The sequence below is a fragment of the Micrasema longulum genome, unplaced genomic scaffold (genome assembly GCF_059751315.1).
Source record: "Micrasema longulum isolate JH-2025_06_02 unplaced genomic scaffold, ASM5975131v1 h1tg000648l, whole genome shotgun sequence".
Taxonomy (NCBI): Eukaryota; Metazoa; Arthropoda; class Insecta; order Trichoptera; family Brachycentridae; genus Micrasema; species Micrasema longulum.
In genome coordinates, this window is record NW_028277844.1 from 16,847 (window position 1) to 153,778 (window position 136,932).

Genomic DNA, 136,932 nt, shown 5'->3' on the forward strand with positions numbered 1-136,932 from the left:
TGTCCACCCTCACTCCATTATAACACCCACTCTCACACACTTACACTCACACAAAATCACTTACATGTATTTTACTAGTATTTCATGTATTTCTGTGGATATCTGTCATTGGTTTTATTATGTGTATATTTGATTTGTTATATTTTTTACGTGTATTACTGTTGATATACCCCAATAAATAAAATTTAAAAAAAATTAAAATCATCATCATTATTCCCTTTCCGCACCTAATGGTGCATAGCGCACTGCATTGATTCACCAATCGTAATGTATCTAAATATTTTTTGTAACTTGAATGTAAGATGATCAGTCTTACGCTTTGGGTTCCAGTCCAGAAACAATGAAATATTCTAGTGTAAAAAAAAACATTTAAAAAATATATATGTTTCATGTCCACCACGTCAGTAATCCAACTTGAGACCTCTTGCATGGTAGCAAACGCGCTGACCTCTACACCACGAGGCCGACATGATACAATGTGATAAATACAAATAAAAAACAAAACAAATGTATTTCTGGTGTGATGAAAGTGGCTTTTTTCTTGTCCACAAAAATATTCTGGTCACAATTAGACAAAAATACAAGGTTCCATGGTATAAATACACAGATTATTAATAAGAATGATATTTATTTATTTATTTATTAACCGACATTGTCCATGTATACAATTTATAGGGTTTAAATATTACAATTAAAGAATAAATTAAAACATTTAACAAAACCAAAGAAGCATTAATAAGGGACATCGAGACAAGATCTGAATTATTTATTTAGTGCTCGTTTGAATCGTTGTAAACTTAAACCAAAAAAGTCCAGATCTTGTCTTGAGTTAACAATACGACAAAGACAGGTCATTGGAGAATTATGGCCATAATAATATCGGTTGATTATCAAATTGAGATCCACTGTTCGTAAAAAATTGAAAGTAAAGTAATTTATTAAGTACGAAAGTTAAAAAACATTTTTTAAAAAATTAAAAATCATACAATTCCTTTAATATACACATTATAAAAAATATTTTTTATATCCAAAAGAAATAATTCAGGTCCCAAAGGGTTCAACCGGACTCTGCATATAACGCTCCATAAAGAAAATTTGTAGTCTGACTTTGCTTCGTACAAACGCACTTCCGTATTTTTTCCCTCGATTACGGTCCTATGATTTTTTACTCACAGGCGTCTCCCAATCATTTGAGTTTTCTGTTGTTGATTAATTGTCTTTTATTGGAGCTTCTACCATTAAAGGCGCCTTTTATATCTGCCGCTTTCGGGCGTATGGTACTCAAACGCGACATGAAGTCTTTCTGCATTTCTAGTGATTATTACACCAAAATATTTTGTATATCCAGTCAGATGAAGAATACAGTTCTATTTGTTAAATAGAACCGGAATTCTCGACGTATGTTTGTGACTCGATGGCTGCTCTCAGGTAAAAATCCCGTGAAATAAAATTGAGTGGAGAAATTTTGGCGGCGTAGCGTAGTGGTTGGCGCGTTCGCCTACCGCGCTTGAAATACCTGGTTCGATTCCTTGGAAGTTTGACATGAAATACTTCTTTTTAATGGTGATTTTCGACTGATTGTGCATATTTCATTGCATCTAAACTGGCACCTGAAGTGTAAGAGTGATCACCTTACCTTTCTGTGACCGATAATATTTTGACACCGATTTATGTTACTGCGCCTGTTATCACTCAATCTTCGTAGCACACTTAAACTTATACCAATAAGCAAGCGAATAATGAAATCTAGTGCAGGTTATGTAAGACGTTAGAATTCCAAAGCATATTAAAACGTTGCGTGCGTAAACGGTTACGAAATACTAAAAGAGTAGATTTAATTTTTCGTGTGCGCCAATAATATTTAGCATTCAAAATTCATTTAAATTAACGGTCAGAAATTCACATCAAGCTATAAGTAAATTGTGCTAAGCTGTGTCCAGGCGGCTAAAGAATGCAGTTCTGCGTGCGGAATAAAACCAGGATTCTAGACGATTTTTTTCTAATATAAACCCGCCGAGATAAGAGCGCCTCGCTGTAAAGTGGCAGGCAAGTTATTATTATTAATTTGTTGTTTTAGGGAACAAAGCCATCATTGTGTACCCAGGAAAGTAAAATGATTTAAAAAAGGTTAGGTTTTTAAGAAGAATTTAGACAATATCACGATTGTGAATTTTTCACTGCAGATTCCTTCACATAAAAGCTCACGATAGTACTGACGTGGACGTAGGGGTTAAAAAATTCACCCTTTACTATCAAGTAGATTTAATTTCTTCTCCTTTAAATCGCTCCCTCATAGCGAGGCTATTTTAATCACATTTATGATTCGGGCTTAAATTCCACTCTTTTTTATTATTTTATTAAACTTACGTTAAAAAACGAAGTGGACTAATCATGAATCTGCTCGCTGATATTAAATTTCACTTAGAACGTTTTTTTATTCAAAAAATAAAACTATAAAATTCAATCAATCAAGTATTTTCAAAATGTTGATTTTACTACAACAAGTTTACAATTGTGATTTACATTACAGTAATTGAATGTTGAAAAAATGTAGTTGTAAAATTACCTAGTCCTTACACCACGTGGATATCAGTCTATCATCGAAAATCAAACAATAATACGCTCAATAAATATACAGAGCATCAATAAGAAGTATGAAATTATGTGTAAACCCAATATTATATTTTTGCTATGATTTTTACAATATTAATGAACTTCCGCATTAAAAACACTGTGAATCGATGTTAAAATATAACCCCTGTAGCTCAATCACAAATAACTATCGACGTGCTAATAAGTGACGTGATAACAATTTCTCACCAAAGTTGTTTATCGCGATCACAATGGAACATCCGTGAACACCTAAAATTAAATGTCAAAATATTTAAGTTTGGTGACGTATAATCCTACTGCGCAATCACATATTTGAATTTCACTAGTATAAATATGAAAAATATTCCGAAACTGCTATTTTAAATCATTTATATATTATTTATCATGCTATTTATTGCATTTAGCCGGCGATTGGCAATCCAAATGTCAAAAGAAGCTGTCGCCATGTAATTGTAATTTTTTGTCTTAGATACTCCGTACTATTTTGCAAATGTAATATGTTGTATTGTTTTTTATAATAAACGCCGATATTTTACCTGTGAACTGTATTTATTTACGAGGAAAACAAAAAACAATCCGACACAGCCGTTGACTTAGAGATTACACACGCGTTGACTTATGACTGCGATAACTTAAGCATGTTCATTATTCAACAATGTTGGAGTATCTGTCCAAGTGCTTGCGGACTGGCTGGATTTCCTCCCTATAATATTCATATTTAAATTTATTTTAACAGAGAGGGAAAACATTTTTGAGAAGGGAATACGGAAGTCTAGGCATTTACAGGGCTTATGACCTGTCATTGGCTGGTTTATTTTTATATATTTTATTTTATTTTTATTTATTTGGATAACCAACAGCTATAATTATCTCATATTTATATAACAAAACAAATAACAAATAAGCTAATTACAGATTTTCACAAGTAGCATCACAGTTAGTTAAAAAAGATTCTCGAACATAAAATCAATAGTAATTAAATGTAAATTTAAAAGAAAAGAAAAAAATACTACGAGTTATTTCGAAAGCAAACGCCGCACGTTATTGAGGTTATTTTCAAATAAATCTATGTTAAAAGATTTATTTATTACATTAAAATTATTAAAAGTTCGCCATAAATATGAATTTTGCCTATAATTAGATGAAACGAGAGGTATGTGAAGAAGAGGGTTATTTCTTAAAACTTTGGAAGGAACATTGATAGAAAGTTTGCAAAGTAGTTCAGGACAGTCAATTGAACCAGAGGCAATTTTAAGTAAATAAATTATATCCGCTATTTCACGACGTTTTTGCAGAGGCAGTAGGTGATGTTTTTTACAGAAATGAATATACTGGTCAGATTTAAACTCAAGTTTCAACCGGAAACACATGAACTTTACGAATGGACAAGTGTTTAAGTGGACAATTTACACACCGTGTAACATTCACCATTCTGCCCATGTTTGAACATCCATATTTCCTCAACTCTTCCATCTGTTGACTTTTCTGAAGTTAAAGAGCTGAAACCTTTATCACGTGGGTGAGATTCATCCGGCTGAACCAAATCTCCTACTAGGCAACGCCTGAAAACAATTTTCCAATTTTGATACTTCTTCTTTTAGCGGGTAGTCAATTCAACCATTTTTGAATATGCCTAAATGTTTGCAGACTGGCCCTGTAAATGCCTAGACTTTCATATTCCCTTCTCAAAAATGTTTTCCCTCTCTTTTGAAATAAATTTAAATGTTCATTATTGTTAATCGTGATCGCTCAAATGCTTAGCATGTTTTTAAACACTTCGATAGATATTTGTGATTGAGCTACAGGTACATTAATAAAATTTTCTGATACCGTATGATATCTTTCAATTCAAATTTCTTATTATTCTTTATTCAAGTACTCTTTAATAAATATATAAGATTTTTACGGGTTATTTATCAGCATGCTGAACGTCGGTTTTTACTATGGCAGTATTTTAAGGATTAGGAAATACATTAATTAGGGCAATGACACTCATACGGATCAAATCGTCAAAAATAATGTAAATGACACGAGTTATGCCCAGTAAGATGTGTATATAGAAAAGAAAAAATATAAAGTTTAATGTTTAATGTGAAATAAATAAATCAAATAAATAAAAAAATACAATTTTTTTCACTCTGATGCATTTACACATACATTACAGCATTGCAGCTATCGAATATGTTTTTGCTTTTCACAAGCTAATTATTTTATACAGACAAAGCTTCATTTTGATATTAAAATCATATTATTACAAAAAACGGTTAAATATCATAAAGAAAATATTATCGAAAAAGATCAAATATTTGCAAAACGGTCGTATATGTTTCCATACAAGCTCCCATTTTAACGCTTTAAAATATTTTTCCAAAAATGTTATACTGTATTTTAAATAGGTCCTTGAGTGCATTTTCAATTATTATCGTAATCAGCACACACATTCACTGGCATAAATTTGAATATTTTCAAAAAGCTTTTGCTTTCCGCAAAATTGACCCATTTCAAAACACGATGAGATTGTTATTTCTATTTGTGAATACGTTTCCTTCCACTAGCGACCTATTCCTTATTTAATCTCTGTCCAGTGTATTTATTATTTATTTTCGTATTTTACGAAAGGGGAAAAAGCGTCATACTTTGCACGGAAGACAGAAATAATAGAGATACAATGTTTTTGAAATAGTGTGTGGCATTCTACGAAAGCTACCCGGATGTTTTTCTTTATTTTGTTATCCATAGTGTTAAAACGGTGCTTTATTTGTTAAGTTTTTTATATGCACACTTGACAAAATAATTATTCTGCTCAAATTTTATTTGTTTTAGTTTATTTATATTATTTTAACTCGCCACTTCCATCAGCGAGGCAATTGATAATCTGGCTAAAATAGGTAAATGGCAGGCGAAAATGACAGGCGCCGTGGCGCAGTTGGTTAGACGGCCAACTGTGAGACTGGCGTCGCGGGTATCTTTTCTCACATGGTCTGAGTTTTGTGGCGTATTTTTCATTGCTTCCTTCCATATCCTCTCTTTCCTACCTGCTGACAAGCCTTTGAAATAGTTGCTTATAATTTAAAAGATTATTATAAATAGATGCGGGTTATTCCTTGAAATAAAAAAAATGTAATCAACTTTAAAATATCTGAATTTCGTAAATAAGGTCTTGAATTCCAACAGTCCGTGCTTTCAGTAGCCACAAAATATGCTGGAATATTTATTTATTGTTGGTATTTTTCACAAAAGTTGCTCTTTATAACTTATCCAAATACAAAAATAACATTTTCTAAATTATAAATAAATTCATCTAATTAACAATATTTTTAATACTTATAAATGTTTGAAGACAGGTACCGCAGATCTATTGACAATTTAGTCATGGTTGCTGTAGTCGGTTCGAATAAAAAATTGATTGTTATGTATTGCGTTTAGTAATGTCTTAAATCAGCCAACGAAGAACCTTAAGGGTGTTGTCGGGTAAAACGTACGAAAAATGAGAAAATCATACGATCTTACCATTTTAAAAGTAATGGCTTTTTTTAAATCGCGCAATAATAAAAAAAAAAAAAAATAGATAAAAACAATATTTTCTCAAGGTATTTCTTTTAAAATATATACTTAAAAACTTCATGTAATTAAGATTTTTTTTTCCACAAACTTTGACTAAACTTTATGGCGACGATTACCATATAATGATTAAGTAATGAACTAAAATTTGTTGTAATAATTTAAAGGTAATAAACTGAACATGAAAGTAGCCGAAGCAAAATCTTATTTTTCGTTTTTGAAAAGAAACACAAGCATTTGAAATCACAATTTTTGTGACATTTTCCTTTATTTCTATGTAAAATTATGCATTCAATAATACTTTAAAAAAAACAGCTACTGAAATATTTTAAGAACATTTAAGAGAAGTTAATATGGAAGTCTAGGCATCTTTAGGGCTTATGACCTGTCAATGGCTGGTTTAAGTGGCCACTTCACACACTGTGTAACATTCACCATTCTGCCTATATTTGAACATCCATATTCCTTCAATTCTTTCATCTGTTAATGTTTGTGAAGTTAAAGAGCTGAAACCTTTATTTATGCGGGTGAGATTCGTCTAGTTGAATTATTTCACAATACACAAAATAGAATGTTACACAGTGTGTAAAGTGGCCACTTAAACCAGCCATTGACAGGTCATAAGCCCTGTAGATGCCTAGACTTCCATATTACCTTCTCTTAAATGTTCTTCATCTCTGTTGTAATATATTAATATAAACAGCTCCCTAGGGAGTTGAATCCAGTCCTTGTCTACAAAAATTTGGACAAACTCAAAATATTGAAGATAATTCTGGTTGTTATGTTCAATTTCTAACAATATCTTATTTGGATTTTTATTACCTTTATACCTAATTTGTTTTAAAATGGCAAAATTTCCCAATTTTTCTTGCGTTTATTTCACTAGACTACAGCCTTAATGTTTAGATTTGTATATCGAAATTAGTGTTCTGTTTTTATGTTCAAATATCTTATCTTGCTAAACTTCCTAGAAGGTGAAATGTGGAAAGAGTAAAAAAGTTAAGCGTCTTATACTTTTCTAAAAATTTAACAATTCAAATAATTGTGGAGCTCATTCGTATTTACGAAGAAACAAAAAAACTCAAAACGTAGATAAATATTTAAGCCTTATACTTAAGTACCTACTTAAATTTAAAAAATACGTTTTACTACATAGTTTATCAATAAAGTACTGTTTTTCATATGTTGGACATGAAATACTGGTTCAAAAGGTGGTTTTGCATTGTGAAATTTCACTGTTCCTTGTCTGACACCAAAAGCGTAAGACTGATCACCGTGTCTTCCATGTAACTTAGATCCAGATACCCTGCAATTAGAGTGCAGTGCCCGATGCATCACTGGATGCGGATGTGGAAATGGTGGTAATGATTTGGTATGCTAGCGCACATAGTGGATAAATATTCCTTACGTAATAATTGTTCATGCAGCTGGAAACTTGAATATGCAGGGGTAATATTGCAGGCCTGTACCATTCAATTGTCCGGGTCTTTCTATAAAAGGTCACGGTCACAAGGAATCAATATTTCCCCAGCATCCACCCCGCGTTTTCCCTTCCTCGATATCACCGCCGCTCTGAAGTGCCCTTCAATGGGGGCATTCCACCCCACCTTGTATTATTCCACCCCAAACGGTAGAAGGACCCTTTTGCATTGCTCGTGAAATTTACCAGCTCGTATCGAGATTTTAGGATCATGAAATATTCGGGATACTTGAATCCACTTGCGCGTCTGAAAGGGAATATTTAGACCTGTGTGGGTGCGAGCGTAGTAATTTTGCAACATTATACGAGGATACCTACATACATGGTCGAACATAAACACAGCTGGAAAGGGAATTTATATCCACTTGGCATTAATTCTTTTCTACTTGTACATGTTTTCTTATCAAATCTCCCTCAATAATTTTCTAGTTTTATTGTATCCTCAGGTATCAGACTTAAGACCTATTTTTTTCTTGTGAAACTTACTCTTCTTCTGTCGGTATTCCTTTCATCTCGATCCATTTATTAATTCATTATCTATAGACACCCAGAAGGTTTTTACCTGACATGTATAAAATGAAAATTCAAGCATTTAATAGTATAACCATTTAATATGTACGTACTTATCTGATGAACAACTTTTTTTTTAGTATCGAACGACATTACGCTTTGTATGTAGATATACCAACATAACTAAAGACAACATACTGCATTAAAGTAGGTAGGTAGGTAATAAACGCGTGTGAAAAATTAACGCAGTTTTATGTATAATATTGAACTTTACAGTGGGTATTATTTGAGTGTAAGTAAGAAAAACAGAAAAAAGCCAGAGTGATTTTTACTGCATTTGAATGATGTATGTTATTTTAATTTTATCGCCGTAATAATTTTTACTCTCAAAACTGACAATAGAAAACGAAACATCAATTTGCTCATACTCGTTTCCGAGCCGGTGACGTCTGACGATTGGAGGATTTACAAAATAATTATATCTACCAGGCGCCACAACAAAGGTGGACATCAATCTTGTACATCTATCATTGAGAACTCCTCGCTTAGAATCATCAAAATACTTCCCTTCCAGCACCTTATGGTGCGTGCATAGGACTCTGCATTGGTATACTAATCACCGAGTGTCTAGATTTTTTTTTGTTGCATGAGGTAAGATAATCATTCTTACCCTTTAGGTACCAGTCCAGGGACTAAGAAATTTATTAAACACCTTTTTCTCAAAATTAATATTTCATATCAACCATGTCGGGAATCGAACCCGAGACCTCCTGCGTGGTGGGCAAACGCACTGACTATTACACCACGAGGCCGTCTTCTTGCTTAGGAAAGGATGGCGAATTTAAAGGGCTAATAAATTGATCTGTTCTAGCAGAAAGCTTCTGTTTTTCAGACTCCGAGATCCAACTGTCCATCCATATTTTAGGTAGTCTTCCGGGTATATAGGTGGAACTCCACTAGCTGCAATGTAGGGGATTCTGGAGTTGTCCATTATGTTTCAATGATCTCTCCAGAATCTTCTCCTTGCTCTGCATCATAGCGCATCTTCGATGACACAGTTCGGTCTTATTTCTTCAACATTTTTCATAATTATAATGAAACCTTAATTTGTCTTTAAAAAGAAAACACTTTTACATAGCAAAAAAAAATATACTGCGCAATGTTTTGATTAAATTTTTTGTACATAATATACATTGTACGTTGGCGGACTTACTGCCAGATAGCGATTTCTTCCAACCAATCAATAAAATGAATGTTGTATTTATATAAATCAAGCGAAAAAACTAAAGATACTAACTAACTAACTAACTAACCATCACGCCATTTCCCCGAAGGGGTAGGCAGAGAGGATAGAACGCCACACCACTCTGTCCTGGCACACTTCCTTTGATTCCTTCACATTCATACATCTTCTCATGCACGCACGTCGATTATTCCGACTTTTCACATGACCACTTTCAAGAATTTGTTGTACTTGATCATGCCATGTCTTTCTCTGCTTTCCTCGACTTCTACAACCAGACACATTCGCATCATAAATCTTTTTAGCCGTTCTTTCATCATTCATTTGCTCCACATGACCGAACCATCGCAAAAGACCTTTCTTAATTTTGTCGATAATGCTTAACTCAGCCTTGCATTCTGCTCTAATTTCGACATTAGGGCACCTATCACACATTGTTTTTCCGCACATTCGCCTGAGGGATTGCATTTCAACAGCATTCAGTCTACTTTCGTCCCTTTTTTTCCAACTCCATGCTTCGCTTCCATACATTAGGGTTGGTACCAGAACTCCATTATGAACTGCTAATTTAGCCTCTTGCGATAGACACTTATTTGCTACGACAGACTTTAAGGCACCACTAACTATGTTACCGGCACTAACCCTCCTTTCAATATCCTTGTCCATATTTCCATCTCTAGTAAACATACTACCCAGATATACAAATTCTTCGACCTGTTTCAAACTATCTCCATTTACTACAATCTTACATTCAGTCATAGTTACATTTACAAGATACACAAAAAAAAATTGATGAAAAAAATTATCCTAAATTTATACTATAACTCAATGGGAAAAGGAATAACGAGGAAATGAGGAGATATTAAAAAAGATAAAGAATATGTTTCTTCACACTTAATTTAAACTCGGATACTTTAGTAATATTTTTGATAGTGGATTCCAGACGGTTCCCCAGTTCAGCCGCAAGGACACTATATGAGTTAGAGAAGAAAGAGACTAAACACATAAGAAAAAATATTTTTCTATGATTACTAATAGTGCAGTACAATGTACCATGTATATTTTTCAATGTCAATTATTAAAAAAAATAAGAAATGGTTTTTTTTATATATTCGAAAAAAATACCATACAGAAATTGATAGTATAATTTACCAAATATTCTTGGTTAATGTTATAAAATGTACTAAAAAAATAAATACATAATGCTTCGACGTCATCTAAAATGAAACATGCAATTAATGAAAGTAGGAAATGCGGTTTTTTCTCATTTTTCTCGTTTATCTCATTTTAAAGAAGATTTATAATGTTTTCAAAATATTGCATTTCAGAAACAGGCATTTTTTAAAAAATTTGTTTTTACCCGTAAACAATTTTTAATGTTTTCAAAAAAATTCAAATTAGCGATTGATGAATTTTTTAACATTAAATGTGCACAAAAGCCAATCGTCTTTGTACGTAAATAAGTATGCATCATTTTTAACGATTATCATTTTATCATCAAGCTGTACAAAATTATTAATTGAAGGCCAAAGCTGTTATGTAACTTGCTACACAAACACTTAAAGCGAAGATCATTAATTTTTTTTTGTCGAACTAGGAATTTTCATACAAATGAAACACTTGAGCTTTTTTATCATCCTTTATAAGCTTTTTATCACATCAATCAATTTGTGATTTAGTAAATGAAAAGAAATGTGCAATATAAATTAACTTAATTTTAGGTTTTTTTTCAATTTATAAGCGCATTTGAAATTTAAGATAATTAGTTGGTATTTTAATAAAAAATACAAATGAAAATCAAAGTTCATGGGCAGGTTTTTTGCTAGATATTAATTTCGGCATACAAACTGAATATAAATATTTCTAAAACTTCTCTGCGTCCCGGTGGAAAACGAATACAGTTATGTGTGTGAAATAAAACCAGAACCCTGGACGAGTGTTTTTAACTCGATGGCTTCTCAAAGTTAAAAATTCCAATTGAGGAAATCGAGTGAAGATAAGTCCGGCTCGTCGAGTCTATATTTATAGTCAATAATAAATAATACGACCGTATACATTTATATCTTTATCTGCAGAAATTCGTACAATCTCAAAATAGTGTTGGCTCCCATTCATGATTATTATTTTTATTTTTTTGTTATTAATGTAATGAATACTTACAATATTATAACATTTTATAATAATCACCATCATCATTAAACGCTTGTCCACATCTAAGACTGAATAGGGCTCTGCATCGTTATATGAAATGCGATGTATCTTGATCATCTTTGACACAAAGGTGGGGTGGGTAATTAGTCTTACGCTTCAGGTACTAGTCCAGGAACAAAAAAAGATTGCAGTGCTAAACCACCTTCATAACCAATATTTTTTTTTGACCTTGCAAGGATCTCGAGTATGGAAGCCGCACGCCTCAACCACTACACTACTGATCTCCACTTGATCTCCTTTTTCTGGATTGTTCCGCTAATTTCAGGATTTTCTGAGATTAGCGGAATTGTCGAAAAAACACTTTACGGGATTCTGGATCTATTTCACACACAGAACTGTTTTTTTAATCTGACCTGATACTGAAATGATTTGTTAAATATCGTAATCTAAAAATTAAGTATAGTAGAAAATAAATAATAAATTTATAGTAAAAAAGAATCCCTTATATGTTGAGTAAAGTAAGGCTTAATGTTTTTTCAAAACATTAAGCCAGTTCAGCTAGACGGTTAATTCAATAAAAAAAATGTATTTTTACTCGCGGTAAATACTAGAGCATTAAATTGTTAAGCAAAGTTTCTTGAAAATGCATGAAAATAAATATAATCGTTTTTTAATAAAAACAAACTACTTAGCATGATGTCACATTTTTTCCGAATCAACCGACGATAATAAAGTTGGATTAATATCCGGTTTACAGTAAATCAGCTGAATAATTAGCAGAACTCAATGAGGAAAAAAAATTGAAAGAGAACTATAAATATAATTTAATGTTCATAAAGTAGACATTATTTTTAAAATAAATTCCGTTCTTCAAATTTATTAAGAAGAAAAAATAAAAGGATTCTACATGAATGAGTCACTCAAATACCAAAATAGTATTAAAACCCTTAATTCCTCCCAAATCATGTTTAAAATAGCTTTGTCTTTAAAGGTGTCAAAAATTACAATAATTTTCCCAATGAACTAAAAACTATTAAAACTGATATATCAATAAACAAATTCAAAGTTAATTCAAATAAATATTACTACATTCTATTTTAATTAGTATTAATTTATAATTTTTTTCTTTTTATATACTGTATTTTTTGTTTCCTAGTGTACTCGTATATTCAAAATTATATCAATTCTACTAAATAAATAACTATAACAGTGTAAGTCACTCTCCAAGCATAAGAGTTAGTCTCTTTTTTAGTTACAGTTATAATATTTACTAGATGTATGAAAGTAGATTTGTATTAAAATTTAAAAAAAAACATGTACCATTTATGTAAATATATTGATAAATAGATAAATAATAAAACGTGCGATGTTACACTTATTTTTATATATTTAATTAATTTCTGAAACCAAAACACTCAAATAAAAAAAAGTACATGCAAAATTGTTAAAAATAATAAAGCCAATTACAATTTTCACATAGTAACAAAAAAAACATAACGTAAAGTTCGGTTGGGAAAAAGTGTGATGGGAAAACATGGAAGGAAGATAAAACGGAAAAAATCAAAAGAGGAATAAAATATAAAACAAAGCAAAAAAATATAAATATAAATATACGCACACAACATGCATATCCATATAATATGTGAGCCGTTAAAAAGATCTACCATGCTAAATTTTTTATTGTACGTTAGGGTGATAAAAGAAATATTATATTGCCTAGTCATGCTATGTCTGTATGATTAGTAAAGTCATCGTGTGCTTCTATAGATTGATTTTAAATTAGTAGTAAAGTAAGACATATAAGTATAAAAGTCCATTGTATAGTATTTTTAACCTTTCCGCGTTTGTCTTCTCCTTTTAATGTGGTAGCGTAGTTGTCGTTGTTTTTGGTCAATGTTTTACCATCGGCTTGTATGTTTCCTGCGCTTTACAATAAACTCTTAATTCGTCTTGCTGCTACAGAATGCACAGGTGGTTGGTATTCTAGATCCTTATGTAAAAAAACAATCAGGCAAATTAGAATTACAGGTGTGAGCTGGATTACTTTACGTCGTCTTCTTGTGAGTATCTAATCTGAAATTAAGTTTTAATTTTACTCCTGTTATTTAAAATCAATTGCTAAAATGTGCAGAAAGATGCATAATAAATATAAATTTTAATATAAAAACTCTTTAAATAGCTTTTTTTCATGCTCCTGATTTTGTCTATTTTCAGAATTAAATCATTTTAACCAATCTTTATTTGTTGAAACTGGGATTTGTTAGAACATGGGCATTGAAAAACCTAAAATAAATATTTGTTTTTCCCGATATTTATTTATTTATTTTATTTCAAACTCCAAGAACAGAGAATTAGCACTTTGGCGGACTTATTGCTTAAAGCAATATCTTCCAGCTAACCAAAAAACTGGTCAAAAGAATAGTTGGTTGAAATTTTGTACTAAAAAACCATAAATATATCAACAATATTTTGAGTTTGTCCAAATTTTTGTAAACAAGGACTTGATTCAACTCCCTGGGGAGCTGTTAATATTCACATATTACAACAGAGATGAAGAACATTTAAGAGCACGTTATATAGAAATCTAGGCATCTACATGGCTAATGACCCGTCATTGACTAGTTTAAGTAGCCACTTTACACACTGTAACATTCACCATTCTGCCCATATTCAAACATCTATATTCCTTCAATTCTTTTATCTGTTGATGTTTGTGAAGTTTAAGAGCCGAAACCTTTATGTATTATTATTATAATTATTGTACCACTTACTATGCAACGCCTGACAATTTTATTTTTTCAATTCTGTACTTCTTCATGGAGCAGGTGGATTTATCAATAAAGACAAAGAAGTAATAAAGACCTTCAAATATGGGCAGAATGGTGAATGTTACACTTAAACCAGCAAATTTGGCAGCCTCCGTGGTGTAGTGGTCAAGACGCTTGACTCACACACGAAAGGTTCCGAGTTCGATTCCCGGTGAGAACACAAAAATTAAAATGTGTATTTTCTCAAGCCTGGGTGTTCTGTGATGTAATTCATCACTGTAATTGGGCCTCCTGGCCTGTTTAAAGAAATATGTTAACCATAATATATATATCAAAAGATACATCCATAAAGTAAAACTAACCTAAATTATTCAAACTAACAGTTTGTCTGTTTTAATTAAAAATGAAACATTAAATTTATAAAATTCTACACCTATCTTATGACTTTTGATTTGTTTACCATGCTATAGGCTAGTTGCGTAAACAATGTTAGGTTAATGTAAGTCAAATAGTTGTTGCATTTCCATCAAAATGGACAAAAAAGTTCGGACAGAAAAGTTAAATAAAAAAACTCGTTTTGCTCATTTTGACCAAAACGCACAAATTATATGTATAAAAATATAAATTTTATTTAATTTCACATTATTTTATCCAACTGACCACAAGTTTTGTAAACTGAAATAAAGACCGTCTTCAAATCGTGCATTTCATACAAAGAGAGTGTGCGTTGAACTTTTGTTGAGAGACTATCACTCCCTCTCACTTCTGTTCAATGTACTTCATAGTCCTAACGCTCCTATATACCTGTGTGAAAAATTTCAACGCTTATCAGTTCATGGTTTACCTCTTCGTTCTCATTCTCAAGGCACTCTCTTAATACCCATACACAATTCCTTTTTCCTATCTAACTCATATAGTGTCCATGCGGCTCGACTGTGGAATCATCTCCCATCCACCATCAAAGATGTTACTACATTATCTCTGTTTAAATCACGTCGGAAGAAACATCTCCTTTCTCTTCCTTAATCTCTCCTTTCCTTTTTCTTCTCTCCGCTTTTTTCCTTTTTCCCATTGTTTAATAGTTTTGATTTAAGGTAATTTATAAACAAATACGTTTATTTCTATTTTTATATATTTTTCACTTTTTAATATTTTTTTTTTTTTTTATTGAATATGGTCTGTAACTTGAATTATAAAAATAAAACTTTTATTTTATTGGTTGGTTGGAAGAAATTGCCATTTGGCAATAAGCCCGCAACATTATGTACAAAAAGTTAAATAAATAAAAATAATGTGTCTTGTATGATGGTTTTGAGTAACAACCATTGTCTTCTAAACTCCCCCGATTCAGAGTCAGAGTAACCGACATTAACCATTTACTCTTTAGCCATTAGAAACGTAAACAAACTTCTACCCCGAACGTTTCTTTTCCCGCGCACGCGCCCTCCAGGACAAACAAGCGGGAAAGTTGTGATTCGGACGCGCCAAAAGCGCGCCAAAAGCGCGCCCGCGGAAATTTGTTGTATTCGCTGGAAATCTGCGGAGAGGGTGACGGTCGATACCTAAACTTCGGGCTGCTAGGTATTAAATATCCACGAATTTCAAGATTCTCGGAGCATTCTTGGCTCACTGAAGTTGCGGGGGTCGCGCAGAGAGCATCTTCATTCATTTCTTCCTCTCCACTTTGGTTTTTTTACTAAGTGGCTTACTTTTGACACTCAATTATTTACGTCAAGAGTTGCCAAAACCCGTGGTTTGAATTTCAATTATTTTTAAATTTACCTAAGTATTAAGTGTATGTACATACTTCATATTTTATTTTACTACGTTATTTTTAGAAGTTGGGTTAAGCACCCAATTATTAGCACTTCAAGGCATAATAAGTAATAAAAGTTCGTGTATCAACCTCCTTTGGTAAAAAACAATATAATGTGTTCGCTCCAAAAATATTTAATAATTTATTGGCAAATATGAAAGACTCAAAATGTAAAACTAATTTCAGAATAAAAATAACTTCACATATAAATAAGGGAGAGATTTAAAAAAAATATATATGTATATAAATTTTACTTTATATATTTGGTGCAAATATTATTTATATTCATATTTATTACATTATTTTATATTTGTTTTTTATTATCTATTTTACTACATTATTTATGTTTAAGTAACGTCATGTATTTTTAGGACATATATTTACTTTGTATTTTTATATTAATATTTTTTTAATTCTAACATTTGATAGCTATGCATTTATAAATCAGCAGTTTTAGTTTTTTGTTATTATTATTTTAATCTAGAACTACTTTTACTTTAAAACATGAAAAATCATCATCTTAGAACAGGCTGAGCCATGTTAGATGGAGACTATCCTAACCAGAGGACGCTCCGTATTCATGTTCTAATTCACTAGTTATATAAAAATCTATAAATTTCCTGGTAGTAAATATGTATACCTATTTATGCAATAAATATATAAAACAAAATAAGTGTTACTTTTTGTTTTCTGAAATTTTTATTTTTAAACGAATTTATTGCATTCACATTTTAAGATAGTTGAAATGCTGAATTTAACTATTCTTATTTCAAAAATAACTTTTTAATCGAACTGATCAATTATCAGCATAGTTTTCCCTAAATATTTCTTCCCCTTTACCCAGATATTAGTACGATAAAGGCGCTGCAAGGAAATTAAATAAATAGAGCAAGCAGGCTCATTTTATTTGAATAATCATTGTTCTTCTTTACACGTATTTTTTGCTTATGTTGTATTTGTCAAATATTTAATTTCTTAGTAACGTAACTTATGGCCCAGAAGCAAAAAAATAAATACTCATTATTCCTCCGTGCAGGTTTTCTCGTTCGGCAACGATTGTGTTTTGTCTTTTAGAAAATCACAAACAAATATTTTATTTAAAATGAATTCTAGAAACTCCCCTTTTAATTTTTTCTACAGCTTATTTTGTATTGCGTTTTAAAATGTTAAATAAAATACTCTCTATTTTTTCTTATTTTTTTTGTCATTGCATCTACGAGGACACTACTGAATGTAAAAAAAATCATGTATTTTTTATGTTATCTCTTTTATCGGGTTCCATTGAAATAATTTCTTAATTATGTTTTCCATCAGCGTGTTAACTCTGTTATATTTCACAATTTTGCCAAAAATACAATCTTTTTTTTTTTAGTATATGGATTGTCGTTCTGAACATCACCTTAAAATTAAATTCTAGTGTTAGTAGTTTGTCGGTTTCTGTAAAGAAATTTTCCGACCCATTTTGTAATTTGGCTAACTGCTTGCTCCCTCCTCACAAAATATTTTGAGTCGTAATGAGAATCGCTTTTTAGCATCTACATATTTGCGCTTGTTTCCCACGATTCGTTGAACTGAATAGTTCTTCGTGGTACATTTTCGCGGGTAGTTTTTCGCTCATCTCATTATTGACTGCTTCCACAGCTTTAATAAGTTTAAATTACATCGATTCCCTTTCTTGGTGCTGCAAATATTATAATCTAAGAACACATTTTGTGATCTTGTCACTTCCCTCTCTTTGTGAATACAAAATAAATGCATTATCTCTCTTTTATCCGTGGTTCTTTTATATTTCCTGTCAGATAAAAATATTTGGTGGCTACCAAAAAGCCAGTGTAATAATTTATCTGTCAATTTTCTAAATTACTCAATACCGAGAACACGTACGATGTCTGCTCGGATACACTTCGTATATTGCTCCAAGAGTGTTCAACGTCTTGGATGAACATGTCAAGTTCTCCAGAACAATGCCTATGTTCAAGATGAACATCCATAACTGGATATTGTCTAGGGGAAGATACCACTGTATAAGATTTTTCCGTCATTAAGACGTCACTTCCCATAATGTACACAAGAATTGTTTTTTTCTTTTACGTAATAGGAAACGTTAATATAAATATATGTATTTAATTAATATAATATTTGCATTTAGTAGTAAAATTGTGTACTCACATTTGTTATCTGAATTAAATTAAAAAAGAATAAAAATAACTGATTACTTAATTCAATTAAAAAAAAAAAAAAGAAGTTAATAAAAAAAATAGGTAAATGATTTGAACTTTGCTACACAATGTATTAATAAATAACTTATCTGTATTGTATCATGACATGAATAATGTTTTGCTATGTATTTTGCATATTGATGTGTCATAATATTTATAAATGTGTTGGCTTTAGTATTGATGAGTCTCGACTAAACACGGAATTTTTCAACAAGTCGGGACATAAAAAATATACATGATTGCCTTTAATAAAATTGTGTATTGTGTGTATTGAATAAAAAAAATAACATAAAAAAAAAACAATTTGGTAAATATAACATGCTTAAAGATTATATTATTTTTCACATAGATGCTAAGGCTATCAGATTACAAAGCACTCCACCAGAGAGTTTTTCTCACTCAACAATGAGTGATTTCATTTGCATGTGAGCACCTTCAAGGAGCTTTAAATACTCTAACGCTGTAAACGATTTTTGTGGAATAAGCGGCTTCCAATAAGTTTATGGGATATTTAAAAAAAAAATTAAATGTAAAACTCTGAATGCACCTTTTGTTTGTTTTAGAAGTTTTAAAAAAAGATACAATAAAAAATGACAACTTCGAGCATTAATTTACACCAATTATTGCTAAAAACAATTAACATGAATATTGACACTGGGCTAACATTTGTCAAAACTATTTTAAATTACATTAATAGCTTAATTATACAAGTTCAAATATAGGTTGGCTTATAAAACCAGATAAAGTTCATAATTTCGAAATACTCAATCCATACATAGTAAAAATAGGAAACAAGTAATTTTATAAATCCAAATATTAGCCCCCACATTAAAACGAAATAAATACATGAAGTTAACTATATGGTATTTTTCTACGTAATCTTGATACCACTTTGTTTATTTAATATTTCATTCTAATGACATATTGCATTATTAAAATATACATATATTTAAAATATGGAGGTAAGCTGAACAATCATTTGATGCTGATGAAAATCAAAATGACTGATTAGCTTTAAAAACGCAACACTCTTTATTCTTACTGAATTGTTTTCTTTGTTGTAGGTTTTTTTTGATTTTATGGAGCCAACAGTAAAATATACACGTTTTTTGTTTCAGTCGATTTTAGAAAACTTCTGAACTTTTCTTTCCTTTATTTTAATTTTGCAGTGCTAATAATTGGTGCAGTGCTAACGATTGGGTGCTTCACCCTTTGTTGTATACGTAATATTGATTTTGTAATAGAACTAGCGGTATTAATATCTTAAAAATATTTATTATGATTGAAATTGTAAACGTTTAGTTTTATCGTTTTTCACATTTATTGTGTATAGCACAAACAATTACAATGTTTCTCCGTAGGGATAGGCAGAGCGTTTTGAACGTTAAATCAATTTATCTTTCATTATCGAAATTTCCCTACCTGCACCCAGTGAAGCATAGGGCACTGCATGGCAGGGACGAATCGTCCAAATTAGCGATTATGCACAGCTCACCATTACATTTGACTTTCGATAATAATGAACTATAGTACTATGTTTATGGAAAAATAAATAAAATAATTGTCATTTACTATAAATCACCACCACAATTTATAATTTTCTACCGATAAATATATAAACGAAGTGCGCTCAGCGCCCAGTCCGTTCTCAGTGAACGACGAAACTAGCCGATTACCTCAGTTTATTTCTCCATACAAAAAAGTACACCGTATTTTACATCATTAAACAAGTCAAGTTTTTTAGTACTAAAACAAGCTCGCAGATAACAAATATTATTTAAAAATTCTCTATTTGTAAACTAGTATTTCGAACATAAATTCTGAATTACTATTTTTGTTGACAAGATGCCATTAACATATTATGTGTCACATAGGACATGTGGCGTTCGAAGTGGCCATTTTTGGCATTACTCATAAAAAATGAAACTGGCCAGTGTTTAGTGTTGAAATTTCAATCATATTGGAAATGTCTGCGGAATGTTATTGTGATATTTTTTAATGTTTTTTGTGCAAGTGATGCATTAAAATACTGTAAAATAAAGCTACGTCTATCTCAAAGTTAATAATGATTGTTGTATGTTGAGTTTCACAGAACCACAGAAAAAAAAAGCCATGTTATTTTTATATAATGTGGTGACACGGAAAAGGGGCATAAGTCTGTGTAGTATAATTTTACAGTATGGCTGTTTTACTTATTGACAACTAGGGCCTAGGTGTTTTTTTATTAATTACAAAAGAAATAACTAAACATTTTCAACTTCGATGCTTGAATTTATTTGAATTTGAGTATTTTCTGCGAGATGTCATATTTGTTTCTTAAAAAAAAATGCGTATTTATATTTATTTACGACTTGTTATTTATTTCTCCATACTACAATCGATTTGTCACTAAGTACACTTAGGCTTATATTCATAGATACATTTTAGCTTTGCCATTGCTCAAATTGGAGCTATATTTCCACCAATCATTCTTTTACATTTCTATTTACCTCTTCTTTCTGAAGCTCACCTTCAACTATGTTGGAGGCTCAAAGAATATTGGTACTTTCTCTTGAGAGTTCTACTTTTTGCTGTCTTAATGATATTACTACTATTACTATTACCATCACTTCATTTCCCGCAACAGTAGGTAGAGAGAATGGACCACCACACACGTCTATCTTGGCTTACATTTCTAATTTCTTCCACATTCATACATCTTGTCATACACGCCCTTCGATACTGCCTGCTTTTGACATGACCAGACATAAGATTTTGGTTTATCTAATCGTGCCACGTGTTTTTTGGTCATCTTTGTCCCACGTTTCCGTTCATTCTCGCCATATATACCTGTTTTACTATTCTTATGTCATCCATTCGTTCTACATGACCAAACTGTTTAAGAGATCCTTTTTAGATTTTATCAGTTATACCTGACTCAGATGTACACTCTCGCCTGATTTCATCATTCGTTACCCAGTCATACATTGATTTCCACACATTCACTCATCTTTCATCCTTTCCTTCTCTTACTGATATACTTAAAGAAATTATGTATCATAACTTAAGCTCACTGAACATTTACATTTTGTTCTCATGACGTTATTAGGGCGATAATTTTTTTTGCTCTCGACATCTTCGACACGACCTTATCTTGGATTTTTCTTCTTATCACAGAAAGTATGCGGCAACCATCACACTTCGCATTTCGCAGGCGGGCAATTCAAATTTGACTATGGAAGGGCGCCGATCGACCAAAGATAAAATCAGTGCCCTTTGACAGTATCATAAATTAATACTATTGCTGTCTACTGCGCGCGCAAGTCGATTTGTGCCCATATTCCATGTTACAATTTACAAATATGTATCTACTCAGGCCAAAACAAATATGTGTTATCGTTATGATGAGAAATTCTTACTCTTCTTTATTTTACTTGTATATCTGTTAATGGAGTATCAAATTATATCAATAACTGAGTTTGCCAAAAAACCGACTTATCCCCCTTTTCTGTGTCAGCACAGATATTATGTGCTTATATGTAGGTACAAATGATTTAACATTTTTTGTAGATTACCTATAAAATAAATCACTGCTCGCCACTGCTGCACTAGCACTTCAATCTTTCAGGAGTCAGTACAGGGTCTGCGAAATATTGTAGTGCTAAACCACCATGAAAACAGATATTTCAAGTCGGCCCTGCCAGGAACTGAACCCGGGACTTCGAGAATGGTAGGCGAGTGGCACAAACCACTGCACTACTAGGCCTCGTTCAGGATTCGTCATCATTTATACACGGACACGGACTTTTTTATTTTATCTTTTCGCACCTACAGCGTTACCAACCTCTATCGAGCGAATATCGGTACATTCATTATCAAGACAATTATCTTAAGGTGGGGGGCAGCATTGCCAATCTCTAGATTTGGTGACCACACAAAAGCCGAGAGCGGAAAGGGGAGGGGGAGGGAAACAAGCTACAGTCAGAAGCCCTGAAGCAAATACCGATGACGCGAGTCATCATTTTATATTGAATAAATCATCATTATCATCATTCCATATCCGCTCCCTAGTTGGAGCATATGGTGTCCACGAAGATTCTCCAAGCATCTCGGTGGTCTGCCAGCTCAAGTCAGGTTCGCGTCCCGTAGTTCTGACATGAACTGCTGACGTACAGTCATCAGTGGAAGGCCAGAGCGTCGAGAACCTGATGTCTCGTAACGTAAGCAAGCCTGATTAAGGCTCTCCGGAGACATCCGCAGTATATGGCCAAGCCAACTGTCTCGTCTTCACTTGATGACAATTTTCACCGAAGTTTTCTGGAAAAATTATTTAGACTCAGTGGGCAAATATAATTATTGCACGTAACTAAATATAATATAATGAATAATTGTCGTTCTGCAGCACTGAAAGAAAAAATGGTCACTTAACACACTGTTTAATATTCCTCATTCTGTCTATGTTGAATCATTTACATTTCCTCAACTTTTATTCCATCTTATTACATGTCATAAACCCTGTAAATGCTCAAACTTCTATAGTCTCTTTTTTTAATGTTTTCCCTCTCTATTGTAGTAAATTACAATCTTTTTTTTTTTTTTGCACCACAACAGGCCAGGAGGCCCAATTACAGCGGTGAATTACATCACAGAACACCCAGGCTTGAGAAAAATCACATTTAATTTTTGTGTTCTCACCGGGAATCGAACCCGGAACCTTCCGTCTGTGAGTCAAGCGTCTTGAACACTACACCACGGAGGCCGCCACGGATCTTAATAAACCGATAGATATTGAAATCTAGTCACGTCCAGAAATATTTGGAAATTCTATTTATTTATGTTTTTTAAAAAATATTTTACTTTATTAAACCTATTACTATGTTATTACCTTTATATATACTTCACATCAACGGACACCTGTTATTTTCCACTTATTATTATTATGGATAACTTATATAGCGCCATTTTCGTAATAAAATACCTCAAGGGCGCTTTACATGGTGATTCTATTGTTAAGTTAATTTAATTGAAGCTTTTAAATTTGTAATTTAATTAAAATAATTTATTTTGTTGTCACGTGCTACGGATTTATTCAAATGATTTAGAGAACAAGTGGATTTTAAGTTTTTTCCATTTTTTCATTCATGTTTTGTACATTTATTTGACTGTTTCATGTCATCCATCTCAGATATTGAACCCGTAACCTCAACTATGGTAGCCGGACGCGCAAATCACAGGACTACGAAGCGTACTTATCTCCACTCGATTTCCTTTTTCGGGGTTTTAACCTAAGAGTAACCATCGAGTGGAAAACGCTCGTCCGGCTCACAAAAATACGGCTGTATTTCTTTATTCGCCCGGACACGGACTAAAATATATCTATAAGAAAATTGTAGATACTTAACTACTTAGTTAAAAAAAAAACCCACAAAGACTTAAATAAAAAATATCAAATCGTAAATCATCGGTGTATGGGCCAATATTTTTTTTCTGTTATGTATACAAGCTAACACAATATATTTATAAATAATTGCTTAATTATTTTTTTTTTAAAGTCTTACATCCCTTAATTATTTTTTAAAACAACATTATTATAGTTATTTTAGTAAATATGTGAGAATGATTCTAAAATAATTTTCTACCTTTCTTAAAATATGTATACGAGTTGCTAAAAAGCTTAAGTCTGGTCATGTCAAAAGCAGACAGAACCGAAGGGCATGTATGACAAGATGTATGAATGTGGAAGAGGCTAGGATTGTATGCCAGGATAGACGTGTGTGGCGGTCCATTCTCTCTGCCTACCCCTACGGGGAAATGGCGTGATGGTAGTAGTAGTAGTAGTAGTAGTAGTAGTAGTAAAAAGCTATATATTTATCTTTATTTTACAACCTTTCAGATAATTAACATTTTGTGATTGAAATTATATATGCCTATATGCAACGCAAAACAGCAGAAAACTATTATTCTTTCCCGGGAAAAAAACCCACTAAAAAAGTATCGACCCCTAATTACGATTTTTATTTTTAATAAATAAAGTACTTCACGTAATAAAGTTTGTGTATAATTAGAACTAGCGAGTGAAACCCGAAGTAATACTTTTCTTTTATAAAATTCTACATTTATTTTGTGCCGTGAGTAAATAAATTTTGTTTGCAAACAAAACTAATTCACTTTTTAATATTTAGTATGTTAAATTATCAAATTTGTGGGATTTTTCGTCTTTCGGAAAATCGGCTGCTAAAGGAAAACATCATATCAATGGAAATTGAGAATCGTCGCCACCGGCGTAGATGGGCGCGAGTTGCGCCTTCAGTACAGCTCGGGACCGCAACCCCGACGGTCGTGTAGCGTCCAGACCACCGTTAGGCGGCGCGACGTCAGCTACGAGTCACAATAGCATATTTCCCGGAAGAAACGCTTCAAGGGCGACATACGAAAGCGAGCTGGACGATAAGGTATTTATGATTAAAAAACTTGAATTCTGTTAACTTCTGAAAGTGACTGAAAAAAATATCTGTGACAACTTATACTACTTAAAAAAAACAACAACTTTTAAGTGTAAAAAAACGTTATGACTACACAGCTGAAAGAAAATAATTCTTATTATAATCAGTTAAAATACATATGATTTATCAGCAATTTTTTATGTTGTTGGTTATGATAAATACATTTAAAGTAAATGATTTTATTGTTTGTTATAAAGCGATCGTTTTTTTATTTCCATGTTTTAATAATTGCATTATTTAAATATATGTAAGGTATTCGATTATTTTGGTGTTTGATTGAGGTGAGTTTTGATTGAAAATTTGTGCATATTTTCGCTATCGTAAGATTCAGTTAATGTCCTTCACCCTTTCGGCCCGAATTTCTCCAACACCGTAGAATTTCAAGGACACTAGGGATGTTCGTTGTACAAAGGCAGTGTATAGAAAACAAGATTACTTAGATCCGCTTTACAAATACGAGGGGTGACTTTTTTCGAGTATTTCCTAGTTTTGTTTGACCCGTCGTTTCAAGAACTTGTATCGAATATTTTTTCGAATCGGGACACGGTCACGAAAAGGTATTTATCAATTTAATAATGCTCATTCATTTAGAAATTAACATCATTATAACTGATGTAAATTTTCTCACCTCTGCATTTCACTTAATGGGAACAAATTAATGTATAGACATACGTGTACGAGTATTTTAACATGTACGAAGCAATTGTTAACGACGGGTATCTCAAACGAGAGGGAAAAATATTAGAAAATATTTTTATCAACTGTTATTGGCTGGTCCAAGTGGCTTTGTACTCCTGTTTTTGCGACAATGGCCGTATATAATTCATATCATCAATGAGGAAATTCAGTGCTATAGAAAATAGGATATAAGAAATTTATCGTTAGAATATTGCAATAGATTTCCGGTTTGCGGGAAGCCACTTCACCAATCAGCAGAACTTACCGAAGAGAACTTGTGACGTAACAGGTAGAGTAATTTAAAAGATCACAAAACTTTGAAAAATTAAAGCGCTGATAACACAGGATATAATTTTTTTTTTAATGCTTTGTTTGATAGACTATAAAGTTTTTTTTAAAAAACCACTGTACTTCTTCGTTGTAGTGCATTCACACTTTAGGTCGCAGACAAGGTATAGTCGAAACCGGAACCGAGTTGCACAGTTTAAACCCGTGCTATGCCAGCGCGTATCCTTCAAAACATCGTACTAAAAAATCAATTTTATATAATTATGTAAATGTCAATCTTAATGATTTCATTAAAAACACAACCTCATAAACATTTAGAGAGACATTTTTTTTTTTATACACGGTCGGCCTCATAGTGCAGTGGCCAGAGCGTTTACTTACCATGCAAGAGGTCTCGGGTTCGTTTCCCATTGGCATAAAGTATTTATTTTTAAAAAAATGTTTGTATACTAGAATATTTCATAGTTCCTGGACTGAAGTGAGACTGGTCATCATACCTCTTGTAACCAAAATGATCGATGTTCACTGCGATCGGTGCACCAATGTAGTGCCCTATGCACCATTAGGTGCGGAATGGGAATGATAATGATATTTTTGATTTTGTTTCACAATATCTATGTTAGTGATATTTAGGGATTAATTAAAAAGTTTTTCCACCAGATTTTGTGTATGTCCAAACGCTTGCAGACAAGTACTTAATTTTGATCCAAAGGGATTTTATCAAATTAATTCACAATTCAAATTCAAAACGTTTTTGAGAAAGAAATATGGAAAGCTAGGCGTTTACAGATCTTATGACCTGTCATTGGTTAGTAAAAGTGATCACTTTACACACTATATAACATTCAGCGCTTCGGAAATAGACAAAATGGTGAATGTTACACAATGTGTAAAGTGGACACCACAACCAGCCAATGACAGGCCATAAGCCTAAACTTTTATACCCCTTATTTGAAATGTGATCTACCTCAGTTGTAATATGTTAATATTAATTATATTCTAGGGGGTTAAATTCAGTTCTTGTCAATAAACATTTGGACAAACTCAAAATATTTTGGATCAAACCAATTAGTGATGGAAAAAATATGGGTATTTAGAATGTTTCTTTCAAACATTTAAGTCGGTTTGTGGTCTCGCGGTTAGTTATGCAGACTCACGGATTAGAGGTCCGAAGTTTAAACCTCACCTTACGCTAACTTAATTCTCATTTTCTTATAGTGGGATATTTATAGTTCTTTTAAAATGGGCCCAAATTCGAAATATATTGACAAATTTCAAGAACGCTAAAACAATTTTGTTTTAATGTTTTTTTTAAAAGACAAAAAAATCAGATCAAACTAAACCTGACACCATCACTGATAAACAAATACTTTCGAATGAGAAGTTCATCATCATTCCCTTTCCGCACCTGATGGTGCATAAAGCACTGCATTGGTACACCAATCGCAGCTTATCTTGATCATTTTTGTAACATGAAAGTTAGATGATCAGTCTTACGCTGCAGGTACCACTCCAGGGATTATGAATGGTGTGAAAACACCCTTTTAAATAAATATTTATTATTATCTATTACACCACGAGGCCGATACCACCACCGAAGTTACACCACCTTTTTTGCAATGGTTATCTGAACGGTGTTACACCCAATCACGATACAGGCAGCCTTTTTGGTTTAGATTCTACATATCAAGCTTATGTCAGCCGGCTGGCGGTTAAAAAACGGCTGAATATGGGTCGAGCGATTGGGCATCAGTCAATAAGGGTCATCATTTTGGGGCTCGGGGTGCGTCTTTGTGTATACTAAGGAGAGATCCTTAAGCCCACCATCCACTCGCAGCTGTTATAGAGTCCTGGGGGACTCTCTGTCAGCTGCGCGTAGGTGAAAGTTATTGTAAATATTCTTAAGGAATACGAACTCCATGTAGATTATGGAGGAGGGAGGAAGATGTATGAACAGAGGCCAACACGTCGTTCCTACCCCTTAGGATCCCCTCAATGCCTCTGTTTTTTAAGTATTCAAAAATATATATTTACACAAATAAACGTTTATTGATATACAAAAACAATGACATTAAACTAAAGTTACACAACAAACATATTAAAAACACGAATATATTTAAACAGGAGAACGGCTTTGAATAAAGAAAGACTCCCTAGGTAATCAGAGGCAGGGGATCCGAATACCACCCCATCAGGGGAGGACGAAACAAAAGAACATGCGCGTTTCGCTCGGAAGAAAGCACATGCCTAACTGTATCAGCATCCCACAGAAACAGTTGCTTGTCTCACCATATTTTGCCCACCTAGACGTACGCGCATCTGAGGAGCTCTCAACGCGATACCCAAGTCCCCACAAACTGACGAAAGAGTGCAAAATTCGTATTGTTGGCCATCAGATCCACATTCCACGCCGGTCGCATGACCCCTGTCAGACCATTCAACATCTCATCTCTGGCATCACCTAATAGCACGCAATGCCACAGGATGTGTTCGGCCGATTCATGGTCATCTCCGCAAACACATCTCAGACAGGAGCAAGTCCAAGCTTATGAAGCTTGTCTCTAAATTCCCCATGTCCCGAAACCATTTGTGGGGTATGATAGTCAAACGCTAAGAACTTACAACACATCCTGTGTCTAATGAAAGGTAAAAAAGACTACGTCCATCTCCCTGTACATGTCATGTCCCATCTATTCTGCCATTGATTGAGAATTAAGCCTCGCATAATATCACATAGGACGCTTAATCTATGTTAATAAATAATAGGTCATGACTATACATGTTGATCATCATCATCATTCTCTTCTGCGACACCTTATGGCATACAGGGTACTGTACTGTACTGTATAAGTTCGCCGATCGAAACGTTTCTCTATGGTTTGTTACACAAAAGCGAGATTAATCTTTGTAAAAAGTAAGCAACGAACGAATGATTTAAGTTGATTCAGTAAAAGCAGAGTATAATAAAATAGTACTTCAGTGCTTGTACAAAAGGCGACAATTTGTTTTCTTAGATCGGTTTCTTTAAATTTATTTCCGTTAAGTATTATTTTCATTACGATAAATCCAAGGCGTTGTAAAATTTCTAAAAACCAATCGATACGGATTATTTTTTCGGTCTTACAAAAATCATCAAACACGTCACATTACAGCTGAATATTACATGTTTTTGTAATGAAAATAATTCATCCATTGTTTTATTAGTGACCTCACTTTTGAATTATTTACTGTACATAAACAGAGATCATTATTATTACATTACTCATATTGCGCCTTATTAGTTCGTCTAATGACTCTATATTTAGCCACTTCAAATAACATAGCAAATTTCATATGACAAACACCAGTTGAAGTAAAGGATTTGTTACGATTTACATTACACACCTTAAAAATATTACAATTTTTCCGCTTCTGGGTAGTCAGAGAATTGCAGTTCTGGGCCGGTATTCTGAACGCTCTTGCGAGCGTAGCTTCATCATCATTTCATTTCCGTACCTAATGTTGCATAGGGCACTGCATTGGTACACCAATTACAGGTGACAGGTCCAAGAAAAATCATCTAATTTTTAAAAGTAAAGTATTTTCTGGTGTCGCTTTATTGGTGAAATAATGGTAGTAATTAATAAAGGTCTCAGTTCTCTAACTTCATGAAAATCAAAAGACAAAAGAATCACGGGAATAGGGATATTTTAATATAATATATGCAATATGTAAAAGTTACATAGTGTTTAAAGTGGCCAATTAAACCAGCCAATTACGGATCACGCGCCTTGTAAACTCCTAGACCTCCGTATTCCCTTCTCAAAAATGTTCTCAATCTGCGTTGTAATATATTTTATAGTTAAGTCATCATTATCACCAAATCCTTATCCGCACACAAAGGTGCGTTGGTTACTGCATTGTTAAATAAAATACAGCGTAACTCGATATGTTATAGGAAGATAAAGTGATCAGTCTTACGCTGCAAATGCCAGTTCCATGTCCAGTGTAAAACAAACAAATATTTCGTGCCCACTTTCCCAGGAATCGCACCCGGGACCTGGATGGTAAGCGATTGCGCCAACCACTAGACTACGAAGCGGACTTTTTTCCGCTCGATTTCCTTTTTCAGGATTTCAGTAGGAAAACCCTCGTCCGGGATCCCGATTCTTTTACGCTTACAGAACTGTGTTCGTAATCTGTCCGAACACAGACCATTTTAGTAGCAGTCGAATGAATATTTCACATCGACCTCGCCGAGAAGTGAACCCAATACATCAACGCACTAAATTTATTGGATATTCTATTTCAATATGTTTTCTATCTGTAAGTAGCCATCCAATAAAAAAACACTTATTCTGGTTCTATTTCACATTCAAAACTGTTTGCTTTGTTTTGCTCTTGATACGAAAAAACAATTATTAAAATACAGTTACTTAATTTTACATGCCGGCGGAGTGATAGATATGTTAAATTTTGAAAAAATTGGCATGCTAGGTCTGTATGCAATGACAGAGTAATATGGCGTTCTATTATCTTTGCCTGCCCCTACGGGGAATCGGTGTGATGGTTTGTTTGTTTATTTGGTGGATCCGAACGCGGATATTGATATTTTGATTAGTGGGTTTTTTTTTACTATTTTTTTTTATTTGCAAAAAGTTAATACAAAAACAAAATTAATATAAATTCTTTGTGTATAATATCACGATTGGCCACATATATATTACAGTCATCAAAGGTGTATTTACCTTTTTTATTCTAATTTTTTTCCAACAGGAGTTATATAACCAAACCTTCATCCGACACGTGTTAATATTGATCAATTTGATCCATTGAATTTGTAATTACCAAAATCTGAATGAGAAAAAAATTCATCGGGAATTAATGTGAATATTTTTTGTGCTGTATTTTTTATTTGTTGTTTCTATCATTTCCATTCAGTTTTTTGCCCTCGAAATTATCATTGAATTTGGAGGAATTTTTTGTAAGACAAGTTATTAGGACTCGTCATCATTATTTCCTTATCCGCAACTAATGTGGATAGGCTACGGCACGGCACTTCAATAGTGATCAGTCGGGAAACAGTCCAGCAACAGGACAACATTGCAGGGTACATAAATAAGCTACTTTCAAAACCAATATTTCACATCGACTCTCCTAGGAATCGATCTCAGGACTCTAAAGATGGTAGGCGAACGGACTTATTTCCACTACATTTCATATTTTAGAATTTTTACCTTAAACATAATGTTTGTTATAAAAACGTTTGAATGAAACCAACACAATCATTAAATAATAAAATGCATAATTTTGTAAGAGTGAAGTAAATTACGGCAACTCCGAATATAATAAAATTTAGTTTTTACCGAGTCGAAATATTATTTTTCGTCTTCTTTTACAGGATAAATAGTATTTACTCTAAATTAATTTTATTTCTAAGATCAAAGAGTTAAATTATTTTATATTGTAACTTGACACCAAATAAAAGGTTAATTACGTCAAAAAAACATACAGTACTCGCAAAGTTTTTAAAATGTGTTTTTTTGTAATATGTATCAAATACATTTGTAAATAAATTTACTCTTAAGGTTCTCATTAAAAAAACTAAATGTTTAAAGTATGAAAAATCACTACTTTGTTACTTCTTCTGGTAACAAGACAGACATAACAAGAATACAAAGACAACAAAATAAAATTCTTAAACTAACATACAACCTACCCTACCTGACCTCTACGACTGAACTGTACAAAAAAACACACCAGTTTGACATAAACTACTTGACTAAAGTTGAGACCTTAAAAATTGTGCACAAAATAACACTGGGAAACATACAAGACGACGACATAATATTAGTCAAAAATGCTGACATACATAAATATAACACCAGACAACAAAAACACTATCATATTGAAAAAGCAAAGACAAACACAGGACAGTCAAAAATACTACATAATGGACTTAAACACTACAACGACCTACCTTATTACTTGAAAACTTTTAATGGAGACAAATTTAAAATCAATCTGAAAAAGCACATGATGACTGAACTAACTAGACTAGACGAGACATAAAATGACTAGACAATATTAAATTTCTAATGTAACCCTAACGGGTTTTTTAAAATTGTAAATAAATAAAAAAAAAATAAAAAAAGTTAGGTTTTTGGGAATACTGTAGTTAACCTCTCACATACTGATATTATGGACAAAGTAACAACAAATAATTCGACCGGGGTTTCGCAATGTTTTGCAGCAACAGAAGACTTCGCGAATCCGAAATCTTTAATTGAACGCTTACTTAATTCTTAGGTTGGGTGTTTTCTAATAACAAAAATGAAAAACGTTATAAAACATTTATAATTTATTAAGAAATCATATCAATTCACATCAAATATGAGTGAATAAAACTCTCGATTACTCGGATGATTTTGAGTTCTTGATTCGCAAAACGAGTTGATATCAGGTAATAAGTAAGTTGAATTCTTACGTATATCTGTTGTGGAATTGAGCCAGTTTCGGCATTTTTACTTTGTTGCGGCATAGTAAAGACATCCCACTTGGCATGAATAAGTTTAAAAAAGCGGAAATAAAAAATGAAAACTTGCCTTATCTTTATACAAACAAACAAACCATCACGCTGTTTCGCCGTAGGGGTAGGCAGCGAGGATAGAACGCCATAACACTCTATCTTGGCATACAGACCTCGCTTCCTCTACATTCATGCATCTTCTCATGCACGCACGTCGATTATTCCTACTTTCGATATGTCCATCTTCAAGTATTTGACGGACTCGATCGTGCCATCGTGTCGTCTTTCTCGGTCTTCCTCGTTTTCTGCGTCCATCAACACTTGCATCGTAGATCCTTTTAGTCGTTCTTTCGCTGTCCATTCGCTCTACATGTCCAAACCAACGCCGCACCCCTTTCTTGATTCTGTCAGTGATGCATGTCTCAGCCCTACGCACTTCACGGATCTCGACATTTGTGCACCTATCATACATCGTTTTACCACACATTCGCCTGAGGGATCGCATTTCGACAGCATTCAACCTACTTTCATCATCATTTTTCCAATTCCATACTTCGCTCCCGTACATTAGAGTTGGAACTAGAACTCCGTTGTGAACTGCTAGTTTAGCCTCCTGCGATAAACATTTGTTTGCCAAAGTAGATTTTAGTGCACCGTTCACCCTGTTCCCGGCACTCACCCTGCTTTCAATATCTTTCTCGGCCTTTCCGTCCCCAGTATTTTAATTTAGGAATTGGGTTATTTTTAAGAGAGAATTAATAAAAAAAGTTATTAAAGGAAGTGATTTCGTACTGAATCGATAGTTTTTTTTAATGTTATGCTTTTAAGGCCGTACTCGCTGATGAAATATTATTTACATATAAAGCATTGAATTTTTGGTCAAACATTTAACTGAATGTTATTTACATAAATTTAGATTACATAAATTTAGTTTATGTTAATTTGGGAATGAGTTTATTTATAAGGCAGGGTTGATAAAAATCCAAAAAATAAGGGATGTAATTTTATACTTAAAAATAGACGCTTAGAAATCTAGCACCCTATTGACTTACTAAAAAATGACTTAGAAGAGGTTTAAATTAATTAATGATTGTTGACACATAATTTATAAGAATACCTCTGTCCGCGCAGACGAGCAATAAAGTTGTGTGTGTGAAATAGAACCAGAATCCAGCACGAGTGTTTTTGACTCGATGGCTGCTACTGGTTACCTGGGTAAAAAAAATAAAAATGAAATAAAGTGGAGAAATATCCGCTTTATAGTGTGGTGGTTGGCTCATTCTCCTACCTGCTTGTGATCCCAAGTTCAATTCCCAGAAAGGTTGACATTGAAGGGAGACCTTTAAGCCCACCATCCACCCGCAGCTGTTATAGAGTCCTGAGGGACTCTCTGTCAGCTGCGCATAGATGAAAGTGATTATAAATATTCCTAAAGAATACAAACTCTATGCAGATCAAGGACGGGGGAGGAGGACGTATGGACAGAAGCCAACACGTCGTCCCCACCCCTCAGGATCCCCTCAATGCTACTGTTTTTTTTTATTCAAAAAAATATGTTAACAAACAATGTACATAAATAAACGTATCCAAATAAACAAAAACATTTTCTTTAAGCTATAGTAACATAACAAACATAACTTACACAAAACATAAGTAAAAACACGGATATTTACAATAAGAGAACGCCTTTGGATAAAGAAGGACTCCCTGGGTGGTCAGAGGCAGAGGATCCGAATACCACCCCCGTAAGGGGAGGACAAAACAAAAGAACGTGTGCGTTCCGCTTGGAAGAAAGCACAGTCCCAACTGAATGAGCATCCTACAGGAACAGTTGCCTGTCCCAGCATATTTTACCCACCTAGGCGTCCGCGCATCTGAGGAGCTCCCAACGCGATACCCAAGTCCGGACAAACTGACGGAAGGATGCAAAATTCGTACTGTTGACAGTAGATTTTCCTCCAAATCATTTCATTTTCCCTGGAGTTTCAGGTCAGATCACCTCACCTCCCTGTAACAGATAATCGAGATACGCTGTATTTGATTTACAAATGCAGTTCCCTGTGCGCCACTTGGTGCGGAAAGCGAAACGATACTATTTCTGATCATCTTGCCTTCATTTATTTTACAAATGACCGCTGCGTTCGTCGTACCAATGCTGTATCTATGCACCGCTTGGTGAGGATAAAAAAATGATGAAATGCATAGAAATGTTAATTCAATATACCAAGATAAAAAAAGGCATCGAACACAGCAGATAAGAATACGGTAGACTATACATTTCATTATAATTTTTATATTTATAAATTATATAAAAAACATTCGCACTGACCTTAACCTTATATTAAGATTAGGATTCAGTCAAACCGGAATATGGTTTACTCACATACTCGTAACACGGCCATTAATCTTCCCAGCTGATTGTTTATCGCAGGAGACAAAACTAGCAGTTAGCAATGTAGTTCTAGAGGCAACTCTAATGTATGGGAGCGAAGTATGGAATTGGAAAATAATTATGACAGTAGGTAAAATGCTGCTGAAATGCTATTCCTCGGGTGAATGTGTGGTAAAACGATGTATGACAGGTGCACAAATGTCGAGATCCGTGAACTGTGTAAGGCTGAGACTTGCATTATCGACGGAATCAAGAAAGAAGTGCAGCGTTGGTTTGGACTTGTAGAGCGAATGGACAGCGAAAGAACGGCTAAAAGAATCTACGATGAGAATGTTGATGGATGCAGAAAACCAGGAAGACCGAGAAAGACATGGCACGATCAAATCCATCAAATACTTGAAGATGGACCTGTCAAGAGTAAGAATAATCGGCGTGCGTTCTTAAAATATTTGATTTTGACTTCTGATGACATTGTTGGTAACATGAAAAGAAATTGATTGACATCATTTATACCATAAATTATTTTGAAAATGCATAAATACAATGAAAGTACACACCTTTTTCCCGAAACTGTTTATAAAGACTTGTGTCTTTCTTCCGTTTTGCATATACACGATCATTTATAAAAAAAACAATCGAACCGCAAAAATAACAAAACATAGAAAGTTTTAAAGTTTTCACTATACACCTTACTGCAGTATTGTCAATTTTAGATCAATAAAATATACATGGGCAGTACAATTACCTTTTTCTAATTTCCCAGTATGTCATTGAAAGAATACAGTGTTAGTTCCAAGTTGAGAACGTAGTAATACAAATAAAACAAACAACGACACAAAACTCAAATACATATAGGAATCATTAAAACAATTTGCATTTTACAACATGCACTTGAGTGTTTGAGAAATAGAAGAAAAACAATACGTCTACCAATGCAAATAACTACTTCAAATTATCAAGACACTACTAGCTAAGTCCTAACCTAGATTATAACATGATTTCTATCGAACTACGACAAAATTATCTCTCGTTATAACACTGATCCCTCGCAAAAACCCTAATTGTCCTAATACCAACAGTAGGAACAATCTCGTGCGAAGACCCTAATCGTCCTAACAACCTTTCAGACCTTGGTGCAGACGAAACCGGGCCTAGAACATGTTCAGCGCGCGGTTTTCTTAAATTGGTCTACTTGTTAGATTTGAAATTTACCACTTCCTTTCTTTGGGACAAGAACAACACAGACGAACTAGAGTTCAGTTCAGACAACCAATGCCAGTACTCGAGTATGTATGTATTTGTCCAAAACAGATTTAGTTCTCATGGTAGGTCTTTACCCAATGCACAAATCGTATTTTAAGTAATAGCTCTGTTAAATTAAGTATGATTTTGCCAATACCATACTGCTGTCCTTAATATTTTATTTAAAATGATTGCTTCAAAAAATACAAAATTTTGACACCGTTTCCGATAAGCATACTTATAGTCCGCTTACACGTAGAAAATGCAATATCGTTCTGTCCCAGGGCTCAACTATTGTCCTTGTGAAAATAAAAATTTGTACAGCAAAAAAATTGTCCCGAGACATCGCCACCGAGGACAGGCAGGCTATCTCTGCGGAACAATTATTACCCAGACCACCGCGCGCGTCCGCCAGTAGTCACATGGTCACACGGACAGGACATTCCGGCAATAGCAATTTATTTATAGTGAACGTGTCGCTCCCAAAAAAAAAATATGACTCAAAGTGGTGGCAGAAAAAAAATCTTTTTATTATGTAGTTTGTCTGTTTTTCATACATTTTGGTATTAAATAAATAATAATTTTCGTTAATTTGCTCGTTACAAACACCGTCGTGTATTCAGTCAGAAAGGCGAGAGTTTAAATTTTGCTAAATCTCCCCCTCCAAGCCCAGATCCGTAAAATATCCCGCTATTGGATAGGCAGCGAGCTCTTTAATATCCTCAGATTTAACCAGTGGTCCTCCGAAGATGAGGCTCTTTTTATGATGTAAAGCATCACATTCACGTAGAATGTGTTTCGGTGTTTCCTTATCTTCCCTTCAGAACCAAAATATAGAAGTTTCGGAAAGGTTCATTCTAACGCGGTGTTTGTTCAATCTGCAGTGTCCTGTGCGGGCTCTAGTGATAACCCTCACTTGATGAGGCTGAGCTTTATTGGGTCGAAGGCAAACCTTTGCGAGTATCTTGGCGAGTATCAGTTCCTTCGCATGGTGCTAACCAGGTACTTTTTGCCAGAGCATAACGCTCTGCTTCCTGGGCCCAGGGAGTATTGAAGTCCAGGCATCCACAGGGCTTATGACCTGGCATTGGCTGGTTTAAGTGGCCACTTTACATACTGTGTAACATTCACTATTCCGCCTATATTTGAACATCTATATTCCTTCGACACTTCCATCTGTTGACGTTTGTGAAGTTAAACAAAACGTCAACAGATGGAAGTGTCGCAGAAATATGTATTTTTTTTAAATAATTTTTTTAATTAACAATCAACATATATGTTTTATTGCTTTTTAAATAATACTCGTATATAATAACACGTCCAGCGAATTTTATTGCTTTGATGAAGAAACTCCAGAGCCCTTTTTTATTTCTTATTAATAATAAGATGTGTAATATATCTCCTATTTTTTTTTTCTCATAACGATCTGGACATTTTGCAATCCGGATGATCGGATTTCGTATAAACGGCGTTCTACTGTATTACATTGTTACTTTTTCTTCCCTTATTTCGCTTTAGTTACCTGAAACTATATTTTCATGGATAATTTAAAGATAATTACCATTTTTAATTAATAGCAAAAATAATAAGATCATCGTATTACTGTAAGTATGTTAAAATACTAGGATCATAACATATTTGTTTAAATAAGAATTTCCGGCACGCTTGATTAGAAACACAATTTTCATTCAAAAAATATTAAATTAAAAATGCTCACAATGTTGCAATAGATCTCATTATTTTTAATGTGATAAAAAATTCAATATTTTTTGTTTTGTAAAAAATTAAATAAGAAAAAGTAAGCATTTATCGATTCAAATATAATTTTAAGCATCTGCTTGGGCGTTCACTTTAAGAAAAATTTGAATTACAAATATTAAATTACGTTTATTAAATAAATTATGGAAAAATAAAGAAATCCAGGTATTTTTTATTCCAGAATAACAAAAATGCCTTTAAAATATTTTATATTTGGGAAAATCGTAAGAAAAAAAACATCCATTTTCATTAAAATAACTGAAAACGACATTGGAATATAAGTGAAACTCGCTTCTCTGACAACTAAGTAGAATATGGCCATTATTTTATTGATGTTTTACAATCATTTGTTTATTCTAAATTCCTTCACTTCTGCGAAAATCCTGAAAAACGATAAAGTAATCTTTTGCCACACAAAGGCATAAGACCCGGCTTAAAGTAAGTAGCACAATGTGCTAATATTTAGATAGAAGTCTTTGTTAGAAATATTCTGCTGAGTGAAAAAAGGACGATTGATACCAGTCAGTCTGAACTTTAATGTTTGTCCAGTACGGTGTTAAACTTGGTACTTTGTTTTACTTCAGATTAGCTTTCTGCACCCTGAATTTTTACATGAGTATAAAAAAATGTATAATCATTACTTTATCCTTGGCTAATGATGCATAGGATACTGTATTAGTTCGGTGAAAGCAGTGTGTCAGTATTTTTTTTTATAATGTATTTTATTTAAAAACAACTTTCAATATGTATATTTTTTTGGTGATCCCGTGTAAGTTGGATTCGTTTCGACGTTTTGGCTACTAATGCAGCAGGGTAAACTGTGTACTTTATTTAAAAGAAAATTGTTTTTGTATTAGTAATTTGTACCGTGTCGCAGTCGGAAACAGACACATTTCGTGTCATTTTTGTAGTGAGTACTGAATGTTGAATTCACCGTATATCCTAGAGTATATCATGAATAATTGAAGAATGTTTCAAAATACATACTTAACTGTAAAAGAATGGTTTCTTTGTAGCTTAAGATAATTTCAGATCTGATCGAAACATGAAGTGTTTTTTGAAATTTATAAATATTGTTTCCGGCGGATGATGGATAGAGTTATGTGTGTGAAACAGAACCACAACCTTAGACGTTTTTAACTCATTGTAATCCTGCTCTAAGGTAAAAATCCTGAAATGAAAAAAATAGTGAAGACAATTTAACATTTCAACAATTCTTTCATCTGTTGACTTTTGTGAGTTCTCAAATGTGGATGCTTAAATATAGGCAGAATAATGAATGTTACACAGTGTGAAAAGCTGCTAACAAACTAATGACAGGTCACAAACCCTGTAAATGTCAAGGCTTTCATATTTTTTTTTCGGAAATGTTTTTCTTCTCTCTTGCAACAAATTTAATTCTAAAAAACTCCCCGGGGAAGAAATCCACCCTGTCTATAAACATTTGGACATACTCAATACATTGGTAATATCGTTTCAACTATTATTTTTTGTTTTTTCAAATTGTTTAATTAGTCCTTTTAGTTTATTAAATTAAAATAAAAACACTTCGCTGGATTTCCTTTTTATTTATTTAATTAAATACGGCATTTCTACTATTTACATTTATGTGGTTTAAGGAGCGCTTGAAAAAAAAATCGAGGATTATATATTAATATACTTTGCACATAAATAACTTGAAATACAAACATATTTAAAAGTAATTAAATTTATAACAAGTTTCCGATAAAATAACAAAATACTTTAATCAATCAAATCATAACTATTTCAACCTGACCTCGTTAAATTGATTTGCTCTTCAAGTATAAGCATAGTTACCTAAACATCTGTTTGTATTTAATTAAATGGTTCCTGATTGACTAGCTTCCTTCTAATGAAAGTGATCCTAATACTCTGCAACTCCCTATATACCACGGGGTATGGATATGCAAATGATGATGATGATCGATAAATGAATTAATAATTGTTGTTTCCAGGGTGATAATCATGGATTAGGCGGAGCTTTGGCGGGGGATGAAGAAGTGGTCCAACTGGACGATGAGATGGAAGACGTTTTCAACATCGCGGAAGCTGAGAGGTTCAGGGTATCCCAACTCCTGGGAGGAACCCCTGAAGTTGTGCCTCGGCGAACCTCTGAACCTCACCATGACTGTGAGTTATTTTCATCATTATAACTGTCTTTTACGATTTACGTAAAAACACATTTAGACGAACCGCGTACACTCTACACTTTTTCCGGGCAATTAAAGCGCCTTCCTTTTTCCTGAAATTGCGGCCGTATTCTGCAACTCGTTTCTTTGATTCTTTCGTATCATATGAGAAAGAACGAGAACGAAATACAGTTTTGATTGCGTTAGAGTGAGATGGATAAATAACGAACGAACGAACTTGCGAATTGAAATTGTTACAGAAAAATCCTGCTGTTTATAAAGACATATAATTTTGCATATTCAGTTTTAAAAAAAAAATATCTAGTATACGGCTCAAATGCCTTTTTTAAACAAAATCATTAATTTTTTATCACAAAATAATACAAGAGCAATCCACTTTTTACATACTACACAGCTGTTTTATACATTGTACTATATTACAACAATGCGAGTTTTAATACTTTAGATACTTCGGTAAAAAATAAATAAATCAAAAACCATTAATTCTTGATTTGCTGGTATTGTTGCAATGTTTGTATATTTAATGCCCTAGGTATAATACAAACTGTCTCGTTCCCAGGGCTTGGATATTCTCAACAATTTTTAAAATAAATGAAAAAAATAAATATTAAAAAAATAAACCATTAAAAAAAATGAGCATTAAAAATTAATTTTAAATTAAAAAAAAAACATACAAATCTAGTTATGCGTATATCCTTATACTATATATTTAACTTGACTTAAAGTTCAAAGTTGACTTTGAATCAAACCGTGAATATAACGAAACAGAGTCGCTGTCCATCCCGGTTGTGTTTAATTAGGTACTTGTTTTTTTGTTTTTTATTAATGAAATAAAATGACACACATTTTGTTTCTATAACAATCTACTTTTAAATGTTTTATGAAACTTAAAACTGTAACTTTTTAATCATTTTCTTTTTTAAATCATTATTTTGTTATTAAGACGACAGGACAGAACATTTTCCTAAAATACGGCTAGGCAATTTAAGGCAAACACGGTTCTTTAATTGATACACCAATATAAGATGGAATTTGTTCCTCTCGCGATTTAATAGCTGCCGTTTTTTATGTGAAAGGCAATTGACATTATTTCACCTACATACTAGGCAACGCCTGAAAATATTATTTTTTCAATTTCTATACTTCTTCATGGACCAGGTAATTTATCAACAATATTTTGAGTTTGTCCAAATTTTTGTAGACAAGGACTGGATTCAACTCCATGGGGAGCTGTTTATATTAATATATTACAACAGAGATGAAGAACATTTAAGAGAAGGTAATATAGAAATCCAGGCATCTACAGGGCTTATGACCTGTCAAAATAATATTTTCAGGCTTTGCCTAGTATGTAGGTGAAATAATTCAATTTGATGAATCTCACCCGCATAAATGAAGGTTTCAGCTCTTTAACTTCACAAACATCAACAGATGAAAGAATTGAAGGAATATATATGTTCAAATATAGGCAGAATGGTGAATGTTACACAGTGTGTAAAGTGGCCACTTAAACCAGTAATTGACAGGTCATAAGCCCTGTAGATGCCTAGACTTCTATATTACCTTATCTTAAATGTTCTTCATCTCTGTTGTAATATGTTAATATAAACAGCTCCCCAGGGAGTTGAATCCAGTCCTTGTCTACAAAAATTTGGACAAACTCAAAATACTGTTAATATTTTTTTAGTCCAGTCCTCTCTAGTTTCGAAAATATGCCTCTCTAATTACCACCCTTTTAGGAAAAAAAAGACTTGGTGTTTTATTATTACTAGTAGTATTTAGTAAACATGAATAAAATAAAATAGGAAATAATAAATTAGTTACGTAAACCTTGACAAAAAGCTTGTTTGCTTTGCAACTGGTCGGTGAAAAAAAAGGGGGTTAAAAACAAAGTTGTTGTATTTATTTTATTATAATGAAAAACCACAAAGTTAGTACTTCAAATGTATATTGGAAAGATTTTTTAGGTTAAATTTAATTCAATATGTTTTGTTGTCACTAATGTCAATCAATTAGGGCTTCCATTAGCATGTTGACTGGCTCAAAAAAAGGTTCAGATCGAAATAAATACCTGACATTACAGTACTTGTGTACAAAGACTCGTCCTTCTAGGTTTTTTACTGGCGGATAGTGAATACTCGTATTCCAATGACGCTAAACACATTCATGTTCGCTATCTCTCTTTTGCTGACCCTTTGACCCATTTCACACGTACCGTCCAAATTCTCACGGCACGATAAATTTACTTAGGATTAATCGATGTTTGGATGAGATTTTGCAAAAATGTGTCAACAGATTCGAAAAAATTAAGTTGGTGTCAGAATCATGATCTAAAAGTGACATTCTTACTTTGAAAAAACTGTTTGATGAGCTTAAAAATTTTCTATAATACTTTAATGTGTTGACCAAAAATTATGCAACTGGACAAAAAACAATACAATACCGCTTTAAGGTGCTTAACGTATTGTTGCAAATTAAGATCGGTGTGTGGCTAATATGATAACAATATTGCACAAATATATTAACCCCGCAATAGACAATTTGTTTGCCAGGATTGCTGACAATTTTCATTTATTATAAACGGCAGCCAATTTTTTTGTAATTTGAGAGTTAAAATAAATACAAAATAAATTTAATAAATTTCAACGTATTTTCAATGTCTGGTTTAGAAAATAAAGCTTTTTTGTTCTCAAAGTTTTCCATTACAATAAAATATATTCTATTGACAATTACACGTTTCAAAAATGGTTTAAAATTATAGATTGAAAAATACGTTTTTTTGTAAGAAACATTGTTTTAAATTTTAATTACTATTGGGGAAAAATGAGACATCGCCTTCAATTCTAAGTTTTTAACACTATCAACTACGTCATCTTAAACAAACAAAAGTATATATTTCCTCAGTTTATAAAAACAATTATTTCCTAATCACCAAAACTAAATAAAGGAATAAAAAACTGGCATAACTTTATGAAAACTGTTCACTCATTGGACCGATATACCACGAAAAAATATAATTTTATGAAAAGCAAACCTTAAAAGAGCGAACAATATATGAAATCGTTACTACATTCAATGAAATGTAAAGATTTTTATCACAAGTCAAATACCCAATTATATGGAAAGAAAAATATATTGTAAACAGAATCAATAAGCATAAATGTTTAGACAGAAACGATACTTAACAACCAGAAGAAAAGAAAAATGCAAAAGTTCAAGATTCTTTATATAAATATATGAGGTCTTAACCGAAAATAGATATAGAATAATAATAAAAAATTAATCAACTAACCCAGATATCACTATGCTAACAAAAACATGGCTAAGCAACACATAACAACAGCAACACAATTTTATTTTATTTTATTTTATTTTATTTTTGTTTTATTAGGGAAATCAACAGTTCTACATACATATTTTTAGTAAACAAACAGATATAGTGTATAAACTCAGAACCAATAACAGATTTCCACATAGTATACAAAGTTAGTAAAGAATATATATATTACATATCAAATAAATACATACAATTTATACATATAAAAATGTTATTTTCAAGTACTCAATAATCAAAGATTTTTTAAATATTAATTTTAAGAACATTAAGTTACTGTAAATTGGGCGGGATAAGGACAAAAATGCTTGAAGATAGGATAAGGAGGGGGGGGGGGAGATGTACATATTTATTATTATAATGTCTACTAAGTTACATAATACATTTTTAGTTTAAATTTTAAATCTGACAGAGTGATGTTTGTATAATCTATATTTTTAAATTTTGTATTGTACATTGAAAAAGTCCTACGAAAAAAAGCATTTTTAACATACTACGATGTTTTACTTGTTGGTACATGAAACAGGTGGTACCGTCTACAAATCCTGGCTGGCACATGTATTGTTATTAAACCAAGCAGCTCTGTACAGTCAACCATTCCTGTCACAATTTTGTAAAGCAGTAGTTGGTCCGCACACACTCTGCGGTATTGTAGAGAAATGATTCCATGGAAGGTGGAGGCAGTGAGAGTAGATACATAAGAAATACCGGTTTTGTATTTAAGGTACTTTATAAATTTGTTTTGAATATTTTCTATTTGTGGAAATAATAATTATAATGTAGGCTGTTAACTTACGTAGAGAAGGCAAAGGATGAGGAGTAGCGTTATATATTGAGAGTAATCTAGATTTTCAAATTAAAGTATAAGGAACCATAAAAGATAAATCAAATGTAATCTTAAATAATTTAACCAAACAAAATATTAAAATCTTCGTTTTCTATAGACAACCCAATGAAAATCAAGTAAACCAATTCATTAACTATTTTAAAACAGAAATACTCCCAAAAAAGGGAAAAATAATAATAGTTGGTAATTTCAACATAAAACTACTTGACAAAAAATGTGTTTATACTAAAGAATACTTAAATTCTTTCTACTCCCATAATTTTGAAATACTGAAGGAAATATCACCTGAAAAGTATACAAGGCAGAACCTAAGAGGTGAAAATGTTATAATGCTCATAATAAATGATCATGCGATCACGAATAAAACAGGATGCAATCACACTATTGACTATATAGACACACCGCTAAAAGATCATAGAGCAATGGAGTTAATTTTGGGTATAGTAGTAGCTTAACAAAAGCAAGATAAAAATATTTATCCAAAAAGATCGACATTAATAAACTTAAAGAAAGTATGGAAGTAAAATTACAAACAACTAGTTTCAAAGAACTGCAGGAGTTGAATTTAAATAAAAAATTTCAAAACACAAAAACGAAAAACAGAAGATTTACTAATTAGATCCAAGAGGGGTGGCTAAAATAATATTTTTTAAAAGTCATTCCAAAAATAAAATTTACAAAAAAATAGTAAAAGAAAGAGACAATCAACATCTACACATGCACCTTTAAAATATTTAAAAATAGCTGAGAAATGAAATAAAGAATTCTAAAAAACAACACCATCAACAACAAATAGAAAGAAACAATAATAAATTGTGGAAAATTGATAAAAACATTAAATCAGACACCAAAATACCATCACCAAGTATAAAGGAAATAAAACAAATAGACGAAAAATTAACAAATAATCCGTTGAAAATAACTGGTACATTAGATGTTTTTTATACAAGTATAGGAAAAAACTTGCAGAAAAATAAACCATGTTTAAATATAGCAAAAATTTGAGGAATTTGGAGGAATCAAAAAATCATAGAAAATTAAAAAGAACAGCTTCTCCGGGTTATGATAAAATTAAACCATTACTAGTATAAATTCTTAAAGACACGCTTAGTCCAATATTAGTAAAACTAATAGATCTGCATATAAAATAAGTAGGTACCTATCCGAATAAGTTAAAAATAGCAAGATTTACTTCAATATACAAAAGAGGTGATAAAACAGATCAAACTTATGACAGACTGCAAATTTAACAGTATTCAAAAAAATATTTGAAAAATACATTTAGGAGAGATTAATGGATTACATAAAAAAAATTATATAAAAAAATGTATGCTGACGACATAGCATCGCATTGGAGAAACAAGGTTCTATCAGACAAAATATATTTTTTGACATTGAACTTTTATTATATGTATATTTAAATAATGCAGATAGTTGCCTCAAAACTTTAAGGAAAAGCGGAATAAATCCCTAATTGTTATTAAGTTTATCAATATAATATTGATAAAAATTATTAGATAAAATGATGTCTTCATTTCAAACTTTCATGTCTCAAAAAAAATATAAATCTACATAGAACCTTATTTCCCCAATGCGACGATAGTTCTATTTTACAAAAATAAAACTGACAAAATTACTTACAAAGATATAAACTATGACCTATTTGACGAAATGGACAAACACAAACTTACGCTTAATAAGTTATTTTGCTGTTTTGTCATTAACTGTTGCTGTAAAAAATCGCTCCCATATTTTTTTTATTTTACACGACCTTTCAGTATTATTAATAGAAAGGTCACTCTAAAAATAAATTATAGTTATATGAGGCTATGTTTAAACTTACGTCCTTTATACTGCAGCTCTAATACTATTATTATTTTGTTTTAGTTCAATTTTTAAAATCTCTAAAATTTTTCCTTTAAAAGGAGGGGGGGGTCATGATTTTTTTTTATATACCAGTAAAGTGTTGCTGCCCGCGTATCTTTTAAAATATATGTATGCGGCCCGAAGAAAAAAAGGTTGAGTGTGTAGACAGTATTACAAACAATTTCAGCGTTTACAAAATCCAAAAAAAACCCCTAAATTCTTAGGCCATGAACCATTTTGTCAATTTTACAAGGCGAAAAAATGCTTTTGAATATTAACACATCACAATACAGATGGAGAACATTTTTACTGGTTTGACTGGCCACTTTACATATTATATAACATTCACCATCCTGCCTATATTTGAACATCTTTAATTTTTCCATTTATTGATGTTTGTTAAGTTAAAGAACTGAAACCTTTATTGGTGCGAGTAAGATTAATCTAACTGAATTACTTCACCTACGTACTAGGCAACGCCTGAACTTTTTTTAAATTTTTGTACTTCAGACCAACCAACAGATTCAACCCCCTTGGGAGCTGTTAATATTAACATATTACAAGAGAAATGAAGAACATTTTTAAGAAGATATTGTAGAAATTTAGGCATCTACAGGGCTTATGACCTATTGTTAGCTGGTTTAAGCATCAATAAAGGTTTTAGCTCTCTAACGTCACGAACATCAACAGACGGAAGAGTTGAAGGAATTAGGATGTTCAAATATAGGCAGAATGGTGAATGTTACACAGTGTGTAAAGTGGCTAGCCAATGGTACCATTGGTATAGTGGGCTGGGTAGGTTGCACTGCGTCTATCATGAATCCCCTAATAAACGTAAAATAATTACTAAAAATTATGCTGCGATGTCCCCCCACTTTCCCATTTAAAACATTGTTCCAATTCATGAAGGTACTAGATACTAGACAATTTTTGTTAAAAAGTCATTGACACATTTCTGGTCATGCGGCTACAAGAGTAGATCCCAGCAGAATGCTCGTACGAGATTTTCCTGTAATTTGAATTATTTAATTCCAAAAACACGTATAACGTTTGCTCAGACGAATTTTTCTTTTGTGGCCAAACGTGTTTGTGTCCTGTATGAACATAGCAAATTTTCCAAAACAAAAACCATTTTTAGAAAGTGTGTACAAGTCTAGATGTTGTTTAAGGGAAGAGACTGCTGCGGGATAAGCGTGTTGTCCAGATTAGCTTTGAGATATAAATATGTTTATGTAAAAATATTACCGTTATAGAGAGACGTGCCTCTTCACCAATTCAATCTATAAATATTTAAAAAGCAGACTATTAGAAGATAACAGAGAATATATATTCAACTGATTGGTCATTTCTTGATAACGATTCAAAAATTGACTCACGTATCGAATTATTTTATTCCATTGTGTATAATACTATCAAACATCATGTACCAGGAACTACAAATCAAATTCTTACCCTAAATAGTTTTCAAAAGAATTAATTAATATGTTGATTGAAAAAAAAATAGCACATGTCAATTTTAAATAGTCTATATTATTTTTCGACTTTCTCAAAATTAAGATACCAATGTAAAGTCCTTTCATCTACATGTTATTCTAATTTCATTGCAACTGTTGAAAATTCAATTAAAGATGATGTAAAGGCACTATGGAAATTTACCAATTCAGTGCGTAATGATGATACTTGTTATTCTAACATTATGTACATGAATAGAAAATACAATGACAATCCAAAAACAATTGTTAACGTGTTTTCAGAGTTCTTCGGTAGTGTGTACGATCCTACTGCGCACTCATACCCACATTCTGCTAAAATTGTTGATTGTTTAAAATTGCATACATGCTTCATACACCCTAATATTAAAAAACGAAGAATTCTGAAACTTGATTGTAAGAAGTCCCCCGGTCCAGACTATATTCCTAATATTTTCATAGTTAAATGTGTCGATGCTTTAATTGTTCCCCTTTCTAAATTGTTAAATAGTTCACTATCATCAGGACGCTTTCCAAAGTCTTGGAAAAAATCCTACCTTACACCTATTTTTAAGAAAGGCAACAGAAGCAATGTATTAAACTATCGCTCAATCTATATTTTATCGGCATTACCAAAACTTTTTGAGTCACTTGTGTTGGAAGATATCCATCCTGAATTATCTAAAGTGATATTAACTACCCAACATGGGTTTTTTAAAGGTAGGTCTACAATATCCAATTTGTTAATTTACCAAAACTTTATTGTCAAAGGTATGGCAAGTAGATTCCAGATCGATTCCATTTACACTGACTTCAGTTAGGGTTTTGATAGAGTTTCTCATCAAATTCTTCTTGAGAAGCTAAAAGCTATGGGGATTGCTGGTAATTTTTTTAAATGGATAGACATCTATCTATCTGATTGAATTCTTTATGTTAAAATTAAAGGTCTAGTATCTTTTTCATTTATTGCCAAGAGCTCTGTTCCACAGGGATCTCATTTGGGCCTTATTTTATTTCTTTTATTCATGAACGATATTGTTAATATATTTCACGATGGCAAAATACTCCCGTTTGCTGATGATCTTGAGATCTTCAGACTTATTCAAACTCATTTTGACTGTTCGATTGTTCAAAGAAGTTTGGATAATCTTGAGGCCTGGTGCACAAGAAATTTTCTTTTTCTTATCGTGGATAAGTGTCGTGTAATGCGGTTTTTTCGAATAAAAAATCCATTGGTTTTTTAATATAGCATTTGTAATACGACATTAACTCTTGTAAAAAAAATAAATGATCTAGGTGTCATCTTTGATGATAAATTAACTTTTGTTCCCCATATAAATGAGATGGTAAATAGAGCCACAAAAACTTTGTTATCAGAAAGTTTTAGTCTGTTGATGCATTAAAAATATTAAACATGACCCTAGTAGAAGAAGCCAGTTAGAATATGGGTTCTCAGTTTGGTCTCCTCATTAAGCTATCTATATAAACGGAAAAGGTCCAACACGAGCTTTTAAGATTTATAAACTCCAAATGAAACATTCCGATTCTTCAATCGAAATATTTAATTGAATGAATAAATGAATTAATCAATTCAAGCTTAACTTTAAATATTTAATGAAGCAGTTAAAATTAATATGTTTTAGTGATAGAAGGGAAATTTCAGATTTAGTGCTGCATTTTAAGTTATTAAATTATGTTCTTGACAGTCCCGAACTTTTAAATTGTGTTTATTTTTATATGAGACAGCGTGGGACGAGACAAAATACTTATTTTGCTGTTGATTTGCATAGTTCAAACTATGCCAAATACTCACCTATTCCACTGTTTCACATGTTAGCAAACAAACATGGAAACAAAAATTTATTTCATTTATCTTTTTTTATTTTTTGTTTATTTATTAGGGATATCAACAGTAATGCATGTAACAAAAATACACGAAATAAAATATACAGAGAATAAAAACAATGACAGATATTCACAGAAATACATTAAATACACGTACAATACATACTAGTGTGTTTGTGTGAGTGTAAGTGAGTGAGAGGGTGGGTGTTATATTGGAATGAGGGTGGACATGTGTGTAAATATTACACAAGTGTCAAGTGTCGAAAATATAAATATATTTAAAATATTAAAAATTAGAGATAAAATATAATAAAATAAAATAAAATAAGATAAAATAAAACTTTCTTATTGAAACTAAGTATAAGACAAAAAAGTATGTTTTAAGACGCGCATTTTAAATGTTATTTTTTTACAATCAAATGGATCAATAAGGGGAAAGTTCAAATTATATTCACTAACAAAACGTATAAAATGTGAGTTCTGGGCATAGTTCGTACGAACTGCTGGCAGATGAAATAGAGAGCTTGACGTGTGACGGGTGCGGTAGCCGGGGACATTTAATGATAACTCCGACAAAAGAGCCGGACTATCAAGGCGTCCACTGAGTATGTCATGAAGCACCCCCATGTCCAACAGTAGACGGCGATCTTCTAAAGTAAGCAAGTGGTGTTTTTTGCAGGAAGACATATAATTGAGATCGGTATACCTGCATCTCCAGTTAAGATGTCTAAGAAATGTCCATTGAATTTTCTCGAACTTTTCTTTATGTGTGACATATTGTGGAGACCAAACAGAAGAGGCATACTCGAGCAAAATGCGAACATGAGCAAAGTAGACCATTTTAATACACGCGATATCTTTAAATTTTATTTATACCAATTATACCAATTAAAATACTTTATACCAATTAAAATCGTTACTTTTTAATTACTTCTTTTCTAAATTATGAAAATGTACTAAGTATTGTACTTGTTTTACTGTTTATGCTATGATAAATCGCCTCTGTTACTTCAATACTTTTTTTATTTTAACCCTTTATTTATTGTTTATTTGCTGCTTACCCATGTTATAATTTCTTATACAATTTTTATTTATTAATTCCTTAGTTTCTGTTGATTTTTTTCATGTACCTGGACTGGCATGTTAAGCGTAAGACTGATAATATTACCTTAATCTAGCAAAAATAATTGACATTCGCTGCGATTGGTGTACCAATGCAGTGCCTTAAGTGTGAAAGGGGAATGATAATGCCAAAAACAGTCAGCCATAGAAAACTGAAACTGAGATAATAGCACTTTTGTGAAAAGAGGGAATAATCAAATGTACACAACAGTTGGAATGTTTTTTTACTTTGACGAATGATAAATAATGCAATAATGCACATTACCTAACTTAACCTAACCTAACCGATTTATTTTTTTTAAGACAAAAAAAAATCATTATGTTTTTGACCAGTGTTCATTATTTTTTAAAGTCTGGCTGACCACACAACCTCAGATGTGTATTTTGCAGAAAACAGCTAGGCCTTGTAAAATTTTTATATATCTTGCGTCATTATGTACTGAAAATATTATTTTTTATTTATATTAGGATACTTGATTGTTAAGAATCACTTTATTAATTTGTTATAATAGCTTTTTAAATAACCTTTTTATGAGTTTAAGGAATTTTGGTGTTTTTTTTTAAGATTGGCTAACCGCACAATCATAAATACGCATTTTGCAGAAAACAGATAGAATATTATTAAATTATACCTCATTCAAATATTGAATGTATGAAGTGATATTCTGTATTAAAACATTTTTTTTTAATGAATGAATTTATAAAATTAAAATACTTACGTACTTATTCATTTTAATTTGTTTAACAGAACTCGATTTCTGGAGGTCTTAATTTTCCTATTGGCATACATCTCGTGAGATTTTTCTGGTAATGTGGGTATTTTCTGCAAATTAAGAAATGCCATTTTTTTCTAATAAATGTTTTTTTCAGAAAGTGGTTATTACATTTTCATGTATGAAAGCGGCTTGGCTATTTTTAGCAAAATATAAAATTCATCTAACTGCACCACACACCACACCAATATCTCATTTTTTAAAACTTGTGGCCTGGCTATTTTCTGCATAACTACCTTAAGTTGTAAGTGTTTTAAAATTATTGGAATATAGAAAAACTCTATCTAGTAAAAAAAACTAAATGTGTTCTTATTTACACGGAAAAGAATGAGTTTTCAGAGATATAAAAATTTGGATCATTTCTTAAATATTTCTAGGAGTTTGAACTCAGCAAATAAAGGTTCTTTAGTAAAAACGACTTCCAAAAATTCTTAGGCAAGAATATTTCTAAAGAAATGTCAATAAAAGTTTTTATGAAAAATAAATCACTTATTCTTTTGTTTCCAACATTCGAAAGTAAAATATTAGCTTTTTGGGTAAAAAAAGTTTTACACTTGGAACTACGATTATAGATGGGAAACAGTTGGTCGTAAAACTTAAAAAAAAACTTTTTTTTAGAATCATGACTCTTGTCCTCATAGAGTAAGGGATACACTTTTTTTTGTAATATGTGTACTAGTATAAAAAAGTTTTTTTTAAATCAAAGTCAACTGGAATAGAGCATTTTTTTTTAAACAAAAAGTTAAGATTTACCACTTTCTAATGTGTTGTTTTGGGTGTATCTTCTTCTTCACGTGTCATGTCGGGTCCCTCCGACGTTGACGATCACTTGGGAGAAAGTTTCCCTATCCTAAGCAGTGCGAAACAACTCCTCGACAGTTCTAATCCTGATCCATGCTCCGATGTTTCGAAGCCAGGAAAGCTGTTTTCTTCCGGCCCCTCTACGTCCCTCGATCTTCCCCTCCGTGATAGCCAAAATTTGAAATCTTACGGAGCTTAACAGTGGTGAATAGTTCTTCATTAGTATTGGCTCCACGTGATACTTCATTGTTGGTTATCATATCGGTCCGAGATATTCTAAACATTCTACGGTGGATCCACATTTCAAATGCTTCAAAGCGGCTTAAAATATTAGCTTTTAGAGTCCACGCCTCTACACCGTATAGTAAAACAGACCATACACAACATTTGACCATTCGTTGTATCAGCTTAAGATTTATATTACCGTCACAAAAAAGATTTTTCATTTCGTTAAATCCTGTTCGGGCTGCTTCTATTTTGTATTTTATCTCAATGTCGGGGTCTAGATTTTCAGTGACAATACTTCCTAAGTACCTGAACTGTTTCACTCTCTCAATATTGACACCTTTAAGTTGGAGATTGATAATTGGTAACATTTTATTTCAGTTTTTTGTTCACCGGAGCGTTTTGAAGCGAACGTGTTTCCACTAAACTACATTTTTGACTGAAAAGTAGCGACTTGTTTTACCAACTGTAACGCGGGTCGCGGTACCTACTTATTCGGTAACAGGACAGTACTATGGTAGATATTGTTTTATCTATTTTTTAACACTTCCTATTTAAGAAAATATTTTACGCTCATTTTTAATAAACATTAGCTCTTAAACTGATAATAAATCTACTAAGTTCATGAAACACGTGCAATTATCACACATTATATGTATGTTAATGAAATCAAATAAGGTAAGCTTAACTAAATTATTTTTTTTAATTTGCTCAATTTGATAATTTAGCAGGAATTGGGAGATGAATTCACTCGAAAATAAACAAACCAACCGGAGCCAGCTGTCTAACTTAAAAACGAACTTATCCATGTTATTCTGACAGCCAATATAAGCAGAGAAAACTAGAGACACACTAACATAATACCAGTAATTAAGAAAAAAAAACTGGTAACTTTTAATTTCAGTTGGTGCATGAGCAGTAAAGTTAGTATATTAACAAATAAAAAATATATAAAACTACTGAACTTTCTCACTAAATCAAACTACTAGTTCTCTTTTTAAAATATTCCGGTTCTGGTTGTATGTATTATCTTCTATTTCTGTCTTTTTTTCATTATTCCGTTCCTCTTTACAATATTAAAAAAATTAATAGGAACGCGGCTGATTCTTAATTAGTACAAGTTCTGGTGATGTGGTTAGTAACATCGAAACTGGTCAAGATTTAACTACAAATCAAAGTGGTTTATACAAATTTATAATCAAATAGTGATGGGCGATTTTCCTTGTTCAATCTTTGGTTGCTGAATGCTGATTCCAGAGTTATAGAGTAATGTATTTTTATGGATAAGACATTCCTATTATGTTTTCATCTCAACGTGATTAAATGTGTCTTCCCCAACTACCTGGGAAAAACAAGAAAATTCCTTCGAAAAATAGGTTCTCATCTTATGTACTCGTATGGATATTCTTGGGCCTGACACCGTCAGCCCGGCTCCCACACAATTTTTCGTTCGTTTAAATCCATCGCGTTCTCATAAATAAAATAAAAAGAGATGAAATTCGTCAATTTTTTTATACTCAAATGAACTTAGTTGTGCAGAAAACTGCCAGTCCACAATTTTGAAAAAAACAAATATTTATGTTATCGGTTGCCGTAAGGTCAATTTTATGTTTTGTTAAAAACAGACAGGCCGCTTTCATACAAAAAATACTGTAATAATCACCTTTTGCAAATAGTATTAATCACAAAAACGGCATTTTTCAATTTGTAGAAAGCACCTACAGCACTAGGAAAATCTCACGGTAAAGATGCTGATGGGAGGATTAATGCCTCCGAAAATCTAGTTTTCTCCCATTACTGAAAATAATATAACAAATAAGTGATGAAGTACTTAGTTAAATGAATAATAGTAATTACTAGTCCCTTAAATAAGTATTGTGCTTGTATTTACGCGTCAATAGGGGTTTTTTTAAGAAAGGGAAAAATACTTTATTGTCATATGTTAGTACGTACTTTAGTACTATTAAGTACTTTTAGGATGATAAAAGACGTTAAATTAATGAAGAATAATAGCAGTACTGAAAAGCAAACTTCAACAATACTTTTCTTAGAAACCGTGGAGGTTTTATTTGACATTTACTCAAAGCGCTTTATAAGTAAAAATTTGAAATGGCGTAATCTATTTTATTTCATACAAAAAATCATGTAATTGAACTTTTAATTATATTCGTTAATTAATTTGTTACAAACTTTTAATTAATTTGTTCCATAAAATAAAAAAGATTTCCATGACGCAATTTCCTAAATTAACAATATAATTCTTCAATAAACAGTTAAAAAGTAACACCATAAAAGGTTTCATTTTATTATAATAAACATACATCTCAAAGGAAACGAAGGAATGATGGTAGGTAAATAGGTTGATCAAAATAATATTTTTCGATATAATAAGATTTTCCCAATGTACGTATGTGTATATTTGCCTATATATGTATAGGATTTTAACGACGTTAACGAGGGTTGGAACTGCTACCCCAGTTGGAGATTGACAGAAATCACGGGGTTGCCGTTTAATGCTCATTTATTGCATGGCGAATAAATAATGAATTACGGCGTTCCAGTGCTACGGCGAGGAGTTCAACTAACTGCGCTTGGCCTACACGCTGGAACAGAGTGACTGCGATGAGCAGATTTGTTGGGCTGACTGTTTGAGCTGACTGAGCGTTACCACGCCCCGTGGTCTCTTTATAGATCACGTTACTTTGCTCTCCATGTCACCAAGAGGTGAATGTGCTGCAGAACGTGGCTCTTATCTAGCTGTACGTTTTCTGTGCAATATTGTTAGTCTAGAATATAATGCATGTTGTGCAATCTAAAATGATTACTTGCTTTATCGACTGTTGATTCATGTATTCCACGTGTGTGTCATCGATCGACGGAATACGAACCCCACAAATGTAGCGGTGTTATGATGACGTAACTTAATAACCTTGCATTTTGGTGCATCCCGTTCTCCGCGTGCAGTAATGTATCCACATAGAATGACATCATTATTCTCAGCACACTTCGGAACACTTATTATATCACTACCAGACATTGCAATAGAAATGGAGAACCTTTTGAGAATAGAATATCCAAGTTAAGTTATTTACGTGGCGTCGAACCTGTCACTAGCTGATTTAAAATTTTACATATTATTGTTATCAAAAACATTTGTGGTATGACATTTTACACTTATTTGTTTATAAATTTGTAAAAACCACTTAATTTTTTTAATTACACTTCGACCGGTTTCGAGGTAACTACCTCATCGTCGGGGATTTAACTAACTTATAATTACACGCGTTATGTCAATAAAATTGGTTTTTGTTTAGATAATTTGGAACGATTACAAATTAGTAACGCCATTAATCAAAAACTTCAAATAATAAATAATCAATTAAATTTAACTTCGAGTCCTCTTTTAAAACTATTCCCGTTATGATTTATTTTATCTTCTTTCTCTCTCTTTCTTTCAATTTTCTGTCTCTTTCACACAATATTTTATTACATGATCGCCTTCTGGGGAACAAGACAGACATAACAAGAATACAAAGACAACAAAATAAAATTCTTAAACTAACATACAACCTACCCTACCTGACCTCTACGACTGAACTGTACAAAAAAACACACCAGTTTGACATAAACTACTTGACTAAAGTTGAGACCTTAAAAATTGTGCACAAAATAACACTGGGAAACATACAAGACGACGACATAATATTAGTCAAAAATGCTGACATACACAAATATAACACCAGACAACAACAACGCTATGATATTGAAAAAGCAAAGACAAACACAGGACTGTCAAAAATACTACATAATAGACTTAAACACTACAACGACCTACCTTACTACTTGAAAACTTTTACTGGAGACAAATTTAAAATCAATCTGAAAAAGCACATGATGACTGAACTAACTAGACTAGACGATACATAAAATGACTAGACAATATTAAATTTCTAATGTAACCCTAACGGGTTTTTTAAAATTGTAAATAAATAAAAAATATATAAATATAAATAGCAACGCGTGTATTTATAAGTTAGTTAAATTCCTGACGTTGAGGTAGTTACCTCGAAACCGGTCGAAGTGTAATAAAAAAAAAAAAAGTGGTTCATACAAATTTATAAACAAATAAGTGTAAAATTTTACACGCTGCACAGAGGAGTATTTTGACGAAATTACTAGCCAAAAGTATTTATTGCATTTTTAAAATGTAGAATTAAATTTAAAGCAATTGCTTGTATTCACATAGTTAATTTTAAAAAAAAACAGGTGATGTGTTTTTTTTTTTAATATTGCACTAATAAATAAAAGCTTAATTTTAAAATACTTTAATTTTGAGGCCTCCGTGGTGTAAAGGTCAAGACGCTGGACTCACACACGGAAGGTGCCGGGTTTAATTCCTGATGAGAACGCAAAAATCAAATGTGATTTTTCTCAAGCCTAGGTGTTTTGTGATGTAATTCACCACTGTAATTGGGCCTCCTGGCCTGTTGTGGTGCAAAAATAAATTAAGGAAAGTTTCAATATCATTTAATATACTAATTGTAATATAAGCTAACTGAAGAAATAATTACAAAAAAATTAAATATCGAGGAGTCATTAATTAGTTTGTACTATATAACTTTATTTTAACACAGAAGCTTCGAAACTTTTACAAACTCCGCAACGGTGGTTGTTTATTTTGGTTTATTTTTAAATGCATCAAAATAAGGGAGAATATTTCAATGCTTTTTACTTAAGTCAACATTTCAAAACGAATCGTGATTTCATTTTTGAGTACAAAACTAACGCAGTTAAAAAAGAGTTCTGTTTTCAAATAATTAAAAGGTTTTTTTACTAGCGAAATTTCCTCTGCCCTATTCAGCCAATATAATTAAGTATCGGTATAATGAATTAATAGAAAAATTAATATACGCTCCCAAACTGTATCAAGTGGTGTCCACAAACAAATTTCGGGGCCTTTTGTCGGCTGCCCGATCTTTCGCACCCTTTTAAGTCATGTTCGCGAACCCGTAGTTCTGAAATTAACTAACGACGGACAGTCATAAAAAAAGTAAAAGTATGTTTTAAAATAAATCAGTAAAAAATAATGACCGTCTAGCATGTGAAACCTTGATGCCTCATTAAGTAGGCAACCATAGAAATACAGCTTGCAGGATTTGATGCATGTAGATGTATAGGAGCTCCTATCCAGTTGGAGGTTGACAAAAAAAAAGACTGTGATGGTTTGAACGTATTTATAACATATCGTAGAAACAGAGTACGTTAATGTTTTACGATTGTTATAAACTGAACAAGTACTGAACTATCTGACCATATCATGACAGAACTGACGAACTGCGAAAATTAAAAGCTCTTGAACGTCAAAAAACTGCTATAGGACAAATGTCCTACCTGAGTGAGAAAGCGTTGTTCGCTAGTTATCGAGTAGCTTTTCGTGTGGCTAAAGCAGGAAAATCTCACACTATTGCCGAAAGTTTGATTTTACCAGCGGCTTTAGATATAGCAAAGATTATGTTTGGCAAGCAAGAGGTCGAAAAGCTCAAAAGTATACCTCTCTCTGACAATACCATTAAACGCAGGATAAGCAATATGGCGACTGATGTTCGTGATCAAGTCATAGAAAAAATAATGAAAAGTTCTTTTGTATCCTTGCAATTTGATGAATCAACGGATATTGCGAGCTGTGCGCAATTTGTAGCTTTTGTGCGTTTTGAATCCAATGAAATAATAATGGAAGAAATACTATTTTGCAAGGCACTTTCCAAAAATACTACAGGTCAATGTTTGCATGACATGTTCCTTGAAGCTACGCAAGATATGAATATCGATTAGGCACAAAAATACATTGCTATTTGTAGTGACGGAGCAAAAGCCATGACTGGTGCGAAGAGTGGATTTATTGCTAGACTGAAAAAACAGATGCCAAACGCTTGTTGGATGCATTGCTTTCTCCATCGCCAAGCTCTTGCAGCCAAATCCTTACCGCAAGAATACAGTCAAGTTCTTAATATTATTATTAACATTGTAAATTCTATTAAAGGAAAAGCGTTGCAGACTCGATTGTTTCGAATCATTTGTGAAGATATGGGGACACTGCACCGTAATTTGCTTTACCATACAGAAGTTAGGTGGTTATCAAAAGGCAAAGTACTGACCAGAGTTATGGAACTTCGCGCTGAACTATTAGTATATTTACAACAAGCCAAGTCACATTACTCTGAATTCATTTCTGACCCGGAATTCCTTTTAAAATTGGCTTTTCTTTCTAACTTATTTGAACATTTAAATAACTTGAATAAAAGTCTTCAAGGGCGTGATGAAAATGTCATTACAGCAAAAGACAAACTTTATAAAAGATACAAAAGACAAATTTTATAAAAGATTACAAAAGACAAGCTTTATAAAAAAAATTAATTGTGGTCATCATCTATAAATCAAAACAACTTTGATTCATTTTGGTCCACACAGTCTTTCATTGAAGAAGTTGGAAGCGAGATCAACATCAACTCATATATATCTGGTATGAAAATGGTGTTACATAATTTGAAGAAAGAATTGTGCCATTACTTCTCACTGCAAGAGATATCGGATAACAATGGGCAAAGATGGATCTTAAATCCGTTTTTAAATGCAGCTATAAACGAGGCAAATTTAGCAACTAAGCTCAAAGAGAATCTCCTGTAACTATCTGCCGATGGAATGTCACACTTGGAGTTCAAGTCTGAAAATTTGGATACGTTTTGGTTAAAAAGAAAAACAGAATACCTGGAATTAACAACCGAGGCTTTGAAGTGTTTGATTCTATTTTCTACCTTGTACTTGTGCGAGTTGGAATTTTCATCAATGGCGCGAATAAAATGTAAACTAAGAAATCGCTTAAATTTGGAAAACGATTTAATACTTAATGTGGCAAAAACGGATCCACGATGGGAGAAATTAATTGAACAAACTCAAGCGCAACCTTCACATTAAAATGAACGAAGGTAAACAAGCACAGATGTAATTATTTTCTATTTAAACACATTTTTAATATTTATTTTCTTTGTAATAACATGTTTTGAACTAGCATTTTTCTGACTTGTATGATTGATTATAGGGAAATTTTGTTAAATATAATAATTTTAACTCTTATCGACTTTTTATTTAAGTCTCACAAATTATATGTTGTACAAAAAAACTGAAGTTTTCTCGACCTCTCGCGACCTCTCGCGACCCCCCACAGAGGCTCCGCGACCCCCCAGGGGGTCGCGACCTACAGTTGAAAAACAATGGTTTACACTAAAATAAAAAATTCAGAATATTAAGTTAGTTGTTTGAATATTTTGAAAATGTATTGTTTGTATTCAGGAAATGTAATATTCACCTTAAAGTCTCACAAGCTTAAAAAATGTATATTGACATACCAACGAGGTATATTTTATTGTTTTATCAAATTAAGTAGCGTTCATATTGTACTGTCAAACAAATTCGTTTTTCTATTCAGTCCAATTTGTTGAAAACTCGCAACTGCCATTCAAAATTTGATATTTGATATTTGAATTTCTGGGTCAAGGTGGATTGGAAAATAATTCATTTGAACTGTTGATTCGTGGAAACTCAGTTTGAAATAATGCGAACTATAGAAATTTATTAACCTTTAACATAATGTGACGAAAAACTTCCTGTGTGACCTAAGATTAGGAAGTAATCGTCTGATAATCACTTTTCATCGTATTAAAATTATTATTGTTTCTTACTTCGTGATCTAATTGGGGTTCGTGACAGTGGGGTTGGCCAAACAAATATAAATATGATATAAAATTATATGTTTAATTGAAATAAATAAATTTTCACACACACGCATCTTCATATTATGTGTACATTGTTGCAAGGAAGGCCCGGACCGCTTTGTTTATTTTAACATAAAAATTTTAAAACGAGGAAAACAGAGCATATTTTTTTTTTCTAAATAAACATTATTTTTTTTAAATTTAGTCCAGATTTTAAAGTAATGCCTTTACACTTATATATTGTCTTTTTAAATGGTATTTTGTTGGGGAAAATCGCGCAAGCCCTATTAAAAATATATTCAATCTATTTTTTTATTCTTGGACATCCTTTTTTCGTTTTACTAGTCCAACCATTAGTACTCGTATTACACTGAAATAGAAACAAATATTCAAATATAACTGTAACATAAAAAAAGAACTGCTTGATAAACTTTATCGATTTCAGAATACTAGAAACGATTTTTTTTATCTGCACATATTGTTCTATAATGGTGAACATATGTGCAGATAAAAAAATGTAGGTACATGCATATATTTTATTTACATACTTATTAAAACAACAAACAATACATTTGACATTGGTATAATAATAACAAATTGTTATTTTAGATATTGTTCATCAATTATACTTTGCGAACATAGCATGCACAAATAACGAAAAAAACCGTTTATAATTTTTTTTTTTTAATGTTATAATAATTTATTACTAACCGGTTATTTTATATATTTTTTTACCCAATTAACATAAGTGACTATTTGATTTTATAAATTGCGTTACAGTTTTCCTAAAAGTATTTCATGTATCGTTAAAAGTGTTAACATCAGCATTACTTTCTACATTGTTTTACAATCTTAACATACTTGATAATGCATTAAAGTGCGTCATATTATTATTGAAGGTTGGAAGATAAAATGTTGTGTACGATCTCAATCGCCGACTGGGGACATTCAGGGGTATATTCTCTAAACAAAATGTAGAATCAACATAACAATGAATTATTTCATAAAGATATATCAAGTCGAAAATCTGTCTCTTAAATTCCAACGTATCTAGACCAAAATATTCTAGGCGCTGATCATAAGACTGAAGGGTCCTGCCCAGGTTACATTTAAATGTTAGGATACCAAGAATTTTTTTGCAGTGATTCAATTAAGTTAATGTGAGTTATATAATGTAATATATGTAGAACTGTACGAAAAGATAAGTAAATCTAATAAATTCGATTCTGATGTCAACTAAAATATCGATCGTTGATAAAATAAAATCATTATTTTACCATTGATCCCATATTATTTTGGTTTTATTTAATTGTGTTTGTTTCGTTTGTAAATGTTTTCGAAATTCAATGCCATTTCGCTTTTCCCGCACAATATTCCCGGCTTGGTGCCAATGCTTTTTTTGGTCTTCGTCGAAAGTTTCTATTGGCCAGAGGCGTCAAGAAGTCTGCGGCCAGTTCTAGCAAACTGAAATTGGGTACTGGCCAGATTGGTCGAACCCGCTTAACACTAGTATTGGAATAATTAGCATTAGCATCGTAAAATATTGTGTACATATAAGCATTAGCAAATGTCTTATGTATAAATGTATTTTTTTAAATTTTATTAATTTATTTTCACCGTGTACAGAATGTGTAGATTGATCGATTCGTCGCACAGTTTGGGTTTTTTTAATTCGGTCTTCCCGCTTTTTGTAGATCTCTTCATAACTCACAGTGTAGGATAAAAGATTGGCTAGCTTGAAGTCTTTAATTTCCATGCAATCTTAATAATTTACCAATTACCATTATTTTGGAAATCGTCATTGTATGTTATGTATGATAAAGTAACCTTAGATTATGAATTACAAGAATCGCGCTGCATTTTTAAAAAAAATATTTCGAAAACATGCACTATAATTTACATAATTTGTAAGTAGGTATACAAAATTAAATTGAAAGTAAGTATACAAGAAATTGAACATGTCAAATACTTAGGCTAACAGTAGACAGACAATTGACATGGACAATTCATATCAACAATTTGATTAGCAAAGTGGCGATATTATCGAGTCTTTTTTTAAAAATCAAAAACCTTGTTACAAATAGGAAAAAAAATAAGTATATGAAGCCTATGTAAAAACTATGTTATATGCAACTACTATGGGGAACATGAAATTAAAAATGACATAAACAGACTACAAAGACAGCAAAATAAAATATTAAAGTTAGTGTATGACCTACCTTGTCTAACAGCAACTAAAGAACTGTTTAAACAAACTAAACAATTAAATGTTACTGAACTGTTTAAACTAGAATATTTAAAATTTATTCATAAATTAGCTACTGATGTAATCGTAGCCGAAGAATTGAACTGAAATTATACAATAAACAACCAGACAAAACTTAACAAAAAACTCACACAACCTTTACAAAAGATGTTAAAAATATAATTATTAACAGTAGAATGTGAATTTTAAAAGTAAAAATATTTTGTCAAATTTATGTAACCCGTAAGGGTTTATTAATGAAAAGTTTAAAAAAAAAAAAAAACTTACTTTTCATGGACTACTAAAGTTTACCAACGATATAACATACTAAGGTGATTATGTTTATTACTTATTTTCAACTGCAGTAACAATATTTTTTAGGGAGAAAAATAATACAAAAATTAATGAAAATTAAAAAAATATATTTATATTTTTCAAGTAATTTAAAAATGACACTGTAAACAAGAGATAAGAAAACAGGGAATTAAAATTGGTTAGAACATCAATACTAAAAAATTACAACAAAGAAAGTTATATGAAAACACAATATTAAAAAATATTGTAATTATTATTATTAAGGTTACAATATTTGAGTTTGTCCAAATGTTCATAGACAAAAGACTGGATTTCACCCCCTCGGGGGTCATTAAAATTAACAAATTACAAACAGGGATGGACCAGCCAATGACAAGTCATAAGCCCTGTAAATGCCTTGACTTCCATATTCCCTTATTTAAGGTATTCTCCATCCCTGTTGTAATTTGTTAATTATTAAGGTTATTATTACCTGCTCCTAAATACATTTTATTTGTTGATAACTTCAAAAGCATTTACTAACATTGCTCATTAGCACTGTAACAAAACAAAAAAAATAATTTATTTTTATGTTTTTATCAGCGCTATGCATAGTTAAAGATTTGTATTTTTGAAATTACTCCACATGTGACGTCAAAGGTTACCTTCCGCTTATTTTTTGGTCAGTTCTACCGATCGGTCCGTTCACGGTAAGTAAATCGAATATCTTTCACAGCTTTCTTATCATTGGTTGATTTATATGAACTAATGACACCGTTCAAAGTCGTTCGTTTTTATCAAAATATTTTTTATTATCTTTTTCGTACATTTTCAAATAACTTTACAATTAAATGCTCTATTTTTTCCCGAGCGCAAGAAAACATTTATTTGTCAAATTTCCCGTAGGGCTGAAGTTTCTCATTGCAATTAGCAACAGAACTTAACACAACATGCTATTAAGGTTAGCGTGCTATTAAAACAAAAAATAGCCATCATTCCCATCGCTTCTTGATACGGCTAAAGCTCAAAGGAATTTGACTTTGGCATAATGAAAAACTCGGATTCCCAAATCAAATCGTGTCTCTGACGGTAAACTGTCTAAAAATAATATGTAGTGTAAAATGAAAATGACTAAAAAATTAGGTCTAAAATTAATGTGAGACAATCAGTAGTTTCCTGCATGCGAATATTTGGCTAACGCGACGCGACGCAGAGAACACTCTTGAATAACGCAACTCAAATTTATTTTGAAATAACATTACAATTATTTTATATGTTCGGTTACGTCGATGGGTTTTTTAATCAATTTTATTTATTTTATTAAATTTTATTTTTATTTATTTAGGATAAACAACAGTTCTTATATAAGAATACAAAACATAAAAAAAAGGACATACATCCAGTTAAAGTTTTTCACAAAAATAATGTGAGAACATGTTACACAGTAAAGAGAAAAATAATATATTATATGAGACATGAGAGAAAAAAGAGCTCGTAAGAAGGTTAAGGGATGGGGAAATAGAGTGGTGGAGAGGAGGAGAGGGATTTTCATAATATAGTTGACCAATTAAAAATTTTGATATTATAATAAAATAAACATAATTAAAGGAACATAAACTTATTACACGATGACAAATGTTTCATTTAACAGTGTTTCAAAAGGTATTTTTTTGAAGTCACAAAATTGTGTATTAAAAATATCTAAATGGGGACAAAGTAAATTATATTTGGAGCAGATAAATGAGCTTCGAACATAATTTTTATTGGGCAATGAATTATAAAAAAATGAACTTGTCGTCTTGACTTTACGGGACAATTGATTAAAATACGCTCCAAGAGATATGGACTATCGATAAAATTGTTTAAAATTTTGAAGAGGAAAGACAGATCAGAAATGCTTCTACGTTTAGTAAGGGAAGTTAAACTATGAAAGGACGAATAGTATTTATACGAGTCAAAATATGTAAGAGATTTACAATCCAGAAGTTAAAGGAATCTATTCTATATTTTATCCAGTTGTGATATATAAATTGTATATCGAGGATTCGATTTATGACAATAAAAAATTTCCAACCAATTTTTTATTCAGTATAACTTATCATATTATTAAATAATGTATAACTGAATAAAATTTCATTGAAACGACGAAATGGAAATTAGGAAAGATATAATTAATATCAGTTTAGTTAAGTGCTGAATATTGGCCTTTTATTATAGTAAATAATACAATTTATTATGTTTGCAAAACAATGAAAAAGATCAAATTAAGTGTTTTTCAATTATGTAAAATAAACTATAAGCAAAACATCAGGAAATAAAATATAATAAAACATTGAAAAAAAATGCATGAACACCAACACCTATTCAAATCCAAATTAAATAATCATATTACTAAAGCCACTTCAAACTTATTTCTACGATGGATTTTTGTAAATAAATATATATTGATTTAATAACGGACTTAGTCTCATCTAATAATGGCAAACACAAATCTTCATAATACACGCAGACACAAATGAAATAAAGAAAATTAATGGTAGGACAGAAAATTAAAAATTAATAATAACTACCTCAAGACAAGATCTAGTCTATCTAAGTGATTGTTTATATTAAGAAAGACTTTCACCAAATAAACTCATATAAATATTTTTGTAAAGGATTTTACTGAAATATTTTTTTAAAACTGTGTAGTATGAATAATTGTTAAATTAACTCCCTCTCTAAACACAAAAATATTGCTCCTTTAGAAAGGTAGAAACGTTAAATACAAAATGATTATTGGTTTCTCATGTAAAAATAAAAAAATATGATTACTTTTTTCTATCAAATAAAAAAATAAAAAGCGTAACTTTAGCATACAAGACAAAATAATAAATAAAAACATTTTAAAGTTTTCGATCAACTGAGGCAATATATCATAACGTCGACATAACTTGGTAAGACCCAAACTTACTTTTGTTCAGTACAGAGTAAAAACAGTTTTTTCTTCAGTAGCGAATAGTTTTGAAAAATATATTTTTATACGTATTTTTTTAAATAATGGAACACTGAATGAACACAAAAGTTTGATACACATGTATTTTAATACATTAGTAGGACTTCAAATAATCCATTATTGATTATTTGAAGTCCTACCAGAAAACCGCATAAAACAATTTTTGAATTTTTGTGAACTTACAAGTTTTACAAGTTATCATCATCATAATTTTTATGTCCGCTCTCTAGTTGGAGCATATGATATCCACAAAGAGCTTCCGTGCATCTCTATCGGCTGCCACCTTCGTTGCGTCCTCCCAAGTCAGGTTCTCTTCCCGAAGTTCTGACATAAACTGCCAACAAACAGTCAGCAGTGGACGTCCAGGACGTTGAAAACCTAATGCCTCGTAGAGAAGGCAAGCGAGGTTCAAGCTCTAAGGTGGCATCTGCAGTATATGGCCTAGTTTACTGTATCGCGTCCGCTTGGCGACAGTTGTCACCGGAGTTTACGGCGTCCGTTTTCTGATTACTTCATTCCTCACAAAGTCAAACCACCGCACAGCCGAGAGTCTTCTAAGACACCTTTTCTCAAAACCCAAAACTCTGAATTACAAGAATACAAGTTGTGATGATAATATATTCCTTTATCTAAAGGTCATCAGCGCCAGAGATAGTACTACAAATTGTTTTTAAATTCCAATAAGGATAAATTTAACAAATCTTCATTGTTTCCATGTTTATTTGCTAACATAAATGCTGAGACTTAATTACTTATTTCTCAAAATAGTAATCGTTCTCTGTTGTAATAAACGTCAATCTTGATAGCTTCCAGAAATAATTTCAAGGCTGTTAAAAAGTTCGGTGGTTATTTCGGCGGATCGATCATGTCCAATTATTTTAATTCCAGTTAGTGAAGAATTCACTTTTCTACAATCTAATGAAATGTACTTACGTAATTTTGGATTTCCTTATTTCAGTACAAAGATGCCAAGGCTATCAGAGTACAAAGAGCTTATTCGGATAGCTTTTCTAGTTCGCCAACGTGCTATTTTTTCTTGTTTATAGCACCACCGGTATGTGGTGGTTCCACGCTGTTCCTAGGGGCCGGAATCTTGCTTTGTGTACAAATGTTGTATTTTATTTCAATTAAACCTATATTTATTATAAAAAATATATTTACCACTGTTAAATGGCCCTAATACCTCCGTAAATAAATAAATAAAAATATGGACATACTCAAAATACTGTTGAGTGAAATGATTATTTATTCCGACATTTTATTCGACATTCCAATTGACTTTTTTGCTTTACTTATAGTAACCGACCGAAACAAGATTTTCAGCCAAAATCGAAACATAATTTCAGCTTCGGTTCTACTTTCGGTCAAAACCGATACTTATTTAAATAAACTTAATCAAATCAAAACATCCCAAATTAGGCGTTTTTATTGATAAATCTTATGAGGTAATAAAAAAAAGTGTCAATAAATACCCAATTAAATTTAAGGCATAAATAAAACCTGTAAATTTGCTTTTTTTTGCGCTTTTTGGTTTATTGTTATTTTATACATATAACTTATAAACAGTATTTTTAGTTTGTCCAAATTTTTGTAGACAAGGACTGGATTCATCTCCCTGAGAAGCTGTTCATATTAACATATTACAACAATATTTTGAGTTAAACTTGAGAACTCAAAATATTGTTGATAAATTACCTGGTCCATAAAGAAGTATAGAAATTGAAAAAATAATATTTTCAGGCGTTGCCTAGTATGGAGGTGAAATAATTTAATTAGATGAATCTCACCCGCATAAATAAAGGTTTCATCTCTTTAGCTTCACAAACATCAACAGATGAAAGAATTGAAGGAATATAGATGTTCAAATATGGGCAGAATGGTGAATGTTACACAGTGTGTAAAGTGGCCACTTAAACCAGCCATTTACAGGTCATAAGCCTTGTAGATGCCTAGACTTCTATATTACTTTCTCCTTAAGGTTCTTCATCTCTGTTGTAATATGTTAATATAACTTATACGTAATTTTTCTTTAATATACACTATTGAAAGTTTTACGCAAGGGAGTTATCTTTATATATGTAATTCTTCTGTACGTGCGATGTCACTAAACTCTTTCTAAACGGCTAAACTGATTTATGTGCGGTTTTAAGCGAAACTTAGATCTTTGCGCTACGCGTGTTCTTAGATATTATAGTTTTTAACGTGTAAAAAAAATTTAGAAGCATAAATCTATTTTTCATCGACCACCAGGGTTGCATTAGACGAGAATGCATATACAATGGATAGATAGATGTTGTTTTTTTGTGTTGATTAAGAGTTTGTTTTTAAATTTTTACAAACAGCATTCGTTTTTTGATCTCAATCAGATTCTTTCCTTACAATTTCTTCCCATTTTTCCTTTTTACTGAATTTTTGATAATACTAAAATAATATTAACTGACATTCAATACATCTTTGAAAATAGCATTCATGAATAAAGTTTACCCCTGTTGGTGAAAAGGGCGGAGTTTGACATTTGCAAAAAGAATTCTATATTTAAAAATGATTTATTTTATGTTTTCGAATTCAACCATTAACAAGTACCTACTTATCTGTCCATGTTTGAACATCCACATTTCCTCATTATCAAACATAGTTGAATTACTACCTGGTAAAAGAAGAAGTATTAAAATTGGAAAATTGTTTGCAGGCGTTGCCTAGTAGGTGATTTGGTTCGGCCAGATGAATCTCGCCCACATGATAAAGGTTTCAGCTCCTTTACTTCACAAAATTCAACAGATGGAAGAGTCGAGGAAATGTGGATGTTCAAACATGGGCAGAATGGTGAATGTTACACAGTGTGTAACGTGGCCACTTAAACCAGCCAATGATAGGTCGTAAGCCCTGTAAATGCTTAGACTTCCATATTCCCTTCTGAAAAATGTTGCTCTCGCTGTTGAAATAAATTTAAAAGAAAAATTATTATTTAGAAAGTGCTTTCCTAAGGTAAGACCCACTGTCGTGAAATATGTCGACATCCGATGAGATGCGATTAAGTAGCAAGATTAACCGACATAACCATTGGCAGGTTGGTTCTGCATCGTGGTAAGTAAAACAATCGATGCGGTTTTTGTCAAAGATAGTTATCAGGTACCAACAGACCTGCATCCATCAGAATTTCTGAGTTGTGTATGCGACCACCAATCACCTGGAAGAAGTGAAAACCCAAATGAACGTCCCTCCGTATGAACATTGTAATCGGCAGTCTTGTACATTAAAATAAAATCTTTAAATAAATAGTAATAATGCGTATTTAGGATAACTTCCATAAAAAAATAAAATTTTAAAAAGTCCGCTTGTAAAACAATAATAAAAATCGGCGCTGGAAAGAATCCAAAACGACTCTCCGATGCCTGCGGATGCTTATAATGTAGTCCAACACTTCCCGACCGCAGGATTCGGCTTAGCCAAAGTTTCGGCTGTTTTACCGAAACTTGTTTTATTCGCCGAAACTGGCGGAAACCCAAACTTCAGTCAGTCACTACTAAACTATTCAGATTTTCTATCGTAACACCAACAAAAAGGGAATACGTATTTCGAATTTGCAAAGGTTTTAACTGAGGCATTCGCATTAGTGAAATCTCAAATAACTAAGTTGCCATGGCTTTAAAAAATACTTCTATATACTGGAGTAAAAGTATTTCAACGGGGACCCCGTTTTTGTGTTCCAGAGAAATATATAAAAATGTTATACGTGGAAAGCATATAAGCCTCAAATGTTAAATTTGACCTTAATCCTACATAAGTCGACCATGCTTTTGCTTCGGGGTATTCTATGAACCGTAATATCACCGTTTCAACATATTCATCCATAGAGTGGTAGTTAACACATTTTTTTATGTTAGGAATAAACCGACGTATTTATAAACATATCATTTAGTGCCCTATGCACTTGCGGATACGAAAAGGATTACGATGGTGGATAAGTAAGTGTTCAACTAAATAGGATCCACGGTTTAACTTTTCTTCATACAAACGTCGCACCGGAGCAAGGATTTGTTTACTTATTATTTGCATGTCCCTGTGGTTTTGTTTTTTGGATAAATTTTATCGGAGCTTGGGCTATTCAAAAACTCTTAAAAGTACCCAGTTTTGTCTGCTGTTTTTGGACGTATGACTTACAAATATGATAACTGTTTTTGAAAAACTCAAAAGGTTTCGACTCGGAAATTTTCATTTAGATACTTTTTAAAAAAAAAAAACAAAATAGGTTCTGTTTTAGGATGCCCCTAAACACATGACCTTGATTTTGTCAATTTTTATTGAGGTATAATAAGTCCGTCGTAAAGTTTTTTGCTCAGTATCGGGGAGGCATCTGCGAGAAAGTGACAGAAAAACTGCGTTCAAATACCTATATCCTCTTACGAATACGAAGTTAGATTTTTCCGCCGGTGCAGATTTTATACGGACTCCAAACACGTTCAGGTTCATGTTTAGAAATATGTAGAACAATTAACGCATAGTTCAAAGCTATTGGGTTCAGAGTATTTTTTTTTTGTTAAAGGATATTTTTAAAGTACTGTGCAATTATTTTTGAATCAAACTGTACAATACATATTAATTTATCTAATTTTTTGTAAATGCGTATTTGTAAATTAGTGAGCGTTTTGCATAATAGCAATTTCTTCCAACCAACCGACCAATAAAATAAGGGTTGTCATTTATATAATTTCAAAGTTAGTATTTAAACCACTAACTTTTTTCCATGTTAAAATATAAAGTAATATTAACTTCAACAATATTTTGAGTTTGTCCAAATTTTTGAAAACTAGGACTGGATTCAACTCCCTGGGGAGCTGTTTATATTAACATATTACAACAAAGATGAAGGACATTTAAGAAAAGGTAATATAGAAGTCTAGGCATCTACAGGGCTTATGACCTGTCAATGGCTGGTTTAAGTGGCCACTTTATGTTTGAACATCACACATGTTTGAACATCTACATTTTCTCACCTCTTCCATCTGTTGACTTTTGTGAAGTAAAAGAGCTGAAACCTTTATCACGTGGGTGAGATTCATCCGGCTGAACCAAATCACTTACTAGGTAAACACTACTAAAGGTAAACACACTACTAAACCAGCCATTGACAGGTCATAAGCCCTGTAGATGCCTAGACTTCCATATTACCTTTCCTTAATGTTCTTCATCTCTGTTGTAATATGTTAATATTAACTTTGTATAAAATCCCTGAATATTAATGTATTTGCTATAGAAATCATTTTTTTATAGTAATTCAGGGTATAAAACACAACTTTAAAAAATAGAACTAATTTCCGATTTCCGATTTCACATTCACATTTTTTTTATTTTATTAACATAATAATTATTCATTTTTACAGTTTTAAAATTTCAATTTTCATATTTTTACTAAAACTAAAATCCCACCAGGCCACTTTCTGTAGCTTGTTGGTGAAAATTATATTTATATTAAGTTATATAATATTATCTACATTAATAAAAACAATGACTCAACAAATATAATTAACGGCCGGAAATATTAGAATATACATGTTTATAGAAACTTCTTTTTTTTTTTAAAAGAAAATATTTGAAAAATTAGAATATTTACACATAAGCTATTAATCAAATATAAACTTTTGATCAGATAGCCACTCTCTTATTTTGCTCTTGTTACATTGTGTGTTAAATTTAAGTTTTTTTTAATTATTATTAATAAAACACATAATACAAAAAGTACATATTATACTCCCAGGAGTTATAATCGAAAGTTAAAAGTTAAGTTTTTTCGGTAATAAATTGAAAATGTTATGTACGAAATATTTAAGAGTTCTATTACCATACTTATTGCATATTTTTGGTACTACTTAACAATCACTATACGTGAAGTGTGTATTATGGTTTTGTTTGAGAGGAATTTTGAGAGAATTACCATTAAAGTGTTTTAAAATGATGCAAAGCCACATTAATCCTTGAACAGGCAGAGTTTTAAGTGTTTTGTACACGAGAACATTATCACTTCTTTGTCTGTAAATCTCTGCTGGTACAATTATCTTAACTATAGAGTACTGTAGACCCTGGATCACTTTAATATTAGTTTTGGTTGAAAGTCCCCTCGACTTTATACCATATCTTATTATTGATTCTACTAAAGAAAAATGAATAATTTTTAGATTGATTTTAGGCAAAATAAAAGATTACTTATAAAAAGTACTTACAAGAGTCCGCAATCGATCCGTTTTAATATATGACAATCCCTTTTAAAATTATGATCTTTATGAATTTCCAAATACTTGTACTCTTCTACAAATTCTATGAGTTCGCCATTACATGGGTTAGAGATACCAATATTAGCAATTTATGCAATGAGCAATAATTTAAGGCAAAACATATTTCATGTGGAGATTTATGTATAAGCATTTCTTATAGATACAGAAGGAGAGGGTAAAAAATTAAATAATATAGAAAAAGAAATACTACATTATTTTTTTCAAAATATATATAAAATGGAGAAGACGTGGTGTAGTACTGTCTCTTCTCTCCTATTCTCTCCTCTCCGTCTATTTCCATGTACATTAATATTAATTTATAATTAAATTTCAAGCTTATATATTTATTAAGATACAGATAAGTAGGTTTATGTAAAAGTTAAGCATAAAATAAACGATGTACCTTAGAGGGTAAAGCTCGGGCGTCCACTTTTCACCGTTTCGAAGTTAAAGATGCAGAAATCAACGGCAATAAGCTATTTTATACGTTAATAAAACACTTAAGTCCACATTCGTCATAAAAATGCTTTTTTAAGTTGAAATAAAAAGCTGAAATTTATTTTGCTTTACTGCAAAAAAAAAGTTGTCTCAGATACGCTATTTTATTTTGTACATTTAACATCAAAATGATAATTATTTTACAGTGAAAGTTCATTATACGAGTATGTATGTTGGAATTATCTCATTTGGTTTAAGAGTTATGATGTTTTGGAAATCGCTCAACCACAAAATCTTGTCGCCTGAACATTTCGTTCAATGTGACTCCCTTGGTTTATCCTTTAACTTTAAGGCACAGAATTTAAAATGTCTCTTACAGACCCAATAAATCCATAGTATTAACAGTGTAATATGTCGATGTCACTAAAACTGTCACTATAGGTACTCTGTATTCTTTGAAGGGTGCTGTTTTTCATATAATTTGTGCGTAAGCGATTTGTCGAATATATTTTATTTGCCGACCAATTTAGAAACATGACTGTTTCTTTATCAAGGCAATAAATAAATGTGAACACATTACAAGTAAGAATCTTAACGGCGTTATTTGTTTAATTTTATTTTAAGATATAATAAATGGATACAAAATAGAAAATTCAATATATAGTATCACACTTTATTCTGACCGGCATTCTGGGGCCTCTTTTTAATATTTCTCAATTCTTGATTTGATGTTATTTTTGCTGGCGAATCCGTTTCGTAAAAGACAATAAACACATTTTGTGACACAATTTCGCGTATAAGCTCGTATAAGAATACGCTTATATCGTATTAATAGGATTATTGAACTCAAGGTTACGAAATATTCAAGTAAAAAATCAATACTTGAACTCAGATTTTCTGGACCTACGTTCGTTATACGTTCTTTATTTTATTCGGTGCGAGTTTCTGCTCGAACAGGGTGATATTGCATTATTAATATTTAAAACATCAATTTGGTAGTGAAACATTTCATCACTTACCACCTTTTCTATGTCTGCCGGCTTTGAGACGTACCCGTTTCTTTCGGCATACTAATTACACTAAAAGCATATCTCACTAGACACCTTTACCATAGGAGTTTCTCGTGTTCTTTTGACGCTCCTACCGGGGGTTGGCGACCATAACTCTGAATGCACCACTAACCTGGGATAGTCTAATCAGCGCTGCTGCATCCGCAACACCGAACCACTGTCTAAGATTTCTAAGCCATGTTATTTCTGTACACCGCGTACTCTGGCTGCCCTGCATCTTTCCTTCCATACTAAATTCTAGAAATGCATACTTCTCATTGCAGAGTATGTGACCAAATAATGAGGCTTTGTTCTTTTGACGGTGGTCAGTAACCCCTCTTTTTGTTCATAATACTTAAAACCGCTTCATTGGAGACACGACCAGTCCATGAAATTTGAAGCATTTTTCTGCAAAACCAAAGTTCGGCGGTCTCGATTTTGTTTAATTTTGAGACTTCGAGAATCCTACCCTCCACTCCATACAGCAATACTGGCGATAAACTGTTATTGCTATACATCTTGTGCTTAGTCTCAGAATACGGTGGCTTAAGAGTTTCTGCATTTTATAAAATGTTGATTCTGGTTTTTATTTCTGGATCCGCACAAAAATATAAAACTGACATGCTGACAGGACACATGGCGTTAGTTGCCAGCACCATCGTACACCGGTTGTATTTTTTTTCAAATAAGGTCGGCCGGCCGGCCGCTTACTTTACGGCAGACGGTCTCCAAGCTCCAAGAACTGAAACTGGAAACTGTTTATCACTCATAATGCTAACCAGACCTTGCTTCAACTAATATTTTTTTTCAAATCGGATAACTTTTTACTATTCGAAAAATTCCTTCATAGATTTTGTCTTATTCCCGCCCACGGGACTTTTACAACAAAGGCATCAATCAACTACCATTTAAATGGCAATACTGTATGAATAATATTGGTTAATTTTTAAAGCAATTTAACAAACATGCGTATGTATTAGTTGTTAACATATATAAGTTCTGTCAGTTTTTGTCCAAATAAAAAATAAGCTCCAAAAGTAAAATAAAGTTATAAAGGTTATAGTAACCGTCTGAAGTTTGGTTTACGGCCAGTCTCGACCAATAAATGAATGAATTTCAGCCGCGATTTTGGTTTTGGCCAAAAATTGCCCGAAACCTGCGGTCTGCGTGTGTCGGATTAGGTTTAGCTGTACTCTGGTGCATCTCATGGTACGTGTCTTCAAGTTCTTGAGTATTCTAAGATCTTAAATAATTGAATTTTTTTAATTCCTGTATAGTTAATAAGTTTAAGTTCTCATATTGTGCATTGAAAAACAGTTACAAACTAGTTTTATAATAACAACAAACTAAACAATATGTGTAATAACAACGAAGCAAAACAAAACCAGCTAAAAATAAACAAATTTTGTCATTAAATTAATGCCTTTCATTTCATTGTGTATTTTATTTAAACTTACTCGTAATATTTAACCAATAAAATTCCTTATCTGGGTGTTTTAAAGTGACTTTTAACTTTTTAATAATATTTTTAAATTTTATGAGTTTGTTTAAATGTTTGCAGACAACACTCCCACAGTGCGTAATGTGGGTACTTAAACCTGCCAATGACAGGTCATAAGCCCCGTAAATGCCTATGCTTCCATATTCCCTTCTCAAAAATGTTATCCATCCCTGTGTAATTTGTTATTTAAATAAGTTTAAGTTTCGGTTTCGACCGAAACCAGAACAGAAGTCGTAGGTCGGTCACTAAAAGGTAATATGTCGTTCGAAGGATTTTTACTGCTCTACAAGATTTTTTTTCTTTTACCTTACGTGTATTATTGTATTTTAATAGAAGCCTTCAAAATGGAATGTCAAGTAGACAAAAGTGAGCATTTTCGATCTGTGTTCATTATCCGCCTGGACCCAGAAAATACACAACATACACAGAAACCTGATAATATGTTTCCGTAAGTTGTTTCCGTTTCTTTCCATTTTTAAAAATAAACACCAAAAGTGAAACAAAATAATAAAATTTTTACGTCATTCGAAAGAAATTTTTGTTCTCTAAAAGAATGTAATGTAATCTAATAGCCTTTAAAATGTAATGTCAAGTAGATGAAAGTGAGCATTTTCAAAACCACTTTCTGTTCGCGTTCAATTCAAATCGGGTTGTGGTCCTGTGGCTAGTGTCTCGGACTCACGGACCAAAGGTCCGTGGTTCGAATCCCACTCTACCCCAACTCGATTCCATTTTCTAATAGTGAGTTATTTACAACTCGTTGAAAATGGCCCTCAAAAATTAAATATTCGGGTAAATCATAAGAACGCAAATATTTCTTTTTTACTAAAAAAAAAAAAAAAAAAATAGAGTGAATAAAGCTGCCAAAGCCGCTCGCGATATTTGGCGAGGAGAATACATTATTGATTATTTTGTTGTATTTTTTTGTTCCATATTCAACTTATATAGTTTTCGTTAAAAAATAAAATTTAATTCTTCTTTACTATAAGACGGCAATTTCCTAGGTTTATTCGTAATTCGTATTATACTCCAAGGAATTCATAAGTAATTTAATGTACGGGGAAAAGCTTTTAGTTTAACACAGTTTCTTGCTTCATTAACATCTTTGCATAGCGTTGATCACTTTGAACGTAAAAACATGCTTAGCTTTGAATAGCGAAATACCGGAAAAATAAACTTTTTGCATTTTAAATCAGAAATTCTGTTATAATTCAGAATTGTGATTACATTCAGATTATTTTACTATTTTTATATGAAGACTATTTAAGAGTAAAAATATATGTTGGTCCTGTTCATTTTTGCATTGTTATACACGGTTTTTCAAGGCCAGACCGCGAAACCATAAAAGAACATGCCTCACAGTAAGCTTTAAAAAATCCTAATAATTTTTTTACAAAAAGTCATTTAAAAAAATTAAAACAAATAATCGCAAAATCAAGAAAATCTTTAATTTCTCGGACTAGCATCCCTTTCGCAAATCCCTAACCTTCCTCAACAAAAAAAATTGAGATAAAAACAAATTTGACCAACGAAGGGATACGCACCAGACGCGGACAAGTGAAGCGGCTTGGTAGGAGAGGGGTAGGGGTTTGTGGAGGAACTGCTTGTCTGAGAAATTAGGGATTTACTACATTTTGAAATTTTACATTTTTTTTTTAACTAAAAAACTTCTCATAGATTTTTTTTAAAGCTTACCATGAGGAATGTTCCTCTGAAGTTTCGCGCTCTGGCCCTGAAAAACCGTGTGTATATTTTTTCTGTATAATACGATTTATGGTTTTGTTGTGTAAAAATAGTTTTACCTACCTGTTAATTAAGAAGTATAAATATAAAAAACATTATATAAACTTATATTTTATCAATTTAACTAACGCTAAAAGAGGTTCATAAAATATATTAACGCATTTGCCTTTTTAAAGAAAGAAGATTAGAAATCTAAGGATTCTTTTATTATTCTAGTAAAATGATTTCGAGAGATTAACAGAGCTTAAGAGTTTTTGTTGGCTGCATTAAAATCACTTTGAAAATGTATAGATTGAATCACCATTCACTTTTTACTACTTAAATTATAATTATACAAAAAGCTTTAAATGTCTAATCTATTTTTCTTGTTATTTGTCTAAGTATTTAAATACCTGACTATTATTTTAGAACAGCAGTCTTGCAAAACCCGTCGATTGGAGGATTACTTTCTAGAAATTTTATTCACGTTTATTACAAAAAAATGAAAGTAAGTAACGCTTATACAGTAATTAAGACATTTTACACACTGTAAAACATAAACCATTTTGCAATCCTTAAATAAAACAAAGGGGGCGATTACATTTCTCGTAAGCTATATCTTCAGAATACGAATATACACTATCGACTATGTATCTTGGACGTTTGAGAGATAAATAAGGTGTAAACGTTGATAGACAATATTTATGCACGGTAATAACAATAATAATCTTCCAGCAAAAAGTTTTCACTCACAAGTTTTCACAAGAAGAGAAATGAGAAAAATTTGATTTGACATTATGAACAGAGCCAAGTTTGACAATTAAGATAACACTCTTGTTGTTAAGATTTAAGAATTTTAAGAAATTTTAATTTAATTCGACAGTTAAGATGACAGTATGTGCATTTACAAAAGTATATAAAAAAAACTGCAAAATAAATATTAACATTTTTTTTTTCTGCTTCATGTTTTTCTTGAAAACGCGTGTCGACATTCGTTCGAGAGATAGAAATGGTAGAAAACTTAAGTACCTATTATGTCTAGACACGTACCAATGAAGATATAGTATAAAATCGTACCCAGAGGTTGTCTATCACTATTTTAATGTATATTTTGATAAATTTCCTGGTTGCTAGAGAGTCAAATCTAGTACCTGTATACACAAAAATAATATAGTTTAAACATTACAGTAACTTGTTGACAAGATAAATAATGCGGGTAAGAAATTCAGATTTAAAATGAACGCTGTAAAAATCAAAGTTTCTAAAAAAAATCATGAACTGATCGTGTCTCCAATAAAGTGGTATTAAGCATTATAAACAAAGAAAGGGGATTATTGGCCACTGAAAAAAGAAGAAAAGCCCCTTACTTTGGTCACATATTTTGCAATAAGAAGTTTGCCCTTCTTCAACTTACTATAGAAGGAAATGGGAATAGAGGGCAAGTGGGGTATGGAATAAAAAAGAGCATCATGGCTCAGAAATTTCATACAGTGGTTTGGTGTGCCAGATGCAGCAGTGCTGATTAGACTGGCCCAGGATCGTAATGAATTCAGAATGATGGTCGCCATTTCCAGATGGAGCGGCAAAAGAAGAAGTTAAAACATTCATAAAATAAATCATTTCAACCATGTAAACAGAATTGTTAAAGACAAATACTTAATTGACCCAAACACGATACAAAATTGTCACTTTGATTGCCCCTCATAAATAATATTATGTCACTTTAACCCAAACACTCATAGGCGGGTCATCTCTGAATGTTCTATTGTCCCCAATTTTACCTCAACCCCGGGAAAACTTCGTCTCCAGCAAAGTGTTGTCAGGCTGAAATAATATCCCAAAATAATTTTCCAGTATATTGCCCTTACCACCGTTTATTCAAATACGGGGTGTTTTTTTTAATAACCCTTTTCATTTTATAAATAAGTACAGCAAATAAAAATCTTGGTATTAGCTTTATGGAATGTAATTTCAAAACATGAGCGTTCAAATATGAATTTAAACGGACGTAGCGGCTGGTTTGGATAAAACGCAATCTGAATGTTCAATTTTCAATCAACAGGGGTCGTACAGTGGCAATGACGCAAAGCATGTTGGCATCCAAGTCATCCATCGTCTCTGGTTTATCAATGTAGTCCTGGAGCTATTCTTTACAGAAATGATATATTGAACAACTCAGGTGTATAATATTCGCATTAAAGAACACACGAGGAGTTTAAAGAAGAATAATTTTTCAGAGTTTAAGTTTAAAGGATACAGGAGTTCAAATTTTACATTCAAATAATAAAAAAAAGGGCTTAAATTGAACAACATGGTGGTGTTTCACATTTAAAAAGCTTAAAAAAATAATATTGCCCATGTAAATAATCAAATATCTTTTTAATAAAGCCCACTTTTCTATTTAAAAATTAACCAATCGTGTCACGTTCAACCATTTAGCCCCTCCCCTTCCTCGCCCCTCCTCCACAGATTCCGCGACATATCGCTTTAAAATATTAACCTAACTTTAGTGCATGTCCAGACATGGTGGCATTTGCATCCCTTTCAAAACTCCGCATGTATTTTGTTCGTAAAAACTATGTATATTACGGTGACGTCAGAAGTAATAATGTATTTTAGTATTTGCATGTTGGTGTAGTGAGTGTCTTGGCAAAGAGACGGGTACGTCTCGAAACCGATTGAAATAAAATGTCGGTAACTTGTTAAATACTAATATTTTCTAACAATAATACTATCCGTTAAACAACACGATCTTGTACGACAATTCACGGGTCAATTACACGAAATTCTACGTTCGCCGAATGTTTTCTTCCGTTGATCGACTGCCACGCGCGCTGTTTAGGATATTGCATCATGTTGTAGAAACCACAGCTCTTCCATATAATTGCCGTTCAATTCGGAAATTAAAAAGTCCGTAATCATTAATTTATTGCGCTCTACATTGACTAATGTCCTTGCTGGCATCATTTATAAACAAATATGGACTACAAATTCTACTAGCGCATGAACCATACCAAACCGTGACTCTTTACAGATGGGTATTTTTAATCAGAGTAAATTTAACGTGAAATATGTTTACGAGTGTAAAAACGAAAATAAACGTTCAGATAAATTATATTCAGTATTTGTTTTTAAAATGATCATCGTTAAATTTATGAGATGGAACCTACAAACTGAAGAAATTTCTAATAAAATAAAACGTTTGATTCATTTTTTCATACCTTTAAGAAATATACTAAGGATCAAAGAACTAAAACAATTGTATTATGGATTGGTAAATTCAATACTGACGTATGGTCAGATTGGCTGGGGAAGCTGCACTAAAACGACTATGGCTTTAGCAGCTATAGCTCAAAAATCAGTGTTAAGAGTTATATTAAAAAAACCATACCGATACCCGAGTGATTTGCTCTTCAAAGAATTTCAAGTGCTTGATATTCGTCAACAGTATATATTGAGGTCAGTAGCGGTCACACATCTCAACAGGGAAAAATACGCAAGGGTTTGTCATGTTCATAATACTAGACACTCCAATAAGGATCTGATTCTACAGAGAGGAGTCAATACTTTTTTGGCTCAAAGGCAGCAATATTATATAGGCCCGAGGGTATATAACCTTATCCCAGTTTCGTGGAAATGTGGTGGGATTGCCAGGCTGAGGAAGGTGTTGACTGCATTCTTAATCCATATTGGTTGGAGGGAGTCAGAGAATTTGTTGTCCGATGTAGAAGGACGTAAGCTTGTTTTACTAGTAATGACTTGGGACTTAGGATATAGAGATTTTGGTATTATTTATGTTTTCTCTGGATATTCATTGTTTACCTTTAAGATTGAAAAAGCACACATTATGATAAAACTGTAAATACTTTAAAATATCATTATAAAATACATAATTTATTGCCTTAGAGCGGGGAAACTATCCCTAGTTAGGCAGTTTAGATGAACCAACAGCAAAAATTAAAAATATGTATGCTTACTTTTACTACTGAATTAATTTGTTGTGTAAATAATTACTTGTATATTGCTGTAATAAATATGTAAAATAAAAAAATAGAATAAAATAAAATTTTGCAGTATTTATATGAAATGTTAAATAAATAAATATTCTCTTTTAAAAGTCCATGACGTCTAGAAAATATATTAACATATTACAACAGAGACAAAGAACACCTAAGAGAAGGTAATATAGAAGTCTAGGCATCTGCAGGGCTTACGACCTGTCAATGGCTGGTTTGAGTGGCCACTTTACACACTGTGTAACATTCACCATTCTGCCCATGTTCGAACATCTATATTCCTTCAATTCTTTCATCTGTTGATGTTTGTGAAGTTAAAGAGCTGAAACTTTTATTTATCCGGGTGAGATTCATCTTATTGAATTATTTCACCTACATACTAGGCAACGCCTGAAAATCTTATTTTTTCAATTTCTATACTTCTTCATGGACCAGGTAGATTTATCAACAATATTTTGAGTTTGTCCAAATTTTCGTAGACAAGGACTGGATTCAACTCCCTTGGCTGTTTATATCAACATATTACATTTGTCTATGTTGTAATATGTTAATATAAACAGCTTCCCAGGGAGTTGAATCCAGTTCGTGTCTACAAAAATTTAGACAAACTCAAAATATTGTTTAGAAAATATAGTTTAAACACAGGTTGTTCTTTTAAAAGGAATTCCAAGTCCACAATTATAAAAAAAAAACATTAATAAATGAAAATGATTATCGTTTTTGATTTACTTGGATTTCGTAAGTTACGCTAGACATTTTTTAAGTTCATTTTGTTTCGTCACTTATACAAATACGAATAATGTATTAGTACTAGTAACTGCACATGCACACCCAGCCTGTTCATATATGTACGCAGAAATGTGGCATAGTCAAAAAATAAACGATGGAATAAGCGAAATATAGTTATACTAGGTCGTAAATGTTTTTATATGTAACCTTATTTTTTACTGGGTATAAATAGTTTCAACGGGTATAGTTATTTCTTGGTATAAACTTAGTATAAAGAAATCCAATAAGTAACCTTTACGTCATAAAAATATGGATATAAAATGATTGATTTTTTTAGTGCGGCTATTTAAGCAAAGGCAGCATGGAAAATGTTTCAGTGTTCAAAATAATAACTTAAACCAGCCATGGACATGTCTTGGACTATGTAAAAACGTCGACCTTCATATCCCTTTCTTAAAGTCCATTTCTGAAAAATCAAGCAATAATACTTCAGAGTGAAAAATATCAGAGTTTTCTAAAGTATCCTGAAACCATTATTGATTCTGAAGCGTGTGACCTTACTTGGATATGCAAAATTGTTCTCCTCCCCTTTTTTCTTACCGCATATAAATACCGGTACGGGATATCGCTGGATATTGAAATTTGCGTCAATTGTTTTCCATGAATGAGCCTCTTATAATAACCTGTTACTGTCTGGTACATTAAAAAATCAAGCAATATTTTATTTAATAAAACCACAAATGACATTTAAGAACCTTTCACTGAACGAGAGTCAAGTAAACGTTATTTTATATTGTAAAAAATAAACAATTCATTTAAAACGGATAATATGTTACGCAATATAATTATTTTAAACACAAGGGAATAACTTGACGTTGAATGTTGACTTACGGTCTAATTGGTTGGGGAGCTTGCACAAAAACCGCCCTTGAACCTGTAGCAATTGCACAGAAATCTTTAATCCGAGTCATCTTAAAAAAAACTTTTCGCTATCCAAGTGACTTGCTCTTCAAAGAATTCAGAGTACTGAATATTATTCAACAGTATATATTGAGAACGGTAGTGGTTACACACATAAAGAGAGACATTTACCCAAGCGTCAACCACAACCTTAATACAAGAAACTCTAATAGGGATCTGATACTAAGTGAAGGGGTCAACACTGTTCTGGCATCGAGACAACACTATAACGTCGGCAAAAAGGTCCATAACCTTTTGCCAGAATCGTGGAAAGACGGGAGTGTTGTCAAGTTACGGAAGGTGTTGACCTCGCTCTTTCATGACATTGGTCGTAGGGAGTCAGAAAATTTGATGCATGCCACGGATTGGAGAACCTTACTGGATGTCAAAAATAAAATATAAAAAATAAGGAATAATTAAAAATATATATATTTATAGATGACAACCATGAAGTTTCGCATAAATAAATTGTCTATGTTTTTATGAATGTATGTATGTGTATGCGCATGGGTGTATGTACGTGTGTGTGTATGTACATGTGTATATATATGTGTATATTTATATATATACATGTGTGTATATATGTGTATGTCTGTATGTATATGAATCAAAATGTGTATCCGAATAAGTTTGTATTTTGTTTGTCTGTGCTCTATATTAATTTTTTAACTATTATAATATTTAAAAATGTAATTGCCTAGCTTGGAACGGGGTATGTACCCTTGTTAGCTGGGCAAAGTGAATATGGAATTGTATTTTGATAAAGAGTGTGAATAAATAAATAAATAAATAAATAACTCCGGAAAATTAAGTTCAAAAGAGGGACCGAGGACTAAAGGTTGATTCCTTTCTTCACTCCTCCCATCGACGGGTGATATCAAACTAATATAGTAAACACAGAATATTGTTCACGATGTCATAGAATTTAAACAAAAAATAAACGAATTAAAATGTGAAACTTGAAGCAGGGGGGTTTATTTCACTTATCTTAGGTGTGACCATATATGGATAGTTATCTAAAGTACATATATGAAACATTATTAATGATCTTTCTTACTTAATCAGTTTTGGTGGTAGATGATGTCAGGATTAAATAAATGAAGAATTTTCGGATATTTATTTTTAATTTAATAAATTAACCTTCCATTTTATGTATATTATACATCTTTGGTAAAGTTTGTTGGTTTTTATTGTATTATTTAGTCCGTTTTTGAATATCTGTATAGTCGCCTTTTTGATATTGTGAATTAAGTCATTATTGTCCATTGTTTACGCTTCGGGGTTGGCCGATTCTTAATTTGGGTCTTTGCATGTGGTAGTATTGTGATCTTTTTGTGTTGTGACTGAGTGTGTCAGTTACTCCTGTCGGGGAGATGTCATCGTCTTTGATGTGTTCTTGTGTCATTTTGTGGGTTTTTTCTTGTTTTTTTATGGCGGTCTATGTCATTGTGTTTTACGTTTTTATAGAGTTCTATGACGTAAGGTAGTCTAGATTATATGTGTTTTAAGTGTTTTCTTTTGTTTGTTGCCTTTGTAGTCTATGTATTTTTGTTTTGTTTCAAGTTTCCCAAAAAAAGTTGAATAATTACTAAATGTTTGTAATATTCTTGGTACATTAAGGCTTTTTTCTTTTTGTGGAATACATTATTTTATTTTATGGAACATGCAGTTGAATTTGTTAGTTCATCTATTTGATTTATGGTAGTTCATCTATTTGATCTATTTGATTAATGATTTATAACATAATTGTTCCATTTTAGTTGTCTATCAAACTTAAGTAGTATGTTAAATTTCTAAGCTCTATGAGTGCTTCTCCGTGTATTTTAATGTTTTTTTTATGGGTTTTTTGGTTTGTTTTTAAAGTGTACAAGTTAACATTGTTTGGCGTTCAATGTCAGGTAGTCGGTCCCAGCAGCGTGTGTGTCTTAATTTGTGAGTGTGTTTGTTTTCTTGTATTGATTAATTTATTTTTAAAATCAAATCCAGAACATCGAGCATGGTAGGCGAACGCGACAACTGTTGCACTACGAGGCGGACTCATCTCCGCTTAAGAATAGCCATCGAGTAGAAAACACTCTTCTAGGGATTCGGTTCTATTTAACATGCAAATCCGTACTCTTGGTTTGCCCAGACAAAGACAAAACATGATTGATTCCTCGAAATAAGGGCAAGTACGAGTAATAGGATTACAAATACCGGGAACACGATTATTCAATAGTTATAACCGGTGTTTATTAGGAAAAGCATACAATCTACAGCAACAATGCATTTAGAGCATCAACTTAAGTTTACAAAAGCAAAGCTTGAAGCGTGTTTCATATATAAAGGACGTATTGGAACTAAACAAATGGAAATGCGATCCTGCTAACAAAATAGACAATAAATAATACTTGATCAACCAACAAACAACAAAATCTGGATATCCAGATTTTTATTTTAGAATTTCTTGTCAAAAGGAATTATTTCTTTATTGTCCTCTGGTATTCTCTTCTCCCTTAAAAAATGCCTGACATTAGTACCGTGTCAAAGGTCCGAGGTTCGAACCCCCCTCTACCTCAAGTCGATTCCCATTTTCTAATATTAGACATTTACAGCTCGTTACAAATGGCCCCCAGAATTAAAATATTTGTCCTAATTATTAGAACGTAATTAGTTATTTTTATTGAAAAACATTAAATTTATCATTTCTTCTGCTATCTATGCTTCCACGATAGAAGTATTTTCAAATAAGCCGTTTCATATGTACGTACATGCACTATTCTTCCATTTACAAAGAGCTTTAAAAAACATGTTTAGATATTACAAAAGAGATGAAGAACATTTTAGGGAAAAAAATTCATGTCTTTTGGGATAAGGATAAAGTCTTCTATACTGGCGTTCCAAGCAAAAAGGTAGTAACTAAAAAAAAATTACAATTGTCTCAATTCAATGCCATTTGATAACTAAATACAATACTTCTAAACAACTTATAAATACAGCTTTTTTTTTTAATTGCTTACTTATGCTCATTACGTTAGTTCATAAAATATTAAAATAATTTGAATATTTAGAAGTTTTCTTATAACTGAAGTAAATTTTACCATCACACCCTTATAGTGCATACAACACTGCATTTGTTCATTCGTTTCTTGAACATTTGTCACGATATATTTTTGTCCTAATTTTGAAATAAAAGGCGTCTAAAAATTGCCTTTTGAATTACTCGGAATGCAAAAAATATTTTTTTAAATATTCGATACTGCTTTTGGCCCTCAACCAGGGCTTAAAGTTTTCGAAAAAGTTTTTTTTTAGCTAAACTTTCTGTCGTTTAAATATATAAATCAGTCAATAAATCAGATCAATTAAATTTCATAATGTGTATTAAACATTATTAAATAAGCATCAAAGGGCGTGAGTTGCACTTTGTTTTGTAATAAATGAGTGCCATTGTTTTAATGAGCCATTGTATTCGTCAATAGCCTAGCCAGGCGCTCAACGGAATCAGTTCCGCGGAGTGTAAACTTTTTGAATTTCGGTAGTTTTAATACGTGTTCGAATTTGCAATGTGATTTAGTTATATCTTCACACACAAAAAAATAATGTTATCAATGTAAATAATTAACAAAACGTTCAGACAGAGATAAACTTCAAATCTCGGTTGAGGGCCAAAAATAGTATGTAATATTTTTTTGAATAATTTTTACGTTCAATGACCAAAATGTAATTTTTTAGACCACTTTCACTTTGATGTCTAAAATAATAAAAAAACATCATACATCATCGGCCCACTCTAATGTAGGTAAAGTGATCAGTCTTACGCTAATATAATTATTGTCCTGACGAAGTTAACTGCAAATTTAATGCTTGTAATATTACGCGTGAGAGCCACAATATCTTAAATTTATTAAAAATAATTTACATCGTTAAATACGAATGAAGTAGATAATTAGATAGTAAAGTAAAATGAATAAAAAACAAAAAATATTGACATTTTAGTTTTAATATTAGAAGTAATTTAAATAAACCCTTAATTAAGGAATAAATATATTTTATTAATGAGTAATGAATTGGGTAGTAACGTAAGTTGTGTCCGTTTTTTTTCCAAATGAAAGAGAACAAGAAATTTCAACTAAACTAACAAAACAAACAAACAAACCATCACGCCGATTCCCCTGAGGGGTAGGCAGAGAGGATATAACGCCATATCTCTCTGTCTTTGCAAACAGACCTGGCTTCTTCTACATGAATACGTCTTCTCGTGCACGCACGTTGATTATTCCTACTCTCGACATGTCCATCTTCAAGTATTTGATGCACTAGATCGTGGTTAGTTTTTCTCGGTCTTCCTCGTTTTCCGCATCCATCAACATTCGCATAGTAGATCTTTTTAGCCGTTCATTTGATGTCTATTCGCTCTACATATCCGAACCAACGACCTTTCTTGATTCTGTCGATAATGCATGCCTCAGCCTTACACGGTTCACGGATCTCGACATTTGTGCACCTATCACATTACAACAAATTAGTTAATTATATATTTCGTCTCAATAGTTTAAAACAAATTAGTCTGTCATTTATAGCAGCTTCACTGTACACTACGAAAATATCGCGAGCAGTTTGGCAGTTCTATTCACTCAATTAAACGCGAACAGAAGGTAGTGTGAACAATGCTCACTTTCGTCGATATAATAATATGCTTGATATTATGTGTTTTCTACGTATATTATGTATTTTCTGCGTCCAGGTGGATGAAGAGTACATTTGAACGTAGTTATACAGAAAGCAGCCAGCCATAGAAAAGTGAAACTGAGATAATAGCCATTTTGTGAAAATAGTGAAATATAAAATCTACACAATAGTTGGAATGTTTTTGACTTTAACAAACGACAAACAATGAATACTTAAGTTTTTTTAAAATTATTATAAACAAGAATCTTATTATGTATTGGACCACTTTAAAAGATTTTTAAAGTACCATAAGATTTTTCTAGTTTTGTGGGTGTTTTCTGCAAATTGAGAAATGCCATTTTTGTGATCGACACCTTTTTCCGAAGGTGATTAATACAGTTTTTTGTATGAAAGTGGTCTGGCTGTTTTTAGCAAAACATAGAATCGACCTTACTGCACCCGATAACATCAATATATCATTTTCCAAAATTGTGGACTGGCTGCTTTCTGCATTACTACCTTAATTTCTGTGTCTAAAGTAGAAAAAAAACTCTTGACGAGTATTTTTAACTTGATTGCTGTTCTCGGGTAAAAATCCTGAATGGAGATATGTCCGCCTCTTTCTGATGCGGTTGGCGTATCGCGCACCATTCTCGAGGTTTTTTAAACTGCAAACTATTTCATTGTTCCTAGACTGGCGCCTGATCAATGATATAACAAATAATCATTTGGTTTGCCAATGCAGTGCCGTATGATGAGTGTATTAAGTTGTCCAACGTAATCAATGGAAATTTGAAAAAATTATAGCCCAGGATGACTAATCAGTTTCCTTGTTGAAGTAGTGAATGATGATGTCGCTCTGCAATTACTGCACCCGATAATTGCTGCAAGCACCGCATGCTCCATGTTTATGAAGGTAACGAAGAACACGCGAATAATGACATCAATAACTAATTTCAGTTCTAAAATTTGCTAAAAATTACTCAACATGTTTATATAAACTGACTGAAAATAAATTACAAAAATAGCCTGTTCACTAATTAAGATAATCTTTTATGTATCTCAAAGAATAAACCACGGGAGTCACATTGAACGAAATGTTCAGGAAATAAGGTTTTGCGATTGTGTGATTTCCAAAACATTATTACTGTTGAATTAAATTAAATCATTTCCGACCTTCACCCCCTTCCCTCACAACTACCTTCTAATTCTTCATGCTTAATGCATGTTTAGACATGGCGGTGTTTGTATTTCTATAAATCTGCATGTGATTTATGTGTTTTTGTTAAATATCATTCTAAAAATTTATATTTTATTATTTTAGAAGAAATAATTATTCGAGAAAGACTTTTTAAGAGACTTATTCATTTAGTGATTTCGTTTATGACCTTAAAACATTTGTCATTTTGCCATTGATTAGATCCAAATCTTTTCGGCAGTCATATATATCCTCAAATCCTAACAATAATTCAAGAGCGTGTTAAAAACACCGTATGTTGATATTTTTGTTAAGTTAATTCCGCCCTTGCACAGGTCATGATCGCCTAAACAACCCAATATTAAGTTTATATTTGAAGCACTAACTTTGTGGTTATTCATTATAATAAAATAAATAAAACAACTTTGTTTTTAACCACCATTTTTTTTTCTTTTTTTTCCACCTACCGGTTTCAAAGCAAACAAGCTTCTTCGTCAAGGTTTACGTAACTGATGAATTAATTCCAATTTTATTTTTATCATGTTAACTAAATTCTATACGTGGACCCAATAAATCAAGTCTTTTTTTCCTTACAAGGGGTGGCAATTTGAAATCAATATTTTCGAAGCTAGACAGAAGAGGACTTAAAGAAATATTGTTTATTTGGTTATTAATTAATTTTTAAAAATTATAAATCGCTTTTTTTTTTTAATTTCTAAGTTGTCTATTTTTAATATTTTATTTTCAACATGAACTACTTTTAATCCAGTGTCTTTATGATGAGAGAAGCTTGTTTGCTTTGAAACTGGTCGGTGGATAAAATAATAGTGGTTAAAAACAAATTTGTTTTATTTTATCAACCCAATATTAGTTCAAAATCCCTATAAATGACACTTCTAAATTCTTATCCATAATGATACATTCGTCTCCATTGCTTACGTATAATGTTTATCTATAAAGAGTACGTGTACTTGTCTACAAAAACTTGGCCATAGAACTTACTGTACCGTCAAATATATTCAAGTTTAGAGAGTAACGTTTGTATCAAATGAAAAATTAAATATTAATATTTAAAATAATTATATGCATACGTTTTTAAAAATCTTTTTACTCGTTCTTTTTTAAGCTGTATCTTTTAGTTTCAATTATTTTTATTTTAGAGAGCCTTAAAGGTGCATATTTCTATTATATTAAAAGTAAATAATAAAAAAAACTATTATTTTTATTTTATTTATTATATTATTAGCATTTTTATAATTTACCCAAATATTTCAATTGTGGCAACCATTTTCAATGAGTTGTCGATAACTCACTATGAGAAAATGTTAAATCAAGTTGGAGTAGAGTGGGCTTCGAACCTCGGACCTCTAATCCAAAAGTCCGTAACACTAGCCACGGGACCATAACTCTATTCAAACATTGCTGTTAGTTAATTTAAATTAAGGTTTTAAGTTTTAACATAATATAGGAAGTATATAAACTGAAAAGTATTTTCAGGCGTTGCCTAGAATGTGAAATGATTCAATTAGAAGAATCTCACCCATGTGTATAAAAGTTTCAAATCTTTTTGTTTACGAAAGTCAACAGATGAAAGAGTTTAGAATATCTGAATGTTCAAACATTGGTACAAATGTGAATGTTACGCAAGGTGTAAAGCGGTCACTTAAACCAGCCAATAAAAAATCAGAGGCCCTGTAAATGCTTAGAATTTTGTATTCTCTTCTTAAAAATGTTTTCGCACTTTGATTCTATAAATGACAATAACTTTAAAATACGTTGACAGAATGCCAATATTGTGGCGTAATTATAACTCGCCGAAGCCACAAAATAACATTTTACTTTTGGAAATATGAACTCCTCTAAAATAAATTTTAGAATTTAAAATTCCAGTGACAGCCATTCGTCAAAACGTAATTTACAACAATTTTTTTTTCACAAAGCGTATTATGATGATTAACAAATAATATAAGCAAATATGGATACTTATTTTTTTCTGATTCTCATTTATTCGTGCATAGGGCACTGGATTTATGCTCCAATCGCAGCGTACATTCATCATTTGATACAAGCATGTGAGGTAATCATTCTTACGCTTCAGATTTATTCATTATTGAATTGTCAATGAGTTAAATTTTTTGTATCAACTTAGATGAATTTCTACCTAGAATTTTAAAGAATTTATGAAAATATGTATGGAGAATGATGAATGCAACAAAATTCCAGCATTTCAAGTTATAAAATTCATAAACCTTTTCAATATTTTGTTATAAATATTCCTTTGATATTTATTAATTAATAGTACATACATATTTTGTAACATATTTTTACATTTTACTAGATGTCTTTCAATTATTCGTTTTTATTACAGGACAAATACTGCATTTTAAATATTTAAGTGCTTTTTTTTTTTTATAAAATGATTATCTAATTTATTTTTTGAACGCGTTCAATCTGAAGGAATTTTAGTCGGATTTACTACGACATGGTATCTTACATTTAAAAACATAAAAATATAGTACCATAAATTTTAATGAAAAAATCATTCCAATATTTTGAAAAAAAATATTTATTACTAGAATTATGAAGGATGGAGAACATTTTGAGAAAGAAATATAGAAATCCAGGCATCATATTATGTAACCTGTTGTTCGCTGGTCAAAGTGATAATATTATACATACCTTATAACTTCACCAATTTGCCTATGTTTAAACATCCACATATTGGAAACAGAGAGTGGAATACACCCTCTGTTGGCTTATGTATAAGTCACTGCCCAAGTCTGCTCCAGAATAGCTAAGGGAACTCATTGCAGATGAACTAGCTGACAGACGTGTTACGCTTCGATCAGCTACATTTACATCGAGAGGAAAAGTTATTACACCTCTACGCAAACCCCATGAGGTATTTTATTACGAAAATGGCGCTTTATAAGTTATCTATAATAATAAAACCGTCATTGAGGTGGGTGAGAATCCGCCATGTTTGATCGAGTTTGAATCCCTTTAAATTCTGTATGTAATTTATGTATTTTTTCCTAAATACTATGTACATATGCTACGGTGATAGTAAAGGAGAAAGTGTATTTTAGTATTTGCATGTTGGTGTAGTGAGTATCCTGACGAAAAGACGGGTACGCCTCAAAACCTGTAGACATATAAAGTCGGTAAATGGTTAAACACTTATATTTACTATCATTAATTAAAATGTTTTACCACAAAGTTAATGCTCTGAACAAGAAAAGGAATAACCTACATCACATCACCCAGACCAATTGAGAATAAACATTCTTCGATTTTTTTCTTTCAACAGGCGATAATCGAACCGGCGACGCCTGTTTCGCAGTCGGCCGTCTAACTAGCTGCGCCACGACACTTATATATATATATTTTTCATAATACAATGTATTTAATTAGAATATTGAAAAAAAAACAATTCGCCGTGTTAATATTTCATACAGTGCACAAAGATTTTTCATAGTTAAAATTTACTTTTTTTAAATCTAGTAGCCTGTTGAGGCTCTTAGTAAATGATCATTTTTTTATTCTTCTTCACCGGTGTTCTTATGTAGACAAAAAAAACGAAACGTACCGAAAGTTCCATTTTATTTCACTGCTCTTCGCCACGCGCCTACCAACTTGCACTAACAGAAATGAAGTACCGACACGAAGCCACTGTTATCATTATTGTAGAATGCTTTTGCTCTTTTTGGGCGGGAGATAATTAAATGGCCATCTTGACTTCCGCTTTATCTCTTCTAACTCTATATGCATATTTGACAAACTGCAAACACGAAAATTGGGTAGAATTTTTTAAATTTATGGCTCACCGGAAAATTAAAACGAAGAGAACATTATTTTCATTGTAAATACTAATATTTAATTTTCATCTTCTATGCGATCTTATTTAGCGCGAAGGCATGAGGGCATAGTATCCGGTTGAAAAATCAATACTCAATATTATATAGACTTAATCTTGTAAAATTTATAGGGTTAGAATATAATCTTTATGGATCGTTTGTTTGTATTTCCCACATGTTCGCACTTTGTTTGCGTCTTGTGATAACACATATAATGCATGTATTTGTAGATCTGCAAATAATTTATGGCGCATTGTATTCCTAAAATAATTTTTTTATTTTATAATTTTTTCATTGATTAAGAAATTCACTAGAAAATGGAGATAAGTAACGTAATGTTATGTTGAAAACTGCTCAAATTTATAAATATCACAAAAGTGATCTTAAAAAAAAGAAAATATGTAAAAAATCCATTAAAGCCGGAAAGATCCAATATCAAGTCCATTTAAAAACCTGTTGTGTAGACAAATACAAATAAATAAAAAAATGAAAAAAAAACTAAAAGTTAATGAAAATTTATTTGCGCAAATTTTCAAGTTGTCGAACATAACTGTATTTAATGGTAAAAAAATATTTATGGAAAAATACGTATTAGTTCACGTCACTACCCCGAAATCACAACCCAGTTCTAAACAAAAGTGAAATTGCGTTATTGTTATTATTTTGCAAAGGATTGCATAAATAGCGCCATTTCCGTAACATTGTTACCATTGTAAGAGGTAAGTGTTTATAAGAGGTAGAAGTTATTTATTTGGTCCCAGTTGGGCGATATTATAAAGGTAGGTTATCACAAACCAATAAGCAAATTTTTAAGATTTAGAAGAATAATGAAGATAACCAAATAAAGTACCTACAAACAACTTACCCTTCACCAGTTTCGCTCAATCGGCAAGAACATGAGAATTCTCCAAAAAAATTAGATTATGTTGTATAAATTTAATTTTATGAACGGAATCAAAAACGTTATATATAAAATATCTTACTGTAAAATGGAACAAATATGACTCAAAGATCTGGATTCTATGAAATAAACAACTCGTTAGTGAAATACACAATTTTAATAAAAGTAGCAATCCTCTACAAATGTGACAAGATTAGTTAATATAAAAAAATCAGAATTCTGCCTAGCTGATATGAATAAATGGTTGACAATAAATTTATCTGAGAAGTAAATATTCGTAACAATAATAATGACAACTTAAATAGATTCTTGATTGTTTTCTTCTCGCCGTAATATGAAATAATGTTGATTTTACAAAATAAAATTCGCAGATGACATTCGATATGCGACGTCTTCGGTTTATATGTTTGCATTCATGATTGCCTCAGTTGATGATTTCCCAGAAGATTGTTTGTTGACATCTTAATTCAGTAAATGATCGTCTGCTTCATTGCATTTGTTAATTTGTATCTCATGATCTTGAAGAAAACTTTAAAATCTGACACCGACTTTTCCAGGTATATACGAATAAACTTCGTAATAATTAGTGATCCATTTAAATCATGGCGTAAATATACCATATTGTAAAATTTTTATTATAGGACAAAGTAGATTAAAATGTGTAGGAAAATGAAGAAAGGGTGATAAAAGTGGAAGAAGGTAAAAAAGTAGAAAAAAGGTGGAAAAAATGGAAAAAGATAGAAAAAGGGAACCTGTATAAAATACAATCCCATTAGAATATGATATCTCTCTCCACAAGAATTGTGCTAATAAATTTAAAACAAATAGGCTTACGTTACGTTGAAAGTTCCCTTTCTTGAAGGACTACATTTTTTAAATGTGCAGTCGCCTGCCCTTTGAGTCCTTCCGCGACAACTGGACTGTTCGCCCCGAGTTTTCAAATGGAAAAGAATTTATTTCTAGCGCACGGATATTGTATGGATGAGTTACTACCGCGGCCGTCAGATGGCTCTAAATCAGGCAACATAGAATTATATTCCAGTACTAAAATGCTTTCAAAAACGGGGTACGTTGGACTTGTTTTTTACAACGTTACACCATCAAAACGGTTTGTTTTAAACAGGTGAAAATTTAATTATAATTTCTCCAGTAAAAAATATGTGAATCGGATCTATAGAGGCCAATACTGTAAATCTTAATATTACGGGAGATTAATTACTTAGCCGTTTTGTGGCGTTACATTGAATTGTTTGATGTATTTAATAATAAATATTAATTTAAAATATAACAACACCTGTAAAAAACATACAAGTTTTTTCATTAAAATCAACCTTCTACAGAATGGCGGCAAGATAGATATAAAATCTGAAATTGGCCCTTCTAGATCCTTGTCACAGAAATATCGCAGCTAACGGTGATAAAAAACCTAAGAGGGCTCCAATTCGATATCGAATGTCTTCTGCTTTACAACTTTACATTTTCGAGACAAATGCACAGTACGAGCATATACACGGTTTTTTAGCGTTTTTTGAACGTTCCTCATGGTAAGCATTAAAAAAAATCCTAAGAAAATTTTTCCAAAAAGTCATTAAAAAATATGATCTAAAAATATAGTAAATCCTTAATTTCTCGGACAAGCAGTCCCTTCACAAACCCCTACCCCTCTCCTACCCAGTTAATTGGTCAAATATATTTTTATACCTTTTTTTTCTGTTGAGGAGAGGAAGGGGTTTGCGGAAGGGATGCTAGTCCAAGAAATTAAAGATTTACTCAATTTTGAGATTTAAACAATAAAATAATAATTATTTGATGTTTTGAAAAAAAAATGTTTTATTTTTATTTTTATTGATTTATTGATTAAGCTTACCATGAGGACTGTTCCTCTGAAGTTTCGCGGTCTGGCCCTGAAAAACCGCGTATGTAGACTTTGAGCAAAGATAAATTAAATTGTGTATATCAAACACGTGTACATAGTTTATTATTTTATATTTGCTTGGGAATATTTTTGTGGGTTTGTGACGAATATGTCCAGGTATAGTACATTACAGAATCAATATTATCAAGGCAAAACGAAACATAATAACTTAGTAACTAAAGTTTGTATCATGGAAAGCTTAGTAAATATTATTTACTCACCAATGTTGATTCCCTCATGACATGCGACACGAACACTGGTTATAAATACGGCATAAATAAAATGGTATAAATATAAGTATTCCATTAATTATTATCACATATAAAATTGACTGAAAAAATATTTCATGTGATTCCAGATCCGTGAAAATAAAATAAAATAAAATAAAATAAAATAAAATAAAATAAAATAAAATAAAATAAAATAAAATAAAATAAAATAAAATAAAATAAAATAAAATAAAATAAAATAAAATAAAATAAAATAAAATAAAATAAAATAAAATAAAATAAAATAAAATAAAATAAAATAAAATAAAATAAAATAAAATAAAATAAAATAAAATAAAATAAAATAAAATAAAATAAAATAAAATAAAATAAAATAAAATACAATAAAATAAAATAAAATAAAATAAAATAAAATAAAATAAAATAAAATAAATTAAAATAAAATTGATTTTAATAAAACAAAATGAAACATAGTAAAATAAAATAAAATAACATAATATATGTATGTAATGTGAAAACCAACTACTTTAGTAGAGCAAAAATTTTTATTTCGGAAGACATAATCTTTACCATTTTGTATGATTTTTGGTGCAAAATTTTTAATTTGGATAAAAAACGGATACGACTCATGTTAACACCCAGTAAAATAAATTATTTTAATTATTTAAATAAATAATCCAATTTTTTATATATATTTTTTTTAAATTTATTAATGAAAAACTGTTTTGAGAAAGAAATATAGAAGCCTTTATGGCGCTTATGACCAGTCACTATAACCACTCAACGACGGACAAATCCCGTTAACTTTCAAATTTCCATCATAAAAAGTTTACCATCTCAGTTCAAATATTGATAAATTTATCAATCTTTAATTTCGTTGCAATTATAAAGTAAATAATTATTGGCAATATTTATTCATTTTATTCTAATTATACGCAAACTCTATTTTACTGTGCGCATGCTCTGTTTCAATACGGCCGTACTAAAAAGTAGGCCAAAATAGAGCTTTACATAAAAATTTCTGAGATTTAAAAACACATCTATTCATAAAAATTCATTGTGCTGGAGATACAAAATGTATAAAACTCCGTTTTGAATCAAATAAAAACATTTTTTATCCCTAAAGAGATGGTCTATGCGTTTTCATAGCTTATGACCGGTCATTCGCTGGTTTAAGAGGCCATTTTACAAACTATGTAACAGTCACAATTCTACCTATGTTTGAACATCCGTATTTTCTCAATTCTTCAACCTACTGCAAAAGTGCTGAAATCTTTAATGGTGTAGGTGAGTATGAGGTGAGGTGAGTCATCTGGATAAATTATTTCACCGAGAATGCATCATAACGTGTTGGCGCGTTTTGCTTTTATTAAAAATACTTATCATATTTGTCGACCTTGCGTCCTTAGATAGCATTAAAAGCCGCACACACTTACCAGGATCCGTTTTAAAAGTCTTGTGACCTCTTTTTTAGATCCGCACATTGCAAAAAAACCTTTTTTAGCTTTAATGAGCGGTAGTTTTTTTTCTTTGTTCACAAAAGATTCGCGTTTTTTTTTAGAATTTCCTTTTTCTGCTTTCAATGCCCTCTATCGCCGTCAAAGCAACCTATGGATATATAGTCAACTTGTCTGTTACCCCTCAATCTTATTTGACTAATTCTGATAGCGACAGGGTATGTTTGTTCGTAAGCTTGTTAGTAAACAGGAAGAAACCAGTCCGATTGGGAGAACCAGAACCACCACCCCTCTATTGATCAAGCAATTAGAACCTGTGAAGCCCAAAAGAAAATCATTGTTCATGAGTTCGCTCTATTCCTAGCACCACCTTATTCAAGACAGAAACCTAGCATCAATATATTCAAAACCTGGCATCATCCTTGTCAAGACATATTGACCAATCTATCAACCAACATATCAAACAACCTTATTAACCCCACGCAATATAAAAACCCAATCCTACATACTAGGACAGCAACCTTAATAACGAACTACGGCGGCGAAAGAGCAGCCTAGCCCAACCCCCGACCGATACACGCCTCCCAGTCCTACTTGTTAGTGTATTAGTAGATCTTACCTTTTACGGAAAAAGACAATATGTTACTTGAGTTTCGCTTGGCATTGTCGCCATGATGACTATCTGATTAAAATCCCATGACAGCCAAAAACACAATGCGCATTTAGATTCCTCGAAGAGCATTCCACTTTTCCACCCATGCGCTAGCAAATTTTGCAAGTTTACCAAAGTTGTTTGGATTGTAGAAGAAAATGGAATTCCATGTTAGTCTCACTACTTTCGTCAAGCCATCGAGTATCATCTCTCTTTCCACGTCAATAATAGAACATCTCCAAAGTATGTGTTCAGCTATCTGCATGCTCGACCCGCATACGCAGTCCGGATTTTCAGCACAGAAGAATTCATGAAATTTGCCCCTAAATTTGCCATGACCTTTTACTAGCTGGGTTACGTATTGACTCATATTAAGGGACTTAAACTCGATTCTGCTATGAATGCTCACGAAAAAAAAGTGAGTTCATTTCCCTCTTGGCGCTGAATTTTATCTGATTAACCATTCATCAAGCATCATCCTAACAGCAGCAATCAGGGAAGCCAGGTCATTTTCACGCAGCTGGAAGGCTGAGCCAAAAAAATCTGCTACCTCACATTTTTTTTGTTTTTTCATAGCAGCATACTCCATCACCTCTAAATCGACTGGATCTTTACCCCCAAGGACTGGGAGAGCTGCCGTCGATACAGTCCTATATGCTCCTGTGATAGCAAAAGAGGTGGTCTCTACCCACTCAGAAAAACTCTCTGTATATATCCAATATTTGCGCGTTGGCACCATACCCCTGTAGATTCGTCTAACTGCTTTACTATCTAACCCCCAAGTAGCTCTACTGACTCTTCTCACCTTGATTAAAAGAGTATGGGCCTTGCTTTAAATCTCTTTAGTGTGAGTCAAGAAAGATCCCAATCTGTCCAAAGTTACGCCTAGTTACCTGACATTGTGTGAAAGCGAAGATAGCAGATAAAACTAGGTACTTTAATGGGAATCTGGATTGTCTTTGCTCTTAAAAAAATAATTTATTGAACAAAAAACAGACAGAAAAACGCCAATGCTGGACATACAGTGTGTAAAAAAATCATCGTTCTGGTGCCATAATCCGAGGAAAAAATATGAAAATACGTCTGTATAAAAAAAAATTAGACCTCGTATCCCTTTAAGTGGAAGGTACCTATAATATTAATAACAATTCACTTTAACAAACAACCAAAGCACAAATATACGCATAAGTCCTGTAAATGCCTAGACTTCTATATTTCCTTCTCAAAAATATTTTCCCTCTCTGTTGCTATAAATTTAAATATGAATAACTCCCTAGGGAGGAAATCCAGCCAGTCTGCAAGCATTTGGACATACTCGAACATCTTTTAATTAACTACCCGGTAACAGAAGAAGTATAAAAATTGAAAAATTCTTTTCACGCGTTGGCTAGTAGGTAATTTGGTTCAGCCGGACGAATCTCACCCGCAAAATAAAGGTTTCAGCCCCATAACCTCATAGAAGTCAACAAATGGAAGAGTTGAGGAAATGTGAATGTTCAAAAATGGGCAGAATGGTGAATGTTGCAGAGTGTGTTAAGTGGCCACTTAAACCAGCCAATGACAGGTCATCAGCCCTGTAAATTGCCTAGACTTCCATATTCCCTTATCAAAAATGTTTTCCCTCTCTGTTGCAATAAGTTTAAATACGTTTATATGTTAGTTTCAATTAATTTAATCTTTATTTGAGTATTAATCCTCATAATCTCTTTATCCCCTATAAATTATCTACCGTTTCAGAGCACAAAAGTCTCCTTGATTATTGTTAACAGAATCTAACGATAAGCCGTTTATAATCTGAAAGCTTTGATGTAGTAGACTCGGGATCCAGAAGTGCAATAATTTGAGGTTTATTGAATCGATAAAAGTAAGCAACAGTGTTTGCAAAAAAATACATTATTAAATTTAGCTTTAAAACTTAATTCATATTTAGGTTATCAGTATTCAAAAAATGAATCGTAAACCAGAGATTACATGTAACATATATGAGTGAGTTGTGTACAATAAGAGTAGAAACACAAATCATAGTATTAATTGAAGCCGTAAATAATTTGTGCTTTCTTTAGACATTCTACAAATTATAAGACTTCCGGTCTCTTCGCTGGTTACCAACGTTTTTGCATCCTCTATCGTCAGGTCTACGTCCCATAGTCGTAACGTGGATTGCTGCCGGGCTATGAGCAGCGAATGTCCAGGACCAGGATAGGCAAGCGTAGTTAAGTAAGACTCTCGGAAGGTATCCGCAGTGTTATGAAACGAAGGCGATACGATTTTTAATATACATAAGCAACGTACCGTTGTAGCATTCGACAAATCGATAAAATTTGTTGCGTCTTTAAGAATAGCCGCTTTTCACTTGCATTTCAAGTGCATTTTACACTTCGGTGTGAACTAAAAAAGGTTGAAATCTCATGTCAAAGTTTTGGCCAATTAATACAAGTATTTTGTAGTGCAAAGTAATATTCTCACGACCTCTTATCTGCTTCCCTCAATTTTTAATCTATACATACATTAAGGGTGCCAGCCTTGAAGGAAAATTGTCTTGACTTAATTCCATAAATTTGCTTAATTAATGTACAGATTCACGCGGATTTTTCATATCATCTCTACATTTACGAATATATGGTGTTATGTTAAAAATATCAAATACTTTGTACCTTGTGTTGTCATTACGGTATTCTCTATCTATGTACTAGGTTACATCAATTTATCATTAACATATTACAACAGAAAAGAAGAACATTTTAGAGAAGGTAATATAGAAGTCTAGGCATCTACAAAGCTTATGACCTGTCAATTACAAACTGCGTAACATTCACCATTCTGCTCATATTTTAACATCTTTATTCCTTCAATTCTTTCCTCTTTTGATATTTTTGAAGTTAAACTTATTAGTTGTATTATTACATAATTATATAACAATCTATTCGTTAAGATTTGAAACGCGTTGTGGTTCTGTGGCTAGTTTTACGAACTCACAGATCTGAAGTCCGAGGTTCGAGCCCATCTCTACCCTAACTTGATTTCCTTTTTTCAATAGTAATTTATTTACAACTCGTTGACAATGGCCACCAAAATTTAAATATTTGTGTAAATTATCAGAGCGCTTTACCTATTTTGTGGTGCGCACTGAGGGTATGCAATTTTGTCGGTGTAATTTGGTACCACAACATTACGACGTTTCTACTTTCCTTACAAATTGAAACCACGGGGCACCGCTCATTTTGTATGCAATGTAAAATTTTACAATAGGTATTAATTATGATTCAATTTTCCCATATTCTGCGTACGCAATAAGTCTCGTATTCATGGGTCAGAAATGGTACAAGATCTTAGGCAGTATTTTCTACAATAAATCTTATAATATATCTTACTCCACGGATAATAAAAACTACAAAGGTCAAAAATCACTATACGGTTATAGGAAGGAAGCTTTTTATTAATTTACTACAAAATCTTACAGCAAGAAATAAATTACGAAAAGTTTAAAAATACACTAAAGAAAAGCTTCCTTACATAGTTAACATTTACTGTATTTTTATTTGAAAAGTCTCTCCAGGAATGTGTTTTTTTCATCTCAATGGAAGAAAGCAAACATCTACAGGCCAATTTCGATTATTGGAAAATATTTACTAGTACATGAAAATAACATTTTTATATGTACAAACTTATATGTATTTATTTAATATCTAATATGTTTTCTCTACTAACTTTTGGAATATACTTTGTGGAAATGGTATACTTTGTGAAAATCTGTTATTAGTTCTGAGTTTATACACTATATCTGTTTGTTTACCATAAATATGTTTGCAGAACTGTTGATTTCCCAAATAAAAAAAATAAAAAAATAGTAAAATGTATGTAAATATAGATGTTACGTATGTATTGTATAAGTGGGTAGATACGCATATTATTTCAATATATTACATATGCCTGCGTACATGAATTAATTTTGTTGTTTTTATTTTCAAAAGTGTTAAATTTTTTCATTTTCGTTTGCTTATTTACTTATTATCTACTTATTATTTTTGTTTGTTATGCATTATTGTTTCTGTTTTTTATATTGTTTTGTAAACTTGCTAAACACAAGAGCCCGACTCTTTTTTGGCAAGTTACTACCTAAATTACTGTATTTTTTATTTCAAAGTTTTTTTATGCTAAATGAAGGTTACCTAATAAAAAACATTTTTTTTATTTTTTATCTTTGGCCATTTAATTTGCGGTTTTTCACGGGGCAGTCTCCGGAATATCAAATTTCACATAAACATGCGCAGTTGTAGATGTTTCCGACGCCATAACAGATATTGGGCAGTGACAAAACGAGCTGTTTTGTGACGATGTGACTACTGACAACAAATAATATTTCAGCGTTCAAAAATTGACATCAGGTTTCAAAAATAACATAGAAATTAAAAATTAGTATTTCTGGAAAAGATGGACAAGCGTGATATAAAAATGTGCAGTGAAACTAAGACCGATATTTAATAAAGTGACACAAGGAACAACAAATACGCGTTGACATTTAAAGTTGGCAGTTAACAGTATCACAGGTGTGGGATGCGCGCACATACCTTGGTTCAAATACATGTTTAAAAATAGGATCTGTTTTAATTTTTCTGGATTTGACCACAGATTTCACACAATTTGGATATTACTATACACAGAATTTATTGGGTCAAATATTTCACATTACTATTTTTTTTACCCATGTAATAATATTTTTAGACTACGAAAATCGTTGTGCTTTTTAAATGACAATGGCCCTAAAGAGAATGTATTCATTTTCTGATTTCATAATTAGTTAATTTTCTAATTTGGAATATGCGCGTATAATAAACACAGGTTTCTGCACAAAACGCGTATTTATTGCTTTTTTTACAAGCGCTGATTCATTTCAAAACTATAAATTCATATACAACTCAGCAAATGAAATTTTGCGAAATAAGCTTTTTCTTCTTCTAATGTCTTGCCGGGTCTCCCCGACGTTGGCGATCACTACAGCGAAAGCATATGTATCTGTCCTCAGTTAATTTTACATTTCGCACCAAGGACGACTGCTTACTGATGTACTCGCCGTATTGATTCCTAGGAAAATATGACCAAAGTGGTTTCCCGTTGCCTTCTCTGGTGGATTTTCTGTCGGGGTTACCTTCCCTTAGCTGGTTTGATTTTGGTTTTGAGGCGCCAAAGACTCGCCTTTTATCTTCTCGTTATCTGCTGTGATCACACCGTTATGAGTGTGATCGCATTGCCCGGGCCTCGCGACGTGGACACTAACGAGTCGGACTAGTCAGTAGTGTTGCCTGTGGAATGCAACTAGGCGTTCGCAGCATTTTATAGAATTACATCCTCCAGCAAGATGTGACTCCCTGCGACCCTACTGACAGTTCGAACCCCTTAAATAAGCTTAGCTAAATAAGCTACTATATTGATTTCATACTTAAAATTATATTTAGATATCTCACCTATTTTTTAGATAAACTTTAAATTTTCTGATCCATCTAATACGATTGTCCAGATAAATATAAAAATTACTACTACCATGCCATTTTCCCGTTGGAAAAAGCAGAGAGGACGGACCGTCACATACGTCTTTCCTGACATACATTCCTAGTTTCTTCCACATTCACACATGCTGTTTGATAATGTTTTACTTATGACTTGACCTGACTTGAGATTGTAGGTTATTATGTTTTGTCTTAAGATAAAAACAAGTTACTGTTTTCTTTTCATTTTACATGTTGTTTTTTGTTTTTTTTAGTACATCGGAAGCGCAGCTATCCGCACGCCCACGTACCCCTGAAGATGCGGGGTACCCGCCGTTACTCGGGACCTAATCAAACCCCGGCTAGCATACCCCCTCTGGAAACGCTCGTTTCCGGGGGAGGGGATGATTCTAGTCCAGAGTCACCCCCTCTCCTCTCTCCCGGAAATGGAACTGTACTAGACGAAGACCCCCATATCTTGAGTTCAGAATCCGATTTGGTATGTATACAGTACATAATATAATTATATTATCCATATAAGTATGTCATAACTCCCAATTCCGCACCAAGTAGTGCATAGGGAACTACATTGTTTAACCGAATGCAGCGTATTTTGATCATACCTGCCATGTAAGTAATTTGATCAGCCTTACACTTCAGCGGTGCTAAACTGAACCGCTTTCACGGCCGTCGAACACTTTTATCTCGCGTATTTTGTACGATAATACGCGAGATAAAAGCTTTATCTACGCCCACGAGAGTGTTTGGTATATCATTCCAGGTGCCAGTATAAACGAAGAATATACGTACATAGGAGATACACATATTTTAAATGAAATAAATATTTGTATTTTAAACAACGTAATTTTAAAAAATTGTCGGTCTCGTGGTTTAGTGGTCAGCGGATTTGCCTACCATGCAAGAGGTCTCGGGTTCGATTCGCTACATGGTTGATATGATATATTTATTTATTTAACTTTTTGTACATAATGTTACTTATACATTGGCGGGCTTATTGCCAAATGGCAATTTCTTCATTTGTATACAAAAATGTGTTTTTACACTACATTATTTCATAGTCCCTGTACTGGTGTCTGAAGCGTTAGACTGGTCATCTTACCTTTTTCTAACAAAAATGATCAAGATACGCTGCGTTTGGTTTTCTAATGCAGTGCCCTATGCACCATAATGTGCGGAAAGGGAATGATGATGATGATGAATTAAAAAATCTCCAATAACTAATGTATCAATTTTTTTTATTTTTTTTATTGTCATATTTGTAAAATAAATATCAATATTTTATATGTTAAACATGAATTGATTCCAAAAAAAATATTTCTTCAACATTCATAATGTTCTCATGATTTTTCAGTATTTTTACAATATTTTTATCTTCTTTATCTTTATAAGGCATAATTCATCTCACTATGAAATAAAATATTTTTTACATAAAAAAAATAAAAATAAGACCAATTAAAATTTTATTTAATAAATATAGAAAATATTGCATACTTATGTTGTATCAAAAATATAATATACTGAAATATGTGTACGTAGAATTTAAAAGCATAATACTAGTTTTTTACCACTAAGTAAATATAACTTAAAGATAAGTTTAAAATTTCTCGGTTTCAAATTATAATGGTTACTATAAGAAGAAAAGATCCATGAAAAAGTAGAGAGTAAAGGTTTAAAAATAAAGTTCCAGTTTTGTTTTCATAAATAATAGAACATTTTCTAATGAAATGAGGAAGATGTTTTTTTTTTGTTGGTTTATAGCACAGATAGATTAATGTATTATCTGTTCAGTTGTTTAAAGCACAGATATATTCATGTATTATCTATTCGGTGTTTTATAGCACAGATATATTAAATACAATTTATAGACTATAAAACTAGGCCAAAATTAATTATTTTTGTGCGTCGTACTATCAAGGCTTTGATTTTTTTGTGTTGTCGTTTTGAAATTAATCGTCCCGTGTAGCTATCAAAGTACTCTAAATGTTGGAAAAAGTGGCTACCTGGAATCCGAAAACCTATCACAAAGCTATGATTAACATATTACAGAGATAAAGAACAATTTAAATAAGGAAATATATAAAGTTAGCCATCTACGGAGCTTATGACCTGTCATCACTATGGCTGGTTTAAGTGGTCCCTTTACACACTGTGACGTTAAAGAGCTGAAACTTTTATTGATGTGGGTAAGATTCATCTGATTTAGTTATCTTACCTACATACTGGGCTACGCCTGAAAATATTTTTCATACAGAAGAATTGAAGGAATATAATTGTTTAAACACAGGCAGAATTGCAAATGTTACACTGTGTGTGTGAATTTGCCACTTTAACCAATAACAGAATAAGTCCCGTACATGCCTAAACTTCTGTATTGCCTTATGTAAAATGTTCTTTATACCTGTTGTTATATGTTCATATTAACAGCTTCTAACAGGGTGGGGGGTTAAATCCGTCCTTTTCTGTAAAAGTTTGGATTAACTCAAAACATTGTTGAACGCTAAAATTGATTGTATATTGTGCATAAGAACATTTAACGTTTCAAATAAGTTCATTTTTATTATTTTTTTCGTATGCTTTTAGAAACTTCGCCGTACAAATAAATGCTCTAATTTTCACCTCGCGTAAGAAAACTATTTTTATATCCAATTTCCCGTAGCATTGAACTGCTTCATTGCAATTGTGGAACCCTATTAGTTCATTCCAGAGCACGAATGAGATTTCCACTTTAATTAGTAACGTTTGGTTTATCAAACACCGCTGTAGACAAAATTCCTATTTTCCGTAGAGAATATGTAAATTTGATTCCTGTTGCATGGAAAATACAACACATGACTTTTTGTGAAAAAGGTGGCAAGCTTAACTTGTCAAAACATACATTTTCAAATACTATTATTTTTGCGGCTCCTTAGATTAGAAACTATCAAATGATTTTATTGTATTAGACAAAAAGTGTCTCAAAACCAACTTGAATTTTATTTTTTTACTAAAACACAAACCGCTGTTGATTTTGATGGTGTTTTATTTTCTATGTAAAATATAAACAAGGAGATTACGTGTGGAATACAACATCCGACAAATGCCTTCCTTGGCTTTGTTGGCAAACGTTCACCCTTTTCACGAAATTTTCAATCACATTTTGACATGATTGTGAATGAATTTCATCTATAACTCGTCGAATTTCCGTTTTAAGCTCCAGAATAGGGAAATATTACAAAAGTTTTCAAACATTTTTATAGTAACAGAAATCTATGGAACACTGATAAGTAAAAAAATACTTTTTTTGCTAATTATTAGTAGCATGAAAAATAAAATTAAATTTGTAATTTTGAATTCCCGCGAAAATGGTGATTAATACGTCACAATTCATGTTTATTTGTTCCTGCCATTGAAATTTGTGCAGATCAATATTACAGATCTTGACGTCACAACAACCGAGGCCAAACACGTCGTGTTTTTCTACGAACGTATTTTTAATTATTTTTTTTTTTACATTTATGTATGAAAACATTTCTCTACAATATCCATATTGATTTTGAAAATGCAATTAATTATTTTAAATCCATTTTATATAAACGTTTATCAGTATTCGTTGTATGTGATATTTTCCTTCTGTCTGTGGACTATTTGCATATACTTTTCCTTTCAAAAACCCCCAAAGAAAAAAGTCCAGAGATGTCAGATCACATGATCTCGGTGGCCATTAAACTTCTTCCCGCCGCGAGATAACTTGTCCTGGAAATTTTGTCTGCAATAATTGCATTGTTTCTGCCGCAGCGTGGCAGGTTATACCATCTTGTTGAAACCAAATGTCATCAACATCAATTTCATCCAACGCAGGCCACAAAAAGTTAGTTTACATGTCGTGACAACGAAACCCATTGACGGTAACTACATTTTCGGGTGCATTCTCAAAAGAATGCGGGCCAATAATTCCTCCAGTCCAAAATCCACACCACGCAGTCACACGCGGTGGGTGCATGGGCTGCTGGTGGATCACTCGTGAGTTTTCGGTCCCCCTAATTTGACAGTTCTGTTTATTGACGTACCCATCAAATTAAAAGTGCACCTCATCGGTTAAGATGTTTTTTGTTTTTAATCACCACCGACTTGTTGAAGCCAATTGTGAACGTTCGGCGCTGCGCATGGTCTGTTGGCTTTAGATGTTGTGTTTGTTGAATCCTGTAAGCGTGCATGCGCATGTCTTTAGTCAAAATTCGTTGCAGGGACCTTCAGGAGACGTTTAATTGTTGACAACGATCATTTTTTTTTTTTTTAATTTTATTTATTTTCTTTTATTCAGGAAATGTACAGTACAGTTACAAAGTTTAATATTTTACACAATTAGACTTAATTCTAATGGACCAGTGAAGTTTCTATATTATAAAGCAATTATATGTAAGGTTAATTATGAAAGTATAAAAAAGAGAAGGAAAAAGAAAAACATAAATAAAAGTTGTTTAAAAATTAAAATTTAAGTGAAAAAAAGATATTTTAAAGTTTGTAGTTTGTAGTGAGTATTTACAAATGGAAATTATATTAAAAATGAAGAAAATTTCTAAGAGTAATTAAAAATTAAGAATTGAAATGATTAATGAAAAACATGCTCAGATGTAAGAATAAAATGAAATAGTAATAACATTTTTTTAAAAAAAAGGAAAAAACATTTTTACGTTACAATTTTTTTTTGCACCACAACAGGCCAGGAGGCCTAATTACAGTGGTGAATTACATCACAGAGCACCCAGGCTTGAGAAAAATCACATTTTAATTTTTGTGTTCTCACCGGGAATCGAACCCGGAACCTTCCGTGCGTGAGTCAAGCGTCTTGACCACTACACCACGGAGGCCGCCAAAACATAAATATACACATATTTATTTTAAGGGATTCAAAGAAACGATGAGAAGAATCTTTAAGTGAAATATAAGACATTAAATTTAGGTCAATTTAAAAAAGCATCTTCAAAATTAATGACACATTATAGTAAGAGCAGCAATATATTGATTTTATTTACATATTTAATATGAGTAATTAAAAGTAGTTTAAATGAATGGAGATGAATAAAAGTTCATGTACCCTTTCTGTAACTGCCGCAATGTTTTCAAGCGATCGACCAGTACGAGAACGGCCACCTGCTTTAACATCCTGAGCGGAGCCAACAGTATCGAATTTATTGCTTAAATTATCCACAGCGCAGCGGCTCAAATGTGCGACATTTTTGAACCGTATCTGTAAAGTTCTCACCATTTCAGTAGAGAATTTTCACAATTCCAATGCATTGCTCGACTACAAAACGCTACATGATTTTACCTCAAACTTTGCAAACTGAAAAATATCCGCGTTCTAAATTTCCGCGACACAACGAAAATTATTCGTAATTCAAAATTTAAGTAGGTTTCAAAACACCCAATATTATGGCTAGATACTTGGTTTTAGTTTTTATTTTGACGTACATGTATTATAACAGAGACGGAGTATATTTTTTAATAGGTATATTACAAATTCTGAGCATCACAGGGCTAAGCTGCTGTAAGTGATCATTTTATGCACTGCGCAACATACCATTACATGTGTTTGAATGTCTTTATTTCATCAACTATTATATATGTTGACTTTCATGAAGTAAAACGGAATCTTGATCTACTTACATTTTGGGATTTTTTAAATACTTTTTAAATAGATTTTTCGGGTGTTCGTAGCACTTACTTTGCGGTTCATCGTTATATTTTGAAAAAATAAATAAAATTACTTTGTAATAAAATAAATAAAACAACTTTATTTTTAACCACTAAAATTTAATTAAATTACTTTGTTTTATTAACCACTTTTTTTTTAACTCACGTTGCGCTCTTCAAGGTAATATTAACAATTCAATATACATTCGTAAAAGAAACAGTGAACAATAGGTGTCGATAAGGATAGAGGAGGGAGTAATTGTGTTTATAGTGAGGTAGGGGTAGGGGAGGGAGTAATTGTGTTTAAAGTAGGGTTAGACTCTACAGGAAAAATATTAAAAATAGGGCTTTGACTTAAATTTAATTGTTTATTTATAATATTTCAATGTTGTTTGACGGCTTTTCTGATTTTGAGAATTTCCAAATTATTTAATTGTGCGTGTCATTATTTAATCAACGTTAGCTGCTGAAACTAGTCGGTTGTGACAATAAAAAAAGTGGTTCATAAAACAAAGTAATTTTGTTTATTCCTTAAAAAAATCTACTGATTTAATTTAATTTTGTAAACCAAGCTAACGGCATGGATTTAGAACATTACTTTTATTTAACCTACAAAAGTCATTGAATAGGCTCTCGCAAATTATGCAATCAACGTTTTTTTTTTTTCAAAAATAAAAAGCTGTCACAACAAAAATACAACATTTACAAATTTATTTATTATTTATTTATTTATTTATTTATTTATTTTACTAGGTAAACAAACAGTATGTACACATACATTGCCAATTTCTTTGTATATTAGAGTAAGAAACTCATGCACACACCAAAAAAATTGTTTACACTTAATACAATAATTTAAATTATGTTCAATATAATAAATGTAAAAGTAACGAAATGAAAAAATATTTATATAATAATATAATATATAATATAATATATATTATATTATTATATAAATATTTTTTCATTTCGTTACTTTTACATTTATTATAGTAACGAAATGAAAAAATATTTATATAATAAAATAAACGACTATGCAAGAAATTTCGGGTTCCTGACCTGGTTTATATGAAATATTAATTTAATAATGTATTTTTGCAAGAGAATATTTATTAGCCCCGGGACTGGCACCTGAAGCGTAAGACTGATAATTTTATTTTAATGTATCAAAAATTATCATGATACCTGGCGGTTGGTGTACCAATGCAATTCCCTATGCACCGTAAGGTGGGAAAAAGAATAATAAATAACGAATATAAAACTGTATTCTGTATGTAGGTACAGCCCCTTTAAATTATTATTTTTTTAATATTTTATTCATTAGAAAATTTTCAGCTGATTTTTTTCTATAAAACATGTTTATTATGGTTTTTAATGAAATGAGTGAAAGCTTTAGTGAAATATATTCGGACTTACCCTTCATATATTTAGATGTTTAGAAGAGCGACAAGAATTAACTGAAGCCGTATAAATTCCTCGATTTTGTTATTCCCTTCTAAAAAAGATTTATAGTATTTTTTTTTATTATTCCGCATTTTTCAATTTGTGAAGTTCAGCTTTGTTCAGTCCAGCTAAAATAAAAAAAAAAACAATTTTCATAATTTTGTTTTTGATGAAAATAAACAATTGAACACCAAAACAAGTATTGATATTTATGATTATTTTGATTATACAGACCATCAGATAACGCTTACATTTTTTATTTTACTTTTTTGTGGAATTCACGCAGACTTACTTCGATTTTGCCATCACCAACAGATTGGCATTTTTAAGTATATTAATAATAACACTTAATCTAAACAATATTAAAGTCAATTTAAATTAACAAAGGTATAATTATGGCATAATCCATTTTTTCTCTACAAGCTATTTTATCAGTAAATAAAACATTAAAGTCCACTTTCGCCACAAAAATGCATTTTAAAGTTAATATAAAAATCCAAAATCCACTCTGTTTTAATAAAAAAATATCAGTACTCCTAGATATGGTATTTTATTAGGTACAATTAAAATTTGATTTAAAAAGTTCTTTATAGATTGAAATTATCTCATTTGGTTCAAAAGTTAAGATATTTTGGAAATCGCACAATCACAAAATCTTGTTTCCTGATCATTTCGTTCAATGTGACTCCCATGGGTAAATCTTGTACCTTTAAGGTACAGATTTCTTGAGGAGATTATTTTCTTAATACATGTAAAAACCTAACTACACAAAAATTGTGAAAAAAATCGATGACTTTGTTCAAACGAGACTTTTTGAGACAAAATGAATGACCGACCAAAATTTTTTTTACTGTAAATTCAAAACATGTTTTCATTGTTTGGTTCAAAAGTGTTGTGATTCTTGTAATAATTAAAAAAAATATATATTATATGTCTTTTAAAAGGGTATTTTTCATGACCAATAAAGATTTTTTTCAAAAACTGCATCTGAACATTGTGCGTGTGTTTTGTTAAATTTTATGTTCCCAACCATGTCATCAAAAGTCGAATTCTGCTATTTTTCAAATCTTCTAAGAGCAACTTTTGTTTTTATGCTCCCATGTCCAGAATGTGTACATAACTTGGAATTCTTTGGGATAGATCATCCGGCTTTTCGTAGATCTCTTCGCCACTAAAACAGTGTGGGGTGTAGTTGGATTGGCATAGTTGAGCTCGAAGTCTTATATGTCTTTCGTTTTTATGAATATATTGAATATCATTATTGTTTTGCCCTTGTTTGTTTTTGCTACATAGTTTTATGTTCTTTTTGTTCAGTTTGTATTTTTATTTCGTCGTGTAACTGTTGTGATTGACTTAGGCCGTATATTAATATAATAAATAAAATTAAAATAAAAAATTGTTTTCAAATAAATTCAACAAAACATATTTACTTTTACTTTACTTTGAAATATATTATTTCATGTTATTCAAAAGGTTCATAACAAAATTGTTGACGTTTGAAATTATATTTAGTTAAATAATGTTGTATTTGTTCTACTTCTAACTTCAACTTCTAACTTTTAGAAATTATACGTTTTCTAGGAAACATCTCTTCGTTTTTAATCAATAATAATATTTTTCATCTTATTAGGCTGATTGTAATTAAATACATTAAACATCGTAATGTACCTGTAAATTCATAACTTTTCAAATTACAATTATTATTTTTTTTGAAAACAAAAAAAACAAATAAATACACAAAACAAGTAAACGCCATAAGCCCTATATAACTTACATAAGTAAATAATCTTTATAAACTCAAGATAAATAAAAGTAAAATAAAAAAACATCAATCTTTTTTAATGACTTATTTCACCGCTTTTACAATGTACAGAGGTTCTTCGTTTCAGGTCCCGACTAGCAAGAAATTTTCTGTGTTTATGCAAGACCTTTTTCACATGTGGTTTTTTCATTATGCTTGGACAATAATTTAATCAATTAGTGCCAAGGCTTCAAATTAATATATTCCTTTGAAGAATTATTTAAGTGCTTGTCTGTAAAGATTTTGACATCATCAAAACATTATTAATTATAACTTTTTTATATGCATAACGTTCCCGTTTACGATTTTTTGGTTTACATTAAGTAGAGTGATTAAATCAATAATAATCATATAATATGATTTTTCCTTGTATTCATTTTAAAAATAAGAAAAAAATACCGTCAATTTTAAAATTCTCAGCGCAACAATATAAATTTGAAACTTTTTTGTTTCAGTGTCGGAACACTGTATTAATGGGTAAAAACTACAATTTATTTTATGACTAGCAATACAGAAAATGAAATAAAAAAAAGTTCTTATGGTATAAAGTCGGTAGGTAGTTGAAAAAATAATATATCGTGAAAAACTGCAAAAAATGAAATATTCATAGCATCTTTACAAGTTACAAAAATACATATTCTAAAGCTACAAATGTATAATATTAATATAAAGAATATGAATATATTACCTAATACTTGTAATAAATATTTATTCAACATATTTTATACGTATACGCTTATTGACACGAGCATATCAATCAACCATAATCACCTGGACTGTATTATTCTGTGAGTGGAGTTAATTTTATAGGGTCTTTTACGTATTTTTATCATTTTTATTTTGAAATAAACAAAAAATTGCCATGATAATGGTGTTAATATTTTTTCGTGCGTCGTCGAATTGATTTTCCACGGAGGTTAAAAATATGCTTATTTTGATTTACCCGAAAACAAGACGTTACGGGTTCTGTGGAACAAACGGCACGTATGACGCTTTAGCGTCAAACTTGTACGCAATATTTATTGACAGCGCAGCCGGCGGGCACAACTCTAAGCCCTGTAAATATCTAGACTTCTAAATTCCCTTCTATAAAAGTTTTTGTCTCTGTTGTAACTTATAAATGTTTTAAATAAATTGATAATTATATCATAAGAATCGAAAAAATCCGCTCTAAATATATAAAGTATTGGTAACGTTATTCCCGACTTGCGAAAATACCCTTTTGTCAATCAAGTTAAATATATTTTATGAATAAAAATTTTAACATATTTTATAGTTTTTGAAAAGTGTTCAATTACAGGTTACCAACAAATATACTTTAAATTTTCATAAGTTCACGTTTACGAATAGAAAATTTAATTTTACTGAATAGACAATCGAAGATAACTCATTTAACTTCCCGTTGTAATCGAAGTCCCAGCTTCATATCTTCAATAAATGGGTATTAGGTTGGCTATTTACTTAATAGTCGAGTTTAAACTTATGACCACTCTAAAGCTTTCCGAGGTTTAAATAGAATTCATTCGTAGAGAGCAAACATACCGAAAGCATCTCCGAACATCGGTGAGCAGTTCAGAATTCTAAAAGCATCCTTAAAGTGTATTCGGTTTTATTTTAATACTGCAGAAAGAACCTACTCCTGCTACGAGGTTTTCAAAGCATTCAGTCTCGAGACTGTGTCTCACCAATAACTCGGAAAGAATTTTCAATACCCGTTTTAATACGAAAATAGAAGAATTTATTCTTGGTATTTTTAATGCGCAACTGCATACCGATAACTGTTCGACACTTATTCAATCACAGGAAGAAAAAAATATTCATTCTATCTGGCATATTTTAAATGCCACAATTCTTGCCTCGTTTTCTTACAAAAAACTTAAAATTAACAATGCAAATGTCGAACAATATTAAAAATATATATCTTTCACAAATATCCACCGAAATTATATCAACTCTGATGATGACGCGATGATGCAATCCGATTTAAAATTTCGACCAAGAATGCAAACAACACTAGGCACAACAACACAATTCGCATCTGAACGTACGTAAAATGAATAAAAAAATGACACAATTGACGCCCATGTGGCATTCAAGTTGAAAAATTTCAGGAAATAGTCTTCTCTCAGATTTGACTATATTATAAAAAATAACACTAGTGGAAAGGTTTAAATACCGACCAAATTCAGTAAGGAAAACCGCAAACAAGTATTTTCATTTAAAACTTACAACGTCCCTTTCACTGTCACTCTAAACCCCCTCATCGTTTGCATGGTAGGGACACGGGGAAGTATAAATTAAAATAAAATAATAATCCATCACCCAGCTTGAACTCCTTTATGTTGACAGTGATAGGAAATGTTAGTATCTACTCTCTGGCGCATCAGAACTTCCCCGGGTGACACTAAAGATGCGCCCAAAAGCAGCGGACTTTCCTCAAGACAATTGGTTGCAAATCAATTTTTGCCACTGCTTATACCCACTCAAACTGTGGTTGTGGAAGAATTTCACCTCATCAAGCGAAAGCGATAAACGAAACTTATATGACCCACGATTGAAAACCTCCTGTCCCAGACGCGCCCGGTGACTCGTTTAGTAAAGAATTAATTTCCCCCACCATCCCCTAGATCAGGACGAAAACGGCCGACATGTGTTCCGCACCTTGAGCAGCATGGATCATTTCCTCGCGAATATTTACCCACAGGAACAGTGGGCCAGAAGGCTACCACGGTCGAGATCGAGAGGCCCGCGAAAAGACCCACCTTTCAACCCACCCCTCCACAAACCCAGACAATGTCCTCAGGTTGCTCCTATTTGCCACTAGCTTGGCGCACCAAACAGATTGAAAACCATCATGTCCGTCTCCGTATCCAAGAGTGGCAGTCCCGCAGAATATGAAAAGCCGTTTTACGGGGTTTGCCGCAATCGCACGCTGCACAACGTACTGGTTCGGAATCAAAAAGTTTTGCATCAAACTCGCCGTGTGATGGCTTCTGAACCACGTTGTGTTTTAAGCGACTCATACCCAACTTCGACTAGATCAGCGGATGGAACTATTGAAAAAATATACCTAGATATTAAAATATTATCAGAATAGTGAACGTTACACCAGTGTGTAAAGTGACCACTCAAACCAGCCAATAATAGGTAATAAGCCCCGTAAATGTGAAGACTTCTATATTCCCTTCGAACGTTATTTTTATTTGTTTTTTTATTTAAGAAGGTATATACATAAACAAAAAATATAAAATAAAAAATAATGAAACCCACTAAACCGCGAAACCAGCTTGTCAGCAGGTTTCTTACTTTTCCTTTACAAAGAAAAAAGTTAAAGAATTCTATAAATTTTAAAAGTTTTTAAGACATTTTTAAGAACTTAAATATAAGCACACGTATTCATCACACAAAATATATTTACAACAATTTAAATAGTTGAATGTTAACATAAAATTAAAATCAATATAAAGCCTTGATACATATATGCGATTGCATTATTTTTTCATAAATATTTTGTCAATATTTTCTTTTAAGATCTGCTTGAAAATCTTATTGAAAACATGAGAATTTTAAAATGAAGTTTTCCTTGGCCATACTTGTTTAAAAACATCGGTACTGACAAGCCTTCACGTTGTGCAAGTTCAATTTTATTTTATAAAGAATCGAAGATCACTCTGTTAACTTTTAAAATCTCAATGCAATCGGAGACCTGAATGACTTTTAAAAGCTCAAAGCTTAGACCTTTGAGCTTTTTAGCCTTTAAAATATACATTGAAATGCTGAAACAAAATTTCACAATTTCCCCATTACAATTTGTTCAGCGTTCGAATTCTGTTTTTCAATACAAATTGTCACTGAAGTTCTCTTTAGCCGTTTACATAGTAGTTCTTTGTGAAACTTATAACAAAGTAATCGATCAAAGTAATTAATACGTACATTTTTCATTGAATAGATTTAATGTCTCGGTATTGTACCAGCCGTGATCGGGATATACGCTTACAATTGCAAAACTATACAGATATATATTAGATGTCAATAGAAATCATTCTTTATTGGACGAATTGCTAATGAAAAAAAAAAACGTTTTTACCGTAGTTGTGTCCGTTGTCTTTTTTTTTAATGATGGCCAAACGTACAGCAAATAAATGAACAAGGTTTAAGTATGTCCAAATGCTTGCAGACTGGCTGGATTTTCTCCCTAGGGAGTTGTTCATAGTTAAATTTATTTCAACAGAGAGAGAAAACGGAATGTCTAGGCATTTACAGGGCTTATGACCTGTCATTGGCTGGTTTAAGTGGCCACTTTACACACTGCGCAACATTCACCATTCTGCCCATGTTTGAACATTCACATTTCCTCAACTCTTCCATCTGTTGACTTTTGTGAAGTAAAAGAGCTGAAACCTTTATCACGTGGGTGAGATTCATCCGGCTGAACCAAATTACCTGCTAGGCAACGCCTGAAAACAATTTTCAATTTTAATACTTCTCCTTTTACTAGGTAGTAATTCAACAATGTTTGAGTATGTCCAAATGCTTGCAGACTGGCTGGATTTCGGGGGGGGATACAGTACTTGTCTAGAAATATTTGTGTACTGAGAACGTTGTTAATATTACGTTTAACATGGTAAAATACAGCGCATGAAATCATGTATTTATACACGAGCCAAGATGAAATATTATAATGTGTAAACCCTGCCACGTTTAATATAATACCCTTGTCTAGCATCTGAACCGTAAGATCGCTCGTCTTACCTTCCTGTGTCAAATTTACGACTCGTGAATTTTATGTATGTTTGTGTATTATTTTCCTCCCTTTTCAGTATTAAATGCGAATAAGGCAGAGAGTTCATTATTATTCTCTTATAATGACAAAAAATAAAACGTTCTTTATAATGCAATGAGAAATTGGATATGAAAAATGTTTTCTTGCGCGCTGTAAAAATCAGAGCATTTAATTGTACGGCGAAGTTTCTCGCAAACGCATAAAAATATTAGTTGATATAATTTTGATAAAAATAAACTATTTTTAACGACGTCACTATTCAACCAAATCAACAAAATAGTGTTACAATACATTTTCGGTTACCAAGAAGACAACCCCCCCAATCAAGACAACTCATTGTAGAGAACTTGAAACGCACAGGCGGAGTAAATTCAAAATCCCAAGACTTTGCGCCAGCACTAAACCATAGCGCTGATAATACGACACATATTTTTTTTTTGTATTTGTTTGATAGTCTTATACCCGTATGCAGAGACAAAACTTAAGGTGAGAAAAGTACATTCTTATCTCATATGCAGAGAATAACCCAAAGGTAAAGACAAAAGAATGTACTTGCCTCACCTTAAGGTTTGTCTCTGCATACGGGTATTAATAAACAAAAATTGTTTTTTTAAACCACTAAACTTTCACATTAAAATACACATATTGTCTTTCGACTTTCGGTATTTATTTACAGGTGCCTTTTGCCTTTTTTTATGAAAATTAAATTAAAATGCTTTTTTTACCTATTATTACAGGTTTATTCAGTAAAAAAAATATAGGTGAATTCATAAAAAATAAATATATAAGTATATAAAATTTATATTGTATATAAATTTAACACATATATTTATCAACAATATTTTGAGTTTGTTCAAACCCCAGCAGACAAGAACTTGATTTAACCCCCTAGGGATTTGTTTATATTGACGTACCACAACACAGATGAAGAACATTTTAGAGAAAAAGTCTAAGCATCTACAGGGCTTATGACTTGCTCTTGGTTGGTTTAAGTGGCCACTTTAACATTCACCATTCTGCCTTTATTTTAACATCAATTCTTCCATCTGTTAAAAATATTTTCAGGCGTCGTAAAATATGTGGGTGAAATAACTTAATCAGATGAATCTCAACCACATCAATAATGGTTGCAGCTCTTTAACTTCACAAACACCAACAGATGAAAGAATTGAAGGAATAAAGATGCTAATATATAGGCAGAATGGTGAATGTTACACAGTATGTAAAGTGGCCAATGAAACCACCTAATGACAGGCCATAAGCTCTATACATGCCTCGACTCTTATATTCCCTTCTCTCATATGTTCTCTATCTGTAATGAATAATTTATAATGTATTAACCTTTCCTATTTCGTAAAATATTTTTTTGTTTACAAAATATCTTCAGTATGAAATATAAATAACGATAAAATAAGCGTTTTTTTCAATCAGTGTTACAAAAAAAAGGAAATATGAATGATTAACATTTTACAACAGAGATGAAGAACGTTTAAGAGAAAGTAATATAGAAGTCTAGGCATCTACAGGGCTTATGACCTGTCAATGGCTGGTTTAAGTGGCCACTTTACACACTGTATAACATTCACCATTCTGCCTATATTTGAACATATTCCTTCAATTCTTTCATCTGTTGATGTTTGTGAAGTTAAAGAGCTGAAACCTTTATTTATGCGGGTGAGATTCATCTAATTGAATTATTTCACCTACATACTAGGCAACGCCTGAAAATATTATTTTTTCAATTTCTATACTTCTTCATGGACCAGGTAATTTATCAACAATATTTTGAGTTTGTCCAAATTTTTGTAGACAAGGACTGGATTCAACTCCCTGGGGAGCTGTTATATTAACATTTTACAACAGAGATGAAGAACATGTAAGAGAAGGTAATATGGAAGTCTAGGCATCTACAGGGCTTATGACCGGTCAAAAGTTCTCTTAAATGTTCTTCATCTCTGTTGTACAATGTTAATATAAACAGCTCCCAGGGAGTTGAATCCAGTCCTTGTCTACAAAAATTTGAACAAACTCAAAATATTGTTGAAATATGAATGAAATTTTTTACTTCTCTTTTTAATACGTTGTGTATCTGACTACACTTTTTATTTTTTTTGTTTATTGACAGTTTTATATCTGATCCCTGAGTTTTTTAAACAGACAGTGAGAAATGTAGACGGTTTTTAAAATACAACTTCAATTTAAAAAAAAGTATTTTTCGACCAGAAAAATATTTGTTTTAAAAGCACCACCGCATTCTATTTTCTTCATGGATTATAATAGGGACAGTATATGGATTGGGTTTATGCAATAAAATATATTTTAATTTTTCGATTGCTAATACATTACTTGACTGTATGTTTTCCATTTTGTGTCAGTTATGTTTATGAAATAGAACCAGAGCCCTGGGCGGGCATTTTCGACTCAATGGAAAATCCTGAACAAGGGAATCAAGTGAAGATGAGTCCGCATTTGATAACTTTGTAAATATTTCAATTGTTTTTTTTTTTTGTTTTTTCAAATAAAATTGTGACGGAAACATTATATTTATTAATTGCACGCTCTTTTCTGCCATCGATTTTGACTAAAATCACTAGCCAAAAAAAAAATGTATGTAGAAAGTAAATTCGTTAAAATAGCGTGGATGACAGAGAGTCCTCCCGGGCTCTATAACAGCTGTGAGAAGAGGGTTTTTTCCCTCAATATCCCTGTACTAGCACAGAACCGTAAAGCTGATCACCTTACTTTTATGTAACAGATGATCAAAAAACTGAAAAAGAAAATTAAAGAGAAAATGCATTCTTACTTTACAATATCAAAACAATGAATACACATAAATTTATAAAAAACGTTAATAATTTGATAAAAACCAACAAACTTACCTGATGATTTCCAATAATTGTACAATAAATCACAAGTAAACAAAAATTCTCTAAAATTGCAGACCTGTTCCTGATTTTTTAATATTTTACTCGTATTAAAATATGTCAAGTGGGTACATGAATACGTAAAACATCTGGTTCACTAGTTAGACATTTGTATGAAATGTTTCCTCCAAATCACCATTGTTTAACTGCCTTATTTGGTTTCGATAAATGCATGCAAGAATGGCTTTTACGAACACATACAGACACATAATACAACAATACATATGTATCTGTCTCATTTACATATTTCTAGTTCAGAAACTTCTATTTGCACCCGTTTCCATTGATTTCCCTTGCAATTTACTTTGCAAGCTTTTGGTAGACTCCCTCACCATTAAAGTGAAATCCCTGATTTCAATACTTACATACACTCGTATATATTGTAAGATCTACGTCAACGTTCGGTGGGAAATTTTCATGCAAATGAAAAGGTTTTTAAAAATATTTTCTTGGACATAACAATGAAACAACAAAACTTTAATGTACAATAAAACTCAGAAAGGTAATAAGTGAATGTGGAAATATATAAAATCGTCTATATTTTATATGAAATTATTTTTTTACGTAAAAGGAATAGTGGGTTATTTTGATGAACACCAATTTCAGGGAACTATCTTTGCAAAATTTAATCTGTTTAAAAGAATCGATTTAATTGTAAAATGTACATAATAAAAATATATAAGAAATATTTTCTCTATATTTTGTTTAGAGAATGTACATTTAAATGCTTCCAGCCAGCGATTAAGATCGTACGGTACATTTTATTTCCCAACTTTCAATAATAATATGGCAAATTTTGAGAATGTTAACATTATGTTTTTATGTAAAAGTAATGCTGATTCTGAAATTTTTTACATTACATCAAATCTATTATATAAATAAAACACGAGTGATACTTTAATCCACAAATTTGGAATATCCAGTGACCGGTTTCATCGCTTTCGCGACATCTTCGAGACTGGTATATTTATTAAAAAGTTAAATGTATTTATACAGAACAGAGGTTGTTGGAGAATTTGTCGATAATGATCCTTAAGATAAAAATAACTTTATTTAATTTACTTACATATAACTTTGAATTATGTATCCTTACCTCTGTTCTGTATAAATACATTTAACTTTTTAATAAATATACCAGTCTCGAAGATGTCGCGAAAGCGATGAAACCGGTCACTGGATATTCCAAATTTGTGGATTAAAGTATCACTCGTGTTTTATTTATATAATAAATTACAATGAACTTCCATCAAGAATTTTCACTTTCAAACTTAAATGTTTTACATCAAATCATTTTAGGAGAACTGTAAATGAATTATTTGATGATTTTCCAAATGTTTGAGTTTACTGTTTACCATATTGATATGTCGTAAATATATATGCATTAAAAAAATATGCATTTAAAAAAATGTATTTTTTATGTTTCTGATCCTATATTTGTGGTGATATTCTCATGTGTCTGTGTCAACTAATTGCTAGTCCCATCTTAACACAGGACCTTTAGTCCCATGGAGTTGGGACTTATGTTTCAAATAATGTACAATAAACTCTTGTATGTAAATAAATAAATAAATTTATAAAATTTAAATGTTCCTTTTTGTATGTAATCAGGTAAAATTGTAATAACCTATTAGTACAATTGTTGTAGTAAGTAGATAACTAAAGCTTGTCCAGTAAAAATAAATAAAAATAAAGAAAGTTGTATTACTTTATCGTCAAACATTTTACTAAATCCTATTAAATATTTGTACGTAACCGCTTGCCGACTTTTCTATGTCTATTGGTTTTGAGACGCATTCGTCTCCTTGTCAGGAAACTAATAAAACTAACATGCAAAACCCACTTTACACCTTCTTCATAGTTGTTGAACAAAAATATTAAACCAACACGTTTAAAATCAACTTCATTCTTTCCTCTTTTTCAACTATTTCTCTCGCATTTAAAAAAATATTTTAATTACCTAATCAGTGCATGTAAGGGTTACCTTTTAAAATGCATGTCGTGTTGGGTTTATATTTTTACGCAACAACTATGGTAAAGGTGTATAGTGGGTTTTGCTTGACGGTTTAATTGGTGTCCTGACGAAGAAACAGGTGCGTCTCAAAACCGGTAGACTTAGAAAAGTCTGTAAGTGGTTACATACAAATATTTAAAAACATTTAGTTACAAATTGTACATATCATAGAAATGTCGTATGTAATGTTTATTGTTAGTGAACAATAATAAATATTATTCAATAAATATGTCGATAAATTATTTTACTTAGGAAATTAGTAATTCAGTGTTTTATTATTTTTTTTTTTCTTTTTAGCCATCAAGGGGTCAATCTCCAACTGACAGTTTGGGAAGTCCAGAAGAAAAACGCGTTCAGTTTGATGAAAAGAATGATCCAGAACCAGAAGAAACTGATCCACTAAGAAAAAGAAGGAAGAGGTAAAAACAAAATAATATATATTTTACGAGCTACCATCACTATCTTTTTTTTTTTGCATTCCGTTAACTATTGATTTGGTTACAATATACGGTATCAACGCGTCTTCTTTCGTGAACAATCATCAACTCAATTTATTTCAGTAAGTCGTGATATATTATAAAATGAAATTTGTATACCAAACTGAATTTATCATTATTGAATGAAATGAAACTCTCCTTTTAGGTGTTTTATACGTTTTAAATAATACTTCCATATTTAAAATGATTCCTTATGACAGTTATTGAATTCTTTGGTAATTCCTGAATATACATATATTAGAAACATATCAAATTAATAGGATGCTTAAAACACGTGTTTTTTTTAAATATACCTACGTTAGTCGTGTTTAATATATTTTATAATTTGGATTTAATAACTTTGGAGTAATACCAGAAATATTTGACCATGAAAGATGTTAGTACCGTAAGATGATAATTCAACCATTGGGTTATTTCAATAATAATTATGAGGTTAAATTCTAATTCTTTTAGATGAATAATTTACTGTCGGTAAAAATACTAAACTTTATTATAAAATTGGTCGCAAAAGCACACCTTCAGATTCTAAGAAAAAAGTCGTAAGATCTTTTAAAAATCACCCGATCTGATAATAAAATAAATTTCAACATTTTCACAAATCAGGGCGACCATTGTTTGTAAATATAACCGTATTTTAAATAAACAAAAGAACGATAATTTTGAGTCTCTTAATCAAATTTCAGATTACTTCCAAACCATAAATTGTTACAGCCTGAATTAAATACTATTAATATTGTCTTGCATTGGAACTGAAGTTTTAAAAATTAAAAATATTTGATGGTGATTAATTAATATTATTAAATTAAATTAAATTATCAGGTTGTGGTCTTGTGGCAAGTGTCTCGGACTCATGGACCAAAGGTCTGTGGTTCGAATCCCATTTTACCCCAACCTGGTTCCTATTTTCTAATAGTGAGTTATTTACAACTCGTTGAAAATGGCCCTCAAAATAAAATATTTTGGTAAATCATAAGAACGCAAATATTTCTTTTTATTAAACAAAATATAAATATATTTCTTATTGGGAAACGCAATATTTTAAAATAATAAAAATCAAATTAAATTTGTATTTGAATCGCTAACATTATTATTAATTATAATTGACCATAAAATAAAACTGCTTTGTTTTTAACTACTTATTTTGGTTTAAGTATTTGAAACAAAGTTTTTTTTTAATTATAATAAAAATTATTCAAACGAATCCGGACAAAAAAAATAGAAATTATATTTAGCCTATTTTTCCTTATTGTTTTAAAGCTTCGTCTACCTATATTTGATTTTATTTATGTATATTTATTATTATTGATCGCAGCGCCCTTTTAACTGAATGGCTCAATGAAATAATGAGGTATGTATTAATATATAAGTATTCATAGATCGCGCATGTTTTCTTTCACTGCAAAGCATGCTCTTCGCAATATTTTTGGCATAAATCATATATTTTTAGTCTTAACATGTATGAATTACGCTTTAACTTTTCAATTGTGAAATGCGAATGATTTTTGTTTTTATTCATAGGCTAATTAAACATTTTAATCGCTGCTTTGTTTACTTTAAAACGCTATTTTTTTCATGAACTGTTTTTCATTTCAATAAAAATATCCGTATCATCTTGGGTAAAAATAATATTTTTTACTAATATCTGTCTCGGATGATTTTGAAAAAATATAATCCATCTGCGTCTTGCTGACTTCATTTAAATTCAGATTCGATTACAAAACTCAATTTGATCAAATGTTTACGGGTAAAAATCGTTTGACAAACAATATAAATATCTTGTTGACTCGTTCGCTTTCGGTATTTACACATTTTATCCTGAAAACCTCCGACACATTACCACGACTAACAGATATTAAATATTGCAATTTGTTTACAAGTTCGTTGGAAAATAACTTTAGACTAATTCATCCGATCATTTTAATTGTATTCTTTACTGTAATTGTCACCGATATATAAATATTGGTGAGACGATGAGCTTTTGAGAAAAGCATTAATCAAATTTAATTCCAGAAATTAAATAATAATCAATCTGAAATTTTTTAGACACTAAAACTTAATCAAAGTTACATTTACCTAAATAAATAGTAAATATCTGGGTTAAAATATTAAAAATGTGGTGGGTGGGGTAGAACGGGGATAGATCAGTGTGCTTAACTTAAACATTAAATCCGGAGATCGTGACCCAACTATGGGAAGTATAAATAAATGTAAATATTACACCGTTATTTTACGAATTTGATTGCAGATTTATTTATCGTAATAATACAAGTGACAGTTTAAATTATTTATTTTAGTAGCAAATTCCTGAAGCGATAGTGATAATGTTTCACTCACATATTAAATAATGAATGTTTATTTGTGTTATTCAGTTTCTTCAAAAGACCTCGGTTCACCTGATAGTGACAATGAAATATCTGTGCCAGAAATCTGTCATTTCTCTCTGGCGTAATCATTATGATCGCCAGGCGAGTTACTGACATCCCTGTTATAATTAGACAGACTATTTTAAACACTTCTTGAGAAAATACGCGTTTTTTTTACCGACAACATCTACATACATATTTTCTGTTTCTTTGCATTTTTTTATAATATTGAGTTAAAACATTTTCTAGTCTGTCGTTGGGCTTTTTTTAACTCTTTAATAATAAATATTACCTAGTCTTTATAAAAAATCTGTTATTACGGTTCGAGAAAATGTATGCAATTATACATTTTTTAAATCATGTTTTCATTCTTCTTTGAAAAAACTTCTTCATTTGAAATTCATAATTTTTGTTCTTAGTTTTTGAATATTTATTTACATAAGAAAAGTTTTTTTATTATTATTTAAAAAAAACGATATTATTTTTTTAAATTATTTAAAGTTTTATTTACAATCGTTCTATTCCTATAGTTATTTCGGCAAATATGTTTATCATACTACTTCGTGTTTACTAATAATTTAGATTAAGTTTTATTAATTAATTTTATTAATTTATAACCAATTAAAATTACCTGGTGTTGTACCAGAAATCATACCATATTTTGGTATAAACAGTTAGATTAATAACAATTTATTAAAAGCTATTTTTCACGTTAAAAAAATTAAGATAAAAAATATTTACTATTTTACACATAATCTGTACCAAATAATATGATGTTTTATTACAATATATTTTTATACTTAGAACTTTCTCTCACAATTTATATTTTACTCAACTTTTACCATAAAAAGTATTTGTATGGTGAATCCTTGAAAGGGTTAATTAAAAACTCATTTTAAAAATATTATTATTTTCGTTACTATTCTTTTGTTATTAAAATTGTAAGCGGTATTATTTTTTAAGCGGATTATGTTGATTCTATCATGGTTTGAGGGAAAAATATTCTTGTCATTAAAACAAGCTTTTGTTTTCCAAAGACCTGTTTTATTCTTCGTAAAATTTAATTTAATGAAAATGAGATTTCGTATTAAAATTCTGACTTTATTTATGTTTTAATTATGTTGTCTTAGTTCCGTTCTTCATTATACATCTTTAAAAATAATACTTAGTAAAATAATAATGGATGTTAAAAACATATATCCCGTATTAGTTATGTGACTGTTTTGATAATGAACTATTTAAAAAAATATTGTGCATAAATAAAAAAAAATTCAAAAATAAAAAGTTCAGATTAAAGTTTTGAGAGTTATAAATAACCATGGGATATTAATAACTCTCAAAATCTTTAATAACTTTTCTAGGAAAAATGTTAGGAGCGTAAATGTTTTGTTCATTATTAACAGCGTTACATTCAAAGAGGATGCATTTACTTTTTAAAAAAAGGATCTTATTTTTGAAAAAAAATTTTTTTTGAATTTTAACGACTTTCGTTTTTTATTGCTCTCAATTGGATGTGTTCCTTAAATCCCTTTTAATTTCTACCAATTTGTTTCTTTTGAACAACGTTAATTAAATTTTTGAAAATCGTATTCCTTCGTAAAGTGACATTGGTAAGATGAGCAGAGTTTGACATTTGCAAAAATAATTCTTTATTTAAAAATGAATTATTTGAAGTTTTAGAATTCAATTATAAACAAATACCTATGTACCTTTGAAAGATTATACAGTTTTTTTTTACATTTATCCGTTTATCATTATAATGTTATATTTTGTAAGTATAATTAATAATGTTTAATATTAAGAGGAAACGCGGTCTGATTTTTCTTCATTCAAACGTATTCTCGTATTTTTTTCCCAGGATTATGGACTAGAAATGTGTTTTTTTACACACTTAATGTATTTACCATTGGCGTGTCCCTATGTATTTTGTTTTTAATTTAATTTTTTTAATTTTAGGTTTGGGAACTAGAACCATCCAAAATCCCATAAAAACACCCAGTTGTATTCGCTGTCTTCGGGTGAACGGTATACAAATATGATAATTATTTTTGAAAAATGCAAAACGTACCAATATATAAATTTTTACTGTGTCTAAAAAATGACAAAATCTGTTCAGTTTTGGGGTACGGAAAACGGGACAACTAAACGTAGATTTTGTCTATTTTAGTTACGCAAAAAGGTCCGACATACCGTTGTCTTTTTTGCACAGTATCGGGGAGGCATCTGCAAGACAGTGACAGAAAAACAACTTTCAAATACCTATTCATCAAAATTTCCTGTAACCGCATTTCTTTTCTAGTTATCCGGAACATAAAAATCAAATTTTCGATTGTGTTAATTTTATCTATCTACGATTATATACTCAAATATATCAATAGTAAAGCATTGCCGGGTTCAATCCGTAAGATATAAACTCAACCAACATGTTAATGCTAATACTCCATTACACCGATTCCATAGTCGTTAGGACTAGAAAACATTGAAGCGAAATTGCTACATCCCCATGTCGAATCTTATTCTAAGTAGGAGGAAATGTGACAGGAGGTTTAATTATTTCATGAAAAGATTATTTAATACCTTGCGAATCTAGAAACAAAAATTGTTTCAAATAATTTGTCCAGTTTTGAATTGACTTATATGAAAAAACTATTTTTCTGTATCAAAATAATAATTACAGGTTGCTGCATTAAATAAAACTGCTTACATTTGTACAAATCCTGGTTTCCGAAAAAGCAACATACATCTTTCCATAATTATTTTGTTAATCCGAGTATGTGATTTGTTCGATCGTATAACGAGAATTTTACTTGCAACAATAAATTCTAGCGATGGATTAGCTAGCTCAAACCAACATTATGTTTTACCAAGCATTAAGTTTATTCGCTTCAGTGAACCGCCAAGCTACCTTTTCACAATAGTTAATAACCGTTTTCTCATATTTAAATGAATTTCTAGTAAGTTACCGATCCATTCAAAGGTTTATTAGACAATTTAGAGCCAAAGGGCCATTTCCATTCGGACAATATAATAAATATGACAACATTGTTTTGTCCCAAGGCCAACGCTGTGAACAGCCTCGACGCGCGGGACAGAAAGCCATGCTGGGACGATTAAAAAATTCGGGCGTAGTTCACACGTGAGCGCTGCGAAAATGAGTACACGACGGCGTTTTTTACGAACGAGTTCATGAAAAATACTATTTATTTTATAGTGAGGAGTATTGGTATTGGTAAAGAACGAACTAAATGATAAAAACTGTTTTTTTTCTGCCGCTATTTTAAGCAGAAAAATAGTGCGGAAGCGACACGTTCACATCCAGCAAATCGCTATTGCCCCAAGGTCATGTCCGTGCGCGCGTGCGCGAGGACAGTGCGCGCGATGGTGGGAGTAATCGTTGATGCGCGGAGATAGCCTGCCCGTCCATCTCGGTGGCTATGTGTCGGAACAATTTTTTGTCCTACAAATTGCTGTTTATGCGTGGACAATGGCCAAGTCCGAGGATAAAACAATATTGTATTGTATATTGTTTTAAAATAAACGTATTATAGCCATTACATCTTTACTTTTTTAATGTTTTCAATAGTGTTTATCTTTTTATGAAACTTTAAAATGATATTGTTGTAGAATTTTAATGCAAACTTCATTTATCTTAAGACGAGCTGCGTTATGTTGAAAAAAAGGAAAAAAACGTAATATATTTGTTTAAATTCATTCCTAAAGGAAACTATTCGCTTTATTCTTATTATTTAAGTAGAGATTTGAATTTCAAAGCCATTTTCTAAATAACTGCAATAGAAAATGGCATTCAGTCGTGGTAAAGCGAGGTTCGAACCTCGAAGCTCCGATTCTTGAGTCTAATGCTGTACCGCGACCCGGAACGTGTAAATACGTATTTTAATATGTTTCATGCGAATAAATTAAACAAAGTTACTCGAGAGAGCAAAAAATAAGGGCTCTAGTATATTAGACATGTTCCAATTCACACAATCCTTGAAGTAACCAAACAGTGAACAATTTCTTATCTTATTATTTTACCAGAGTATTTGTGTTTGACTAATTTTATTATGTAAACTAATAGTGGAAGTATATATGTATGAATTTGTGACTTTTCTGTTTGTTTTAATTTATCCACTCAATAAGATAGTCTACGTATGTATTAAATGAAATTTGGCAATACAGAAGCTTTTAGTTCAGTTCCGAAGCATCTTTCAAGTTGATAAGTCGATAAGTAAGATACTTTAATTTTATTAAAGCGGAAAGGAGTGTACGGTAGAAAATTAAATAGTTTCGAAATCGTTAAACGTACTTCGATAAACGACTTTAGCTCTAATTATAAACGTTCATATTTATTAATATTTTTAGTTTCAAGTGAGTCTAAATCGAACGGAGTGATTTATAAATTGTACGACAAATATGTAGTCTTTATTTTGATAAATCACGTCTCTTGAAAAAGCTCAAGAACATTTTTTCGTGCCGAAATATTTTTAAAACTTATGTAGAAGATATTTTAAAATGCCTGTTGATTTAAATGAAACTCCTGTGCCGCCAAGAAAGGAGGATTTGGCCGGCCGGTAAGTCTTTAGAACGTATTTTTTCATTTTCTCAAAAATGACTTTATTTACATATTTTTCAAGTTTAATTTGACCAAGTGAAAAATCATTAATCATCATCATCATGCCCTTGTTCGCACCCAAATGATGTATAGACCAGTACATTAGAACACCAAATGCAGCATACCGCGATGATTACACGAAGGTACGGTGATCAGTCTTACGCTTTAGGTACAAGTCCAGGGATAGTGAATTATTTCAGTTTTAACTCAAGCTCAAAACAAACATTCCATTTTGATCCTGCCAGGAATCGAGCCCGGGCTTCAGCATAGTATGCGAAACGCCAACCACTACACTACGAGACCAATTTATCCCACATAATTTCATTTTTCAGGGTTTTTACCTGACAGTAGCCATCGAGTCAAAAACTTTTGTCCAGTGTTTTTGTTATCGCCTGGGCAGACAATCAATAAATAAGACGTTGTTTTTATTTACATAGAACGTTACAATATAAATCGTATCGTTCAAATGTGTGATTAAAAAATGTATCCCCAATGACTTTCTTGCGACAGTTTTATGACTTTTCGTACCACATTTCGATTTTATGTAGAACATTTATGACTTAAATTAAGACATTTATGTTTTTATCCGACGTTAATATATTCAGCTTAACAAAAATCTATTATCAGAGACTTGTAATTAAAAGCATAATTCATATTCACCACTAAAAGAGTTTATAATCATATTGTGATCCCGTGGCTAGTGTTGCGGACCATGTAGCCGAGGTCCGAGGTTCGAACCTCGCTCTAGCCTAACCTGGTTCTCATTTTCTAATACATAGCGAGCTAACAAATCACAACAGAGATGGAGAATACCTCGAAGAAGGGAATATAGAAGTCTAAGCATTTACAGGGCTTATGAACTGTCATTGGCCGGTACGACTCCCGAGGGGGTTAAAACCAGTATTTTGTCTACAAATATTTGGAGAAACTCAAATATTTTAGCATAGTGAATTATTTACAACTCGTTAAATATGGCCCCGAAAATTGAATAATTCTTGTAAAACATAAAAACGAGCAAATATTTCTTTAAAAAAATAAATAAATAAACGGTTGGGTAGTTTTATGCAGAGTTTTTCCATCACAGTGAATTACAGCACATAACACCCAGGCTTAAGAAAATTCACATATTATATTATATGCTTACATTTAAATTTATAACATTGTATTTTTGCCATATAATTTTAACAACACTTTTCTGATTTTATATTGTATTTCTAAAGTGTTATTTTAACAAAAGGCAAATAAATTGCCTGCTATTTATCTGCAGAAAAATTAATGAGTTTGTTAAATTTGGAAGTAAGTTTTTTTTTGTATTTTTATTGATTTAAAATATTTAAATATATATATTTAAAGTTAGTGCAACGCAATGGAAACACATTTTCGAGAAAGAAATATAAAATTCCACTTACGACTAATTTAAGCGACAAATTTGCCTATGTTTATACATCTACGTTTCCTCAACTATTTTATTTGTGGACTTTTGTGAATTAAAAGAGCTAAAATCTTTATTGATATGGGTGAGATTCATCCAGTTGAATTATTTCTCCAACTAGGCAACACCTGAAAATACTTTAAATTTTAATACTTTTTTAAACCAGCTATTTGACACGCTCAAAATATTTTGTACTTTTTCCGATTGATTTAACCAATCATTATTGAGGAAGTTCAGTGCTACGGATAATCGGATGCAAAAATGTTTTTTAACACCCGGTAAAAAAAAAAATTAATTGTACGGTTAAGTTTCTCTTAAATATACGAAGAATTCATAAAAAATAATTTAATAAAAAGTAACTACTTTAAATGACGTCACAAATTCTTCTTAATCAACGTATGATAAAGTGGTGAAATAGATAACCGGTTTCCGGGAAGCCAACCCACAAATCAGGACGACTCACTGAATAGAACTAGTGTCGTCACACGCGGAGTAAAAATTTTTTTAGCAAACTTGTAACGGAGATATACGAGTGGTCTATTAAAAGAAGAAAAAAACACTCAACTTTCTTATTTAACGGAACTATTGAAATACTGTTAAAAAACATATTCAGGTGAGACTGTTAAAGGGAATTTTACCGGATAGCATAATCCGTGAGGAGAAACATACGGGCAAAACTGTTTGTTTTAAATTCTGTTATGTCCTGCCGGTAAAACAACTTTGTGACTACACATTGATTGTAGATCACTTTGTTGATCCGGAATATAAAAAAAGAGTTTCTCACACTCACAACACTAGATTAAAAACTAAGGGCTCCCTGATCGTTCCCCGAATTACAAGTTACTTCGGAGAGCAGACATTAAACTGCGTTATTCCAAGGTTGTTCAATGATCTCCCGTAAACCATCATTAACATGAAAGATCTTCAAATGAAAAAAAAAGAACTGAAGAAATATCTTGTAATGCTTTATAGTGCGTTTTAATAAATAAAATATAAATATAGTGATAAAAATAAACCTGTCATTAAAAAATAAAATGTGTCCCACTGAAAAGTCTTTAGACTTAGCGCGTAACAAATTGTTATATGTATTTTTAATTTATTGAATAAACGCTGCTCTGCAGCACTGAAACTGAAAGAAAAACCGAATTAAAAATAAATCATTGGTACATTAATTATAATTTTTTTAAATTTCAGCGTCATCGATTTTTTTTTTAAATCGAAGACTATTTTATTAACAATCTGCTTTATGAATTTTTACATCCATTCGGAATTATGAAAGAATCTACCGAAGCTTATTTTATTTTACAATATGAGGTGGGTTGATGGTTATCAGTCAGCGCGGTGGCATAGGTTTGAGAACCTTAAATTGATTTGCCGGAATCAGTTTATGATAGACGTTCAGAATATTGCTTGTGTAATTTATGTACCTCAATACGTATTTACTTTGTAAAATATTTTTTTGAAATCTTATAAAGCAATATTAATAATAAAGAAAATGAAAAATACATGAAAAAATTCTCGCGATACTTATCGTATAGACAATTGCTACAGCTTTGTTCACAATAAAAAGAATCGCTTATGTCAAATAGAATTATTTATCTCGGAAGAAAACAAGTTCACAGTTATCTTAGATATATTACGAGATTTTTTCCTTAAATCTATTATTATATATAAAAAGATTTATTATTTTATTCAAACTGGCAGCTGTTTGTACGAAAATAGGAAAAATATTTCATTTTGTAAAAATATTTTTAGAATAATAATATTAAGTAGTTTCAACGTGGATTTGGCAGGAAACATATTCGTGATTTGAAGAATATACGATACGTTTATCAGTAAATGGAGTAGTGGTAAACGCGTAAACCTACCACGCAAGGAAGTTTGGGATTCGATTTTCGATAAAATTGACATGAAATGATCATTTATTTATTAATATACACGGCACGCAGTGCTTTTTACCTTACAATAAATACATTTTAGTTTTTTGATTTACTGAAATATTTCATTCTGAGGGCCATTTTCAACGAGTTGTAAATAACTCACTATTAAAAAAGGGAATCAAGTTGGGATTTGATCCACGGACATTTGATCTGTGAGTCCAAGTCACTAGCCACAGGACCATTACCTAATATATAGTAGAAACAAATACTTTTTGTTTGAATGACACATAAGTTTCATACAAAAACATATTTTTAAATTATTTAAAATAAAGCAAATATGTGCATGCTTTTTTAGGTAAATTCATCTAAAAAAGACGTGTCTTCAATATAATTACTATGAATTATTTCATAATTCACGGTCCCTAAGATTTAGTACCCACAACGTTAGACTTGTAATTTTATATTTTTCCATTTAGTCAGGATTAATTTCAATTACAGCTACAGATGGTAAATTTTATTTATTTATGCTTTATTAAGTTAGTTTATTACATCTTAAGAACTAATATAAACTTTTCATAATTTTACAATTTTTTTATTAAAATTTCTCAATAACATATTTTTTCAAATTATTTTTAAATATTTAGATTTTTTCTATTTCCTTTATTTCTCCAGGTAACTCATTGTACAGCTTCAATTCCTTGTACAATGAGTTATGAGATTCTGTTTTTCTCCTCATTGGTAATCTTATCTTTTTTTACCCCTTTAAAAAACTCCATTTAAATTTTTGTATTCTCACCGGGAATCGAACTCGGAACCTTCCGTGTGTGAGTCAAACGTCCTAATCATTACACCACTGAGGCCGCCATGTAATAAGTGACAGAGATTATTTTCAATTTTGACAAAGTTTGATTTAATCTGTGCCCTATGCACTATATGGGCGAATAAGAAAATAATACCGAAACATTGGCAGGAAGTTTGAAAAAATTACAAGATTTTTATTTAATTTATATTTAACATTATCCCTTATTTGTGCTCATCAATATATAGAGTTTTGACCGTGTATCTTAGGTATTTTGTTATACACGTGTTTAAGTCTTGGTGTGGGGTTTAGTCTTATATTTCAAGTGCCAGTTCATAGACTATGAAATACTGCGGTGTGAAGACATATTCCAAATATTTCACTTTAGCTTTACCGGGAATCGAACTCGTGACCTCAAAGCATGGTAGGCAACGCGCTAATTACTAGATTACGAGCGGGAAAATATTGAGACTCTCTCATAACGATATCATAATTAACAAGCATAGCATTATTTCATTATGACGTACTATTATATTACTCAATAATATTTCTACGTTACATAAGTATCTTATCGAAAATATAAAATAAACCTAAATGTTTAACCTCAGAAAATGTAAAAATATATTTACGTATATGTATTTACGTATATGTATTTATAAATATGTGTGTGTGTGTAGATATATATATGTTTATTTGAAAACAACTGGTTAAAAGTTCCTTATCATCACCTAACTCCTTAACCAGGCCCGATGGTTCATAGGGAACTTAATTATTAAACTAAATGCGGCATATCTCAATCATAATATGTAACCGAAAGGTAAGGTTATCAGTAAAAATGTACATTAATTTATAACATAAATAGAGAAACTTCACCGTGGAGCTAGTTTTAAAATGAGGTTATACCTAGTTACTATCAGTTTTTTCTACACTTTCAATAATTTTATAAGATTATTCCTTCAGCTGAATTTTTCGATGTACAAGCAATTTCAAGAGTATACCTAAACTAATATGAACAGTCCCATAATTGAGTAACACAGATAAAACAACAATAATTAAAAATGTTTTAGGTATGTCAAAATGTTTTCAGAAAGGCTGGATTTCATTCGAGTAATTAAAATGTATTTTTTTTACAACTTACACAAAAAAACATTTTTGTGAAGGTAATATGGAAGCCTAGGCATTTGGAGGGATTATGACCTGTCATTGGCTGGTTTCAGTAGCAACTTTATACACTGTGTAACATTTACCATTTTGCCCAGGTTTAAACATCTAGATTTCTTCGACTCTTCCATTTGTTGACTTTTTTGACGGCTTTGGGGCATTGAAAGCAGTAAATGTAAATTCAAAAATGTAAATACTTGAATCTTTTGTAAATAAAGAATTTTTCGAAAATAAATAAATTTACCGTTCATTACTGCTAAAAAAAGATTGTTTTCGCAATGTGCGGATTTGAAAAGAGGCAACAAGACCTTTAAAAGAAATCCGGGTAAGCGGGTGGAGCTTTCAATGTAGACCTTTTTTTAAGTAGAGCTGAAACATCTATCGATGTTGTAAGATTCATCCGGCTGAACCAATTAACCTACTAGACAACGCCTAAAAACCATTTTTTTTAAATTTTCATGCTTCTTCTATAAAGTGGCCACTTAAACCACCCAATGAAGGGTCATAAGCCCTGAAAATACCAAGACTTCCGTATTTCCTCCTCAAAAATGTTTTCTCTCTGTGTTGCAACAAATTGATAACAATTAATAAAATATTTATTTCATTCAATAAATAAAATATTTATTTAATGAAAAAAATCATCATCATTCCCTTTCCGCACCTAATGGTGCATAGGACGCTGCATTGGTACACCAATTGCAGCGTATCTTGATCATATTTGTTTCATGAAGGTAAGATGATCAGTCTTACGCTTCTCTTACCTGACTGGTCAGGTACTATGAAATGTTCCAGTGTGAAAACACACCTTAAAATAAATATTTTATATCAACCATATCGAGAATCGAACCCGAGACCACTTGCATGGTAGGCAAACACACTGACCATTACACCACGAGGCCGAATGAAAAAAAAAAATTCTAAAATAATAAAAATATATGTATATATACAAATGTTAACGAAAAGCAGACTGTATAGCGTGAAAACTAATTTCATTCAGGTTTGTAAAAGGTTGAAAATATTTGAATCGAGGACAGGAGCACGGAAATGGACAAACCTTTGATTTTATGAGTGTTCTTTTATTTTGGACACTGGATGCTGAAAGTTCACTATGAATTGTGATATTAAACGATTTATTATAATAACTTTCGCAACGACGCGCGACGATTCCAAGAATTATTATGCAATGAAAATCGAGTTTATTGTGCCTTTTTTTATTTTTCATCTCTAAAAACATCCGAGAACATGTATCTGTCATCAAGGCAGCTCTTTTGTTAGGCTTACCTGAGGCATTTATTTTATTTATTTATACATACATTTCATATTTTACAAAATGGCACAAAAACCACTCTAAATTCTGCTTGCACTAGGGGTGGGCTCAGAGTAGGCAAGTTAGAAATGTTAGTATGATCAATGTTACAATCGGTTCCTATATGGACAAATGCTTGTTCTAAGAAACCGATTTGTTGCGGCAAATATGGTCTTCGAAAATGTTTCCCATAAATAAAAATAATAGAGAAGAAATAAAAAAACGGTTATAGCCCAAAAGAGAAAAATTATTTATACAGTTTACCTTAATGTAAAAATATATACACGGCTGATTAGAAAAGGGGTGCAAAGCTTTAAGGCAAAGATAGTAAAGACAATTTAGAACCATTTAAGCCACGGTTTTCTTAGATGAAGTTTTACCAATTTTTTAAACCTAATTTCTATGGGCCGAGTATGGCCAAATTGAATGATTAAATTAATTCATTTTTCTTTCGACAATTTAACATTTCTCCCTCAAATTAGTTTAAAGGTATTAATTTCAATAATTTGTAAGATTTCCGCGTAAATGATGCATCAAACGAAAGATCGATTATAAAGCATGTTTCCAAAAAGATTTGAATAAAAAAAGCTCCGTTCATTTCTTTTAAAATAAAGTTTAAAAAAAGTATTATGAATTTATTTTTTTATGAACTTTAAATGTCTGTAAAAAAAATGTCAAATGACAGAGGCCTAAAACATGTTTTGCTTGATTGCTTACACATTATTTTAATTAAATAAACCAAAATATATTGGTTTATTATTCGATTTGGCCAAAAATAAGCCGTTTATTTGAAATTTTCGATATTTTCGAAAAATCGTAATAATTAGGTTTAAAAAATTGGTTAGACTTTGTCTAAGACAACCATGGCTTAAATAATCTAAATTTTTGATACTATCTTCGCCTTAAAACTTTGCATCCATCTTCTAATCACTTATCCGTCAGCGTATTTGCCTACCATGCTAGAGGTCTAGGGTTCGATTCCAGACAGGGTCAATATGAAATTTCACACTTTAATATATCGTAGTCTCTGGGCTGGTACCTGAAGTGTAAGGCTGATTCAAATTTCTTTTTGATTGTAAGTTATAACACGTGCTACAACCTTTTCACATTGTAATTAGTAAAGTAGACTTCAAATCACAATAAATAAACATAAAATGCAAACGTCTGCTCTTGGACGGGTGTGCAGTGAAGGAAGAATTTCATTTATCATAAAATACCACCGCAAGTCTTTCTAAATGTGCCTCTAGCAGAAAAAAATCCAAAACCTGAAAGTACCTACAAAGCAAAGAAAATTCGAGAGCACAACATCTGTTATGAAATAAGTACTTCTTCATTTCATTCTTTAGCATTAAGAGAAAATGTAGTCTAACTTTTCTTTATACAAACAAGAGCAACTTTTTGTTACGTTCAAATACCTATTCAAATCGAAATTTTCAGCCACCGGGTTTCCTTTTAACGAAATACTCATTAATTTTTCGAATTTTCTAGACCTGAATAAAAAATAAAACAGTAATTAAACATCTGTTGAAAACATGAAAATAACATCTAAGTAGGCATTTTTGTAAAAACGTTTGAGAAAGTATAGCTCTTTTTGTAGTTGTTTTTTTTGTAAAGTAAAATATCTGACTCATTTTCTGATGTAGGTGAGATTACGTCGAGTTATTTCACCTGATAGGAAACGCCTCCAAACATTTTTAATTTTTAAATATCTGTTCAATTAAATGAAAATTATTTTAA

The 136,932-nt window shown here is 31.6% G+C and overlaps 1 protein-coding gene across 1 annotated transcript; it reads left to right on the forward strand.

Moving 5' to 3' along the window:
• Positions 1-24,627: 24,627 nt before the first annotated feature.
• LOC148279894 (uncharacterized) lies at positions 24,628-121,564 on the forward strand (the record flags this gene model as incomplete). Its single annotated transcript, XM_088229237.1, has 4 exons — positions 24,628-24,792; positions 39,686-39,860; positions 102,765-102,988; positions 121,443-121,564. Coding segments are annotated over exons 1-4 (686 nt in total), but the record flags the coding sequence as incomplete, so codon positions are not given.
• Positions 121,565-136,932: the final 15,368 nt, after the last annotated feature.